At 45.5% G+C, this 141,619-nt stretch overlaps 6 protein-coding genes across 14 annotated transcripts in view; 3 read left to right on the top strand and 3 right to left on the bottom strand.

Moving 5' to 3' along the window:
- The first annotated feature begins 37,255 nt into the window (after nucleotides 1-37,255).
- Nucleotides 37,256-41,444, top strand: slc35g2a (solute carrier family 35 member G2a). The gene is made up of 2 exons (XM_036554419.1): nucleotides 37,256-37,596; nucleotides 40,010-41,444. Exon 2 carries the CDS (start codon nucleotides 40,033-40,035, stop codon nucleotides 41,284-41,286), a length of 1,254 nt encoding a protein of 417 aa, XP_036410312.1. The 5' UTR covers nucleotides 37,256-37,596; nucleotides 40,010-40,032; the 3' UTR covers nucleotides 41,287-41,444.
- Nucleotides 41,445-52,322: 10,878 nt separating this feature from the next.
- On the top strand, nucleotides 52,323-100,914 carry nck1a (NCK adaptor protein 1a). Of its 6 annotated transcripts, none has more exons than XM_036554667.1 (5): nucleotides 52,323-52,373; nucleotides 74,544-74,594; nucleotides 79,742-79,985; nucleotides 95,399-96,114; nucleotides 97,251-100,914. In XM_036554667.1, exons 3-5 carry the CDS (start codon nucleotides 79,760-79,762, stop codon nucleotides 97,443-97,445), a joined length of 1,137 nt encoding a protein of 378 aa, XP_036410560.1. In that variant the 5' UTR covers nucleotides 52,323-52,373; nucleotides 74,544-74,594; nucleotides 79,742-79,759; the 3' UTR covers nucleotides 97,446-100,914. The 6 variants fall into 6 exon arrangements, with proteins under 6 accessions (XP_036410560.1, XP_036410558.1, XP_036410563.1 ...); XM_036554665.1 differs by having other exon boundaries at nucleotides 52,345-52,477; XM_036554668.1 differs by lacking the exon at nucleotides 52,323-52,373 and adding an exon at nucleotides 54,808-54,857.
- A 2,259-nt stretch (nucleotides 100,915-103,173) lies between these two features.
- On the bottom strand, nucleotides 103,174-109,548 carry LOC118795640 (D-beta-hydroxybutyrate dehydrogenase, mitochondrial-like). The gene is made up of 5 exons (XM_036554269.1): nucleotides 109,093-109,548; nucleotides 107,769-107,879; nucleotides 106,499-106,640; nucleotides 105,993-106,145; nucleotides 103,174-105,100 (listed from the first exon to the last, which is right to left on the bottom strand). The coding sequence occupies exons 1-5, from the start codon at nucleotides 109,303-109,305 to the stop codon at nucleotides 104,634-104,636; spliced, it is 1,086 nt and encodes a 361-aa protein (XP_036410162.1). The 5' UTR covers nucleotides 109,306-109,548; the 3' UTR covers nucleotides 103,174-104,633.
- A 418-nt stretch (nucleotides 109,549-109,966) lies between these two features.
- Nucleotides 109,967-123,236, top strand: hltf (helicase-like transcription factor). 2 transcript variants are annotated; one of them, XM_036554718.1, is made up of 25 exons: nucleotides 109,967-110,035; nucleotides 110,653-110,876; nucleotides 111,143-111,309; nucleotides 111,596-111,729; nucleotides 111,845-111,936; nucleotides 112,198-112,269; nucleotides 113,091-113,282; nucleotides 113,710-113,775; nucleotides 113,982-114,042; nucleotides 114,216-114,282; nucleotides 115,225-115,301; nucleotides 115,396-115,443; nucleotides 115,736-115,837; nucleotides 116,128-116,219; nucleotides 116,342-116,485; nucleotides 116,942-117,080; nucleotides 117,332-117,467; nucleotides 117,673-117,852; nucleotides 117,950-118,074; nucleotides 118,548-118,726; nucleotides 119,635-119,757; nucleotides 119,971-120,083; nucleotides 120,679-120,859; nucleotides 121,830-121,910; nucleotides 122,509-123,236. In XM_036554718.1, exons 2-25 carry the CDS (start codon nucleotides 110,667-110,669, stop codon nucleotides 122,653-122,655), a joined length of 2,928 nt encoding a protein of 975 aa, XP_036410611.1. In that variant the 5' UTR covers nucleotides 109,967-110,035; nucleotides 110,653-110,666; the 3' UTR covers nucleotides 122,656-123,236. The 2 variants fall into 2 exon arrangements, with proteins under 2 accessions (XP_036410611.1, XP_036410610.1); XM_036554717.1 differs by lacking the exon at nucleotides 109,967-110,035 and adding an exon at nucleotides 110,060-110,290.
- Nucleotides 123,237-124,095: 859 nt separating this feature from the next.
- On the bottom strand, nucleotides 124,096-138,069 carry gyg1a (glycogenin 1a). Of its 2 annotated transcripts, XM_036554409.1 has the most exons (8): nucleotides 137,947-138,069; nucleotides 135,709-135,844; nucleotides 134,722-134,896; nucleotides 134,229-134,391; nucleotides 129,192-129,318; nucleotides 127,043-127,265; nucleotides 126,279-126,329; nucleotides 124,096-125,524 (listed from the first exon to the last, which is right to left on the bottom strand). In XM_036554409.1, the coding sequence occupies exons 1-8, from the start codon at nucleotides 137,951-137,953 to the stop codon at nucleotides 125,357-125,359; spliced, it is 1,050 nt and encodes a 349-aa protein (XP_036410302.1). In that variant the 5' UTR covers nucleotides 137,954-138,069; the 3' UTR covers nucleotides 124,096-125,356. The 2 variants fall into 2 exon arrangements, with proteins under 2 accessions (XP_036410302.1, XP_036410303.1); XM_036554410.1 differs by lacking the exon at nucleotides 126,279-126,329.
- Nucleotides 138,070-140,858: 2,789 nt separating this feature from the next.
- agtr1a (angiotensin II receptor, type 1a) overlaps nucleotides 140,859-141,619 on the bottom strand; it is a 6,952-nt gene continuing 6,191 nt past the window's right edge. For both annotated transcript variants that reach the window (XM_036554722.1, XM_036554723.1), the window contains exon 2: nucleotides 140,859-141,619. This exon is cut by the window's right edge. The gene's annotated coding sequence lies outside the window, so the exon portion shown is untranslated.

Raw genomic sequence — 141,619 nt, 5'->3', positions numbered from 1 at the left:
ATTCAGTTGTTGTTTATTGTTTATTTTATTTTGACGGATGTGTCAACATGTCCCGGTGACGTACGCGTACCTCCAGGGGCTTGCAACGCCGGCATGATGCATTAACCTACACGTTCTTTTCCCGAGAAACCTCTCAGTGTCAATCACCTGTTAACTGGGAAAGAAAAACAGCAAATCGGGCTTTGCCGTAATCTCCTTCTCAACAAGACAAACACGACAGAGCTGTGAACTTTGAGCTCCCCTGTGTATGAGCTCCATATTCCTTTTTTTATTACCTGTTCTTTTTTAAGGCACGGTTTACTGAATGCAACTGATGACAATAAAGTTCACCCTATGGCTAAAAAAAATGCCAGCCCACACCATACCCTAAAAAGTGAGCTCCTGCTGTTTGACCAAAATTTAAACACCAATGTTTTGTGTCTCTACTTTAATGCAGTAACTGGATATACAATATAAATCAAAGATTCAAAGTCGAAGCAGGGCATTCCCAGGCTATCATATTACTAAAGCCCATACTCGCAGGAAGGGATCATTTCAGCATGTTAAATTAAACACTGCATGGGGGCTGATGTCTGACGGTAGGATTCTGTTTATGGAGGCACTGCTCTTGGGCTGAAGTGTGGGCAGTAATTCACTCTGCTTGCCTACAACCTGCCCAAGGCCTGTCCATAAAAGGTGTGGATGTCAAACTTAAACCAGCAGTTTTCTTCACCATTTATAATTAGCAAAAACAAATAACAGAACCTTGACATTCAAAATCAGCTCATTTGTGCACATACAAAGAGCCACCTGTTAGTCAAGTGTCTTCACTTCTGTGTTCTCTCCATAGGGAAGGTGTTGATTATAATTGCTTGATTATAATTGCATGCTGTAAGGTGAATATACACTCTACGATACATGGACAAATTCGTTAGCAGGTACAAGAGAGGGTGATCGCTAAATAACGAAGAAAACACAAAAGAAAGAAACAAATGGAGATTTGCTATGTAATGGAAGGGAGCCAGCTTAGAGGAGCTTCACCACACCTCCATGTTGACGAGACAGTTTCCACCCATACAAAAACCAGACGTAATTAGCATAATCAGTGGGTAATGGGCCTTGTTGCCATGTTACGGCGGCATGACTCATCAGAGGCGGGACCAAGGGCTCTGGGAGTGGGGAGAATGGCGGCCTTGAGGGCTGTGGAGGGGAGATGACTTCGGTGCAACAGGACCCAACCAGAGGCAATATGGATCAAAATAGCCATTACTAATTCATGTGCCGCCAGCCCATAAATGTGTTTTCCCAATACTGCGCTATCTTGAGTGGTCAAACAAATGGAAAAACGATTAGATGGATGAGACGTCCGCGTTCTAGCTTTATTTGAACTTTGTTGGGAAAAGACAACGGAAGCAGCGTGGGAGAGTGTATTTGCCCTGCAAATACTCACATCACAGTCATAAGCTAATGACATACATGTAATATTTAATGCATTCAAACAAGGGTATCCGCTTCTTTAACATTTTTAGTTTTGGAAATGCCTATATAACACATCATCATGTATACAGACACACAAATTATATATACATACATATACATACATATATACACTTACTTATAAGTACATACATATACAATAAAATACACCTCTGTAAAATTCTGTAAAGAGCATTTTCATGGATTTATTGAGAGGAAACAGAGGGCAGACTTTATTACTCAGCACTTGAAAAAGGAATATGCAGGATTTGAAATGTAACAGCCTATTCACTAGAGATAATGCCTGCTTTCATACTTCTCCTAAGGATAAGTGGTAATTACCATGGCTCTTTTGCACTTTTTGAATAGAATGATCCGTGTTGTTCCCTTATATTTAGACAGGAATGGTTAACCCTGATGCCGAAACAGCTTAGAACAAGTCCCAGAACAGAAGGTGACATTTGTCACCTCGGCCCACATGGTATCTCCCAGCCAGCACATAACATGCTCACAACGTTGTTTTGAACGTGCTGCCGGCGTTACGGCACTGGTGCGATGCCATGGCAACATTAGCGCAACATCTTCTGATTGCTGGATGCTAGGCTCAGCTGTGCCCCCTTGGGTATATCACCGAGAGAGGTGACAGTGACAAGCGTGTGGGTGTCTAGTGACAGAGCAGCCTCCTCATTCTCCTCTGTCCCCTTCTCTGGTGGCAGGGTTTGGCTTGGCGCTGATGTGAGTCACAGCTGCCTGACTGAGAGGTACTGCCCTGCCCTACCCCCACCTTCCTGCTCACCTCCAGGAAATGTAGACGGAGAATACCTACCTACCATCTCCACCAGCACCGCATACAGACACACACACGCACGCTCACACATTCGCCTCCCACACCCCTCTCACCTTCCCTCTCTCGCTCTTTCCCTTCACTGCTCATTAGCTGCAATGTCACACCACCAATGGAGTCTCACTTCCAAGGAGCGGGGCTGTCGACAGGCCTCATAAATACTTTCACTGACTTGGCATTGATATTCGCAATGAGGGGGATTCAGGACAACCACCGGAGTGCACAGGTTTTCTGCTTAATTTGCTATTTTTACTTTGAATTTCTACAGGTATTGATCGGCACACTGATCCCGAAGTAATGTGTCAGGCACTAATCAGGGTACGGAACGTGCATCTCAGAAACTTGGGAGTGATTCATTGTGCCTCTTTTGGTGAGCCCAGACCAGGGTTTCCCAGATACTGGTGGTATTCTACTTATACCCTTTCTAGTGTAATCAGCATCAAAATATCCTCCCTCTTCAAGCTGGTGAGCAAATGTACACGTCTGGCACTCAATGGCTCTCATTTGTTCAAGATGAAATGCAGTGTAGGTGCAGTGTAGTGTGGGTGAGTGTAGTGGGTACAAAAATATTCAGTTTTAAAATTGCACTGGGGGTTACCAGTGCTTGGGCAGCAGAAAAGCAGTCCACCATACGGGGTCGCATTTTAGACTGTGAGACACAAGGCCAAGATGCCTTGGACACCACAGAGTTATTTTTGCTGGGTTTTTTGCATTCTGTTATAGTCAGGGTGCCTTCCACACTACCCCCTGCTGTTTCCACTTTTGGCCGACTGTAAGAACACCCATCTTGGAGTGATTTCTGTCCTGTTGCTTGGTGGCTTCTAACCCACCGGGATAATAGATGAACCCTGGGGAACCCCCTCCAAATATGTGTCTGTTTTGGGATTGTGTCATGTGTGAACTGTTGTAGGGGGGACTTTGTTTGGTAGCCCTGGAAGTTGGGACATTGGAATTATGGCCATAGATAGCGTCCTGATATATTCCTGTGACAGGTGACAGAATGAGCAAACCCATGCCTTCCTCTCTCTTATCTTAGGAGAGAGACTAAAGTCACATGTCACAGCTTGTCTCTGAGCTTTTCAGTTCTCGTCTATTCTAAAGCAGACCCACAGTTGAACGGAAGGTAGGTAGCTGCAGAACGGGAGGGGCTCTGGCCTTTGCGTGGAGTGATTGGCTGCTTGAAGGAAAAGTCATAGTTCAAATGTAATGATGGACATTATTAGCACAAAGACCAAACTGTGAGAGGAGTGGATAGGGTGGGGGAGGGTGGGGAGTGGAGCATTGGCCCACCTCCTCGCAGCAGTGTCCCCATTACGCAGCGGTGCACAGAGAAGGTCAGACCCCATGGGAGATAATCTCGCCTTTGATCTGGTTCGCTGAAACGGTGGGATCTCAGCGGGGCTGCACGCTGTTGTGTTAGCCCTCTCGCTTCAAGGCGATGGGAATGAAACCGGGCCAGGCCGAGACTCTTCTCCCTTCCACGGGCCGGAGACGCTCTCATAGTGAAGGCAGACGGGTGTAATCTGGGTTTGTGTCGTCTGCCACGCTTGCATTAACGGCGGGGACTCCTGCAGTTTCCTCAAAAAGCACAGCGCCTCCCAGGCAGAGACCCAAGCGTACGCAGATGAGAATGAGGCCGAGCTGTTGACCCCCCCTCGCCCTCCTGGACTCCTGGTTGTGGGCAGAATCCTGACTCTTGGGGGTTTGTGACAATGGAGGCTCGAAGCCAGAGTCCTGCCTGCTCACTCCGAGAGGATCAGCTGCAGTTGTGTCTGGGATACTCTGGCGGAGAGAATTGGGAGCAGATTCACCAGGGGTGGGAGGGGGGTGGTGGGAGGGGGTGGCTACTCACCACAAGGGAAGCCCCCCTCCCTTAACGCCACCCCCCCAGCCCCTGCCCCGTGTCTGCCACAGATGGTGGGTAATTATAGCCCATTACCTTCCTCGCGTCTCAGGAACTGTCACACCAACCACCTCCGCTCCCAAAATGATCCTAATCTGGCCCATAAATCCTGAACCGGGCGATGCGGACCTCGGGCTCGGCGCCGACTCCCAGGACCCGCGCTCGCACCTCCCGCTTCTTGAAATGACTCTGCATTTTATCCCCTTCCGTTACATAACAGCCCTCTTTGCAGCGTAGGCCTTTTCAAACTGTGGCTGCAATCTTCACCGCTACTGAATTACAGAGACGTCCCTGACTTTTGATGCTCCGCGACAGCGCTTTCTGTCCGGCGCAGCTCGGGCGCCCAGGCCGGCGTGCTTGCGCCTGTGAGCGTTAAATCTGGAACCCCGTGGCGAACATGGCAAGTACCAGGACTCCTGTCACCCCGCGGAAGGAGGCTGAGCTGATGTGCCCCAGTTCACAGGGTTGGCTGTCAATGCGGTATATCATCAAACAGAAGCAGACAGCATCTCTTGTGAGCCCCAGTCTATCGCCTATCGCTGGAGTCAGTTGCCTGGGTGCGGCTGGTGTGACGGGCTGTGCTCTGAAAGAGCTTAAAACGGAACAGGGACGGCTCGTCTTCCAAACCAGAGTCTCTGCTCCGCTGCAGATGGAGATTAGCAGCCAGCAGGGTGGCACCATCACGCAGCATTGCTGTTTAATCTCACCCTACAGACTATCTAGGATCTCATCCTGGTTCTTAGTGTTAATATCTGTGGATTTCTGCTTCTATTATTATTATGTCTGTAACTGTCTGGTGGACCAGAGGTCAAGTCATCCCCACTATCTCTCTGTCTTTTTCTCCCCACCTGCCTTATTAGAGGGTAGCTGATTGATTTGGATGAAAGTTAATGTCATTATCATTCTTAATAGTGGTAGTATAGTTGTAGCAGTGGTAGCCGCAGTCATGGTAATATTTCATTCAGCAAATGCTTTTACCTGGGGAGTGACATGAGCATGATGGCTAGAGTGATAAATATAAAGCAGTAATAAACATCCTCCCCAGATCAATGCCACTGCCCCTGCTCCATCCAATAACCAAGCAGTTCCACACAGCCTGCCATTTCACAGCACAGCCTCACAGAACGCTGGAAATTTCCATTTGATAATATTGTATCTGTATACACACTGCCATGTAAAAACCCACCTGGAGAGTATATTTTTAACGTTCTAATAATCTCTTCAAGCACGCATTGTCTGGATATTACAGTACAGTACAAAATTAGCTGCGCCCAACACACTCAAAGAGCAGCAGGTGCGACACCTTAAATTACCACGGCAACATGCAGCTGTGTGTACCTTTACCCTACCGCGTGCGTATGACGTGTGTTCGTTGATTGAGTGGGGCGGATAGGTGGCCGGCCCTATTGTGAGAATTAATTGCAAAAGGCCACTGCGGGTTCCCGTGCTAATTGTCGCTCGGAGCAGGCGATGCCCGTAAATCCGTGACCCGCCGAACGGAGCTCTGGCCGCGAGGGATAATCTCTCCGCCGCCTCTGACGTCACTGGCTCGCGCTACCGTTTTGTCAGCCACTTGATGGATTCGCGCTGCTCTCACTGAAGTCACGGTCGCTGTCCCGGTAATTCGCGCACTGGAGAAAAAAAAACACTCAGCTCCGCCGTCACATCACCTAAAACCCGCAAAAACACACTCAGGAAAATAAAGCCGTCATACTAACAACGACGTAATATTGAACAAATGTGCGCATTCTGTTCATCTTGACAGGCGCAGAAGAAAAGTGATTGATGTCACTTCGCAATAAGTAAATCAGTGAGTTCCACTTTTTTAGTTAGACAGACCCGAGGACAAAATCTGCCTCACTGACTATTGTGTTTCAAGGTCTGACAGAAGTGAACAATCTGGGCTCCTCTGTCTCTTCAAGGTGGGGAGCCCATGGTCCTGGAGGAGAGAGAGTCACCACCTCTGATGTCCCAGGTGTAAATGAGGTGCAAAATGAGTCACCCCTACGCAGATGCTGGTTTACATCTGGAAACACAGGATTACCATTTCATCACAAATTTAAATTAATCTACTAATCTCTGAGACCCCTGGGAAATATGGGTTGCTTAAACCTGCTCTGTCCCCACTGCCTGTGCTTTATACTGGATTCACCCGTATAAATTCAGTTGCCGCACAATTGCATATTGCACCTAGCTAACTTGTGTATGTGCAGAGAATATTAGGATTGGTTACTGGGTTTGGTTAAGGCTTGAGGCAAAGTGAATTGATGCATTCAAGGATAGGGCTAGAGATGAGATTCAGGTTAGTATTATTGTGAGGGAGGGTTGGGATTATATGTAAAAAAAATTTGTGTCAAGATGTTGATATGAAGTAGTCAAATTAATATCAATGCAGTTACAAAGAGGACCTTGTGTACTCAACATGAAGCATTGCCTTACTATTTCCTGTATCTAATGTACTTGGATGTAGCAGCCACATCTTAGACTTTTACAAATAATTCTGAATGAATCACTGCTGCAGGCCATGCATGTACTAATATTGACTGAATTAAGGGGAAGAGGAAGGAGTAGGGGGGGGGGACCATGACTGATGCCGTGGCGTCTAAAGTCTTTGCTGTCGGCTTTGCTGTTCATTGCAGTTCCACCACTGTGCAGTTCCACCACTGATCTCCGGTCAGCCGGGGGGACGTCATCTTAAATTAGCATCACTTTGGCCTGCCCGCGGGCGCGCTGCCCGGAGACATCCCGCACACTAGGCAGGCGCGTCTCCAGAGCGATGGCGTCACGGGCCCGACGCTGTCACTCAGCAGGCTGGGCCCCGTCTGCGTTTCGCCAGGACAGCGTGTCTGTAGAGTCACCCGGCCTGCTGGATTTACCGATTGATTCCTGTCAAATCATCCAGTCCTCCATGACATCCCGTACAAGAAATAGACACCCAATCTCTCATAGTCGATGCAGAAACTTGCAGTGGAGCAGAAACTGAATTATGGCTGAATTCGTGTCAGAATTATGACTCTGTTCTACCCAGTGGCGTCGTTATGTCCGATCATTCGGCTATAGCCCCGAATATTTTAAGCCTAGCCCCAAATATTTTCGGCTTACAGACTGTGTAACAGAGCGGAAACTTGACTTGCAGCATCCGAAGGTGTGATAATATTTATTTATTATAAAGGTAGATGTAACCTCCCCAACCTACCGATGGTGATCTCCCTTCAAAAAAAAAAAAAAAGTCAATCAACGAACACACGTCATACAGGCAAACTTGACTTAGCCCCAAATCTTTTCAACAACTAGAAACATCCCTGGTTCTACCCAACAAATGAGAAAAGTTTGAAAATCTGATGTGTTCACTCTATGGTCGCTTAGTGAGACCGCTAACACTTTCACAGAAGTCTGTTTGACAGAAGAATTAGCCCTTGCGCCGCACTAAATTGATGAAGCTGTGCAAGAAATTCAATGTGTTACTGCTGTATGCTGCCCTAACTGCCAACCTGTCATAGTCATTTGCGCACTGCTTCCAACAAGGAGAAACATCTGAATCATTCTAATTTTATGGCAATCATACAGCAAGCACCTACAATGCGTGTGCTCTGTTGGTGGGGACTACACAATGGCCGTTAGCAGGAGAGGTTATCTTGGCGTGTTCTTGTGCCAGGTATGAGGCATAAGTCTCGCCAAGGGACTCATTAGCAGTGAGGGCTGGCAGGGAGGAGAGGAGCGGGCGAGAGTGTTTCTGTTCCTGAGGGTTGTCAACGGGGGGGCAGTCAGGTTTTTTCGAGAGGTGGGAGGAGAAACAGCAGAGGAGTTATGGATTTATCCTATAGTGCCCTTGTGTTCCAAACAGAGGGAAAAAAAACACTGTGCACCAGACCAAAAATGACTGCTATTTCAACCCTGACAGGCTCAAGTGGTCAATTACCAACTGATGTTAATATGGCCTGGATGGTCTTTTCTTCCACACAATCAGGGTTACGTGTCTTTCCAACAGACATCGAGGGCCGTTCCAGCAAAAGGAAACAAAACAGATCAGGGACAATGGTCTGGGAAATGCTGGCAGGGTACAGACAGTCCAAAAGCTTTCTTTGCCCCCCACTATGAAATCAGCCTCTTCCGGCCATAGTGTGCTGGTGAAATCCACCATTCGCCTTTGATGGGAGTGGTGGTGCCGCAGCTGTGAAGTGTAAAATGCAGCCGAGTCGGCAAGCTACTGTTATCAGCTGAGACCAGACCTGTGCTCACAGCTCAGACACCAGGATCCAGGCCCTCCCCCATCAGAAACAGCTTTGCCTCACACACAGACACAGAGAAGCTCAGCTGAAGTGCAACATCCTATGATAACATTTCAAAACAATGTAGTACAACAAAGGTCATGAGGCAGGACAGGGACTTCACACCAGTAGCCCTGTACCCATAACCTCTGTGGTCACTGGGAGTCCACTGCAGCAGACCAGCTGGATCCACGCCTCTTGGGTTTGTCCTGGGTCTGAGCTGTGCCAAATTGTCATGTTAGATGCCATTTCCATTTCAGCTTCCGTCTTACGGTTGTCATTTTGTCATTGTGTCTTACTGTTGTCATGTCATGCTGCCAGTAAAGCTTGTCAGGGACAAAATAAGGGGCAAACTGGTCACCCTCTTTCATAGTGTGGAACTTATACACTGAAATAATGGTAGGGATTTAACAAACAGGTCCAGTGGTAGAAATCATACGATACTGATATACTTTGTAAGGTGAGAGCTGGATGATGAGACAGCTCCACCACATGATGGTATCAAGCTGTGACTCATTGCCCGGCCCTGCCTGGAACAGTCTTAAATAACAGTGTTATTTAAGGCCTGAAAAGCTGGCCATGTGGTGGAATGGGTGTGGGCCAGCGGGTTGTCACTTCTGGTCTTCTTTAAATTACCACTGATTACTACTTTAAATTACTAGTGGTGTTGGACAATAAGGCTTCACAAACTCCAAAAAGGGCGGAACTGTCACGCCCTCCCGATGAAGAACAAAGCCTTTCGATTGGTTCATGCAAGTAAGATGTCAATGATTGGCTCCACCCATTCCAGGGTTCAAAAGCCTTGCTGCTCTCATCAGTGTCAGTTCAAACACTCAGTGTAAATAGGCCCAATGTGTGGAAACTGCGAGAGGAGTCGGATGTTAGCACAACTTCAGCAGCCTGCAATTGAACAGTCTCATTGCTCTTTCTCCTGAAGATAATAAAGATGTATGTGGAGAGGATGTGGCACGCTCTACTGATGTCATTGCCATAGAAACCTCTTATTGCAGTGCCCCGAGGTGTGTTTTACAAGATAATCAGACAATTGCTGATGAGGTTTCACCAGCTCCTGCAGCTCCCTGAAACACACACCTATCCTCACCCTTAAACTGCCAGGCCCCTCAAAACTGTTGATACCCTTCCTTAAAGGTGTCTGAGGTCATTTAAAAAATAAATAAATCCCGGGGAAAGTATCTGGTTGGACAAATCATGCACTTGTAAATTCATCTAGTAACATCTGCTTCCTTTGTGTTTACATCCAAATAAACCCTTTTCCTCTCTTTCGAATGTTTTTGGCTTTTTACATAACTTTCAAGATCTATTTTCACATACATGTTAAATGGTCATAATGCAGTAGTTGGGACTGAAAATTGGACTTGTGGGAACTGTCTCTTGCCATTCTAGAGACATCATTGTTCTGGAACAGCCAGCCATCAATAAAGCAACCAAAAATAAAATTAAATAAAATTACACCTTGTAATTCAATCCAGAAACGGGGGGGGGCTCTAGCTATAAAGTTGCACAATGGTATTAAGAGTCTGAAGTAGCAGGCGCATCGTCATTACCAGTCAAAACACAGGCCTTCTGCTTACGCTCCACCTCATGTTCTTTATCACTTGTCATTTCTCAACAGGCAAAATGCAGGCACAGTAAATTCAGTGGCCTTAAGGATATTTAGCTCTGGCATATCCAATCTCCCCTCTAAGAACTAAAACCCTGAGAGACCAGTGAGCGATGATGACTGACAAAGTATCTGTATTAAGCTTGACAATAAGTTTTTCTTACAATTGCAATGTTTTCTTAAAAACAAACAAAAAAAAAACAGGTCCTCCCCAGAGGGCCAGGTGCTTGTTTAAACTGATTGCTGTTCGCCGGTCTCCATGGCAACCACACAGGACATAATTACTGCGAAGTCACCAATTTAAGGCGGCCCTTGGAAGGTGTTTCTCTCCGCTATCTCCATTCTCCGAGAGACGGAAAGTTAGGCACATACAGCAGGTAGACGAATATGATTGGTAAACAGTATAAACTGACAGACACTTTCCTGGGACCCAGTGAAGCCTGCCGTTACTCTTTCACAGCACTTACTGTGAAAAATACTTCTCACTACCTCTCTCCACACCACAGAGATTCTAGGAGAGTTCATGACTCGGCTCTACAGATTTCCACTGTAAAGCCTTGCTCTGCCACTTTTCAGTGTGTCTGTCAATAACCATGTTGCCTTGCACTGACCTCCTACTGTTTCCTTGGACAGCTTCTTGTCCTCCTGCTTTCTTTACACGACTTACATTTGCCTTTTTCCCATTTGTACAGACTCATATTTTGTTATCCGGTGCAATCCAGGTTGTTAACCTACAACCCTTGTGGACACAAGACTAAGCTACTGCTCCACATTGGCACCCACTATAGTGAGCAAAAGAGACTGACAGTTAGGTGCTGCAGGGTGGAGGAATGCTGTGATTGGCCATTGGTGAGTGACTCCATCCCCATCATCCTCGGCCAGCTTCAAGGCAGGTCTCTGTCAAGATTTGACAGCATTGGTTCATAAATGCCATTTGTCTGTAAGACTACAGACAGAACCACAGAGGTCTGGGTGAAGTGAAGGTAATTTTGACAGGTCACTTAATGACCTGCCCACACACACACACACACACACACACACACACACGCACACACGCACACATGCACACACTTTTTGGACTTCCAAACACTTTACTTCCTCTTTGTGATTAAATGGTTCAGGAAATGGAGTTATATGTTACAGGTTCTGATTCCAGTGGGTGTCGGGGGTTGTGCTGTTTTTGCATTTCCTAACTGTAATGCCTTCATCTGTATATCCAGTTGTGTAAATAATATAACATAATCCACAGTATGTGAGACACCCTAGGATGAGGGCTTTTCCTTGGGATTAAGCAATAAAGAGCCCAGATTTCCTCAGAGCTGTCAGCTCTCCTTCACGGTCCAATTAGCCATAGCAGCGCTAACATAAGTGCACATTGCATGAACTAATAATGGCCACATTATGGTTACAGTTAATGAGTTCTTGGTGCAATGCAGCTAATATAATCAATCAGCCAGTGGGAGGGGTTAAACACCAGCCACCCCAAGCTTTGCAACAATTGCCGACACTGATCATGCTTTTTGTTATAACAGACGATACAAAATGATCTTGCTTCTCTGTGGGTGAGGTCAAATCTAAATAATCCCAGTGCTATAATTACATTGCAATATTCATTTGCTTCATGGATGCTTGTATCTATGGTGACTAAAAAGCAGTCTGCAGCATATGCATGTATATATTTTCTCCTCCTTTGTCACTCTAGATTTGGAATTGGCAGTTGTACATTAAGCTCATCTCACCGCAATTAGCCTCTGCACCTGCACAGGAGACAAAAGTAAGCCAAATGCAATCAGCTGATACAGCCGCACACACACAATTCTTCTTCAAACTCTAAGTCCCAAAGTGCACCAGGACGGCAGATGTCAAACAGAAGATTGGCGCATCTGCCCGACGTCATCTGAGCAACTCATAGGTGCCTGGTGAGTAGAAGGGTGCCAAAGGTTGGCCGACGGACCTGCTACCACAGACGTCTGGTCAGTTGGCAAGTGGCACGACTGAGATTCTAACTGGGTCTGGGGGGGGCAGAAGGAGATCTTTGAATGACTGAGCCACACAGAAGCCCACATAGCTGGGTTTTGGAGAAGCCGGGATGAAGCACCTGCGGGTAGAACAGCAGCATCCCTGGATGCCAGTTTGAGGGATGCATCATCAGTCCCCACAGCTTGGCTGGCCTCCTTCGGTCTCAAATCTCTGTATCTGTTTTTTTATTTAGCACTGCATTGCAGATTATGTCCCTGCAGCTCTGAGTAAACAGAGCCGCTCCAGCCAGTCATCCACACGCAGATGCAGGACCGGTGGCGGGAACGGATAAGCAGAAAATCCCTCATTCCGAGCCATTCGTCATGAATGGGACTGGCAACCCACTGTCAAAACTTCAGACAACATTTGAATAATCCCTTCACTTTGATGTGCCGTTTTCAAGCTGTGAGGGCCTCAGTTGTTGTGCCTTCATGAATAATGTTGCCTCCGCAGGTGTTAATTTATGCATCGGAGACGCAAAGGAAACAGTGTAAACATGCTGTTCGAGGAGATCGGCAATAACCCGAGTCACCTGTTTACTTTACAAAGCTGTGCTGGAGGAAAATTCCCCAATCTGTGCAAAGTTACTTTCCAGTTTCCCTGCCTTGTTAATGAACAAACTGCATTAAAAAGTGTCTGCCTGTGCTCAGCAGAGGAGAAACGAGTGATACCATACAGAGACTTTGGATGGTCTCTGGTGATTCACACTTCCACTGTATCCCACAACATTATTCGGATTATGAGGCAGGCTTTGATCCTTTCAGCTGGATCTCTCTGCCCCCCCTTTTCTCCCATGGGCTCGGCAGAGAAGCTGTGAAGAGTCCAGCTACTTCGGTCCCCGGCGGCTTCCCCCTCACAGCGTACGAGCTCCCGCGTCAGCCCCCATCCCTCACGCGGCCTCCCATGAACCCCCCTCTGAGTCTTCTGACTCTCTCTCTCTCTTCCTGCACTCCCAGGATCTCATCAGTCACACACACACACTTCTGAGAGCCGGTGGCTGTCACAGACTGATGAATGGGCTGAGATGAATGCATCATTTTTTTTTTTCCTGACGTGGAACCTTTCCAGGACCCGAAAGCACTTTAGAACAGGTGACAGGGATGAGAGGTGACTCAGTCTGACCCCAACGGAGTGTTGCAGCCGCCACCTGGGTGAAGCATGGCAGCCATAGTGCACCAGAGCCTTCACTACATGTCATTGCACAACGAGGTTGTTTAGCCAATAAAAGTGGGGGATTATTAGACAGAGTCAGATTTATTAGAGTCATTAGTCAGATTGAGAGAGCCAGATTAGGAATTTGGCCAGGGCACTGGGGAACACCCTTCGGTTTGCAACAAGCACTACAGGATCTTCAGAAACACATTGGCTTTGTCTCTCATCTGAAGGAGGGTTCTTGTTTTTCTTGGATCAGTGTATTACAGATACTGCACAGAACTGGGTGTCCCACATACGATGACAGATCAGAGGATCTGTGCGCGGCTGCTTCAAAAGACAAGCCCGGTGCCTGTCACTTCACAGGGGAAATTTCTGCTTGGTCTAGTGGGACTTGGTCTGTCCAGCTGGCCCACAAAAAAACCTAGTTCTATCAGCATGCTGATGTTCCTGGAGACCTCCCATCCAAGCAGTAACCGAGTGCAACCGCACTTAGTTGACTTCATTGATCTGACAGGAGAGGAGAAGCTGTGTAAAAGACACCGTGGAGGGATCCTAATGGACCACTTTGTTGCACAACCACACTTGTCCTTTATGATGTCATAATGCAAACCCCTGAATGGGGAGCAGCATCAGCAACTGTTTCCAGGCAACTGCTCACAAAATGGACTTTTGTGAGCAGTGAATTGTCATTTTAATCACAGAGCCATTCAGTAAGTCTCCGTTAAAATGCCTTGCTCAAAATTGCCCCCCCACCTGCACAGAACTGCTGTGCTATTACAGTATACGCTTTTACAGTAATTTGAGACAACAGAATATACAGTCATTTGCAAGTACTGATATCCACATGTGCCTGCCAGTCAGACTGAGGTATCTGCATTATCTTTTGCCCTTTCCAGAGAACATACAAACAGAGGTCCATCCAGGAGCTCTCTCTGGAGATTTATAACGATTTATAATGTGAGGCTACCTGGATGGATTGCTTAGTTCAGCGCTCACTCTGGCATGCTTCCCCTTTGGGCACATTTCAAACAGTCCATAAGGTTTTTAAGTACAGTCCTAATTGTTAGAAAAGGCCCTTATAAGCATCGACTGTCCTGTGAACACCAGACTGGTATATTCAATACCACCTGCTCTCTTTTTCAACCAGTGAGAACAACTGTATACAAACACAAACATTAATATTTTTTCCATCTTAACACTTTACAAATTACAAGTTATCTCACAATTAATAGTCGTATGTAACGATAATGGTTCAGAAGTCCTCATTAAAGAAACTGTGTGTGTGTCTGTGTGCCTATTTATGTGTATGAGTATATTCATCTCATTCTTTCAACTATAATTCATTCTCAGCATGTTTGTTGAAGAATGGCTTGCCTCCAGTTCCACAGAGAAGAAGATATGTGTGGCTTGTAGAGCCATAAAAATGTATGAGGGGAAAGTACTCTTTTCAGAGGGAGGGGCTGGGATGGTAAATAGCCCACATCACCGTGGTGATCGTCAGAGCATCCAGGAATGACTGAAGCCCTCATTCCTCATTTATCCTCAGTGGAGCTTTCATGGGAGCTGCCTGCAAAGGACACTTTTTATTTGCAGTGCAGGGAAAGTGGGATGGTCATGTGATGTATTTTCATACATCAAATCCAACATGCAAGTGCTGCTTTTTTATCAAGATAATAAAAAGGTAAGGGTGTGTATTGTGTGTGTCTGTGTGCATGTGTGCGTGCATGCACATGTACTGTGTACGTGTGCACATGCATGTGTGTGCATGTCTGTGTATTGTGTGTATGCATGTGTGTGCGTGCAAAATAAGGTCTGCTACATTTGTTTAAACATCTCCAATCCCACAGACATGCAGAGGAAACTTGTGTCTTTTTCAGAATGGATTGCATTTTGTTTTTATGTTTTCTTTTTGCACATTTTTTCATTTTTTCACATTTTTCACATTGCGTGCCAATATCTGAATGATGTCATAAATAGGTTATCCGCTCACATTTTACATTATGTAGAGCTTTATAAGACCTTCATAAAGCATATAAAATGTCTACCTGAGCCTGATATTACCCTCCATTAATCAACCTTCAGCAAATTCAGTGCTCTGTAAGGCTGGCCTAGTGACATGAGGCGTATTATTCAGCAATTTTCATTTCTGTCATAGTACACATTATGCATGACATCAGCCAAGGTTATTGCTGAATATCAGCATCTTCATTTTACTTGTCAGTAGTAGGACAAAAGAAAAAAATGCTCCAGGTACAATTGAGCCCTTCAGAAGCTTTCACATTATCAGACTCTTATGAGGCTGCACTTATGAATGATCCCATTCACCTGAAATGAGAGAGATGACTCAGAACCAGCAGGGCTGGGTTAAGCACTTGAATGGCTTCAATGGCCAGATGAGGACAGTCCTTTTGAATTCAAAGTAGCCAGTCATTCCAGGTCCTGTTGTGGTTGAAATCCCTCCACCCACACTCCTCCCTTGATAACCTTCCATAACCGGCCCTTTGAAAAACCAGCCCCAATGTGCTGCCGCTCAAGGGCTCGACAGGACAGGGTTACACTGGAATAGAAGGCTGCGTGACAGATGAGCCTCGGAGCACAGCAGAACGGTCGAAGCAGAACGTGCCGGATGCAAGGACGTCTTCACAAACACACTCCTAGGATTCAAAGGGACCCTTCAAAGGGACCCTTCAAACTCCCTCGTCTTCAGGTTCTGTGTGCACATGCGTCAGACCAACGGATCGCAGTGTAAGGACGCGAAAGAAAAGCTCCTTTGCTTGAAAAGGTGGCTTTCCACTGCTGAGAATCAGCACAGCGTCTGTGCAGTAATGCACTTCAAAACAGGGCCACTATCAGGGGAGAAGCAGCCTTATAAAGATGGAGGGGAGTCAAAATTTGCAGGGGGAGCAAAGTGGAGCCTAAGAGACTGAGTCACTGCTTGAGATTTTGGGAGCGGAGAAGAAGATAAGCACAAAATCTGATATCATGCACAAAACTTTTTGGGGGATGGAATTAGCTGGCTACTTTAGGGGCAGGGCATTGTGTTGCATGCCTGCATTGACTGCATCTAAATTAAACGGCAGTTGTGTTAGTACCCATAAACAACATAAGCAGAGAACTCACACACTGGCATTAACTTCAGACTCCAAAAAATAGCTGCAAAGCTCATGCACAAATCCTTAAAGGGTGTATGTTTAACTTCACACAATTATTGCTTAATATATACTTGGATTGAATGAAATCAATGACTGAAAGTGCTTCATTATGTGTGGTCTACCAGGATTGTGTGTTGTAGTGGCAAAACACTTAGTTACAGATTCAGATTCTGGGTGGACACTACTCTTGAGCAGGGTTCTTTGTCTGAGCTCTATCAGATAGTATCTAGCCATGTAAACAGATAATACATGTAAATGTAAGATATATAAGTCTGGGACATCATGCATGCCAGTGCATACCAATATGCATCATAATGCAAGGTTCAGCAGGTCAGACAAACTATTGCAAATTGTCCTGATATGCAGATTAAGGCAGACCCAATGAGATAAAACCAGTGGAACAATACTTCGCCCACAGTGGTCCCTCATTGGTTGTGCTGGCTCAATACTGATGTCACAGATGGATGACACACTACAGCTAGAAATCTAGTGATCGAGCGGGAGGGTATTCGAGAGGTATGACAGGCCTCTTAATGAGCATGTTTGCAGTTGCAGCTAATGGCTTAATTCATTTTGATTCATACACAAAAGAAAGCTGGGAAAAGCTCTGTAGGGAAGAATTATTCTCCTGTTCTCATGACCAAAAGAAAAAACCCTGCAATTGAATGCTTTCCTCAGCCTCAGTCAGACATTCAATTAGGGCTCTTCACAGTTGTCGGAGAGAAAGACCTTGCTGTGTGGAAGAGAAGCACAAAGCAGAACATCGGTTTCTGTCAATTGTAATTTTGTAGTACAATTATAACACCTGCAGCACCCCGCGGTTAAACATTGCTACATATCATCTGGGAGGTGGATTGTGTCAAATGCTTCAGAACTGGTCCCTTGTGCAGGAGTAGCATGCCTCTATGATGAATGTTGAGGCCATCAGAAATGATCCCTCAGATAAAGAGCTGTATCATAAAACTCAAAACCCACATTTTACAGTATTTATGTCAAAATAAACTTCATAAATTGCCCAACATCTCTGCTGTTACCGCTGTATATTATTCGCACACTGGATAATAAAGGCATACAACAGATGTACATATCCTGTAATTCCTCTATATTGTAAATCACATCTTTGGAAGTGTTACCATCAAATATGGTGACACATATGTCTTTTTCACCAGGACAATCCCTATGACAGATGGAGCAGACACGCTAAACATGTTTGACACATTCGCGCACGCAGAGAACGTCCTCAAACGCAATGACACAGAGGAATCTTGTCGCGCTCCCTTGATTTGATGCCGCGTGGCAGTGCAGCTTCCCCTCCACCTGCGGCTGACGGGCTCGCGAATGGGCGCCTGCCACTGGGAATTCCTTCAGGGATATCTCCATAGACGCTCACCTAGAGTGGGCTCATTCGGGCTTCGACCCCTGTTTAACCGAGAGGAGCTTAATCTGCGCAGGCAACACCGCTGCCTGAGCACGTAATTATGATCGCCAGAGCGGCAGTTGTCTCGCTCTCGAATCTGCGTCAGCTGGCGTTCGCCTCTCCTAAATATCCTCCATTACGTCGCGGCCTGCCGCTCGTGGACACTAACGACCAGAGACAGCCCTGTGAGTGCTGTAAACAGGATCAATGAGGGGGAGGGAAACACACTGTTTCTGTTTAAGACACCCAGGTGCTCAGCAATCAGACAGTGAATGCAGCGCCTCTGAAATCCTAACAGAGCGGAGCTCCCGTATTTGGGCTGTCGCCTCAGTTATGCACAGCATAGGTGCTGCTGTGAGAGTGCCGTGCTCCTCCTAATGTGTCTGCTTGTACACGCCGTGCTCGGCGCTCTGTTCTCCTTCGTGGCAGAGAGGCCTGCGTCAGTCTGTGACGTCTGCATCTCAGCGCTTGTCGTCATCACCCCCCCCCACCCCTTTGCATTTTTTTCCACCCCTCACACAAAGCTAATCTCGGAGGTCACCCTGGGTCGCGGTGAGATCAATCCTGCCTCCATGCTTTGCGTGAACGTGCCTTGTGAACCGTAAAATGAATTTACCCTGCAATGATAGCAGCAATTATGTCTTTATCAAGTGTTTTCTCTCTCTCTCTCTCTCTCTCTCTCTCTCTCTCTAGTGCTCTCTTGGTCTTAAAGGGGCTTGTTATAAGAGTGGGGTTCACTAGTTTGCAGGCATTCTCAAAATGTAATGTCCATTTTATGAATGTTTATTGGTCATAGATATTTACCTAATTCTACCCAACACAAAATTGCTGTCCCCCCCAAATCAGTGCTGTCATAAACTGCTGTACTTTTTGAATTGTTTCTTGTCACCGCCTTTACCCTGACACTCATTGCGCTGTTTGTTGTTGAAGTTGTTGAAGTTTGCTGTTTGAAGGTGTATCGTATTAGTTGCCCTATACGCTGTAGTTGTACAAATCTGATAGTACTGTTTCCTCAAACAGACCTTGCTCTCAGCTGAGAAATGTCTCATTGTGGAAGTGTACACATCCTGTCCCCGTACTGTCGCTATACTTACTGTATGCACTTTTGAACGTCGCTTTGGATAAAAGCGTCTGCTAAATAAATAAATGTAAATGTAAATGTAAACTAGAGTACATGCAGAAAATGGTAGGCCATATTTGAAGTATGCAATAACTGGTGCCATATTGAAAATGTGGATCAAAACATCAGCAACAATGCAAAATGTGCTATAATACAGCTGAAGTGATATACACAAAAGTAAGATGTAAGTACTGTAAAAATTATATTGGGGAGCCCAGATGCAATCTGAAGATGTGAGTTTTCAGTCTGCAGTGGAAGATAGCCAGTGATTGTCCTGATCATGCCGGGAAACTCATGCAACAATTTGGGGGCCAGAAAACACAGGGGGAGTGGCCCAGCCTTGCAGGGGGATGACATCCAGGTATCTCAAGGTTACTGTGCTGAGTGGTCTGGCTAGTGAGTATAGTCTGGTGATTGCTCATAAGACATATGGAGGCATAGTCCTCTCTGCCCTATACGGCAGCACTAGCATTCTGAAAGGGATGAGAGTCATCACTAGACATTAATATTTTGCTAAGCAAGCAGAGCCCATGCCTCACCTCCATATAATGCACACAACTATCTTGTTCTGCTTCCTAATTGACCAATCCTAATTGGCAAAACTATTCTGGATGATGTCTGAGTGGGATGAAATTCCCTGCATGCGCCTGTCCTTCAGTTCAATCATATTCATTCATTCATTCAATCAATCTGAAGCTTCGTCTTGAGCTGATCTTTAAAAATTGGTGTATATAGATTGTGGTGTGTTCAGTATCTCCCCTAAAAATACTTTCATTGTACAAAACAAGTTATTCAGGTGTTTCAAAAAGACAACCTCTATAATTCAGTGAAAATCAAAAATACATCTGCTGTTAAAATTTACACTGTCCACTTGCCTCACACATGCTGAACAAGCATTACTCTGGATGTTCCCTATTTCTTGTGTGCCTAGCACCTGGGGGTGAGTTTTGAGCTGCCTGTAAGATGGTATGCCTGCTGTCCCTATTAGTTTTATCTACTACAAAGTCTGATTTTCTGAGCTCTGAATCTGTATCTGAAATCATTACTTCAGTCTGTAGCTGCCTTTTAGAGAAAGTTTATGTTTCTCTGTCTATGGTTCATTGGCTGTGTGACTCTGTGTACAGGTTTCAATGTACAGGTGCAGTTACTGTATGTCCTTGAAAGTGCTGCGTAACAGGTCAAAGGTCGTGAGACACACCACGCTCCTTGACCCTTCTGTGGAAAGACAAGCAGACACTGGTCTGCTTGACTTTTACAGGCTGATCTTGTGTTTGGAATGGAATAGAGCTTATCTGGGGCTTATCTCAGCCTCACAAAATAGAAGAATATAGGAAAATCTTACCATTCAGTTTTAACACCCTTTGCAGTTTTTTTAAGAGAGGCGTTGAAGAATAGATTCGGGACAGAAGCTGACAGCTTGTCCTTGCATTTGGTGTGAAAGGACCCCAGGGGGTGTAGCATTGCTCAGAAAGAAAAAACTCCCTGGAAGCGCTTCAAATTTACCACCCTATCCATGAATGGCAGAGTTATAATGTGTGCTGAAATTATCAGTTTTGTCAGCATCCATCTAATGACATGCTTACTATTTACTTGTCTGAGCACACCAGCCACTCCTCTGTGCTTTCATCTAAATTGCCTGCCGTGTGTAATTTCATATAGACATATTCATTGTCTTAATTTAAATCATCCACAGAGTGCAGGACAGTCTTTCTCACAGACCGGCTTGCATCTAGCTTGAAGTCTCTTGCCCTGAACTTGTACACATATTAATTTACCCTTGCGTTCTGAACGCTTTAATTAAATGTCCTTTTGTGCTTTGGTTTAAGTGCCCAAAATGACAGATGCGCAGAGCACACTATTATGTACTGAGGCGCTGTTGAATGATTTGTTTCCAACGGTGTCTGGTTTTTTTTTTATTATCATGGCTTTTCAGATGCTTGTCATTTGTGACGTATGGCTGAAATCAATTTTCCTCATTATTAGGAAACTGCTTTCACTCCTGTCAGAATGGGCGGAGGCGTATTTCACTTTTTATAATATGCGCACGGACAAAACTAATGGAGTGGCCGAGCCGGTCCCCCCCCCCCCCCCCCCCCCCCCCCACCCCCGCCCCGCGCCTCCAGAGCGATCATCATTAACGCAACCTCTATAAAAACTGGCCGAGCAAACTGTCATAGACACAGACGTCATTGTCAAACAGCAGAATTGGTCCAGAGTTCCAGCTTCCGGCTGTTATTACTAACACCACTTCCACATCTCCCGACTATTGTGGCTGGAGGCTAACTGGTACTCCCTTCTCTCAGGACACGAATTATAATTTGACGTATAGAATACACGACATGAATTGGATTCATAGAGGTTTTTAACACGTTTTCGCAATAGGCCATGCATTCAGCATAGCATTTAATACCTTCAACGAAATTAATGAAATCGGGGGCTGTAGAAGAATACTAATCACAAGGTTTGAATTGATTGCTCATGTTGTTTTGCGGCGGTCGGCAGTGATTTGCTTTACAAAAAAATGAATCGTCTTTGCATTGAGAGGAGATGGGTGTGAAAAATGGCAATTATGATAGAAATATGGCAGAAACAATGGCATATTTTACCTTTGGAACAATTATGAAAATTTCAGTTTTATGAGGATAGTCATAATTTACCGGTGGAGCAGCATAAGCGGGTCAGAGCACCGGAGTGGATTGCGGCTGCCCAGTAAAATAAATCATATGTTGACGGGCCTTTTAACTTCCGCAGACATTTACACATTCGTTAACCTCGATCCTCTATGTTGTCAAGACAGTCCTGACCCTGGAACATTGCCAACGTTTATTAATATTTAGCGTATGAAATATAACCTTTTCGCCAATCAGGCTGCCAGCATGGGTTGTGAAATTGGTTAAGCAACCCGTGCGCTGCGGCTTTAAAGATGACGCAAGCTTCAGGAAAGGGTATGCTACTTTCGTCTCGTTTAAAAATAAATGCCTTTAAAAATAGATGCACTTTCTACGTGTATCTCTTTCCAGTTTGCCTACAATTCACATTTTCACAGAGAGGAAATCTCCCAGGCTCTCCCTTTGCAGAGATGTATTTCGCATGCTGTTTGTTCAGTTGAACACATCTCACCTCATGAATATGTTGCCTTCACCCGCTGTCACAAGCCCCTCTATAGGTTTAGAGCTATGCTTTTCAAAACTGCAGAATATCAACAAGACAAGCTCTCCGTTCCCAATATCTTCTTTCCACACCCAGGAAAACAGGTGATGCGGCTTCTCCAATAAAGCCACTATCACCCTGCTCTCCTGGCAATACAGTAAAATTCAAAATCGATTCTCAGTCATAAACTTACGTAAGTCTTTACAGAGTCGCCATCCCCATGTGTAAACGTAGTATACAACCGCATACTCCTCAGAATTATCCTAAATTATATGGACTATTTTGAACATATGCCAGTATACAGTATCCATTAGGCCTAGATGTTAGGCTACCTATGTTAGTAATAAATTCCCCAGATTTTAGGACTTCAGAGTTTGTTATGCTTTGACATAAATTAATTCTTCAGGGCACGGTTGATCATCTAATAGGCTGAAAGGACTTCAGCAGAGCTGCAAGCTGCCAGCCACACAAACAAACAAATATATGAGTAGATACAGAAATAAACGAGCAAATAAAGTAAGTTTGATAGAGGCACTATTTGTTACCTCTCACATCAGTGAAATAACAGATCTCACAGAGGACCATTCCCCAGTCACTGAAAACAAAATGAAATTTAAATTGGCTGTGGAAGTGTTGAGATTGATTTTTTGTTCACCCCCCAGCTTCACAACTCTTCTGTGAGACAGCTCACTGCAACGGACTGTATATAACCCAGACAGCCCATAAAATCAGAATATCTCATTGATCCATTCACACGGGGTACGCCGCCCCCCGTTCGTGTATTCTCCGCATTTATTTCAATATGGCCGTCGCTGTGGCGATTCATCTAAAGACCACGGCCCCACCAGAGCTGTTGGCGCTCTGCGCGGGTTTTATCAGCTCCACACGGCTCGGCACGTGTTCCCTAACTCTCAGCTTGTGTCGACATCATCCACGCTAATTCTCCAGGAGGAGATGACACATGGGACAACCCCCCCCCCCCCCCCCACTCCCCCTCCAACTTGTCTGAAGGCAGTTATGGTGCCGTGGTGCTTCTTTATCTCTCCCCAATTATCTGCCAGCTGTTCACTCTGCCTACACCTGTCTTTGATGTGCTGCCGCAAACCTCCGTCGGTGACCATTGAGAAGAGGCAGCATAAAATCCAAAGATTTTGTAACTGTGCGTAACAGCATGTGTAGGCATTGTTGTTGTATTTCAAAACATATCTGGAAGAGTTTAATTGAGGAACCTACAGCGTCGTCTCCTTAGTTGTTGCAAAATAGCATCCATAACACTTTGGAATGCCTATCTTAGCCTGACACTGAGTCTAACCTGGAATCAGTATAGAGGCTGATGAGGAGATTAGTATGAGGCCAGGGGGCATGTGATTTTGACTGTCGTGGAATCTTCATGTTAGTCCTTATGATTAAGTTATTCTGGGCTATGTAAGCAACACGTAAAGTGAATGAGTATGAAAATGCTATGACTGGGCTATTTCTAAAAATTACTCTAGCAATCTCTGCATCCAGTTCATCATAGTGGCCGGCTGTAACAGAACACGTTTATAATGGCACTTTTGGTTATTCTCTGTTTTGGTTTTTCTACCATAAATGCTCGGAATTGACCCCGCATACATTCAGGAGAAGAAGTATCGACCCGCAGACTGAAAATCGGTAATCACATTGTGAGCGCTCTTAATTATATGCTGCATGGTTTATAGCGAGTGCTTCAGACAGCCGGGCTATTCCCCTCTGCAGTATGCCCATCTATCTCCTGTCACAGGCGCTTTGCTGAATAATCAGCACGCTGATATTCTCAGCCAATGAGAACCATTCGTCTGGTAGGATCTTTGTGTGTGTAGACGTGCATCCAAAACCTACCAGCAAAGTGAAAAAAGGTGTACCTAAATACATATTCACCGACTGTTAGACATACAACACCTTGCGTTTGCACAGGGCACAAACAGGTCATGCGTTCATGTTCAGTTGATGTAAAAATAATTGATGGGACAAACTCATTATTTAACCAATCATCACTTCATAAAAGCTCAACAAAGCCTTCAGATGGGAACGAGCATATGTGTAAATTAACAGCCGGGATGGATGATAATTTGAATTCTCTCGGATGAATGCACACAAGGAAGGGAAACTGAGTCATTCTGTATGCTTGCAGGTATGACTCATAGGTGTTCAGTGTTCACCCCTAGCACAGTCCAGCATCAAAATTCAATCTCACTCCCCAAATCGAATCAAACAAAGCCTTCTGTTAAAAAAAAAAGGCCAGCCCGCAAATTTTACGACAATGCTCCTCGTCTTTCAAGCTGGGGGCATAGTCCTATGCTTTTCATTACAGCCAAGCTCTCAGTTAGTCAGGTTATAGACTGAGCTGTGAACTGAATACTGATGTGGATCTCTGCGAGTGAATTCAGTTAGTCATCTGCTAGAGGCACAGGCTGCTGGAGGTGTATTTGCCATAACACATGGATTCAAGTCAGAGTGTTTCAGTTGGATACCTCTCCGCATTTGAGCCTCTTAAACAAATCAAAGATTCAGATAAGCACTCCACTGTATTGATTAAGAGCCATTAGTTGCGCAGTTGCCTATTAATTGGACAACTAATTGGACTTAATTGAGACAGCTGTCTCAAACAGCAAGTACAAAATATCTCCAAAAGCACAAAGAATGCATAGTAGATGAAATGCACAATGACAGTAAGAGCTGTACTCACTTAATGGCCTGATTAAGCTCCATTAATAGATGGCTCAGATGGAAAAAGAGCCAGTGTGCAGTGCACTCACCAGGATCTAAGTTAGGAAACGCTGCACCAAACCACTGGCACGGCTATATAAGTCAGAATTAATACATTAAGAACAACGACTGTGAGTTGCAGAGTCAGCAAGGTGTTCCCTTTGAATGCAGGCTGAACCCTATCGCCTGGTTTTAAAACTGGCCACGTCATTTGACGACAGCAAGTGGGACAGGGCAGGAACGAACTGACTTCACTCTAGTCAATCAGGGTTTCCTCATCCCACCTCTTGCTGGCACCCTGCAGTTAGTCAGATGCTTGTGAGCTGCTTGGATGATTTCAGTGGAGTAGCGCCCATCCTCCAATGAGCACCCGCTCCACTGTTGTGCACTGTGTGGCTTATAGAGTAAAAAATAGCCATTGGCTGTGAGTGAGTGCATCAGAGCGTTGCAATCGTCTTGCCTCAGCACTCAACTAATGTACAACCGGTGACTCCAAAACAGGGTTGCATAAAGGGGAATTTTGGCTACTTATAAGTTTGACACACTTCTATCACAAGAACATGTTTGTGGAATGGCTATACCTCGACCACCACATCTGAGCTTAGTAAGTCCAGTCTGTATATTGTGTTTATGTCATATAAGTTTCAGCAACGTTCATCAAAAATTCACGTATACCTGAAATGCCTACAAACACCCGTATAAAAATTCACGAATTCACCTCCCTCTTTCCCACATTTGATGCATGACTGTTGTAACATTACTCACATTTACCTCTGCCACGGACTACATGAAGTAAGTCCACGCTGAAACACACCACATAAACTAAGGATCAGGACTGGGGAAATGCTGCTTTGTGCAATGGCCTGCAACGCCTCGTGCAATGCCGAGACAAATGGGTTTATCTTGAGCTCTCTGTCAAAAATGGGAGCTGATAGAGGGAGTGAATGTGTTTCCTCCTCTACAGATTCCACAGCCAAGTCTTCACCGAGGATATATTGGGCAGAATATGAGAGGTGAAAAGAGGACAGAGAAATAAAAGGCACGGAGAGTACAGAGGAGCAGCTATTTCATCAAAAGATCAGAAGCGTTATGAATAATCGCCTCTCCGTCGCTTCAGATTTCCAGTGGCTCAATCGACTGTAAAGGAAGACGGTGCAGTTCAAACGAAACGTAGGGGGGTGTAATCATTTACGCTGGCCTGATGTAATGGCGGCTGGCATTCGTACACGTTTATGAGAATTCCTGAGAGGCAATTTACAAAAGAGAAGATCTGAACAAGCACACCCGTAGGGTGTTTTATTAATCACTAAACGAAATGCTCCTTGAGAAGTAAATCCACCAGACAGCTCCTCAGAAGAAGGAGCTTTTGACAGAGATGGTTTCACAGCAGCTACATTAATTGCATGTTTTAATGAGATTGTTTGTTTATTTACAGACGTTATTTTCAGACCGCCTAATAATTTATTCCCTACAGCAACACTCACATAGGCTGCTACTGTCAGCTGGATACACAGAATGAACGTGATTATATACATCCGTTGCCCTTGTGGTATGCTGTTTCACTTTTAGCATCTTGCATGTCTCATAATTGTATTTTCATTGTCTTGTACTGTTGTAAATATCATGAAACAAATGTTTATTGCTGAGAACAGTACAGTTTTCTATTCAAAGAGAATTGCCTCTGAATACTGGTAATTGTTAATCTTCTCATCTTGTTCAACCTTTATGTAATGAGACCTATTTTAACTTTAAAATATTAATTTAAGAATCCCATTTGGGAAACAATCCTACAACCCTATAGCCTGAAATCCAGTTGTCTGAACCCCACATCATTTTTCTTTCATTTGATCACCAAAATATGAAGACAGGATGACTTCGAACGATTCTAATTTCACATCTTACTGATCCAGTTGTTATCCCAGAGCCATTCAGGCATATCCCCCCCGCTGCTCTCACAAATCAAACCGTTTATTCTGCTCAAAAAGATGACACATCACCAGACACCGCGCTACCGGGTAGCTTGGAAACTTTTACGAGGCGGACGTGGCGCTGGAGCCGAAAGTAACTGGCGTGAACACTGGATAGGCAGGTAGGATGTTCTTCTGCAAAGCTTTCTTCATTCCTGATAAGCCAGCACACTCACGCCCCACGAATGATAGGATGGGGTTTGAGAAAAGTAGCTCCGCAACAGGCTTTCAATTTCATACAAGCACACCCAGGTGCTGCCTCTCAATGCGTGCACATTATTCCCTGAGAATGAAGCTCGAGAGTGCCCAGTTGAGTGGCAGGGAGAGATATTATTAGATTTCCGTCAGCAGAAATGAAATGCTCATTGCACCCCCTCCTGAACTGAAGCGCTCCTCACGGGGCTTGAATCAATCACTCCAACGATTGTTCAGCAGTGTCACCTGAAGGATTCGGCGCTGGCGCAAGAAGAGCTTTGTTTTGTCTGTCTGGCTGGCTTATTGCGCTGTAGGAAAAATAAATATATTTGAAAAATACCGCACATCTGCGTAACGACATAGCTATTCTTCAGCGGGAACATCAACGCCTTCGACCTTTGAAGAACGGAATGAAGAGCCTTCCTGCGTGCGGTCCCCAGCCAGATGAATTGGCCACCGCGCCTTGTATATCCGTCAGGTCTGACAGGAGTGCCCGGGAAGCGAAATGGCTCTGTTGAATTAAGGCACTGCTTGGGATTTATTCTACGAGATCCTTTAAAATGTCTGCACCTGGACACGCTTGATAAAGTCAGCTTAACCGCAGCCCGCTTTGATAATGTACCCAGGCGCTCTAATAAGCCGCACCGGAGCTGAGAGACAGTTCACAACGTGCCAGAGAACAGTTTCAGACGAATAACTTCGACACGGCAAGCTGTGCATCAGCAGACACTTGGCACTAAAGAGGGCAAATTTCTTGTACCATTGTCTCTGTATAACTGCAGAGAAACAAGATAATGCAACATAGCTTTGGGAACAGTTTTGACACAGCTCTCGTTGGAGTAGCTCATTAGATATCCTTGTATTTTCTTCCCACCGTGGTCCCGTCAGGGAACTTGTAGTTTAATATAGCAGCTGAGAGAAGTGAAAATGGTTTGGCAAGTGCCTTCTGCTCCCAGAGCAACTGGGGGGACAATGTCCTTGCAGCAGAAAGGGTCTGTTAGGAACCTCTCATCCCGACTTGGACCAACTGTCATCTGTCCAGCCTCCATCCTTTGTGAGGTGCCTGATCCAATTGAGGTCGCTATACCCCCAAGCATCCATTGGATGCCCGCGACAGCATGGGTGCAGGCCTAATTGGACTATCCAAATTGTGCCCCCACATTGAGCCCAGGGGCAGACCCTTAGAGTTCCATCTCTCAGGGATCCTCTTGAATCTGTGACAAAGGGGACGCTGAAGCGAAGTCTAGCAAACACAGTACAGCTCATGGGAACCACAAGCTACAGTACTGCTCATGAACCTTTCACACATTACTGCATAAACAGGGGGAGTCAGGGCTGACACAGCACACACGTTTGTGGAAAATGTGGGGAATCTTGCTGTGTGTCAGCACCTCGGAACTTGACAATAGTTTTGGAGCCACACAGTGCCTCCAACAGTCGTTGATGCTGCCCTATAAGGTCACAAAGCACTTACATTTACATTTATTCATTTGGCAGACGCTTTTATCCAAAGCGACTTACATAGGTTACAGTTCTTTACAATGTTATCCATTTATACAGCTGGATATTTACTGAGGCAATTGTGGGTTAATTACCTTGCCCAAGGGTACAGCAGCATCCCAGCGGGGATCGAACCGAGTCCTACTCCTTAACCACTATGCCACACTGCCGCCCACTTACCATAGCAGCAGGACAAATAAAGTCGCCAACAAGTTACCCCGCTATTTCTATCAATGCAGCATGCTGCCATTGTTTGCAATGATAGCGGTTGGCGGAGGGATTTGATAAACCCTCACACTCTTGCCACAGCTCAGTAAATTCCTCATCTGCTGCCTCTTATCGGTGTGTATTTTTGGCTTGGCGCTCCCGCCCTTATCATTTTATCTCATATTCCACAGCTCTCTTTCTCTCTCTCTGATTTTTGCTGCAGTTCTACAGGAAACAATTCAACAAGCAGCTTACAGAAAACAGCTGTTCATTTGTTGATCAATAGTGTCATGGAACTGCTATTTGTCAACAGCTGTTGGCATTTGTCCACTTCTTATGAAATCGAAAATTGAACAGGAGTGAGCGGGCGAAAATTGAAGGACTGCTCGATATCCACTCACAGCTCAAAAGGTGATCAAAAGCACAAATACAGTCACTTTTAGAACCTGAAGCACCACCCTATTTGACTTGTTGAGGTAAGGTACAATTTCAGTTTACATGCCTAACTTCACAAAGAATTGTGGCAAACTCACAGCAGACTTGTATGGGTGAATAAAAGAGCTTAACTGGAGCTAAAACCATTAAGTGTGGATTTGGCATCTCCCTAACCCCCACAAAAAGGTCCATGAAGTATAACAAAGCTCAGTTCTTAAATCCAGTCATAGGCCAGTCTATGCAACTAGAATGGGCTGTGCAACCTTAGGCCCACTTAGCACAAACTCAGTCCCATACTCAGACCCATACAATACCTTTATACATTAAGAAATGTATCTCAGAGAATGCATTTTTATCTCAATATGTAGATTTAAAACATGTAAAGCATTACTATTTCGCTATATTTCAATGCATTTCTGATTTGCAATATATTGCAATATGTTTGCAGTATGTTCTTGGGCTGAACACCATATTTCTCAGTGTGTTACAATGGTTAATGCAGATCATTTACTGTAAAACTATAGCTATTTCTGCATTTTAAGAACACATTAATCTGTTCTAATCAGGAAGCAGTGGCATCTGCGATTGGAATGCACGCAATTACCTTGTGCCTACCTCCGGTTTTATGTTGAGCGTGACCCTGGGCTGCCTAATTATGATACCGTGTTGAATGCTGCCTTACAAAAATTTGCAAGTCGGAATTTTCTAAGGAATAATATGAATTGGAACAAACCATTAACTATCCAGTTGACCGTTGGAACATTTATTCCGCAAATATGATTGGTCGTATATTAATTTGGGTTTAATTATTTAAATCTATATAAGACCGATACTCCGTATTCACACAGACTGTATTTAATACCAATCAGAATTTTTTAAAATTTTAATTATCCAGAAATTCTACCTAATTGTTATACAGTTAATGGAAAGACTACAAAGTGGTATATGTTCCTTTAAAACTTTTGATAATGAAATATTGGAGTCGCTCTCCGTAGAGTGTATCATTTTTCCCTTCTCCCAAAGGCAACCCTTCCACTAAAGCTACTGGTCATAAGACAGACAAATACACACAGACAAGACTGCATTAGGGACACTGGTGGCGGAGGTAAAGACGCCTCGGATGAGCTCATAAATCATCCATCGATTAAGTGTGTTGTTGTAAGTGATAAATGGGCAATCATTAAATGTTTCAGCAAAGCACGCCCACGCGGTTCATTTTCTCCTTCCCGCAGGAACTTTTGTCTGTGCATTCTCCCCTCACGGTCATTGTGCGCCAGCAGGTGCTCCTCTCGGCATAAATCTCTCTTCCCACGAGCGGGGGTTCTTAAGTCAGCCTGGAGACGAGCTGCGCATTGATGCATGAATGGTTGCCCTGACGTGAAGGGGCCCTTCTGCGGAGCAGGAAAAACTCAATTAGCCTGACCGGTGATATCATCATCACTGCGGGCCACGGCGATGGGCAAGGGACGAGGAGATAGGGACCTAGTCTTAACGGATGGACGGATCCGAAGCGTGGGGCGAGATCTGGCTCAGACAATAAAACAGCCATAGTCTGACGGACGAGGAGATAACGTGATGTCGCACGTGACGTGCACAACAATGAACAAATTGTTGCATATTCACCATAATTGAAAAGAAGCAGCCTTTGCTAGGTCATGGACATTTTTTTTTTTGTTTTTGTTTTATGTTTTAATTAGCTGCGCACCATTAACCACCATCAATCAAACGCACCAGAACGATTACCAAAACAGACGCACCTGCAGCAATTACGGTGACCTGGTTCGGGTTATCAACAGTTAGATTATATTGGCAACATGTCATTTAAGAGTAACATTCTCCTAGTGCGATGTTTGTGTTACTTCTCATAAGGCTAAAGGGAATAGTGTCTGATAATGGCGCTATGCAGAAAATGAAGCGTACCGATTTACTTTACTGGTAGCTCAATATCCTGATCTCAAGCTCCTGTTTTAACCAGGGGAATGTTTAACAAGCATTGAGTGTCACACCTGACGGATATAGGCTTCTTCTTCAAATATTAAAGGTTGTTGGCTATCATTTCAATTTTAAACAAACGTTGTAATGTTAAATTATGATTTTTTTGTGTCTAATTCATGGAAAGAAGATTCAAAGCCTGTTATTTTAACACTGCCGCTTCCGGTAGGCTACATAAGTCCACATGAGACAAACACAATCACAAAGATGGAGGCAGAGATCTTAGCTGCAGCTGTGGTTGTGGCACAGAGGACTTGAATGAACCTTGATTACACGAGCATCTGCCAGATGCTCAAAAAAATCTTTTCTATAGGTCTGCACATTCCCTGATTATTCATATTACAACGGGCATGGAGCAAAATACTGAACTGCCAGTTGTGTCAGAGGGAAATTTCCTGTTCTTTTTTGTTAAAATAAAAATGATTCATTGAAGAGGTGTACACTGCAGAGAGTCTTACTTGAAATAAAAAAAAAAAAACTATCACTGATGCAGTTCTTGTGTGATGCAGGACATTCTGGCCTGCATTAATAATTTGTCTCTTTTTAGTGCCACAAGAGACAAAGAACTATGAACGCACACTGCTGATGGGAGTGTAAAGGGGTTGATTGTTTAAATATGCATGCGTTCAACCAAACTGTCCTTTAATCTCCCTCCAGCCAGAAGTGTTACATCGGAACACTCATATTATCCATGGGCCCATACTTTTTCTTGCATATACTGGACTGCTTTGGAGAACATATTCACCAAATGCAAAGGATATCTAAGATAAAATAATAAGCAACAATAATAGGCATTCATAACTGCTTGTATGTTATGCATCATTACAGGGGAATATTTCAATATACACCCATACATCAGTGTCAAACAGAATTGGCTTTGTTCATAATGCAGTTTATCCCCCCTTATTCTGATGCAACACTTCAAGCCAGTAATCTATTAAATGGCCCAGATCAACACTTTTCATCACGGGCCCAATCATTTTCCCAAAGCACAATGACTCATCTGAGTGGTGGGGAGTCCAGCATGGTCCGATGTCAGGAAGACAGTTGGAGGGGGAAGTATGCCATGACAGGGGCATAGGGATTTTGCCAGAATGTAAACATTGGCCTCTGGGTTGTCTGTCAGGTAACCTCTTCTGAAGGGTTACCATGGAAACAGACTCCTGCTGTTTCTGCAATATCAATCCTATAGAAACCATCCTCCCAATAACACAGCTGTTACTCGACTGCGCACTCAAGTAATGTAATCTACCGAGGGTACCTATGATACCACTAGATGGGTTTGACGCTAATATGCAATTAGGCCGAGTTGTGGTTCAGAGTAAATTTGCTCTACCAGTGAGTAAAGCTGTATGTTCTTGCTCCTGCGCTTACTGTTGAATCATAACCGACATGCAGTCTGACTTGGGGCAAGGGCTTTATGGATATTTTCAATAAACGTCACGCGCGGGCGGATGAGATTTGATCTGCAGACACGGCTCATGAATATCAGTTCCTGTTATTGCTCTCTGCAAACGCACCCCTGACTGCTCAATTTGTAGTTCGCTGGTCTCGCGGGGCAAGGGTATGTTATCTCACAATTTCATGTTTGGATCTGAACCGGCTTCAGCCTGTTCTCTGCGGGAAGAAACACTGGTTCTACTGCTGTCTACACTGATTGACGGTGCCGGCGACCCACGGGCTTTTTCTGTGCTACTTGTAATAACGCCTGAGTAACAGCCTGACTCAACGGTCTGACCTTAGCAAGGTGCAAGGTCTGCTTTAACAGCCGATTCATCCTTCTAAATGTCAGATTACGTTTGATTGCATAACTGATTAAATGCAAAGGGTAAGCCAAAGATTCTCAAAAATTAATTCCTTGGAGGTAATGTGGTTGGACTAGATCTTTATTAAGAAATGATTTCGGCACTCATGTCAAGAGACCAATGCATCAATCACCCTGTTTCTAGTGATAAGGTTTCGCTGATGGATCAAATATGAAAGTGAAGCAAACATGTTTTTAGAGGGGGAGTGTGCTCGGCTTTCTTGGGTGTAAATCTTAGATTAGTATTGATGGAGCCTTTTCTCTCTCTTCGACTTTAGCCGTTTTCACATATGAACTTCGGACAATGTCCGGAAGTCAGGTCCGCACATTGTTCGGAGTTGCCCTTTCACACATGTAGCACAAAACAAGAGCTTGTCCGTGTCAGACGCGTTCTCACCTAATTGTGTCATTGGTCTGTGTTAAACTGAACCTTGAGAGGGCACATTATCCAACAATACACAAGCTGCAGCGCCAGCCATACTGCTTCAAAACTCTGCTACAGTTTCCTGCATCATTACTTCCAATAGCTCAGAGAAACAATTACTTAATCGCCATACAGGGCTACACTAAAAAAGGAATGTTTCTTCACTCTGTTGGATAGCACTTTCTTCTAAGGTGATTTGGTGAGCTTGACTGAATCCAGGGGTGAACGGTTTGCTGCCGTCTGGAGTTCCTGTCCCGGCCATTTTGAAGAAAGAAGAAACACCAGCATTCTTTCTCACATTCCCTCTGTATTCTTGACGGACAGGAAACACTTAAAAACATAATGAGTGCATCCTGTTACCTATGTACATTAATGACAAAAAGCCGTCTTTAGACAGTGGCACCTTGATCTCCATCTCATGTACACAGCCGCTCAGCTCTATTATAAAGTCACTCATGACAAATGCGTGACAAACCAAAGGGAGAGCAATTAGTTATACTCGTTAAAATGTCAAATCCATTATGGCTCGAGGAGGGGTCGCCAGGGGCCCCCAGCGGACTGGCACGGAAATCACAGACAATGCACCCAATCGCCAGGAAAGACCGGCGTCAACCGTGTCATGAAATATGAACGTGTGAGAGGTGGGGGAGAGATAATACTTAACGACCCGCTCGCCTTGATGGACAACGCTAATGAACGGCGCTTTTTGACCTAATGAGTTTCCCACAGGTGCTCCGGAGACTGCGCGTCCCCCTGCTCCCTCCAGAAGGAGTCACGGATTCTTGCCATGCTTGGTTCGGCTCCCGGGTCTAAACCAGTTGATTGCCAACCTGCCCGCCTTTTCAATTACAGGGCTGCAGTGAGTCACTTCCTAGAGTTCGGGAATAATTGCATGTTGCCATGAAAAGAGCAGGCAGGATGTTTTTCGAGATATTTTCAAAAGGCTGCACAAATATAAAATATCGCCTTGTGTTTGAAATACACGCTCTGACCCCATTTTGTCAAAGTGACTGCTGAAATCAGACTTCATCAGCTGCTTTCACTGCAAGGAGAAACCATTCACTATATGTTGGTTTCTGTTGTTCTTTGCGTTTTAAATATAGATATGCATTCCTGCCCTTTCATCATCATGGAGTTATGAGAAATTTTATTGATGTTAATTTTAATATGCAGTGTTGTTTTACCAGGCTGGTGGTGAAATATGCTGAGCTTCGCAATCTTACAGGATCCATTTATCATGTGTTTTTGGCCCATTATCATTGAACTACTCACCTCTCTTTGAAAATGTAATATTTTTATTAAGCACATCATGGGTAATTGCTTTTAATAACCCTTGGAACGAACCTCACTGAATTTGAATGATTACAAATCCTCATTATTTTGCAGTTTCACAGACCCAATCTTGGAGGGGACAGTTAGGAGGCCATTCAAAATTTATGGATGGTGTCCCTTTCTCTGTGAGTTAAGTCAGCTGGGAGTGCAAACCACAGCGACACGTTCTCTCGTGAGCGAAACCACTGGCGTGAATAACGGGCTTCATTAATTTTCTTTCGCGCATAAATCTTCCATTGATTTGAGTAAAAAATGCAGCACAGATCAACATTGCATAACCTGCTGTATCGTCTCTATACAGCTAACGCAAGGCCTCCTTGTTTTTACGAGTCCATGTCAAGGTCAGAGCCAGCTTTGGACTCAGAATTTCATTCTTGATGGTTATTCAAAATGCATAAGCTGTCACATAGTGATGCAACTGAATGTATAGCTCCACTTACCTCCTCTTTGAATATCAGTTTACATATTCATGAGGCACACACTGTACTATACCTTAGATAGGTGCAGTAGTTCTTAAGTCCTTCAAAAAACTTGGTAACATGTTTGGTCCTGAATATGTAAAATGTGGCACACACACATTCATAATATACATTTTTGTAACTTTTAATGATGTAAACTGGTAAAACGTTTTAGTTACACTTCCATTCAAGTCATCTCTCCATATAAAACAAGACAATTAATTGGTCCTCTGACCAACTCCACCTGGTTAGGCAACACTTCTCCTACTCCAGGCAGAGTTGCCCATGAGCTCTGACCTATCCAGATCCCTCAACCACAATTTTAAACGTAAACATGATAAGACATCAGCAAAACTGATCCTACATCAGCACTTATGGGTTGTTTCTGCCTGTAGCCCTTTTTCCATCTGGTGTATGTCACATGGACTGTTATCTATACTGAATGACCCATCTGCCACAAAGTGAGAGCCTCAACCCAGAACCAAAGATACTGTACAAAAACCAAAGATGGTCAGCTCTTTATAGTGCAAATTAAATGTTCTGTCCCAGCATTTTTGGACCAATTGCTGGTACTCCTTCAACCAACAATTTGCATTGCAGGGCACATAGTCACGATGAAGAGTCAAAATTTAGATTTTTGATTTACATTTATAAAAGTAATTCCAGAAAAAAATGGAGAACAATACGGCTGCAAAAGGCAGCTCTGCCTAAAAGAACTTTGTGGTTCAAGTGATCCTGTCCACGAATGTAAAGGCCAAAATGAAAACCCTAACCTGAACTGAATTTGTAGCTAGAACAAATCATTCGTTTGCAGGGAGCACCAACTAAAAACCTGACAGTGGATTTTAATCTTTTTTTCCCAACATAATAGTTTGGGTTACGATTAGGACTGGATATAGTCTACCTGGATCTATCGTTGGGAAGAGAAATTAGATATCGTGACCTGCCAGTATTGCAGGTGGCCCTCTGACATGATTACATCACTGCTCTGTTGTCTCTGGCGTGTGACGCCCGAGGCTCGGAGCGAGTTTAATTCACCAGTGAATTTAATTTGAGTGTTCTATTTCTGTCCCTGCGGGAATACTAATCCGCGTCTTATACGGACCCAGTATAAAACACTCTCCACTGCATTGATGGTTGTTTTGAAAAGGGCTGGTTAAGTATTTCCAAAAGTTATGGCCTGGCTATCAACTGCTTCATAACGGCGATCAGAGCACACCCAAAAACCTGATTCTGCAGTTTCAGTATCAGCACCCCAAGATTATCAGATCATTTATATATCAAGACACGTAGGCTGTATAATGTATTTATTTCGTCCAATTTCTTCGTTGTTTGAAAATCGTAGACATACACCATTAGACTTTGTCCCTCATACATGTCGAGGCTGAATATTACTGTAAAGCTGTCCTCTTAATTACAATGGTTCAAAGGGAATTTATTAACAATGTCCGGGTGATGGCTTTACAGTGTCCAGCTCCACATTTCTCTCGAAACACTGCACCTGATATAGTATAATAAACGGCTGTTAGTACAGCAATTAATAGGAAAACACAGAACACAAGAAGTACATATAGTTGCATCCTTCTTGACTATTTTTATTCCTCGGCAATCTACGAGCTTCACATAAATTCAGAGTATTAAACAGATTAAAAAGGTTGAAGTGTGAAGGCTATTCAGCGATCACAGGCATCCTCAATGGGTATTCTATCATTCAGCTTTTAATTAATCGACTCCTTACCCTATGTTCGACGACTACTTCCTTCATTTGGAAATAATTCCGCTAAACATTGGAAGCTAGTGAAAAATTAACAGTGTATTTCAGGTAGGTCTTTGTTTGTATGCTGGATGGCATTGTACAATGCATTCACTTATACATCATCCTCGCAATATACAGTATTGTTATTGTTAACTGTGTTATAGTCATCAGCGGTCCGTAATGATGCGAATTAAATGACGTCTTGTTCTGGTTACTTTACACTAGTAAAGTGACAGATACTGGCTTGCGCTCAGAGCAATCGTGATGACAATCCACTGTAGCCGCCTGTCTCGACGCATGCTCAGAGCAACCGACATCCTTTCAGAAACCCCCCCCTCCCACCACCACCACCACCTTTCTGCTCATGTGGCACATTTGAATTTGAGGTCCGGGCGAAATGATAGCGGAAAAAATCCGAATCTGAGAAACGGTGGCTTTCTCGCTCCGGAGCGGCAGAGCTGTGCGGCGCTCTTGCACCCGCGGATAGCGCCCATCAAGAGGCGTGGAGACACCTTCAGCCAGCGGCACGCGTTGAGTCTCTTTGGAGACAGACTCTCTCCATCCATTCTCGGGAAATATGGGGAGATGGCACACACGGCTTTCTGTATCAAGGAAACAAGAGAATTACCGCTGTAATTTATGATACTGAGACTGTACGTGTCGCATTAGGAGATCCGTTTGTGTTGAGGAAGTAGGTGAGTATGGGTATATCTGAGGTTTGGTCCAACCAGGGAGATTCAACGTAAAATATTTTTTCTTTGGTCCATTATATGGTTTGAGGACTTCAAGTAGCCTACATCTTTGCACTTCATGTTGGATCACTGCCTGTCTGGAAACAGACAGAATGATCCAGTGTAAGAACAACGGGTTCAGCGCGGGGGTTTTAATCGCCGTAGAGACGATACGTATGCACCAGAGCGAGCGTGTGTGGCTTCCTTACGTCTAGTGCGTATTCTGTTTCATTCATAAAGTGAAGGAAATATGAAGGACAGGTGTATTTTCATGTAATTTAGGTTTGAAATTTACACGCATTTCACGCGCTGATCTAAAAATCTTCAGGACTTGAATATGTTAATCATCATGTGACTTTGGACAATTTTATTTATTGCGGTTTGTATTGAACGCATTTTTTTAAACCATCTTCCTATTTGCGTGGATAAGATTTGTGTCCTGACCACCAAAATACTTAAGTGAAAGGATAGGCACCATATGAAACGGCATAACGCTTTCAAGCCTTACTGTGGTATAGCGATGCGTCCCTCATAAATAGTTTATGTGGTCTTTCACAAGACAAAGGAGTATTTAAAACTATACGTTTTTAAAATCATTTATTAAGAATACGATGACTTTTGCCCAAGCAATGCCGCCTGGAGAGCTCGTGAAAATGCAGTAGCGGCTCTCGAAGGACAAATGATTCAGATTTCTCATTGGATAAAAAAAAAGAACTGGCTTCTGTGAAATGGTCCCTTTCGCGTGTCCCAAGGCTGCTGTCGTCATACCATTTCTAGTGTGTAACAGCACCGGCGGCGGACTAAAATAACCTTGAAATGAGATTGAGGCAAAAAATATAACTGGCGTTTGATGTCCAGGGCGAGAGACTGTATCTGTTCAGCATCACTTTATTTCACCGTAAGCCAAATCCATAAGCTAAATATTACTGCCCCCTTGTGAGGTTCATTTGGAACATTACAGTGCTAATATGCTACTGTTCATTAAAGTCAGAACAAATACATCTTGCGTACTGTGTTCCTATATCACATCATATTCCATCTGTGATTACCGACGTTGTTTGTTAGAAATTGCAAATCATTCCTGACTGTGAGCTTAAGTGCTTACTTTAATTAGAGCAAGATCGTGTTTACACGACTGTATCTTGTACGTAAAACATACTCTACATATTTCGCACATTTACACTTCTTCACTGGTGTACATCATTAAAATAACAATCAAACAAATGCACCAGCACTTGGAACATTTCTTATGCATATTAAGAAGTGTTTCTATGTGATGAGACGATTAAGTTCTCTTAGGGCAGAACGTAAATGCAAATGAACCATTTTGCAAAGGGTTTAATGATCTGTAACATTAAAAATCTTTGGTGAGGTTATACAGTGAAAAACAGACCATACAATGCCATTAAACATCGGGAATGGTCTACATAAGTTAATTTGTATTTAAAGTTAGATATAATATGTGCATCGTTGTCAAAACACTTCCCGATACGCTACTGCCTGTAGAACGCGGACGCTACGTAATTGCCACTCTGTCAGCTGTTCGTGGTGCTGTGTGCCTGTGTTCAAGTGTGTATTCTTGGAAAATGCTGTCATTCGATTGCAGGTATACTGGCAGTGGCAACACATGGATTAACTTAATGGGTTAATAACAGTCTTACATGACTGTTGTAACGCCGAGCTCTAAAATAGCGTTGTTCTGACAAATTTCGTTATTTAGCAAATAATGAAGCATTTTGAACATGGCTTACAAGTCAAAGGAGGCCAGTTCTGCTCTCATGGCACTGACAAATGTATATTTACGAAAATCAGCCTTGTTTCTATAACATGATCACCGCATGCTGCACCGTACTAAACTGACCTATTACCAATATGCGATTTCCTTGTCTGGTTTAATTGGTCGCAGTCCAAATGAACAAACTTTGCAGTGTTCTAGGGAAGGCACTCTGAACCGGCATTAAATACTTACATTTCTCATAGGAATTTCACCAAGCATAAGAGTAAGAGAGAGACCAGCTGAGCATTAAGTTTTGAATTATGTAACGGCTTCATCTGCATTGTGGCGCCGCCTCTTTTCTGGAGTAGCTAGGAGCCCCAGCTGAAGGTCACTGACTTGAAGGGATACTGCTCTGGTTGTTTCCACCCAATGACACAGGAACAGTACAGTTACACTGTGTTGCTGTCATTGCTAGTGCTGCTAGTACCATTTAATGCCTGGTCTTTCCCTGTCCTGTTAAATGAATGTCATTGAGATTTAAAATTATTGGGTCATGATAGTTTTTTGAGGAGCTGAAAGGAGGCAACATTTATGGGTGGTCTTTGTGTTGCTGTGCTGATGTAGACCAATTCCAAACTGTGGGCTTCCTTCTCCTTCCAGTATTTTCACTAGGCTGAAGAAAAATGGACACGTCCCCATCTAAGTCCCAGCACGGGAAGAAGAGGGTGAAGATCCACCCCAACACCGTGACGGTGAAGTACGCCACCCACTTCCCGCAGCCAGGCGACGAGGGCTACGACGACGCGCCCTCCTTTGAGGACTTCGGCGCCTTTGTGGAGGAGAACCCAGACAAGAAGCTGCTGACCGACGCCCGGGGCGGCAGGACTTTGTTCGGCACGATGGATCCGGGGCCAAAGCCTGCGGTGGGCAGCGGGCACAAGGATAATGGCGTGGGGGAGCAGCTGCAGAGCTTCGGCGAGGCCTCAGTGTTCGCCTCGCGGGTCACCTGGGCTGCCCTGTTTGGGGCGGCACTGGCCCATGGCTGCGTGGCCCTCATCACGAGGCTGGCGGCCGACCGCTCCAAGGTGCCCTCCCTGGAGCTCCTCTTCATCCGCTCTGTCATCCAGGTGTTCTCCATCATCGTGGTCTACTACCACCAGGAGGCACCCTTTGGGCCCAAAGGCTACCGCCTGCGGCTGTTCTTCTACGGCGTCTGCAATGTCATCTCCATCACCTGCGCCTACACGTCCTTTGCCATCGTGCCGCCCAGCAACGGCACCATCATGTGGCGGGCCACTACCACCGTCTTCAGCGCCGTGCTGGCCTTCCTGCTCATCGACGAGCGGCTGGGCCTGACGGACATCGTCACCGTGGTGAGCAGCGTCTTCGGCCTCTGCCTGGTCATGATCCCCAACATCGCGAGCGAAGACAAGTCCCCCCTGGGCTTCTGGAAGGAGGCCTTCGGCTACACCATGACAGTGATGGCGGGCCTCACCGCCGCCCTCTCCATGATCGTCTACCGGGCCATCAAGGAGCGCGTGAGCATGTGGGCGGCGCTCTTCACCTTCGGCTGGACGGGCACCGTGTGGGGCGCCTCCACCATGTTCATCATGCAGGAGCCCATCATCCCCCTGGACGGGGAGACCTGGGGCTACCTCATCGGCATCTGCGTCTGCTCCACCGTGGCGTTCCTGGGTGTCTACTACGCCCTGAACAGGTTCCACCCGGCGCTGGTCAGCACCGTGCAGCACCTGGAGATCGTGGTGGCCATGATCCTCCAGCTCCTGGTGCTGCGCATGATCCCCTCGGCCTACGACGTCGTCGGCGGCCTCATCATAATCGTCAGTGTCTTCGTCCTCACCGGCGTCAAGCTCTACTGGGTGGGCAGGGGCAGGCGGCAGGATTACGAGGAGATCCTCGACTCGCCCATCAAATGAGCGTGGCCTCTCGCGGCCGGACAGTCTCACGAATGTCTGAATCCAGATCTATTTATTTTGTATTGTGTCGTTGAAAGAGTGCCAATTGTGTTAACGTCTCTTTGTTATTGATAATGTGTGGAATAAAAAAAATGGTTCGCAGTGCATTTCTCTCAAAATGGTTCACAGTGCATTTCTCTCAGATGTAGCGTAATTTGATTCTTGCATCAATTCAGCCATAAAACCATATCAACTAATAATGTCTGTGCGAAGGGAAGCACAGAAAGCCACTGTATTGGTTTTATAAACAGAGGTCAGAGCACAGACAAGCAGATAATCCACATTTTCCCAAATATATTACTAAATAATCACAAAGGGTTTGAAAATTCAGAAATTGAACTAAAGTTTGTTTATGTTGTGCTGGTGTGGGGTTGTCTGACCGTTCGCCTGTCAGATCAAGAGCCAAACCGTTTCATTCACACTCATGAAGTGATAAGAGTGTGTGGGGCCTGAGTTGCATGAATAAACTGTTATTGATTGCCCTGGCCAGTGCAGCCCTCTCTCAGCCGAGGCAATCGATGTAATCCTTGTTGCTGTTAGCAAAGGAAGGTGAAAGTGACACCGAGGTCAGAACTCTGCTCCCGTTAGACATGACGCGACCACAACCGCAGTGCGAGTCCTCGATTATGAAGCGCGAAAGCTGCGAAATTCTGTTATGGGCGCTATTTTTAGGCCACTGACACTGTGAAAGCGTGACGCAGCGATGTGCATTGGGACACCCTCTGAGGATGTCGATCCTGGATCTCCGAGCGACTAATGCAAGTCAACCTACTTTTAGCGGGAACGTGCCGTTTCTTCCTGCTCGAAAACAAGCGTGTTGGCTGTCGATTTGCTTGCAGGGACAGGCATGCATTCGTGACGACAACACGGATTAGCAACGGCACGGCTAAGGTACGAGCGAAACACGAGGGAATAAGGAACCACGTCAGCGAATGCACTGTTTGCTATAAACAACATACGTGTGGTCACACGAACAGAGTTGGCAGCAACAACATGGTTTAGCATTTGAAGTGAAAATTAACGTGGTATGAAATTTTAGGGGCAGTGTTTTGATTTAGCAGATTAGTGTCCAGTTACTACAGTTCGTCTCATGTGTCGCAAAAGTGTTCCGTGTGTGTCGATCGCCAGTAAGAACACACGGCACGATCACAGGAGATGCATTAACAGGCCTGCAAGGCCATCTGCTCACTGGAGAAATTAAATGCCTTTTCCCCTACCATTAAAGCATTTCCTTTCCGCCATTACACTCACACATATTTCTTACAAAACTTTCCGTTTGTACACAGAACACATATTCAAGGCTTTGTGTGTCATTTCTTGGCGGCAACCACTGGAAAAAAAAGTTCAAAGTAAGAGCTGACTCATACAAAAATACCAACCTGTTATGCTGTACTTGACATGTAATTTCTATTTAAGGTACACATATTCAGCCAAACTACTTGTAGCAGAGGGGAAAAAAATATGTATCCTTTTCTTATGGTGAATGCAGTCAGTAATGTTCATTACATTTTATGAACGTAAGATATAAGATGGTTCTTTGGCTGGCCTAAGGTCAGAGGTGTAGTATTCCTTAATTCTTGCCTGTTCCTTACCTGGATGTTTTATTCAATCGGTTATTTAGTTGATAGATAGCAGCCATGCAGAACTGTTACCAGTTGAAAATAAGAAGCACATTGTTGGTGTCAGCACGAATGTGAAAGTAACATATGGTAAAATTAAAAGTCCAAAATGGGTGTATATTTTAATATATGTAAAAAAAACAAATTACACCTCACATGTGATAAATAAATTAGTGCCACTTTCACAAACATGAGTTCATGTATATATTTTTGTATTGTAAAATTACACATATTGTAAACTATATACTAAAATAAACTCCCAAGTACAGAGATAATTGTAATATATGAATGTGGCAATAAGTAAAATATCCTGTGGTTTACACCAAACTATTTCTGTTTATTTCTTTTATTTTGGATGTAAACTTTTACCCTGTAGTGACATATTTTTTTTTGTGAGTGCTCATTAATCTTGTCACTGAATTTTTTTTTTTCAATGACCACGGGATTTTTTTTTTTAAGTTGTTAGATTCACAAGTTTAGACATTTGGGGAAATTGGAGAAACACATCAATTATGTAATAGTTATATATTGAAATAAAAAGAGAGGAAATATCATTTATAAATTATAAATCATTTATAAAATTTGTTTGTATCAAGTCTGGTATTTTCATATAGACTGGTGATATACTTTTCTTCTCATTCTCTTGTTTTCACTTGTAAGGTAATTGGCTGGTCTTGCTGGCAAGCTCAAGTTATCTACTCAAAAGAGTAGTACAGTTACTTAGTGCTTTGATCTAGTTGACTTCTTCGTTTTAAATCTGTCCTTCACTTTTTCAGGCTGAGTTGATTGCAATTATATCACTGAACTTATGTAAAAATTCCAAGGAAGAATATTGTTTAACCACAAGTAAAAACTTTTTTTTTTTTTTAGCAGAGTTGCAATTTTTATCCACTTCATATACGGGTATACTTATCTATTCTTATAAATACTCGTAATGAGAGCATTTCTCAAAGTGTCCACAAGATGGCAGACTTATCTTACAGACGTGGAATGCCACATCAAGGGCAAAGCTACACTTTTTATAGTTAGGACATGCTTCAGACCACAGTCAGACATGACGGTGAAGGTACATTTCAAGATGAATAGAAGCAAGACACTGCTTGAGACCAGTAACTCTTGTTCAAAGTCATTTTCGGAGTTTTGCTAGTGCTGTAGGTATGATCACAAAACAAGAACATATTTTCCTGTGACGTATTTATCTTCACATCACTATGATCTTTTTTGCACACAATGCACTACCGTGCTTTCTTTGTGTCCCGCATGATGATGAGATTATTGGCTTTTTGGGGAATTGACAACTGCTCGTTGTCAGAAGCAAACATAGAAGCAAACATAGCAAAAATAGTCAACTTGGGATTCTATGAAAAAAAAAACACCCAATGCTGTACATGTGCATTAGTCTGTAACACCTATTCGCTTTACCTGCATGGTCAGCAGTCACATGTGGTGGAGTAATGAGAGCATAATGCAACTCTAATGCGATTGCTGAAACAGGGATATAAATCGCACACATTACAGGAAATATTGCAATTCATTCAGACTTTAGAGAGAGAGAGAACGCAGGCATCATTAATAGAATGCTTTTGCGGCTCAATCAGTGAGAAAGAGAGTGGTGTAAAAAAACCTAACTTTAAACAGCCATGCTTTGAATTCACCCAAGCCCTCAAAGCAATTTGGATTTTTCAAGAGATCACACGCTGCCGCAGCGTTGAGTCACCACGTCCGGGACATCTGGGAAAGTTCTTGCTAGTGAACACTGGACGGCGCACTTCTGCAATTTTACCTTTTGCGAGATTTCAGTCTAAAACGCTATCATTTTGAAGGCCTTTGTCAAATGAATGTATAAATATTTTCTCAGTTAAATTTATTTGCGCACACAATAAGCACGTGTAAATATCCTGAAAAATGAAACGAGGATGACTTGGGTTCTCAAAAAAAAGTCTGATATGCTGAAGTATAAAATCCATAATGAAAGCAATACGTTTAATTACATCAAAATATCCAGCATACTATTTAAGATGGAATACATCTATTTCTACATATACTGTACAGTATGGTGTATCTGTCTTTGGCCACATATGTTTCCGTCCTCATGCTGTAACACGCGCGGCTGATACGCAGGGCAGCAGAGGGGAGGCCGCGGTCATGGGGTCACGGCTGTGGTAATGGCTTCAGCGCGACGAGGGTGTCCATTTGCGCAGGAAACAGACCGTATCCTGCGGAGTGCCGCTTGCCTTTTCACGCAACCCGGTTGCCGGGGTCCGTTCGGGCCGTTCCCAGGAAAAATACCCCGCTTCCTGTCGCCAGGCAGGCATTGTGGGCTCAGCATTGCTTGGCGCTCTCACTGACGCGACACTCCTGACCGAAGTGGACTCTTTTACGTGAATATTCATGAGCTGAAACCGATCGTTGACTCCCTCCCAGGATATGTAGGTAAGCAGGGGCAGGAGTGGGAAAGAAGGGATTGGAGGTAATGATTGGTCAATCTAAAGGTTAGACAGCCAAATAAATATCAGATTATTCGATTTGAACATTTTCTTTGGTATGAGGGCTTTTTTGGACTGTGAGGAATTTGCGTTATCTTTAACGTAAAGTGCAGATTTGAACCACTCCACGTTACATGCAAATGTTGCTGTAACGAAAGAGTCAGAAGACCCAAGTGCAGAGCTCCAGTACTTTTAATAGAGTCCACAAATCCAAACCGCCAGACAAAAAGCAGAGTCAACATACAGGCAAACAGGTCTAAACGGAAAAAGCGCAAAGCACAACCACAAAGACACCAGCTCAGCATACAAGTGCAATACCTCACAAAGAGGTGCCTGAATTGCAGTCCTTAAATCCCAGTGGTGATTAACAGAATTAGCTGCAGGTGGTCAAAACTCAGGCGACTCAGAGCGTGGGCGTGGCTGGAGGTGGGTCTGACAGTTGCAATACATATATATGTAAGAGTTTGCACAAAGAACTCAATGAGTTATGTTTGCAACAAATCAATAATCTGTGAATAACTCCCACAGTGTGTTTGGTTTCAAGACATTTATACATCATCCATTACAATTGATAAATCATTAGACAAAATCCAGCCATAAACTGTCAACAGTTATGCAGCTGTGTTTTGTTTGGTTATTACTATCATCAAGGCCCATTGATGAATGTGTTATGGGAATAGAATTTTTTGCCATCTAAGATATTAAGTCCTCGTGTTATATTTATGACTGCATATCCCTTTCATTCTTAAATGTTGACTTTTATATTGAATTTGAATGATTAGATAGTGAGCGATGTGAGAATGTCTCACACTGGAACTTTCATAAATCACTCAGAGATGTAATCAATCATTAATATGCAGTGCTAGCCTCTTTCTGCTTCACCGACTGACAATTTACAGCTCAATAAAAGCACACCCACAAGCACACACATACACGGGCACATACACACTCATGCACACAACTACACAAGCATAGGCACACACACACACACACACACACACACAGTCATGCACACAACCACACAAGCACAGACACACATACCACACACAACAAGCAAACAAGGAAGGAACACACACACATGTGCAAGCACAGGCAAATACACACGTACAGAAACACTCACACATGAATGCTCATGCACACAAACACACACACAAGTATGAGCACACCTGCAAACAAACACACACACCTTACTTTTTAGCCTTTTTCTTTGTCATTTACAAATCAATAGAGATAGGCGAACTTATACACGTATGCGTCTGCACATGCACACACAATCAAGCACAGGGAAATACACACATACATACAGATACGTGTATGCACACAACCACAGGTAAATACAGATGCCTATACAAACACACACACACACACTAGCACAGGCAAATACACACATACAGACACACAAATGCACACAACGATAGGCTCACACAGATACATATACACACACACACACACACACACACTTCACCTTTTATCTGATCATTCCTGCTGATGTCGAGGTGCATACAGATCCACCAGCCTCTGGGGGGGGGGGGGGGGGGGGGGGGGTCCTCCTTCATCTGAAACAAAACAATGCTGCGGAATGAATGATGATTATTATGACATTATTACCACTATTCTTCAGGGTGACAAATATTTAAGAAATACCAGCATAATCAAACACATAAACATGACCACATAAACAAATATAACCACAGAAACACCGCACACATTCAGTGCCCTTTGATTTAATATCCTCTTGCACCCAATTTATTACCAAATCAAAACCTGTCTGCAGCGACTTCTAAACCACACATAGCAATTCCACAGGAGCCGATAAGATCACACAACAAGATCTTTCAAGGGTAGGCGTGCTTTTTAACGTGTGGCATTAAAGTGATACCGCGAGTACTGCAGGAGGCGCAGCCAAATGAGAGGGCTAAATTGTGCTTCATCAATAATTCACGGCTGTTAAGAAGGATTATGCAAATGAGCGTGCACCGGTGGCAGCCGTCAAGCGAGGAAACGGCGCGGGCAGAGAGGCGACCTTTAGACCGACGGCTGTCCCAGACCTGCCTCTGACTGTGTCGCGATTAACAGGCTCACCGGCCGAAGCCAGCATCCAACTGCAGCAGCTGGATCCAGTTCCAGCTGGCCTTTCACCCGGCAAGACTGCGAAACGCACCTGCCAAACACCGTGGTGCTTTTTTGGATGCAAACTACCGTCTCTCAAAAACAGATACTTCCACCTAAACCACGCTTCCGTTGTCAACAGCTCACATGATCAACATTACTAACCGTTGCGCAAACCAATGTGACCAATGTGATGTGTGAATGTCTGACCCTTTTAATTGACTGTTGAGTCCTATGAGTCATTTCTACCCATTCTCTCTGTTTGCAGCTTACATTTTACTGATATTTTCTTTTCCCTGGTTGAGTTAGATCCAGGTGTCACAGCAGACTCTCATGTGAAATTACAGTTTATCATACTGTAACTGACAGAACATCCAGCCCTTAATTTCCATCAGGCAGTGTGGCTTCATCTGCACCAGAGAGAACATTCTCTAAGGCTGCAGGGCAGCAGTGTGGCGTAGTGGATAAGTGCTCAGTTTCAGTCCCCACCGGGGCACTGCGGCATTACCCATGGGCAAGGTACTTAACCCATAATTGCCTCTGTAAATATCCAGCTGTACAAACGGATAAAACTGTAATCCGCTCAGGATAAGAGCATCTGTTAAATGACAATAATGTAATGTAACGTAAGGCTGTATACCTCAGCAAAAGCATGGCATGCCTGGTGGAGCAGCCTTTGAAAGCATCCACAGTGATGCATAATTGCGTGTCTTCGCCGTGGCTTTGAGAGATTGGTCTTGCCCATGGGGATTGCTGTCATGAACCTTCCAGCAGCAGACAGAAAAAAACTTATCTATGGGGGGTCAGGGAGGGAGGAAGTCCATGGGGAAGTGTGCGTGACCTCCAAACCAATCACGGGCCAGAGAAGAGAGGCCGCTCTGATCTCATTTGAGATAAAATGTGATCTCCCTCTTCCTCTTCCTCTTCCACCTGTGGCGTTTGTCCCTCATTTCCATCCAACAAAGGAGAACTCACCTGTGGCCCCTTTTATTCATAGCGAAGAGCAGCCTGATAATTGTGAAATTAAGCAATTTGCTATTGCACATATGGAATGTGAATTTACATAAACCACATCCAAGCTTTGCAGAGAGTAATGAGCTTCATGTCACCTCTGCAAATATATTAAGCAGGATGTGATGTTAATGGGTTTCTATTATTGTCCAAAAGTGCTGGAGTTTTGGAGAGCAGTATTTTCACAATGCATGTTCATAAATTTTACTGTTGAAGAAAATAACCTAAATTGCATTTTGAACATTGCATTCCTATACTGTAGTACTTTCACAGTGTTACATGGTTATTGTTTAAGTTCAGTGTTTTAATCACATAGTATGCTTGGCAACAGTGTCATTGAGGATTATTAACAGCCCACAGCAAAGTAAATTAAGAACAAGACAACTGCTGTGCACTATTTCTCAAGATTACATTAATATTTCTCGTGTTAACAAGCAAGATGATCAAACAATACTGTTTACAAAGCTACTGTATACTCACTGCTAACGTAGCTAAATAGAAGCAGATCACCTCCCTTGAAAATGAGATGCTATTTTGGCTGTGCTGTTTGTAAGTCAAACAAAGCACAAGAAAAAAAAAGCTAACAAGTAGCAAAATACGTCTTCACCTTTCCAGCTGGCTAAAACAGTTAAATATTTTATGGACAGCTGAAACAAAGGGCTAGGCATACAGATGCTCATTCATCATGTCTTAACCTCTCTCGGAGAGCAGAACTTGGGAAGTTGAAGTTTAAAACAAGCTACACCTGTTTTTGTTGACGTTCTCACTACACCCAAGCCTCAGGTCCAGGACTGAAACATAGCAACTGAAGCAGCTAGCACACGAGTAGAAGCCTGAGCAAGCTATAATATAAGCAAAAACATGTTACTAGGTGGTAGTTCAGGCAACTAATCCTACCTGAGATGTCCTGACAAGCCTAAGAATTGAAAGTGAACATTAACAGAAGCTTGACCGAAGCTATGAAGAGGTGTGCATGGCTGACTGCTTGGAGTTGGAGTGGACATCTTCAGCACAGCTGACAAGCTCTAACCAGTATTAGCTTAGCTAATTATCTCCCTTCACAACACTGTCCCACTGACTTTGATTGGCTGTTCACGATGTTTTACAGCTCAGTGTGGCATTACTGGTTGAATAAATTAGTTTAAAACGATACACAGTACAAGTACAGCTACACAATATAGGTACAAAAAGCTATATTTAGCTACTATGAAGGTGACAACAAACTGAATACATTGAAATCCATGGTGTAGCAAGTAGATCCGAAAAAATATGACATTTAGAGGGTTGTGATATTAAGGAAGGTAATATTGACCATGAGATCCTGACTTCGGTGAGGAGGCAGGAAATTCTCACCTACATGCATATTTTTGGTTCTGCATTTCTTCTGAAACTGACATTTTACCAAAAACATGGGGTATTGAGGGAGCAACGTAGGCTTTTGAGATTTAATGACTGCAGTTTCAGTTGCTGCGTGAGTGTGACTGAGAAAAACTGTAAATTGACATACATGTTGATTGCGAAACTCACCAGCTGTCACTAATATCTGTACATAAATATGAGAAAGATATTTCAGTCAAATTTTGTAAATGGAATAAGCAAATAAATAAACTATTCACAAACATACACGCACACACACACACAACTGAATTTGACTGGTTTCAGATAAACGGATTCTACTGTCTTCTCTGTTAAATACTCCTTTTCTCTTTTTCCATGGTACCCGAATATAAACCACAGGCAGTGAACTTAGCATCATTCCTTTAAAAGAGAACATTAACCCAGTGTCTGTAGAGAGATATTTTCACTCACCTAGTGCGGTGAAAATACATCACATGACCTGGTGCCTCATGTCACTGGTGGTCATAACTGGCAATTATACAGGAAAGATAACTCAACTGACGTTCACGAACAGCAATGGAATCATTGCACCATCAGAAGGGTACCATTATCACCACACACGGGTCTCTGAAGCCATTTTCTCACTGAACAGCAGCATATGAACCCCACTGGATTCGGAGATAAGTAAATGACCACGGTCTGAAATTCTAACCTGTCAATTAGCACACATATTTTGTGACAAGCAATCAGATGGCATGATCCTTTTTTTTATCGTGCAGACTTGTTTAGATATTTCTTTCAATCAAGCACTTGAAGAGTTGCCCATTTGTGATCAAGGTGTGATCAGTGTGGCCACACCATAGCCTCTCTATGCTGTAGCTGAGTTAAGATGAAACAAACTACTATCAGTTGTAGCACACATAAGAGAAGAGTGGTTTGTTTGTGCCCAACTTGAAACTTTAACCATAATTGGAGACATTCTTGTGCTAAATCAATGCAGGTGACCATGTGCTCAAGATAATCAATATCTTATTATCGAGACTGAACTGGAATCAGTAGAGGGCTGCATTTCTCAAAGAACAGTGGTGCCTATGTCTGGTTTTAGGACCAGGAAAGGCATCAGATTAAAAAAGTAAACGTTTATTCAAATAAATGCAAAGTAAATTTGGGTTTTCTGGGAAAAGTCGATGAGCAATTCAAAATGTTTATATACCAAAAAAACAGCAAACCATGTCAATGACCTTTAGAGGCTGATCTGATGCATCCAACCAAACACTTTCCTTGGGATTTATTTTCCTCGAAGAGGCGCTCAAGGGGCCTGCATGTGTTAGTATTAAATGTTTTCACTTTCACCATGGTTGTAATAACAGAAAGACTCCAGCTAAAACTAAAATCAACGGTTGAATCATGTATTTCAAATCGCACGGCTATTCACCAACACTCTGTCATTAAGTGTTTTTTGAGGTGAAAAGGGGCAGGACGAAAAAGGGACGAATGCAACTCCATATGGTTTTAATTTCACTGGCTATGATATTGACTGTTTGAATTTCTGGTTGCTTCCTCCCCCTGTTCATGTTTATTTCCACAAGCTGGAGGGTCGCAGATTTCAATAGCGTGAGAACCGAGAGACCCCCGTGAGCAAACGTCAGTGAGTTATCGTCTGTCTGTTGGCGCTGCGCAGTTTGTGGCTCCCGCTCGCCGACGACTGAGAGCTCAACTCAACAGCATGTGTAACACCTCGATTTCACGTGTCAAATAAACATAGGTCTCTGAGATAAGCAAAGCCACACTTCTTAAAACTCATTCACCTAACCACATTAACAGTGTGCGTTCTTTCCTATCAGCTACGATGTAAGTGCGTTTATCAGAGTTTGGGGAGCATTTTTTTTAACTGAAGAAATTAATTTCCCAGTAGTGAATTATCCAATTCGAATTCAGGGGATGGGACTAAGGTGTAGGTCTAAGTGAATGCTGAATGGGGGAGTTGGATACATAACTGACAAGCCCGGCAGTATATACCTCCAATAAACTTAATACTGCTACACCATAATAAAATCATATATTGAGTGATTAATTTAAAAACAATTACATCACCAACACTCTACAGGACTCTAAAAAGCTACCCGCTGTGGTCTAAATTGAAATTCCAAAAAGACACGTCAACAGGTGAATGGCTCCCGCGGCCCGCAGACAGACAGAGCATTTAGGTACAACACTTAAATATCCTGAAATCGTCCTGAAATCGTTGTGAAAAGCGCTTTCTCCATTGCTGAGCGACGTTGCCTCTTGTCTTTAACACCGCCGCTATCTGGTCGAGAGAGCCGGAGGACTTTGATTGGCATAAGCTTTGTCCAATGAAAAGAGAGACCGTACCCCAACAGAACCAATAGAAGCCAAGATGGGACGGAGTGTTGAAACAAGTTAGATTGTAGGGGACATTTCATGTTGGTCGGAGTAAACCTGCAAGGGGACACTGACACAAGAGGTACTGTGTTTCTGTGCGTTTTTGTTCATTGTGTGACTGCAGTTTATCTAGTATTCTCTTGATACCAGAGGCACGAAGACCGCTTTTTTGAAAACGGATCGCAGGTAAGAAGACACAAGGGATTTTGCCTCTTTGATCATTTCGATTGAGATGCCAGCGTTTGTGCGATTTAAGAAATGCCTAGAAACTGGCAAAAACCGCCACAAATGCAAACTTGAGTAACTTCAGATTTTCTGTTTCATTGTCAGCTAAACTACCATCTGATTTTAACAGACAGTCTTAATTTACATAACTGGGCTATTTGGCAATGCTGGAGTCTAACATTCCCAAGTAATAATTATATTCGGTTATGCATTGTAGATTCCAATGGCAGACTACATATTGAGAGTTCAGTTTCGGCAAGGTGTTGCTTTTTGTAGGAGATGAGCTCTGATTAAGCATTTTCCGCTTCATCTCTTTCAGAATCGGTTTGAGACCTCTCCCAATAATAGAGGTTTGGCAACATTATCCCGAGATGACGTTACAACTCTTGTTTTCGTGTGAAAACAGTAGTCCCAACAAAGCATTTTACCTCAAATATTGCTGTAGAATGTATGAAAAGATAGATCAGTGTTGTACAGAAAGGAGCAGCCAGGCAAGCCATGGCTCTTAAATGCAATAGATGCTTAAATCTAACGTCTAAGAAAGAGCTATGTAAACATAGGGTTTCGTCATGAAGACGTACATTTAAATGCAGCAGACATTCCGATCTGAAATAGCTTTACGGACGAAAAGACATTAATTGTCTCGCTTGGTGCCCTGTGAAATTGAGTCGAATGGAGGCATTAGAAATGGATTCTAGCTGAAGACTACGTAACTTAAGTGGCTATAATGATAGCTTGCAAAGCAACGTCATGCTTTACACTAAAAAAAAAGGTCACCAAAGGGCTGTCCTCTGAAAAATAAACTGTAGTTTACCTTACATTTACTGCTTGGCATGTACATAGAAACGGTGTGGGAAGTAAATTTGAATTTTAGTTGTAAAAATTAAAATGATTCCCCTAGAACCTGTTCCGTATGACCTGTCAGAGACACGCCACATCACGCGGCGTAACTGTTAACTGCTTTGCATAACCAGACACCTCCGCTGCGTTTTATTTTCTCATAGAACAGCCCTACCCCGGTTTAAATTAAACAAGCTGCTTTAACGCCCAGTGAGTGTGATGCTTGTGAAAGTAGCTGCATAGCCGGTTGGAAAGATGACAGAACACAGACCACAGGCTGTTGATACAACACACCTGGTGGCTTACACTTTCATTCCTGTCTTGTTGAAAATCACAGGAATGATAACGTTGCATCAGGAATGTATCAAAGTTCTTATGATCCATTGCATGAAAATGGTCCAACTGGACCTATAGTCTCTTTAACAACTTGTTTTCATGTTACTGGTCAGCATGGCTCCAAAGTTCTAGCAGTTAGAATGGGTAGCTTCAGACCTGGTGCTATGGGGGTGCTTAGAGGTGCATTGCACCCCCAGATGGACCTCAGTGCACCCCCAGTTGTCTCCTTATATCCTGATGTCTACATAGTATTTATGACTTTTTGTGCACGCCCGTGGATTGCAGTTGCACCCCTCTGTATTTTCTCCTGGCACAGAGCCTAGGAATCTTCCAGTGTGTAGAGTTCGAGGGTTTTTCTCATGCAGCACATACCATGGCACTCGACTGTGGTGTGCCATGGCCCATAATGCCGCTGGACCCCCTCTGAATATGCCCTCTTGGTGTGTTTTCTAGTGTTGGCTGCCTTTGCCTTTTCAAGTAAATGCACTATCAGTGATCCAGCATCCCTGTAATTCATCTGCCTGTCCCTTTGTTCATTTTGCTGAACCTTGAAGCGTTCTTTATCTTTCTCTTCATGCGTTTGGCTGTTCCCTAGAGAGTCAGCCATGGGTCAGGTCCCCTCAGTACTCATGGGTCTGTAATATGAAGGAAAGCCCGCAGAGCTGCCCAGATTCCTGCACTTCCCTGAAAGGAGATTTCTCAGTGACACACCTGAGAACCGTCACACCTGAGATGTCACTCTGACGCCTCGCCACTGTAGCTGATGGTTTACTCTGAATCATCCGTTCTCTGACTGTAGGGTCAGGTTAAGGGTGAGTTGGTTAAGGGCTTGGATCTGGTTTACTTCGGGCATAGATTTTGAGATTTTGTCATTTGAGAGCTACAATATAATGGATATTAAATGGGCAGAACTGTAGGGAAGCTGAAGAGATTGATTTGGAGAAGCATTTGGGTAGCTCCAGGGTAGAACTGAAATGACATCATTTATTTGCTTAACCCTTGCTCAGGGCAATTTACTCATACACAGCGTACATTCAATGCATCCTCTGCTTATACAGCTGAATATTTATTTATTCTAGTGTACAGAACTGGAGTGCTTCATCCAGGACTGAGACCTGCAGTGTTCCGGTTCCAGGTCCAGTTATTTAAGCGCTGTGATTGGCTGGTGAGTTGCTCTCATTCTGTCCCTGATGCTGCAGCATCCTTCTTTTACTTTCTTTTCCCTGTCACACGCTAAAAATAACAATTGGAACAAACTGAGGGGGGAAAAAAATAGCAGATCTCCATCCATTTTCTCCTCCAGGCTGTCTCCGATCAGCGGAAGATGAAATGGCTAGACTTCGCTGTCTCTGTCTTTTGTGTGTCTGACTGATCTCTGACCAGTTTAGCATATGCATGATAGTGGCTTCAGCGAGGGCACTGTCCGCTCCAAGGCAAGCTACTGCAGGACAGTGTTCTCTCAGCAGCAAAACCCAACAAAATGATGTGGAGGGTGAATAATGGGAGGAGGAGTCCAAACCTTGAGGTTATAGAAGTATGTTTAATGAGTTCTGAACTTCAACTCCCATCAGCCACTGTCCATAATCTTTTGTAATGGGCTGACTCTGAAGTTATGTCACAGCAGGGTTTGAGAAAGTGAAGTGAAAGTAATATTCAGGAAAGCATATTTCCCCACATTTCTTTGGCCTTTTCCTGAAACGCTTGTCGCGGTAGTTTTCCTCCCTGTGAAGACTTTGGCTCATTCCTCGCCTGTTCGCATCAGCTGTGGGGAAAAGCACAGACGCAGCAGGATCGGTGGCCCCGGTTTATTTTTAGGCGGAACCTGCAATTTGCGTTGAACCCCGGAGACGATTGCAGACGGTAATTTTCTCCCTCACCACGGGCTCCCTGCTCGCCGGGCGAATCGCAGGGAGGGGGGCGCCCTACCCACTGCCTCAGTAGTGGGCCTTCTCCTCCGTGCTGCCTCTCTCTCTCTCCCTCGTTCCTGTGTGAATACAAGGGGGATTAAGCTAGCGGTACTGCTGCTCCCCTTGCTCCTGACGCCCAGTAATGACCCCGGTCTGGGCCCTGTAGAAATTACAGGGATTAAGCCACATACCTGCAGTAATTTGAAGCCCCAGCTCTTGTCTTCCCAGCCGCCGGGGCCAGCGGTGAGCTCCGCAGGAGACCTGGAGAGCGACGGCCTTCGCCTTGGTCAGCGGAGATTTTCACACTGCTCAAACGTGGCATTAAACTGGCATGACGTCCTCGTCTGTTGATGATGATGACGGCCATGGTGTGTGTGTGTGTGTATGTTTGTTTGGGGGAACGTGCATGTGTGTGAGCACGCAGGGAGGAGGCGAAAGCCACTTACAGAGCAATCTATAATCATTTATAGTCAGAACCTCCAAACTCAAAGGGGAGTGAGAGAAAAGTGACTCTTTTTGACAAGTTTGTGTCATGTTGAATTGAGGTTCTGGACTTGGGGACGGGATGGTTGTGGAGGGAGTCAGGGCAGCTCCTTATAAAGAGCAGTTTACTTTGAGGCTGACAGTGGGACTGCCTGAATGAGCCACATTTCTCCTCTCTGTGGAGATCGGCGCTGCCGACCCCTTGTGGAAAACCCTGCCCCCCTCTCTGTGAGAAGTCTCTGTCATTCCCAGCCCCCCGGTCCCAGACTCGGGGGCCTCCCCACGGTATTGCCAGTGTTGACTGCGGATGTTGACATTGCAGCTGCGTGGTAGTGTTTGCTGCTGGCGCTCTCACTTGGAATTTGAGTGTTGCCCAGAGGTTTGGTGGCCTGAATTCACTGTGTGTGTGTGTGTGTGTGTGTGTGTGTGTGTGTGTGTGTGTGTTTTGTCTTTGTTTCATGAAAAAAGAATTCAGTCACATGAGGCTTCGGGATGAGTTTTTATGAAGGCTTCTCTAATACTGGTGCTGCAGGCCTTCCTCTCTCCTGCAAGGGTGCTTCTGGTTAGCTTGTGGTTTTCCTTTATAAAGATGCCGTACTTCAAGCTCCACAGCAGTGAGAGCGGCTCAGCGGCCTTTTATCTAGCCCAGTGCTTTTTGTCCAACGTCAGAAATAACGTCCGGAAAGCTGTGCCTGCCAACATTAGCACTCCTCTCGCCCGCGTTTTATCTCTCGTTTAAAGGACAATTACGAAGAGCTGCATGATGTCAGTTTAAATGGCAGCAGCTCGCTGAAAATAAAGATGATTCATGTCTGGCCGGCCTTGCCTTGAGAGATGGTTTCCGTAAAAAAAAAGAAAAAAAAAAAAAAAAGAGAGAGATTGTTGAACCAGCTCCAGGGTACAGAAAATGTCTTCGGCTCCCGAAAAAGACGGGGAGGTTTCTTGTTTTTTGCTGATCTTTAAAAAAGGTCAGTGTTGCTTAAGGGCCATGTAGATTGAAGCCCTCCAAGAGGTGTTTAGCTACCGCGGCTCCGCTAAGCGGGGCGATCATTTAATGTGTCAGAGACAGAACGGCAGGCCTTCGTGCTGGAGCCTGCTGAACGACGATGGATGCAGTTGCGGAATCGCCACTCATTTTACCTTACATTGGTTTAGCAGACGCTCTTATCTAGAGCGACTTACATAAGTTACAGTTTTGCAAATTAGCATTTATACACCCGGATTTTTACTGAGGCAACCTTGGCTTAAGTGCCTTGCCTGAAGGTACAATGGCAGTGCTCCAGCGGCCAATCGAACCGGCACCCTATCGGTTATGTCCTGCTCATTACCACTATAACACACTGCCACCCACGCCGTGATATCGAATGCATAAATGAGCTGTTCCTTGCTGTTTAAAAAGGAGCCGCCCAGTGTGCCTTCTCATGGCTCAAGTCATACACATAGGCTTAGATGCTGTCCAGATGGTCTACAAACCCAACTTATGTGACACGTTGAACCAGTTACTGCTGAATGAACGTGTTTTAGATGTGGGAAGAAAGGCAGTGACTTAATCTCATCCTCATCTGTACCTCTTTTGTTATCGGCCACATAATCACAGAGCTGGTCATATCACTTCCTCATTTACTGTTAATTAGGTCTGTTGTGGCGAGGCAGGCAAAGCAGGTTTTTCAAGCTATTTCCAGGGATGCACATTATAGCGGTTAAACTGATGTATGTCAGTATCCTGTGGTAATTAGGCTGTGAGCACATTATATTTAAATGAGTTGGTAAGATGATGTCATTTTTGATCCTAATGTTAATGGGTAAATGATACAGAATGTGACCACATCCCAGCAATGACTCATAAATATTATCTTAATGTCCTGCGCTTCGTCAAATCGGTAGCCTAATTTGTTCAATGACAATTATTTCCCAGACATTCCAGCAGCTGTTTTTCCAATTTCCTTTTTTTCTGAGCAGCAGAAGTCACAGAAGGCTATCGTGGCAGTGAATTTAAGTTTCACGAATGACCCACTGCTTTGGTCTTCTCTGTAAGATGGACCTTTTTCACAAATGCAGCGCCCTCACAATGCAAACAAACTGTACAAAACGTGCGCAGCTCCTGCCCTATGACTTCATGCCCACCACAAGGTGCTTACCACGTCCTGTCTCTGACCCCGGCCTCGGAACCACTTTCAGAGAGAGAGACCGAATGTTTAACCTCTAGATGCAAACCAAGGTTACCTGCCCTCAGTGGCTCAAATGTTTTCCACCAGGTCGGTGATGAACATAGAAGCACTGATTGGACAGGTACGGCTCCAGGTTTCACAAACAATGGCACAAAGAAGTAGCCTAATATTAAAAATATTCCTGTCATGATGTGATTTTTACCTCAAAGGTTAGCTAAGGCCGTTGGCTGAAGAGTTTACCTTGCGGTTGTGTTTTAACATGTATCCTGTATCTAAATGGAACTTGAAATTCCCAGCCGCTTTTCAAGGGTTTAATTTTCTCTGACATGCACGAGACAGAGGTGGCGAAACCGCCGTTTTGATGACATTGACTATGAAGCATAATATGGAGTTTCGACCACCACAATCAAACTTGGGCCACACATTTGGGGGGGGGGGGGGGGGGGGGGGGTTATTGTCTTTGGGAAAGTGTTGGCCCCAATACAGAACACAAGCACCATACAAAACACTTATTAGGACTAAGGTTTCTGAATGACACAGCCATTACCAAAAAGAAAAACCACCGACACTCATTGTTCTCGGAAATTCTCTAGGTTTTTCCCCCCAATGATCTTATTTCACTCGAAATGCAGCATTCTTTCTGTTTTCAGGCAGTGCAACTTCCCTATTTACAGAGATACCGTCTTCTGGATCTGTTGTGTAGTTCACTTGAGTGACTTGTAGCGTTAGGGTTTCGTGAACAGCAGGAAGGATGTCATATTTCACACGTGTGCGTTGACTTAACCTCTGCCCTGATAAGCACCTTCTGTACAGAGCCTCCACGTGCCACAGATCTTCATATTGTTTAGCTTTTTTGTTGCTGACAATGTGGTAAAAGGCTGAGCAGTGATGCCACACTATATATTTTTGAAGCTAAACTGAAGGCTTGCCGAAACCAAACTCTAAACTAAGCAAAGAGCTAACGGCAAACGTTCAGTCTTTGCAGGTTTGTGAATGGTATGACCTATAAATGGAGATATTTATCCCCCTCGTACGGCTGCAGGAGTCCTTGGTATAAAATTGGCTTTAGCGGATTCCCCTCTGCGGTAGTTTGACCTGCTTCTATGATTAAGTCAGGGCGGATTTGCCGGCGCTGGCAAACCGCACTTTTCGCAAGAAGCGGCGATCTCGCGTGGCGGACGCAAGGTTGCGAAACGGCGGCCGGGGATCAGAGGGAGGACCGGGTCATGTAACTGTGGCCGCGGTCGGCTGCTCGCGCGCTGATTGAGGAACTTGAGTATGCAAAGTGCCCAGTAAAGCGTTCCCCAAAACACAAGACTGTCAAATTTCCCACAGATATAAGAAATGTGTTTGTAAAAGTGAAGCTCTTCAAAGGAGAATTCCATGAAAGACTGCGAAGGGGTCAGACGCTCCACGCATTCATGACGGTCCTTGTTCGTGATGACATTTGTTGTTGGTTTTATTTTTTAACTTTTAAATTGGCTCTATCTTGTCGCATAGTCATGATGGAAGCGGTAACCAGATCAAGTGAGATGCCCTGCTGTTGTACCCATTGAGCAGGGCAGTTACCCTGATTTGCTTCAGAAAGTATCCGGTATATAAATGGAGAACATCTAAACTGTAAGCTGAATAAGTTGCGCAAGGTAATGGCCTCTGCTATTATTACATAATAATAATAATAGTAGAGTAGTCATTTTAAATTATGATGATGATAAAGAATAGATTATAGTGTAGCATTTATCATAGGGATAGAGTTTATCATAAGAACCTTATGCTGTCCGACTGGAGCACCCACCGCACTATAATTCAATATACCGTACATTACACAAGAGCGGAAAAGCACATTCATATCATATTTTCTGGGGAAATGGAGATGAGCAGAATGGTCCTGCAGTGTGTAGAGGAGTAGGAGCATTAGATAAGGAACAGTATTAGATGACACAGAAACAATATACTAAGGAAGGGAATGCATTTTACTCTGTTGTGTTAACTTTGAATTTTGTGCAGGACTTCTGCCTCATCAACAGGTATGAATCTATGAGAGACCCCAGTGAAGTGCACAGCGGGGAAGGTCCACATCTGTGAAACCCCAACCCCCCCCCCCCCCCCCCCCCCCCCCGTAACTGTGAAAGATCTACTTCCATGCCTGTGAAAGATCCTCCTCACTCGGCCGTTTTGAAAATGTTTTTATTTTCCGTCCTTGTGGAATGATGTCATCGGTATGTGTTTCTTCCTCTCCTGCGAGTTCTAGCACATTCTGTCAAGTTTGATCCAAAGTGGCTTACGCTCCTGTTTATTTATTTACCGCAGGGGCCTGGGGCTTATACCTGTCAGCCTGTGTTCAGACTGAGATCTTGCACGTATATTCATCTCTCTCCTTTCATACACCGCCACTGTCAGGAGGGTATTATTCGCGCAGTTTGGAAATTATCTGGCATTTCGACTGCCACACAAATGTGTCTGGCCACAAAGATAGAAGAAAAAGAGGATGGATCCACGTTGCACTCTTGTCAGGATGTTGAAAGCCTCTGTCTTTCCTACTCGGTTTTTGTCACTATAATAAATTCAATTCTCATGCGTCATCAAGGAATTATTATGACTTTTTATGGCATTATTATGATGGCTGTGCTTTTTTTTTTCTAGGATTAGGGGTGTCATTGTGGTAGCACAAATGCCTTCTGTGTGATGGAAAGTTTAGTTTACGCTTTTTAGTCCCCCCCCCCCCCCCCCCCCCCCAACACCCACTCCCATATTAAGGGGAAGCAGTGGGATTCCAGATGTTTAGGGTCTTTCACAGATTTGTATAGTTCCCCTTTCTATCATTTCATTCTGGTCGGCACCCTTTCACGACAGTGGACTCAAAACCCCCTAAAAGCCCACTGGATGCACGAGACTCTGCGTGGTAATCCCCACCAAATATGACTAGTAAGATTCTCGGTTTTGTTCCGTTCTAAGGGTTTCGGACAGCAGTCCAGCACATTCCCTCCGCTGCCTCTGTGAAATCTTTATCTCAAGAGCATTTTGAATCAAAGCACCTGATCGCCAGGCTGCTTTAGGTGTGCGTAGCAGAGAAAGGTAGCGCTGCTTTTATGACGAGTCCTGTAGAAGGCAGTGGGAACCACCTCACGAGCTACGCAGAGCTGCGCAGGCGACCCGCAGCCGAGGCTGAGCTGCGCAGACGACCACCAGCTGAATATGAGCCGCAGAGACATAGCTTGAAGTGTTAAACTCTATGGCAGAGCCATTTCACTCAACATACATAAACTCTACAGGTATCGGAGATATTAAGCATCTGTTGCCTTCCTCATATTCGAGGCTAGAGGGAAGTTGGCGCATCTTCAAAACCTCTGTGTTTCCTTCCTGTTCTATTTGATGCTCTTATATTGACACGGGGTGCTAAATAGGCTGTTAATCACGCCACAGGCTGAAAAAGTGCCGGTTGAGAGATGAAAGATTCTGGTACTTGAGTTGAGGCTCTCCTTCAGCCGGGCGCTCACCCCCCAGAGACGCCTGTGGTGTACTCTTCGTGGCGGTCGAAAACCGTTTGGCATGAAATGAAGTGGCAGCCTTGTCCGAATCCCAGGGGCGTATGGGGCCTCGTAAGGAAAGGGCCATCTGTGCTATGGCTCAAAGGCAGGTGGAGAGAGATGAAGAGACCCTCAACTGTCAACACTCCCCTTCCCAGAAAGAAGTGACCGAGTCAACATAGAAAGCTTGCGGCCTTCGCTTTTGATCTTCTATCGCACTGATAGAGTGTCTACTGAAAAACTCTTAAAATGGAAGCAATAGTTGCTGTACAGATGGGATACATACTGTAAGAAGGGGTTTTGTGAGTGGAATTTTGAGGGGATAGGAGGAGGATAAACGCCTGGGGGTAAGATCCTCGGAGTTACTGCATTGGGGGAGGGGTTTTTGGCATGAGGAAAGTAGCAATTACTACAGAGGGCAGTGGTGGCTGTTCTATGACTGCTGCTACACGATCACAGATTTTAGTGAGTCTGTGTTGTTAACGCTCACATTGTGTTGTCAGAATTTTTGATTTAACACCTGCCGCGGTAAATATTTCACCCACACTGTTGGAGAAGCACCGCAAACAAGCGGCAGATCTGCACTGAGGAGTGAGAATGTGTCGCTTTCAGCTCCCTAGCTGCCCGTCACATGACTTTAAGCGATTCTCCAGCTCTGCTCGTAAGCCATGCTGGATCTGTCAGGGATAATGCAATAACCTCCCGCACAAAGCTTAACCGCTCTGAAATGACATTGAGCGGGTGGAAAATGTCCCAGCGTAATGAGAGGTGTATTCGATTTGCCTGAATCTACTCCGCCGTACAGGAAGCCCTTGTGCGGCCTGACCCCCGAGGCCCGACGGGCGGCCAGGCCTTGCCTTGCCAGGGGTGGAGAAGCGGATGTTCCAGCCCTGCTGACGCAGGTAGGGGGGGAGAGAGGGGAGGCGGGGTGGATGAGTTAGCGGATAGAGGTGTCGCTGACAGCCCATCGTCTGGATTGGGGCCACAGTGGAGGCTTGTGCGTTTCGCAGCTGTTGAGGTTTCTCACCAGTAGTGTGCACTGCATCCGTCTGAACCTCCTCCTCCTCCTCATCTGCGCAGATCTGACCGCAGCGCTGCACCGACGCCGTGGAGGATGCAGGGATCCGTTGCCATGGTTCCCGGGGACGAGCGGCGATGTGAATCACAGCTGTGTGCGTGATGAATGCAGGGCGTGGGGAGAGACGGGAAGGGAGGATGGAGAGATGGGTGGGAAGCGTCAAGATGGGTAGATCTGAGGGTAAACCGGAGGGGAGAATGGAGGGCGGATTTGACTGGAGGTCAAATCTGAGGGAGCGCGAACCGCAGATTCGAGCAGAGGCCGGAAATGTAGGTTCCAGGGGGAGGCTTGGAGGGTAAATTCAGGGGGAGGCTTGGAGGGTAGATTCAGGGGTAAACTGGAAATGTAGATTCGGGAGGAGACGGGGAGGGTAGGTTCAGGGGTGAACTGGAAATGTAGATTCAGGCGGAGACGGAGGGTAGATTCAGGGGTAAACTGGAAATGTAGATTCGGGGGGAGATGGGGAGGGTAGATTCAGGGGAAGCCTGGGTGGGCAGATTGGAAGTTCATGTTTGAGCGGAAGACTTGAAGGGAAGACTAGAGTGGTAGATTGGAGGGGAGATCCTAGAGCAGATTTGAGAGGAAACTGAAGAATAGAGTTGAGAGGGGCCTGAAGGGCAGATTGGAGGGGCGGCTGGAAGAGCAGAAAGGATGGGAAGACACAGTAAGACTCAGGGGAGAGGGGCAGTGGGAAGATGGGAACGGAGAGGCAGATGACGGTTACTTATTTGCTGTGAAAGTGAGTGTCTGGCCTTTCTCAAATGTTGCGATCCAGATGGGCGTCTATTTCAGGCTGCGTAAAATCTGGAACACTTGCCGTCCCAGAGGACGGATAACCAGCTGTTTCACACAGTCCCCCAAGTTCCATTAGCACAGACCTCTTCTCAGTCCCGACTGAAACGACAGGAGTTGAGGAGCTGGGTTCAATCAAGAGCTGGGCTTGGGGGCCCGTTTGAGGCACGCGAAAATGGGATGTAGTCTTTCAGCAGCAACGATGTTGTGTTACGCACCTTCTTTGTGCTGAATGTACAGTATATGGGATTTCTCAGACTTCGTGCAACTTATATATCTGGTGTCATCTTTTTTTGGAATGGATTGACTATAGTTAACCATTCGCAAAGTGTTTTGTTACATTGAAGACCTGTGCTAGCACCCAGGAGATGCTCCAGCCAAGCATGGGATGTTGCAAGTCAAGCCATCAGGGCACAAAGCCCATCTGAAGAGAGCTTTTGGCAGTGTCGGTTGTTGGCTGTCCCCGACCCCCCCCCCGGCTCTTCCGTGAGTAAGTTCCCCCCCTGCAGCTCCCTCTCTCCCCCTCTCCCCCCCGTTCCCCTGTTCCGTGTTGCTTGGCCTGGCAGCGTCGTGTCCCATGACCCCGCTGGGCTCTGGCAGCTGCGCGGCCGTGGATCCCTGTCTTCGTGTGAGAAAGGCGCAGAGGAAACTCCACGTCAGCAGCAGGAGATCTCAGCTTGTACAAATCGAGTCAAGGCGCACATGGGCCAGTAATTAGAAAATTGGGGGGGGGGGGGGAGTGCGGAATGGGGGAGGGGGGTGGCTGCGGCTGTTGTCGCTGTCATGAGATTTGGTAGTACACGACCTTCCGTGTTTATAAGGTCCTGGCTGCGCTTAGTGTTTTGGAAACTCGGCTCTCCGCACCGCCCCTCCCATCCCTGTGAAACCCTGTTGTTCGGGATATTTCAAATGACGCAATCCCAGGCTGCATTTCTTTTTTTTTTTTGTGGTCGGAACACAACCGCAGGTCAAGACAACCATGATAACAAGGGCCAATCAGGAGCCAGAAAGTGTGACCATAACTGTAAAACATGGACCTCATATTGAAAACATAAGGCTGACTTCATTTCATGACTTTTTTCAGCCAGTTTGTTTTATAATTATTTGTTTGTGCATTTCCTACAGTATTGTGACTTAGTATCTTAGATGCATCACCACAAAGGGCTTTTTCCTGTCAGTAAAATTTGATATAATATTCTATTGTATCAGTGCTGTTTCTCTTACTGTGGTTCTGCCCCTTGCTAGAGGAAGGTAAAAGTTTTTTTTTTTTTTTTTTTTTCAGTGTGTATGAAAGAAATAGAAACAGGAAGGCTACTCTTGGGTGCTGACAAAAGCTGGTTCTAAAAAGCAGAGGCAGTCAGGAAAAATGTGCTAGCTTTTGGCCTGAGATACTGAACTGTGTGTGAACCTCTTTTAAATGGGCCGATAATCCAGATTGCTGAGTTGTCATGGGCACAAATCAGTTGTTCCATATAGATCTTTTTTTTTGTTTTGTTTTGTTTAACCGTGTGGTAAAATGTGTCTTCTCAGCTGTCATGGAAAGGAAATGTGAAAAGCATCTATGTACAGGAATTTTTGTGGTTGAACCTTGACAGCTTATAGTACGTTACGCCCCTCCCTTTCTGTTGCATGACACAGCCGGGTATACAGATGTAAAATATGTCATTCATTCACTTTAAGTCGTGGTGGAAATATTTTCAAATTAATGCTATAATTCCTTTTGAATTCCTTTTGGAAAGGAACAGCCAGATTTGTGTATTAATTTTGTAGGTTGTATGGAGGCCAGACTTTATTTCATTTAAAAGTTAAAGTCAAAGTCAACTTTATTGTCAATTCTACAATATGCACAGGACATACGAAGGATTGAAATTGCGTTTCTCTCAGGCCCATGGTGACAGTACAACAGTTCAACATAACACAGTGACACTGAGAGACAAGAGCAAGAATTTTCACAGATATACAATAAACACAAATGGCTGAATAACACAGACATAAATAAAACGTGTGACATTAGAGACAGAACAAGCTACAAATATTTACAGCAAGGTAGGTTTAGAAATATAAAAATGTATATATAAAAATAAAATACATATAAATATAAATTCCACAGGATATGATGTAGACTGTTATATAAGTAAAGTGACTGTGCAGATCTGTGTGAGTTTGTGCGTGATTAATGTTGGGAGTAGGAATGGGTGGAGAATAGTATGTATAGCTTCAGTATGGGGGGGGGGGGGGGGTTCAAAGTTCAGTTCTGTGTTGGAGCAGATGGCTGAGGGAGGGAAGAGCGTTCAATTTCCTAACAACTTTCTAACTTTTATATGGAGTTCTGATGAGGTGTGTGTGTGTCTACAGAGGCATAGAGAGTACAAGAGTAAGAATCATGCAATCGCAGTGATGTGCAAACCCTGCTGTTCTGGAGAGGCCTCATGCACAAGTGAGTGAGCATATGTGCATGGGTGGGTGTGTGCGTGCATGTGCGTGTGCGTTTGCGTTTGCGTTATCACTTGCCCCAACCACCCATGGCCCGGAATGCCTCTGCCCATTGTCGAGAAGAAAGAGAGAGAGAGAGCATTCCAGTCAACACAAAGCCCAGGGATTTCAGTGGCCTGTCTGAGGGATTACACTACAGCAGCAGCGAGCTACACGCCGTTCGGTGTGCCCCCTCTGCAGGTGGGAAGAGACACACCGTCTCACCCCCCGCAGAAGTGACGGGGGTCCCCCTTAAACTACGTAATAGCGGGTTTCGACCCATTTCTGAAGGGGCACTCCTGCAAATCGGGCCCAGTAACGCTGGGTGGAGCCGAGCCAGAGATCTCGGCAGAAGAGGATGTGGTAAATTCCCTTCACTGCCGCTGTCCCAGCTGAGAGGCAGCGCGTTACAGTGCATGTGTGAGCAGGAGAGAGAGAGGGGCAGAGTGAGAGACACACGAAGGAAGGATAGAGAGGGAGAGAGAAAGAAAGAGAGAGAACAGAGAGAGGAAAGGGGGGGCAGAGGGACAGAGAGGGAGAGAGAAAGAGACAGTGAGAGAGAAAGAAGGAGAGTGACAGAAAGTTAGAGAGAGGGAGAAGAGAAAAGGAGGGAGCGAGAGAGAGCGAGAGAGAGAGAGCGAGCAAGCTTCGACAGGAAGTCGTGCCCCGCATCATCTGATTATTCTGTTTGCATTGTTCTGGCGACGGTTGCAGCGGGGAGGAAACCGCTGTAGGTTTGCCAGGGTGCTGACAGCTCCCTGTCATTCCCCTCTCTCTCTGGGTGTGTGTTCTGTGTATTAACTCCAAGCCTAAAAGGAAGGTGCCCTGCTGGACCTCGCACCTCTGTGGAGAGAGCTCTGCGTTTGCGCTCGTTCAGGCCTAACGGGGGGTCCTGTGTGAGGGGCTGCACTGAGGAAGAGAAGGCAGAGGAGGTTTCCCATCGGCTGTGGAAGCGCACTTGTACGCAGGCGATAATGCTGTGGGCTAGCCTGCTCACTGGCATCTGTGACATTGCAGGAGCAGAGTTTGAGGAACTCAGATAAAGTAAGCAGTGTGTGTGTGTGTGTGTGTGTGTGTGTGTGTGTGTGTGTGTGTGTGTGTGTATGTACAGTATGTATGTGTCAGTGTGCATGGTCTGACACTGTAGCTCATTTACTTGCTTGGATACACTTTTGTTCTCTTGTGCCGGAAGTCTTTCTGAATAAGTCTACTAAATGAATGTAATGTAATGTAATATGTCTCCGTGTCTGTTACGTGTGTATGTTTGCATGTTTTGAGTACTCCCCACTCATTTAGGCTGGCTAATGCTGTTGCAAGAGGGCCCTAACCCACATGGCTTCTTTTCCACTCAAGCTCTCACGCAGTCAGTTCAGCAAATTATTGCCTTAATCGGATTGATTGAGCCATTTCTCTGAGTTCTGGCATTTTTGTCAATCAAGGAGACCCGGAAGACCTGCTTGGTGTAGCCCTCCGGGACGAGGATTGGCAAGTCCTGTTCTGTCAGCATCCATCCCAGAATCCTGTCATTTTCTATTTCCTTTAGTTACATTTCCCTTCCCTTTAAGCTGCCTTCTCTCCAGAACATGGAACAGGTTGCTTGCTGCTGTCAAACCACAGATGTGGTGGATGCCTGTTTTCAGTTATTAAGTCCATGGGGTTCTCAGCCACAGTTGTCTGTCACTGGTTTGGACAATATGTTTTGTGTGTTCGGTGGCCGAAACAATTCAGAAACGCAAACCACAAACGTATTTTACATTGTGCTCCCCTTGTGTTGATGCAGCTGGGATGGATTCAGTCTGAGAGTGCATAAAACATAGGTGGGACTGTACATCACTGATCATGAAGCTGTGGTGGTAGGCCTGGCAGCCTCAGCCATGACACTTGTGATTGCAGCATTGGCGGTTTTCACAGGAACTTTCAATGTGTTAAATTGAATCATCTGTTGACAAGAGAGGCCATGTTTTGTTCTTGTGGTCTGAATTCATATGCTGGCCAAAAAGGAAAAAAAAAGGCTCTGAGAAATTGCTAACTTAAATCACCTGTTGCTTAGATTTACTCTCGGTTTTCATGGTGAAATTGGACATTTATCCAATATTAGCAAAGCTGGTTCACTTAAAAAAAAAAAAAAAAAAAAAAAAAAAAAAAGTGGGGTCAGCGTTTTTGACTTTGATTATTTGTTGCTGTCTTGGCTGCAAAGCCACTTAGTTTCACAGGACTTTGGGGGTCACCTGGGATGATCTAAGGGAGTGGATGAACAGGGCCTGCTAATCAAAGTAATAACCTTGTGAGTGCCATGAACACGTCTCTGCTTTTCCTGTAAATGATCTCCTGGCATGCTGACAGGAAATGACTTAGGCAGCCTGGCCACGTGGTGTGTGTGCGCATATGTATGTGTGTGTATGTGTGTGTGTTCATTTTGTGTGTGTGTGTGCATGTGTGCATGTGTGCATGTGTGCATATGTGTATGTGCATTTGTGTGTGTGTGTGTGTGTGTGCGCGTGTGTGTGTGTGTGTGTGTGTGTGTATGTGTGTGCGTGTGTGCATATGTATGAATTTGTGTTTGTGTGCATATGTGTGCATTTGTGTTTGTGTGTGTGTGTGTGTGTGTGTGTATATGTATATGTGTGTATATGTATATGTGTGTATATGTGTATGTGTGTATATGTGTATGTGTTGCAGTTGTTTTGGGTGTGCGCTGCTTGGGGTGGGGGCGCCGAGGGCTTCTCCTGGTTTCATTAGACAGGTGTCAGATGCGCACCTGCCCTTACGGGTCACGGTTTGTGCCACTGTGACAGATGTTTTTTTTTTTTTTTTTGTTTGTTTTTGCTAGTTCGCCCCTTGGGGCCCCCAGCCCATAGCACAGCCCCAGGACCCCCTCTCACCAAACACCCACTCCATGAAGAAGTGGATGTAGGGTGCACTGTTACCAGATCAGAGTGGAAAGTCACCAGTTAGCCTTGTGTCCATCTCCTCTAGTTGGCAGAAGCTGCTAACGGTGGGTTATGCGGAGGGTTACAGAGACAGTAACTGTAACCTCCTTCCTGCATATTTCATATATTTTGGGGAATTCCAGTGAGATTAACACATGAAGTGCGTGTTTGCTTTTCGAAAACTTGGAAGCAAGTTTGGAAGTAGCATCCAGTGGTCTCTGCATATAAATCTCACTTAGTCCTTTTAAGCATCTGTAGATCTGGTGACAAAGATACCTTTCCTTTGATGGTAAAGTGTTGGCTTCTGTTCTTCTGGTAACCCCAGCAGTGTGAAACAGAAGCCTTGTTACAGGAGAGTTACTGAAGGCAGGTGTTTGATCTGGTGCAGCAGCGCCTTTTTGTTTTCTCAGACGCTGGGCTTTGAGGTTGTGTGCCTGCACGGTGCAGCTCTCGGCTGCAAGGTTGCAGTGCGGAGCGGAGCCCTGTTCTCAGGATCCGCCACGGCCGATTGACCTTGCCGTCGAACTGAGGCGGAGCCGCTGTAACGTCACCCCTCGGGTGTCCCGATGCGGCCTGAGCTCGGTCACTGAATGGTGGCAACCCAGGCCACAAAAGTATCTGTCCTGCCCCCCCCCCCACAAACAAGACTGAGGGCGGGGCGTAGAGAAAAAGCTGGCTCGGTATGGTCCATTGGCGGCACATTGTCAGTAGCACTTCCCCTAAACCTTGCGGCTTTGGTCTCTGCTTGTGGTTTCCTAGTCATGTGAGATTGAGGGGCATCACTCACCATTAGTAATATGGCAGATGAAGTTGGTTATTCTTGGAGCTGATTCTGCTCCTTTGTTTCTAATGGACTGAAGTACTGAGATTAGTGAGCACTTATTTTAGTTAGCTTTTACTGTAAAACAGCTGTTCACTGGAAAGTTGCCATTGCCTGTGTGTGAACTGTGAATCATCAGTGATTAAACACTGATGCCAGTCAACGCTACTAAATAAATGAATGCCAGTTTGGTATCTATAGCAAGCAATAGTGAATTTGTGAGTGAATGGGTACTTTAAGATTCTGGCAAGCTGAGAGCACATATATTTCATCTGGCTGAATGATAAATCAAAGATGAGAGATTTCTCTGGAAACAGCTATTTGCGTTTACATTCAGGCTGTACAGCGTCTTACTACAGAAAGGCATCTTGCTCAGATTCATCTGGTTGGCTGTCTTTGGCAGCAGTTCCTTTCAGCTTGAATCAGCTTCATTGGCTGAAGTAGTGATGTATGAACTGCGTGTGATTCAACTTCAGCTGGAAAAGTGTGCAGAACTAGAAGTCCAAAGTTCTAACCCCTGGTTCCTGGTTCTTGTTCTGGAGAAAGCTGCTGAGGGTAGTTACATGTTTGGGACACATCCAGCTGCAGCCAGTATCAGCCGGTCTGTTTCCATTTGCTTCCACACTGTCTCCCAACAACAGCCCTCCAGCTGGGATATAAGATAAGATTGATCTGATACGACCTATTGTTAGCGATTGTGTGATCATGACATTTGATATACAAACCACGGTTGGCCATCCTCCGTGAACATTTACATTACATTTACATTTAGTCATTTGGCGGACACTCAACCAAAGGCTTACAAACCAAGGCAACAAACAGAAAATAACGTGCAGTCAAATATCACCTGAGCAAATATCACTGTGTCACACTATGCTGTAATGCTCATTGCCTTAGGGAACCACCTCAGAAGTGACCTACATCACTGTGGTTGAACTTTCACACTTGGGTTTGATAGTGAACCGCCCCATAGGAAGCCTGATGCGAGACCCGCTACAGGTGAGCCCTTTTGCAAGTGCAAACTCGGTGTACTCAAGCTTTTGATGAGGCTATATGGATCCTCAACGGGGACTTGGGAAGGAATACTTCCTCCTCCTCCTCAATGCACTGTGCAGCAGCTCCACAGGAGTGCAACAGTGAAGAACATCACCATCAGAAATGGCTCCGGTTTCATCAAGAGGCATGTAAATGGAATAGTATTTCAGGAGCCTGCCTGTTGATAGAAACACAACACTACACTGTTACTGAGCTGGCAGGGATCAGAGAGGCTTCTGAGAGAGTACAAGGCTAGGATCCACGCCGAATAGCAGATGGTGGCTTGCTCTTGGTGTTCTCGGCAGTGGTATCGAGCCCCAGATGGAGGGACGGGGCGCTTTTTTTGGTTGCTTTACGCCGCCCATTTGTTCCGCTGGACAGGGGCGAAAAGGACTGAGAGATTAATGTGGCCGTTCTGAGCATTGTGCCGCTGTGAGGTGGCGACCTGTTCCCGTCAATGCCGTGACGTTTGTGAAGCGGCCCACACGGTCGCACCTAGTCAGACTGCAGCTGCCGGATTAGCCCGGAACATCTGCCACTTCACTCCGCGCTGCTGCCTGAATGGGCGCTCTGACTTAAATTACTGCAACGGCAGTATTTCCAGACCTTTTCAAAGGAGGAATAAAGAGAAGCTCCAGGAAGCCTTTGCTGGCCCGTTGTGACTCTTCGGGAAGCTGTTTGTGGGAGTTAGTTCTATTGAAGTAGTGACACATCACAGCCTGTGTGGTGCAGAAAAGAAATGCGACAACGCAAGTCCTCTCTGACTTTTCAGCCGAGGCAGAAAAGCTGAGGGGCATCTCCCGTTCCTGTTCGTTTTTGTTTACCAGAAGCATGGCGTGTCTGCGCTGTATAAAACACCTCTTTGTTTCAGGGCCTGGGCTCCTTGTGTTACCTTCTAGTGTTTGATAACTTAATTAAAGGCCTCTGCCAGCTCACCGGTGAGAGGAGCAGTGGAACGTGATATGAGACCCGCCGCAGTAAAGTTGGCCTGATGAGATAAAGGCGCGAAATGACGCGGGACGCTCCATCGCGCTCCCGGCCACGGGCACGCGTGTGCGCCGTTGTGTGTGTGTGTGCATGTGCATGTGCACATGCCGCAGCCATGAACCTGTCATGGCTGGGTTTGCTCTCAGGGATTGATGGGGGCGCAGAGGGGGGCCCGGAGCCAGCCAAGGTCAATATTAACACATGCGGCGCGAATGCGTTCGCGGACTGTAGATGCGAGGTGCTCGCCAGCTGGTTTGACCGAGCTGGCATTCCTGAGACTCGGAACAAGGTTACGGTCTATGTCCGGGCTGGGGCCACCGGTCTGGATGTGTCTGGCAGACCACCGAGATGGTGTGGGGTGTGGGGGGGTGTGGAGAGTGGGAGTCCCGGCTTGGAAAGGAGTGTTGGGGCGCCGGATCGGCTTTTAACGCTTCACGCAGGTGCCGTTTTTGCCCGCAAAGCGCCCCGATGTTTATCGCCCTGTCTCTGGGGAGTCAAAGGTGGCTGTTTATCGGCTTTGGCACTCCCCCCCCCCCCCCCCCCCCCCCCAGTCACGGGGAGTTGCCGGGCGGCGGAGGGGCCCGTATTGAGATACATATTCTAAGTGCGGGAACTTGGGGCTGTCCTCCCCCCTCAGATAGCCCTGACAGATACCAGACGGCAGCGCTCTCAAAAGCTATGCAGCGCTCCCAGCTCAGCCTCCCACCAGATCCCCGGCCCTGCTCGGGAAGTCATCGGCACTTGAAAAAATAATAGACCTGATAATAAACATGGCCTCAGTTCATTCTCATTTCATCATCAAATGAACAGAAATATCTTCTTTAATAATCTTAAATGACCAGCCCCCATAATTTACCATCTAAAGGTTGCACATTCTTGTAATTCTTGTCAGCTCTTGTTTCCTATTTTTTTTTTTTTTCTGTCATACAGCTTGATCTGTCTTGAAGCAGTTTAGTTTAAGTACCGTGCTCAACGGACGAAAAAGCAAAGGACTCAAAGGACCCCCTGGACTGCAGATCGGTTGCTTTGTGGTTACGGTCTGGCTCCCTCACCAGTAAACCATGGCACCATACTGAGACGTAATATGATAGTTTATTTCCTTTTTATCTTTTTATAATAGCATGTCTGATAAATGCTCATCAGCTCTGCATACCAAAGCTGACCTCGGGCGCAGTTGAGACAATGGCGTCATTGATTTATGCCGAACAGGGAGCCTGTCTTGACCGATTCCCTGGCCGGTCAGCCTGCTCATTATGCGTTTGTTGGTGACCTGACTCAGGACCCTTAACGCAAACACTTAATGGCCGTAAATATTTTTTTTTCCCACCGGCACTGGCTCGTATATGGCTGCTGTTTAGAATGTTCTCATTACGCAAGAGCCGGTGTGTCAGAGCCCGCAGCTGCTTATTGCTCAGCCTTGTGATCCACTTCAGACGGAGTCTGTGTTTACGTCCAGCCGCACAGCCGCAGGCTATTAGTCAGCTGAGGCTCGTAGTAAATAAACACGGTGCGACAGCTAATGGGTTCCAACCGGGGTAGGAGAACGTCCTGCGCGGTGATGAGAGCGTCCTAAAACGTCCCTCTGACATTTCCGTAACGTTGTGAACGTTCAGGACCTGGAACGCTGTTTGTTTAAAACTGTACCAGAAAGTGGGGATTGTAAATATAGGTAGGAGGGCTGTGTGCGAATATATCCCCCCCCCCCCGAGTATCTCTCCAGCCCTCTCTCACGTGAGCAATCTGACGCTCCCCGGGCTCTTATCTCCCTTTGTTTTTAATAAGCCCCTTTCCATTGGTAACTTCATAACGCCCCTCAAGAGGATAGCCGAAACAAAAAAAGCTCACGTCCTCCCTTTGTGTGCAAGCAGAAGCCCGAGCCGCCTGCCGTCCCGATCCCCCTGTCCTGCTATCTCTCCTACTTCCTGATTTATTTTTTCGGGCAACAATGGACAATCCTTGGATGCCGCCACAGAGGAAGTGGGCCCCGCTTCTGAATCCGTAAAAATCTGAATATTATATGGCGCGGGGCACGAACTGTCTGCTGGCAGTGGCCAGGGTAGGGACTGGACACCAGAAACAATGGCATTCCTTTTAACCGGCTGTTTGTTAGTGGGAACCGCGGAGAAATCATTGTCTCTGAAAGGCGTGAGGTGCGCAGCTAACGCCGTGGTTTATTTTTGCAGAGGTCATCAGAAGTGCTTCGTGCTCCACTGACATTCTTTTGTAGGCACTGTGTGTGTTTTGCCACACAGAACAAATGGTTTCATAAACGGATTGCGTGGGAGAACCTGACAGCTGTCCTGCAGACGACCGGGCGGGGCGCTAATCAGCGTTACTCTACCCACGAGCCTCTGTCTGGTCAAACCCTATGGAATGCATGGATTGGACTCGATCCTGCTTACAGTGACTGCCCTCTACCGTAGCTTACCGTGTCAGGCCCTCACGTTAATACCCTAACGATAACAGTTTGAGAATGTGCAATGTTAGAGGGATCAATTATCCATTTTTTCAGTGAAGTAGTTTAGATTTACTTTGATTTACATCAGACCCTTCAGATATGAAATCGGTCTGCTGGTAAGCAGTAGCATGGTTGTTTTAAAAGTACCTTCCCTTTGGTTTACGCAGGTTGTTTCTTTTTTTTTTTTTTTACAGACTAAAATAGATCAAAACAACTTTGAAGTGGACAGCTTTGATGTGGCACAGGTAAGCCTTGAATTATTTGCATAAAAAATGGATATGTAAATATTTGGCTTAAATTCTCACAACGGATGAAGGTGGACTAAGTCTTTGAATAAACTGTAGCCTTGAATAGTCTCTGGCTGTGTGCAGTAGATATTTTATCTTATGAAAATTTTGCCAGTTAAAGGGCACATGAAAAATGCGAAACTAGTAGCCTTTTAGTTACCATTTATTATGCACCTGTAAGTGGAACTTTGAAATTGACTTTAGATTTTTGTTTGAAATATCAGTAATCATTTCAAAATGGGGCCCAAAGAAAGTGATTAGTAATATACCAAACATGCACCAGGTCAGTGGCTTTTAGTGGCTGCAACTGTCACACTTGGTACGTCCAACTAATCTCTTTTCCTGGGTTTTATCTCATGTAGGCACCCTAGCTGCCATTTCAAACAGCAGTGCTGTGCATTCCTGTACTCTTGAACATAGTGCAGCTCTCCACTGCTAGCTGTACCATTTCCCTGAAAATCCCAGCTTAGAATGAAGCATGTAAATCATATTAAAAATGTGTAAAAATTTTGAGTGCTATATACATGCCCACTCCCCTATTCTCCTTCCTGCTTAGTTTTCCTCCATGAAACATTCATGAGCTTAAAAACAAGACAATACAACAGCAGCCTCTCTTTGGCTAGTTGGATGTCCGAACTGGAGGCCGTGATTCGTCACATTCAGGATGTTTGCAGGAATGTGTCACGTGACAGGTGTGCCATTTGGCAGGGAGAGGGTGACGGCAGTTTGTCAGAGTCCGGCCCCTGCTCTTGTCCCTGTGCCGTTCCACCGCTGGGGCCGGGGTTTCTCGTGAATCGCTCGGCGTTGGGGGGTGGGGCTTGAGTCTGAGAGGTTTATTAACCCTTGCTCTTCTGGAAGGCTCCATTTAATTTGGCTTCTGTTGTAGTGTTAAATGTGCTGGACAGTACTGTGGGATTACAGCAACTTCATATCAGCGCCGTAACTTGAATGACGAGCGCACATGCAGCAGTAGATGATCGGCAGTTATTATGTTTGTGTCTTCAAGGGGACATGAATGGTGGTTGTGTCTGTGCGTCTGTGTCTGGGTGTGGGTGTGGGTGTGCACACATGCACCTGAGTGTCTATATGCTAAATGTGTGTCTGGGGTCTTGATGCCAGCGGATGCTGATGGGATGGGTCAGCCAAGCAGGGCCATCCAGGAGATGATTGGCTCCAGGGCAGCCAATGGGCTCGCTGTGGTTGGGCAGCTGGAGCCAGGGTGGCCTGGCTGTATGTAACGATGAATCCAGACGAAACGGGTCTGGTTTCGGCCGCACTTGAGGTTGTTTGACTGGTTTGGTTTCTGGGCTTGGTGAGGCTCTGTCTGGAAAGTCACTTCAGTAAGAAAGACCAGGGGAGGAGGGGCTTAAATGTGGGTGTGGCCTCTGTACTCAGAATCCTTGGGTTCTTGATAGAAAGAGGGGTGACTCAGATAACATGAACGTGACCCTGATCATGCCTTTGTTATTCAGTTAATTGTGTATGTTATCACTTGAATTTTAAAATCTTAGGTCTACGCTGTGTGCTTGGCTTAGCCAGCGTGTCTGTATGCAATGCAGTGCTTGTGGTTTAGAACAGCCTTGACTTTCAATTTTTTTTACATTACATTTAGGTCATTTGGCAGACGCAGATGCAAGCAAGCTACAGACTTTTACTATCTTATTGAAATCACCAATTTCAGTTCCTATTATTAGCCATAAATGTTATCCAGAAATCCATTGTGATGGACACAGACTTACATGGAGGGTAACACAGCACACTTGACTCTGCTTGTTCCCCCTCAAATGTCGTAAAGCTCCGGGTTTTTTAAATGCTGTGCACAGCTTTTTATATGCTGGTATAGCAGGGCATCGCCGCAGAGATACTTGCCTGTTATATTGAGTTGTGTTTCAGGTCCTCCTGCGTGCTGTGCCTGGCCTCGATCTTGCCCTTTTCTCTCAGCTCCAGTCTAACTCTGGGTCAGTGCTACAGCACAGGGGAGTTCTGACTCCTCCCACAGCCCTGACAGCTAGGGCGGAGCTAAGAGCACTCTCTGCAGTGTGGAAGGAATGACCCCCGCCTCGTTACAAGGCCCCCCTACGCAGCAAATCAGTATGAATGGCTTTCCAGCACCATGCGCGCCGGCTGAGCCAAGCGGCACTGCCCACATTGTGCAGGAAATCGATCATCTCCGTAATAAGATTTGAGCATTTTTAAGGATTAGTCACCTAGGAAACAAAATTTATTTACTGTGCTCAGCGCTGGCCCAGATACTGTTTTGTTCACACGGTTCTGGCAAAGATGGGTCATAGAATTGTGTTGCCACAATAATAAAATGTCATCTGGGCTTTTGTCAAGCTTATGTGTCATACTGACTAGCTGATTATGAGAATCAGTGTAACAGCAGCCCATATGTGGGTGCAGTTCATGGCTGATTTTTTTTTTTTTTTTTTTTGTTTATGAACCCAGTCAGAGGATTTTTAAATGTTTTTTTCCGTTTTTAACTAAACCTGTTTGCAGTTGCCAGTTGTACGTTAGGCTTAGCTCACCGCGACAACCCCCGCGCTTGTGTAGGAGCAATGAAGCGAGACAAATTCTATCCTCCAATGCGCTCCTGCGTGGCCAATGGCTAGTTTTTGCACCAAAGGTCAGACGGTGCGACGCGGTGAAGTGGGCGTCAGGTGGAAGATAGGCAGGTGCTACTCAGCTGACGTTGTGTGAGTGGCTCGTGGGTGCCTGGCAGAACGCAGGGCCTGAACGCAGCGAGAGGAGGAAACATTGGCTAACCTGCCGGAATGAGGCCAGTTTGCTCTGCTTCCATTGTCCGCAGACGGCGGGGCCTGTTTCAGTCCTGGGCCTTTGGGCTTCTGCTGACCGAGCCGCTTGGGGCGACTCCGCTCGGGGGGGCTTTAAAGCTGTCCTTGTTTGTGTCAGAGGACTCTGTGGGTTTTCGGCAGGATTTTGCGGCGATGCGCCGGTGGTTAAGCTGGAGAGACCGGGAGGCGATGACAGCGTCTCCTGAGAGAGCTGAAAGTCTTCCCCACTAAGCGGTCTGGGCAGCTCAGCCGCTTTAACAGAACCACACACGTGTGCGGTCGCTCTCATTCACACATTACTCTCTCTTACCTGTTAAGGCAAGCACACGTGGTGTTCTGTGAATACACATTAACCCCCACTGACAGACAGAAACTGACACACACGTGCTGACGTGTACAAGCATGCATTCAACACACACAGTCTGTCAGACAAACATCCAGAGGTGACGTCCTGCACACACACACACACACACACACACAACACGCATCACTCCACAGATGGCCCGTTTTGTGCGGCGAAATGTTCACCATCTCAATCCTCTTTTCAGGGGCAGGAAATAAATAACATGTCAGTTATTTTGTTTTTCTCCGATTTGGGTGGTGGGGGGGGGGGTTTCTGAGAGGAGAGGTTGCGGAAGTTCACGCGGGACTCTGAGGTTTGTTTAACCGTGTCCCCCGCGGGTTTCGGGCGCTCCGCTCGCTGCCCGGGGGCGTTTAAAAATAGCGTGAGCAAGGTTCATTCCTGAAGCGCCGTGGCGTTGCACTGGCAGGACCTTTCGGCGGCCTGCTCTGGGGATATGTGGCCGAGTGAGTTATGGGTTAAGGGCCGGCTGTTTCCGTGCACTACGCGCCCCGGTTTACTTTTGGGCCGGGCCCCCGACGGGCTTGAGAAAGTCTCACGTTACCCACAGGGCCTGTGCTGTGCGCCAGACCTCGGGCTAGCTCCAGCTGCTTTTTTTTTTTTTTTTTCCTGAGGGCTCGGATATTGGATTAGGAGTTGGGCCTACTCCATTTTCTGACAAAAGCCAGCAGCCTCTGCCCATCTGTGACATCACCCCAGAATGTTATTCAGAGCAGGGCTCTGTGTAGCTGCACGCTGGGAAAGCTTTGCTTTTTTTGTTGTCTGTGAAACATCGCTTGACCCCTGTATTTCAGTCCCTTGGTTCATGAATCAATCTTACGAGTTGAAAGGCATCCTAATAAGGAAACGTTGGCATGACGTTTGTGGTTTTTCTTGCGCAAATATTGTGCGCAAGAGTCGTAAGACTTGCGGTTTCATCAGTTTCAGAACTGATTTTACCTTGTCACATCAGCAGCATTCAAAACTAGACACACACACACACACACACAAACACACACACAAACACACACTGTAGATGACAGATCAACCAACACATCTTTATTGCATGAATAACATTCGTGACGAAGGGTGAGGGCTTTATGGCCGGAGCAGCGCCTAACTTGACTGGTGCATCTCCGGTAACGTTTTCCACGGCTGCTGTCCGTGTTTTGACGCGTGCAGTAACCTGCGTCCGTGTTGTCTGAAGTTGCACAGCTGCAGTAGGGGCTTCATCTGTCTTATCTAGGTATGGAGGTTGTGTAAACAGCCCCATCTGTTGGCCTGGTATGTAAATGGTTCTCGTGGTTACAGAAGCGCATAGCATTGAAGGCTGCGTAAGCGAGATTGATGGGGTGGAACTGACACGCTACGGCTGATGTGCTAACCCTTTGGGTTTAACTGCGTGGTTTCCTCTTTGCTGTTATTTTCAGATGGGTTCATGGTGGGCTTTATTTCTGGAGAGGGTTGGGTTGGATGTGGTGCTTTCTATATTGATTTTTTTTAATTACTTGTAAATATGAAAATATGTCAGTAGTGCTCTTTTCTAAGCCCTTCAGTTCTTGGTGAAATAAAATCAAATGGCAGAAAACGTCTTTCTCTGTGTTTCTCCACCTCCCTCTGCCTCTTTCAGTTCAGTTCATTTCAATTCAATTTGCTTTGTTGGCATGAAGAACATTTTGTAAATATTGTCAAATGGTATTATGCAGTACAGTAAAAAATAAAATGGTAGTATGTATAATACTACATCTAAGCTAATGAACATGTATATAGATTAAACTCTCTGTGCCTCCCATCTCCCTTCCCCTGTCTCTCCCTTTGCTCTCTCCTTCTCCCTACCTCCTTCTCTCTTCCCCTCTCCCTCTGTTTCGGTCTCCCCCTCTCTATCCCTCTCTCCCCTCCCTCTCTGTCCCTCCCTTCCCTCTCTCTCTCTCTCTCTCCCTCCTTCTCCCTCTCTCCGTCTCTCCTCTCAGTGCTGAGTCCAGTAGAAGATGACGGAAGAGGTGATTGTCATCGCCAAGTTTGACTACGCAGCGCAGCAGGACCAGGAGCTGGACATCCGGAAGAATGAGCGCCTGTGGCTGCTGGACGACTCCAAGTCGTGGTGGCGCGTCCGCAACGCCACCAACAAGACGGGCTTCGTGCCCTCCAACTACGTGGAGAGGAAGAACAGCGCCAGGAAGGCCTCCATCGTGAAGAACCTGAAGGACACGTTGGGTACGTTTACCCAGAGTCCTGCTACACACTCAGCTTGCTTACAAATTCACATCATGCATTTAGCGCTTCCTTTACCTGTGAGCAATAAATAGAAGGAGACCTTCTCTTAGTATTTCGTCTCTCAGTATGAAATGTATGTTAAGTAACAGTAGGACCAGATATCCCTAATGTTCAGAGAAGAGCCCTCTGTAAAACATGCATGTCCTTTTTGAGAGGTTGGGGTGAGCGCTCCACATAGCTTGTACTGTAATTATGCCGTTTGAAGCTGAGAGGCCTTTGTACAGTGTATGTATATGATTGGGAAGATTAAATGTGTCCAGCTCTCAGCAAAGGGATTGTGTTCGTCTGTCAGCCAGGGTCCTGGTTTCCTGCTGAAGGTCAAGGCATACTCCATTTCACCTCTGACCTCAGAAGTGAAACAAACGGTGCAGTGTTCTCTCAGGGAGTGCGTTCTCGTGTGTTGCCGTGACAGGAAGTCCTTTCCGCATAAGCACAGCAGTTCTTCATTAGCCTAATTTAAGCATATCTGCTCAAGGGCCCAACTTATTTACTTTACTCCTTTTTCTCGAGAACAAAATGGATTTCCTTGCCTCGTTTATGATTAGTATATTCAGGCAAAAGAGGAAAAACAACTTGTCATTATTAAAAAAAATGCAAACAAATGTAGCCTAATTTTCTCCTGCACATTTCTTTGTTGTTTGAAATGCCTGAGTTGACTAGCACAGGCCTCTATGATTGCTACTGTTGCCCAAAAAAAGCTGCAAAGGAGAGCAGCGTTTCGGTTGCTTTTAACGTCTGCGTCTCCGACCACAGCGCTGTGCTGAGTTCTCATAGCAAAAGGTTGTGCGCAGTGCACATTTAAGTAGTCGTTCTTCGCTGTTGCTTATTCACCATCGCAAAGTGGGTCCCTACAGCTGAGAACGACGTCCAAATTTCACCGCGAGTGTCACTTCGCCATGGACAGAGTAATTTCTTCTTGTGAGTAGACAAACACAATCATAGCAGTATTGTTTTTTTTTTGTATGTGTGCTGGGAAGATGCTAGAATGTTACCCCTGGGGCGACTATTACAGTCAGAATGCTCTGGTGAATGCGCGTTGACCGTCAGCCGAAAGTCAGCGCAGTCCTGACAGGAACCTTCTCGGGGTTTGTCCTGTGTGACTAGACCCTGTGTGGGGAGCGAGTTTTCCCTTCCCTCGGGCGACACGGGAAGGTGCGTCCTGAGACGGTAAGGTAAACCCCCCAGAGACTGTAAATCCGGTCCTGCCAGGGGGTACGCATAACATAGTCAACACAAAGGTAGTGTCACTGGGGGAAAAAATGTTTGCTTCAGTCAGTGCTTGGCCCCTGGAGGGCTTTTTCGATGACACCTTTGTTCTCTTGCTCGGAACACGCTTTCTAAATACAAGGTCGTTTGGATAACCTTCATCCTGTACAGAAAGCTTTTATTTGAAAATGCTCTCTTCTTTGCTTAATGAAAGTAGCCCCTGTAATAGGGCGTATGTGATTCCTGGCCATTTTCCAGCACTCCTGACTGTTTGAAGCAGGCTGCATAAGGGTTTCGGGGAGCCAAATCAGTTTGACACAGGCACTGTGTTGTGGAATGCGCTTTGAAATTGTGCCATCAAAGAAGATGTGTCTGATTTAATGCTGGCTGAGTTTGGCACAAGTTGAAGCCGGAGCCGTCTTTGTTGCGTGGAACGTGAACCTAAGCGATGAGGTTGTACGGTCTTACTGTTCTCTGGTTTTTACAGTGCCGGGGTGATCGGGGTCATTTCTGTATTTGTATGCTGTGTAATTTCGACAAGATAGAATGACAAGAAGATGTCTCTTGAAGCTGAGCTGTAGTTTTGCTGCAGTCAGGCAGCCATGAAAATGGTAGAAGACCTGTCAGTCACTGACCAACAGAGCAGCTCCCTCCAAAGGAAGGACAATATCTTCATTTCACCACTAGATGGAGCAAAAGTCACTGCCAGGGGATCCAGCAAATCCGCTCTGATTCTGTTCGGTGTTTGTCTCCTGTGCTCCTGTTCTTCGTTAAAACTGACTTGTCTCGCTCCACACCTAAAGTGCACCCTGGGAATCAGAGGGGTTAGGAGGAGGTGGGTTCAGGTATGAGATGGAGGGGTGAGGGGAGTGCCTTCTGTGCATGCCTGGATAACCAGAGGGTCAAGTGTCAGCGTCAGTGAAGAATAGCATACTCTATTCCTGGCTACCACTCCAGCACTGAGTTTGTGTTTGCATTTCACCAGTGAGATAAACGACCGCCAACCCCCACCCTCCACCACCATTCCAGGTGAGTGTCAGACAGGTCACCTGTAACGGCCTTCCCAAATTACACCCCAGAGCAGGTGAGCAGCTGCTCCCACGGGCTCCCCCCCCCCCCCCAGCTGGCCAGCTGTTCACGCAGGAGCCGCCCCCAGCTCTAGCCCCCTCCGAAGGCCAAACGCCGTCGGGCTCAGATTTCCCTCCCGCGTCGCTGTTTGTGAGAATGTTTGGAGTTGGGACGCTGTGCGAACGGGGGGCCACTTCCTGAGGGTCCTGTGTGTTTTCTTCTCTTTGCCTTCTCACAGCAAATCAACAGCACATGCTCTGGATTGAACCCTCTGCTCACTGTCACTGAGCACGGAGGGCGAGAGAGAGAAAGGGGGGGGGGAGGCAGAGGAGACCGGAAAGGAAAGGAGAGTGGAGAGGGGGAGAAAGGGCAAGGGACACAGAAAGAGAGCGAAAGAGGAGAATACTGCGCTCCAGGAGCAGCTTTACTGCTGATTGCCGGAAGACCCTAAGCAGCAGTGTGGGAAGCGTAGCCCCACGAGAGGCCCAGGAAGCAGAGGGGATGTTCCAGGGACTGTTAGCCTGCAGTGCTCTGTTACTGGCTCTGTGGGCGGCGTTAAAACAGAGAGCATCCTAACTGTCTTCTCAAACACTGAAAAACTTCACTGTGAAGTGAGGCTGCAGCAGGTGCAGGATTTTAGCAGAATGAAATACCTGTGATGTGACAGTCAGATCTGGTGAAGGAATTTGAGCTGTTTCTCGTTAGTTTGTGTGTGCATATTTGTGTAAATATATTAAGTGTATGTATTTATGTATAGTGCGTGTGTTTGAGTGTGGTTTGTGATGCAAGTGGTGAACTGGTGAATGTGTACAGTAATAAAAACCGGCAGCGAGGGCTCACCCCGCTTAGCCTAATGTTGTCTGCGAGGTGATGAAAGTGCGGTTGCCGTGGCAGCGTCGCGAGGCCTGGTTTGACAAGTTTCCTCTAGAAGCCCAGGGCAGGGGAGGGGGGAGGCGGGTGGGTGGGCAGCCAGCAGCTGGAGAGTTTCAAAGGAAGCCCCTCCTCCTCCCATTGGCCGCGGCACGTCACGTGACCAGGGTGGGGAGCTGCTCTGCTAATAGCACTGGACTTTCAGGAAGTTCTCATGGAATAGCTCCGTAGCTGCAGCGGGGGAGAGGCGCAGCGTCTGCCGGGGGGGGAGTCCGCTATGGATATGGCAAACCTCTTCAAGCATTTCTTCCGTGAGTTTCTCCTATTGCTTTTTCCCCTCTGAAAGTGTTGTATGCTTTCCTTTTACAGTGAGGCTAAAATATGTTTGGGATATAGAACTGTTTCAAATGAGTGCTTCTGCTGTATGAGCACCCAGAGTTACACTTTTTTTTACTGGGTGGGGGGGGTGGGACTGTCAGAGTTAATCTGTGTGTTGTGATTTGTCAGAAGTGTGAAATAAAGCGAATATAAGATTCCCTAAGTGATAAACGAGCAGAAGGCTAGCTTTGCGCTGTGAAGAGAGAGCTCAGAGAGTCTGCACCCGGGCTTCAGTGCAGTTTCAGCGGCACCAGAAAAGTGGGTGGATATGGATTTGAGAGTCTGCTGTTGTAGCCTGTAATTCCCTGCACAGACACGGTAATCAGCATCATTGAGAATTACTCCTCCGCGTTTTTCCCCTTGTTTCTTCTTCCTTTCGTCTTACATGCTCTCGGCTCTGCAGTCCTCTTCTTTCAGCTCGCCTCTCTTTTCGCTTTGAAGCCTTAAACTCGGCGTTTCTGCCTCTCTTCCAGCTCTGCTGGGTCGTTTAAGGGGAGCAGCCTCGAGCGTTGGAAACCGGACCAATTATGTCTGTTTCCCCCCCCCCCCCACTTTTTTACGAGCGTTGCATATCCGCGCCTCAAAGGGTTACCGCTGGCAAGTAGCGGCCTCTCCAGAGGTGCTGGTGGCTTTAGTGACCTGACACCCCTGCTCAGGGGTGGTTTGTCGCGACTGAAGTCCCAGTAATGTAGCGGTAATTGTGGCCCTCCGCTCTGCCCCCAGGGAGTGGAAGTAGGCTTGTAGGGGGGGTGTCTCCGACTGGCCTTACAAGGGGAGAGGGGGCTGCTGGATGGATGAGGTGCTCCTAAACTTTCTTACCGCCAAACTAAAAAGCTGAAGCAGTCCCCCCCCCCCCCCTACACACACCCCTCCTCCCACCCTGCAGACTTCAGAGCCATTAGGGAGTGACACCACCCCCCCCCCCCCCTTCTTTTCCCTCGGTGAGCGGAAGCGTTCTAATTCGAGACAGATTCGCCGCAGCTCCGGTAGAGGAAGTGAGGGGACCAGGAGCCGGCCGAATCATGCACGCTCACCTCTCTGTCGGTTCTCTTCTCTCTCTCCCTCACTCCCTCTCTCCACTTCTCCGTCTCTTTCCTGCTTGCTCTCCTACTCTGCCTGGCTCATTCTCTCTCTCTCTCTCTCTCTCTCTCTCTCTCTCTCTCTCTCTCTCTCCCCCCCCCCCCCCCCCCCCCCTCTTGCACGCCCCCTCCCTGTCTCTCGCTGAGTTCCAGCATATGTGTGTGTGTGTGTGTGTGTGTGTGTGTGTGTTTTTCCTCCACAGAGTGCTGGGAAGGGCGTTGGGGTGTTGCTACTTGGCAGGGGAAAGCGGGAGGAATTCTAAAGACAAAAGCAGAGCCGGGAGACGTCCTCTCCTCGGCGTTCGGAGAGATCTTCGGCTATCTCCTCCTTTCCACTGCACGTCTCTTTTGTCTCCCTCTCCCTCTCGCCTTTTTGAGCGCTTGACTGGAAAATCCACAAGTCAGATTAATGCTGGAGAGGGGGGGCGGAGTGGCCGTTGTGTCTGAAACGCAGCCAGCTCCATGAATGCATGAGCGTAGTGTGGGGAGGTCTGTAAACCCTTTCTGTGCTGAGAGTAGATCAGCTCTGTCCCAAAGAGAACTGCTCACCCTTGACCAGGACTATAATGTTGCTAGTATTCGCCAGGTCCACTGCAGTCAATTTAAATGTCTCAGATTTATTCTCATAGAGTTCAACTTGAGAAGCAGTGTTAAACTAAAGTTAGACTTAAGAGGGGTAGACCACACATTTCAGACACATCAGACACATATCTGAAAGTTTTGTTTGTCATGTACAGTGATATTAGATTTGACTGAAGTTGGTCGTCTGAGTGGGCAGCTTTATTATTTCTCGGCCATGAATCTGTGTGTGTGTGTGTGTGTGTGTGTGTGTGTGTGTGTGTGTGTGTGTGTGTGTGTACCCATGTGCAGTTTCAGGCATGCGTTTTGCATGTGCAGGTGTTTAGAATGGTCCTATGCTGGGATAGTGTTATCACAAGCTTCTCACTCCCACTCAACTTCAATACAGACCTCCAAATGGCAAACAGCAGTACTGTGCAAGCGTGTGTGTGTGGCCGCGTGTGTGTTTTTGTGTGCATTTGCGTGTGTGTTATGCATGTGTGTTTGGGTCTTTTCGTGTCAGATCTCGGGGCATGTGCACGGTGTGGGTGCTTCTCTGCCTCTATCAGACAGCTGCAGCCGGGGGGGTGGGGCAATGAAGGAGCATCGTCTCTCCCACTCACACACTATCTGTCACGTGTGACCGTCACGCTGGCCGTCCAAAGCTTGTTTCATCATGTGACAGTCTCTCTTAGGGTCGGGCATGACCCCATATGCGCGTGCAACCGTGCATGCTGAAGCACACCAACACACGCTTCTCTGAAAGCTGATCGCCATTTCACGCTACAGTGATAACTGTTATTTCACACCGTGTTGGCATATCGGATGCTGGAACTCGAAAACGAAGCATCAGTGGAACAATTTAGCAAGTGTAGTAAAAGTGAAACTCAGGGAATAGCAGATGCTGCAGATGGCCTTTTACAAGGGTTGTTAATAAATACTTGAGATGGCCGATTAAATACTTTCCCTTGGTTGATTTTTTTTTTTTTTTTCTCAGAGAAGCAGCTCTGGTGCCCTTTAAGCCTGGCAGTGGCAGTTAGAGTCACATGCCTGTCTTGATTTGCATTGGCTGCTGTGTGCCAGTGGGGATTCTGGGGAATGACTGCGCTTTTGTGGACCATCTGGTTGGTACAGTGGGGTAGAGAGTGGTATCGGGCCCAGATGTGTGAACCCTCCCCAATTTTGAGTCACTGCATTCAGCTGCTTCTGTAGCAGGGTCCTGTGTGAGAGAGCAGCTCCTCGGGGCCACTGTCCCTCGCCAGGGGTCCTTGTCACTGGGCTTGATGTGAAGGCCGTTTGTCCTCCAGAGCAGGGGAGAGCAGGCGGCCAGCCGCAGAGCATTATGGGAACGGGGTCCTTGGTCTTAAGTACACTGACTTTCTGCTTATGAAGGGTTGCTTTTGTTTTGGGTTTTTTGGTGGTGGTGGGGGATGGGGGGGTTCAGTGTTGCGCAGCACTTTTAAATACTGCAGCTGTATGTTCCCTGCTGATTGCTGATCAGCACCAAGTGTGTCACTCACAGGCCACTGGTCCAAGATCAGTTGGTACCAAGGATATGTTTTGGAGTGCTGTGTGTGTGCGTGTGTGTATGTGTGTGATGGTGGGTTAGCCCCTGTCCTTTGCAGGCCCACAGAAACTTGAGCTGTTTGATTGGCCTGTTTCCTTTATGATGTCATCCGGTGAGGTGACCTCAGCCAAAACGAGCTCAAAGAGAGGGTGTTTTGGCTGTTTTTACTTTTCATAACCACAGACATCAAAAGAAGGCTTCCCATGGACCATGTCAGTGGTAATCTCACATCAGTCACTGTAAAAGCTGGGTCTGTGATAAAATTCTAACAACCCGGAGAAGAAAAGATAAACTGCAATTCAGCCTCTCCCTCCCTTTCTGTCTTTTTAAGTCTGTCATTACATTTTCATTGGATGGAATTCTGAAGTCCTCACATATCAGATATAAAACAATCTTTTGGTTTGTTTTTGTTCTTTGTTTGTCTCTTACATCACTGTAGTACCATGCAAACATTTCAGTGTTGACCAGAGCTCTGACTGCCAGTACAAAACCAGTATTTTGAAACTGAACGGTTTCCTCATCCTTTGGCCTAGGGTTATGTGTATGAAATCTTTGCCTCAGGTGAACGAGTAATGTTTTTAATTTGGCCTTGGGGAGCGGGAAAGGGGGGGCTCTGGGCCTGCAGTTTTGAAATCCTTTCTGCCAGCTTTGTGGGACAAAAGGATGTTCCTCTGTTTCGGGAAGTGGCATGGCCCCGACTCGCGTGTTGTCGTCCGAACGGAAAGCTTCCACATTAGCGAGGGGAAGCAGACGGACCGGCGGTCCTGCTCTGACAGAGGAAACGCAACAAAGGCAGACCGGGCCTTTGTTTTTCAGGTCACGTCACGCCCCCCCCCCCCCCCCATCCCCCCCTCCCCCCCACAGGCAGCGTCTGCAAAGCGCAGGGATTTTCCCCCGTTTCGCCAGATACTGAAGGGAAAGACACCGCTGAGCTTCTCTGACTAATGGCCAAGTGAGGCAATGCGGCTTCCTTCCTGAAAATCGTTCCTCATGTAGTGTCTTCACACGATGGGTCCGTTTCCCTTGGAGCTCGGTTCTGTCAGAGACGTTTCAGCTCTGTGGCTCTCGGTAGTGCTAGCTCAGATGAGTAGTGAGCATTAGCATTTAACGAACATTCGGTATGTGTGCCTTGGGCAAGTGGAAGAGGCCATTTTTGATGAGGAAAGGGGCTGACTGACACAGTATTGATAATGTCTGTTGTTTCATGTCCAGATGGTGAGTCTCTGTCTGGAATTTAGGATTTATTAGTTACAGACTTAATGTGTAGCTAGTTTCTGTGTTCAGCTCAACTTTTGGCAAAAGAATAACCTATGCCATGATGTCATCTTATGTAATATCTCAACTTGGCAAGTATTTGTAATATCGAGGCATTACATCAGAAAATTGCTGAAGAGGATACCTCTGAGTTTCTGAGTCAGTCAGATAAATTGTTAATACACGTCTGTTTGCCTTGGGTAGATCTTTGAAACTGAGCACGGATGTCTAGTTGGAGCATGAAATTGATTTGGCATTCTCTGAAAAATATCAGCATTTGAAAGGAACCTCGAGGAAAGTGTTTACCTGGATGTACTAAGGGTTCACAGAGGAACATGTGTAAATGCTTACACTGTCCAGCCAGATACTTTCCCTGGGTTTGATTTTGATTTAGAATGGCCCCAGGTGCATTGTAACATTAAGCGGCATGCCCAGCGCGAGGCCACGGTCATTAACAGGGGGCAGAATATGGCAAGGCAGCCTGCAGCTGGATCTGGGTGTAACCTGAAGCCAATATCCATAAGAATGTCCACAGTCATTATCGTATCTGCAGACCAGTGGGGAACTACGTACAATGCATTTCAGTTCTGGGGATGAGATATTATGCAAAGCTGTCCCTGAGGATTGTTAAAGGAAGCATCGAGATTATCCCCACCAATCGCTGTCCATTTTCCTGGTGTTTTCCAGATAATATTTTTTTTAATGCTCCTTGCCAAAGACGCGGCACGCTTGAACCCATCATCCAAATAATATTCTGTTATCAGCAAACATGTCGGCAGCCTCTCCTCCCGTTACCCCCCTTCTCTCTGGAATTTTCTGACTTTCCCCCCAGCGAGTTTTGAGATCAGTGCCGTGTCCTGAGGTCTCCCTCCTCCATGTTCCAGAAGTGTAGCGTTACTTGATAAATCTCCGATGTGGTGTCAGAAAGCAAGGCGAAACATGTGGGGCACTTTGCATGAGGAACAAGGCTGTTCTGTGGGTCAGAACCAAGGTGCGAGGTGCAACTCATGAGGAGGAATTTGATTTTCAAATGGACACATATCAGGTTACCCTCAAAGCTGGCCTGCATATGGGCGTGCACACACACGCACGTACACACACACACACACACTCGGGAGAAGCTGTGCAGCGCTACCCGCTTACTCCCCGTTGCTCTCTCACGGTAGAGTTGGCGACCTCTCCTTTCAGCTGCCGCGGGTTCGTCTTTCTCCGATTTGGATTACCGGCGCTTACCGACGGCTCAACCTGCGGGGACAAGCTGTAGGAGACACTCGCGCTCCTGTGTCCAGCCTACCGTGTCGAAAGTGCTTTTCTGAACGCGGAAAGCCAGGCGTGCTCGTTTCAGACAAATGAGGCGGAGGAAACCCTACACCCTCCAGCATCTGCTCGCCAGCGTGTGCGAGCATGCACTCGGCGACCGGTCCAGCCCAAATTGGGACATAAACTGGTGGGGCCGACAGCTCGATGACTGCAGTAACTTTGATTCATGCGTGGGTGGTGCCGTGGGAACGGATTCGGGCATAAACGAATGACCCTCCGGTCCTACACAGATGACAAATGACTAATGTCTCCTTTCTTCTCCCAACCTGCTTTGCATTGCACCATTTTAAGGAAACATAAAAGAGAAACCTTTTTATTATGTTGCTGTGTACATTGGGACCCTGTTAATATCACAACCCACCCAATGTCTTACATCTGAACACAAATGAGATTCCCCTCAGCTTGCACTTTCTAATTTGGGATGTTGTCTACCTGCTTTGTATTTCACCTATACATGTGGGTACTATATATGTAATATACTACTTATCCTAGCGTTTCTGCGGTGAATCATTGTAATATATCGTTATTATAATGATGCTGAAGTGCTGTTTGGGATTTGTTTTCAGTGGTTTACCTGCAGTGGAGGAAAGGAAAGACGCCACCCCCCCCAAACTTGTGCAAATCCTCCCAAACCACCCTGCAGTGCTACTGCGCCAAATGTCAAACGGCCCTTGCAGAACAATAATGGCATACCAGAGAGGAGGGGGGCCGGGGAGTAAGGGAGAGGGAGCATGGACCATAAAGCTGTGCATTGTGTTACAAGGGACCTGGCTGTGGTGCCGAGTGACGTGTCCTCGGGTGGCCTGGGGACAGGGCCTGGGAGAGGACCTGGGACGCTGCCCGAATCTCTCCCGCAGCTGGACGAGGCTGGCTCCTTGTGCACCACCCCCACCCCCTTTTTTTCGACTTCTATAAATAATACGCAGCGGTCCCTTTTTAAGCTCTCCGATCGAGCCCCTGTGCTTCACAGGGTTGATTGTAACAGCAAGTTAGTGCTTATTTAAGGCACAGCACGGCCCCGCGTTTCTATTTCTGTTCAGGAGTGCTTGTTAGAGTGTAATTCGGGTGACACGCTAATTGCGTAGCCCTTTACGTGATTAGCAGTGCAGGGCTGCATTCAGTCAGACTGAGGGTGCTTGTTAGCGGGGGATATTTATAGACTGTGCTACAGCCCAGGGCTTTCTGTAGTCACAGTCTCACAGGGGGGCGGGCCGGGAGAGCATGTCACACGAGGCCACGCCCTGGCGGAGTGGTTCACGGTGACGACGCAAGAGGAGTGGCTCTGGCTCCTTGGTGGTGACTGTCGTGTCCACATCCCGACCGAGGCCTGCAGCTTGGTCATGTAAATCCAGTCTCGGTCCTGAGGTTGTTAGCTCAGCCACTCGCTTTAGTGCCAGTTATGTCTTCACCACTCACGTTAAGCGCAGCCCCTGCCTTATATTTGTGTAGCCATGTCCAACATCATTTCTCTTCCCCATGGTTGCATTTTCATATGTAAATACGAGCACAGTGGTATGATACACTGGAGTTTACTTTTGGGACCTTGAACAATGGGTTAGTGTGTGTAGCATTGCCTTTCTTGTCTGTTGTTCAGCTCTGGTATCAAACACTCTGGTCAGAAAGGTAGTGAGTACTGGACTTCTGTAGGGAAATGGAGCCAGCGGGAAGCTTGCAGTTAAAAGCAAGGCCCGCTGACACACACTGTCAGGAATTTACTATCTTTGTGAACTTTGGAGATGTCAAACATGAGCTGGTGTGGTTTGACTTTTACAGTTTTCAAGAAATAAACCAGTTTATTCTGAATACAGGGAAGTACAATTACAAGGAGAGATAGAGATGGAGGTTCAGCATTTGAGATGTCATGCAAATGTACATTTTGTTTGCAGAATATATCAGTGTTGATTATAGCGTAGCATAGGCTACTATCTACTAACATTTCTACTGACGAAGAAACAACTTGGAATCATGTTTAATGTTGAGTGCTTACGGTGTATGCTGGCATTTTTTGTGAGGGTGACCATTACAGACGTTTGTGGAATTTATCATTTGAAACACGCACTGTAAATCTGAACAAATAAAACGGCTGACACACTCTGCTGGACACTTGAATCACAAATTATCACACACACTCACAGATGCTCTGTGCAACACAGAACTGCATGTACATTTTTTAGCTTGCCCAACAGGATAAATTATATACTATTATAACAGACACTGAAGATTTCTCATTTTGTCATATTGAAGTTTTCTGTATTCTTAGTTTGAATTATTTCTTATAAAATTATTAATAATGATAAAATTAAATCATTTCTTATAAAAACAATTTTTTATAATAATTTTATATTGCTCCAGTTTTCTCACAAGTCAAATCTTGAGGAATAATGCTCATAAAAAGGATAACAGTCTCATTTACAAAGGAGTGTTACCAAGAGCATATTTCTCAGTATAGGGAAACATTTTTAACATTTATATTGACCTCACACGTTTGTGCTTCTTGAATCTCGTCATACGAAAATTGTTTTTTGCAGCGTCTGTTATGACTCAGTCTTCACAGGGTCACTTATGTCTCTCTGAGGAATACAGGTATATAGCACTTCATGAGTCCACTTTGACCTCAGTGATGTGCGTTCTGACATGTTAGGTGACCCTAACAGCATGCTGGCTTTGGCTGTATGTGTCTGCTCTGAATAGCAGCGTGTGCCGATCCGGATCATAATTACTGCCTCAGTGCGCATGGTGAATCAGTGCGGAACGGGAGCTTAGGGTTGGGAATGACCCGAAGCCAACAGTAACACCAGCGCCAACCCTCGTCACCTGGTTCTGAACCTGACTTGCGCCTCTGCCTGTTTCTGTCAGTTACACTCAGAAACTGGCCCTGAGTTCACTCATAAAGCTTGCGTTTGGCTGCCGATCTCTCAGGTTGTTTCGAGGTGATTCCGGGATAGCGGTAAGCTGATATTTCAATCGTAATAAATCACTTAGCAGTAAATCCACTGAGGAAATATTAAAAGGTGAGCGCTGAGGGCATCCGTGGAGTTGACTCGTAATTTGCCTGGTCACATTTCTGCAAAGTGGAGCTCACAAAAATTGCCCAAATACAAAGGAGCGCAGCACGAAATCACTGCCTGGGCTGCTGTATCTTTCTGCCGGTCTCTGTTTGCTAATGTTCTGTTTGAAACAGGACTATTAGCACTCCTGTGGAGTGATGCGAGCCGTGTCTGCATGTCTCTTCACCCCAGGCCTCGCACCCCGCCCTCCTCATTGTGATGTCATGAGGGCGTTGCCGTGGTGTGTCGAGCACACGCCCAGATAAGCAAGCACCGACACAACCTTCTTCGACCCCTTCCGTTGTCTTCTTCCTTTACAACAACTTCCTAGCAACAGCCAGCCTATGCTGTCCTTTCGGTCGGAGAGGACACTGCCGAAAGGCCAGGGGACCGCCCTCTGTGGCGGAGCAGTGTTCCGTTAAACAAAACGATGCCCCCCTTTTCCTCGCCCCCCTTTTCCTCCCCCCCCCCACTCAAACACCCTGCTAGTCAGGCTCCCACGCGAGAGGGCCTCTGTAGAGATTTTGGGCTCCGAGTCTGCCAATCCGCCAATGTGTGGGACGCGTCTCCGGAGGTCACGTAGCTCCCTTTAATCCCAGACTGGGTCGGAGCCAGGGGTTGGAGGAATTTCGGCCAGTGCCAGTGGGCCCACTCAAATTCTGTCCCGCAGACTCTGCTGTGTGCCACCCAAAAATGGCAGCAAATGGGAGCACAGTCTGGCCATGGATTTTGTCCCTGTTAAAAGATGCAAAAAGGTTCTTCCTGAACTCCAAAATGGGTGGGGCTGTCACGCTTTGAGTGGCTCACCGACTTGCACTAATCATAGTGTTTTAGGAAGGAAAGAAGATTCTGTTGGTTCTCATAAATCGGGTACTGGCAGGGCTTGGTCGCTCCGCCCACAGTGGAGTTGTATGTTGTTCCAGTGGTGCTGTTCGTGTTATTATGTGGAACTGACTTTTGCTTAGCATTTTGCTAAGAATTCTGTGCTTTTTCTATGCATTCTGCGGATCGTTAAGCTTCTGCTTTCAAACGGTCATGAGTGTAGGTAGTACTGTGGAGAGGCCGAGCTGTGGCATGAAGCATACAGTGTTCTCATCTCCCCTTGACGCATACTGTCAGGAATCCCCCATTCTTGTGAATTGGAGAGCTGTGGAGACTGTACTGGTCTTGTTTTGCTTTTACCTCAAACTGAACTGTTCTCAAAAAACAAAGTCAAAACGAAAGACAGTTATCTGGTGGGTTATGGAAGGCAACGTTTCATTAAGATACAAAGTAAATGTCAGTTTCATTTACAAAATATGTTTTTGGACCATTCCAATATCTTAGGTTCACAGGATATTGTTATAAAGACTTATAAAATATAAACAACCTAAATAACAGATGCTACTTTTGAAAGCTTTAACTCTTATGCTATCCAATGTTTACGGTATAAACTGTCAGTTTTCTCCCAGCGTGAACGCTTGCAGACGTTTGTGGAATTTACCATCCGAATCACATGCTGTAAATCTCGCGTGTTGTGAGAAGCAGCACGGTACATGTGGAGAGAGAAGGCCTCTGGGGGAAGGAGAGCTTTCAGCGTGACACCCAGTCACGGACCGCAAAACCTGACTCACTGCCTGCTGCCTGCTGCAAGCTGGTGCAGTCAGCATGAACCTGAGAGGTGCATTATGGGCAAACTGAGAACTGATTTTCGTGTTGGCCTGTTTGCGCCCGCATTGAGAGAGAAGGAGAAAGAGAACTCTTTGGCCTTGTGAAAGCCCGAAGGAGAGGAAGGAGTATTGCTTTCCCTTTTGGTTGTGCCTCATGTGTCTCTCGCTAGCTGATCCTGGATCAGAATCCCCATCTAGGGTTAGGGTTGGGAGGCAGGCAAACAGATGTGAGATCAGTTAAGTGCCTTAAGAACGTTCGCTAGTGTTCCTTCCGATCCCGGAGGGTGAGGGGGTTGTGACCGCAGAACTTCCCTAGCGACTGTGTCCTGTAAATGTTGGTATTGCACAAACCCAAGAATTTCAACAGGTGTAGGCGTCAGGCTGATGAATTGGGGACACATGATGACACCTCATCGGGGCCATGCTGGTAGTTAGCGTGTCCTCGTCTCTCCATTACAACATTAAGAGCCATTTTCTTCCTCTTTAAGATGTCATTACAGAATTGTTTCAGAAGAATGACCAGTATTAGTTTGTGTAACTGTCTGACAGTGACCTATTGGCGACCGCCACATCGCTGTATTGCACCTTCCACTTTCACTTTTTTTATACAATTTGATTTGATTGTCCAGATGAAGACAATTTAACAAGAAGAGGTCATTTAACAAGTCTTTTTGTGTTTTCAGATTTAAGAATTGACTTACATGTCATGTTTTCATATTTTGAATGAAATTTATACATCCGAAAAATATGAAATGCAGTGATGCCTCAATATGAACACATTACCCAGCACCCTTTAAAATGAAACCTGGGATGAGGCCTTTAGCTGGAGGACAGAATATGGCAGGTATTGCTGAGAGTGGTGTAAAGACATTCCTGCCACTGCCACAGTGCAGCAGGCGTACCATATAATGCTCACTAAGACTACTGTGATGGCTATAAGTACTGAATATTTCATTGGTGTGTGATGTGTGGTGATGTGTAGTCTGTGTAGCTTTTTCATGGCGCAGGTAATTCCGTTAATAATTAGTAGTAATGAGTTAGTCGTTTGCATTCTGACTGGTCCTAAATCTAGTGCCACCATTCTGTATTCTGTGTAGTCCTCAGTCCAAAAGTGTAGTGTGCATCGGGGCTGACTGTATACAGATTGACATTGCTGTGTGACTGTGGGTGTCTGAGAGGGGCCTCTGAGCTCTCCAAAAAACGCGGCTTGGAGGTCGTTTTCTGGCAGTACAGGCGGTGGCGAGGATGGGCCCCTGGAATTTGGCAGACACGGGAGGAATGTGGGAGGGGGCGGTCAGGATTAAGCTGCTAATCTGCGGGCCCTTGACGCCTCTCCTTATGACCCCCCCCCCTGCAGGGATCGGGAAGGTGAAGCGGAAGACCAGCATGAGGGACGCGCCGCCCAACGCCGACGACGCCCCCGCCGACAACGGCGAGCGCCTCTACGACCTCAACCTGCCGGCGCTGGTCAAGTTCAGCTACACGGCCGAGCGGGAGGACGAGCTCTCGCTGGTGAAGGGCGCGCGCGTGGTCGTCATGGAGAAGTGCAGCGACGGCTGGTGGCGGGGCGTCTGCGACGGCCGCTCGGGCTGGTTCCCCTCCAACTACGTGACGGAGGACGCCGACGGGCCGGCCGGCGAGCCAGCAGGCTCGCTGACGGAGAAGCTGGCGGCGGCGGTGCACAGCGCCAACGGCGGCCGGGCGCTGCACACGGTGCAGGCGCTCTACCCGTTCAGCTCGGGCAACGACGAGGAGCTCAGCTTCGACAAGGGCGAGGTGATGGACGTGCTGGAGAAGCCCGAGAACGACCCCGAGTGGTGGAAGTGCCGCAAGGCGGACGGCCAGGTGGGGCTGGTGCCCAAGAACTACGTGACGGTGCTGCCGAGCGCCCACTGCGCCCTGGGCAACGCGGGTCCGCCCACGCCCGACTGCGACTACATCGAGCCCTCCGGCAGCGGGAGGTTCGCCGGGAGGCAGTGGTACTACGGCAAGGTGACCCGGCACCAGGCGGAGGTGGCCCTCAACCAGAGGGGCGACGAGGGCGACTTCCTCATCAGGGACAGCGAGTCCTCGGTAAGTCCAGTCCATTCCGTTCTGTTCTAGTTCAGTCCAGTCCAGTCCCGTGAAGTGGGGCAAATGACAAATGGGTGTCATTTTGACTAATTTTTTAGTGTTGTGTCGTCTGCTATTTGAGTCAAATAAAGATGTGTAGATGTGTAGTCTGCCAAAGAGAAAGAAGCTCCGTTTTGTGTAAGCTGAACATTTGGTCAACATTTGAAGTGTAACATTGGCTTTACTCATATTTGTCTGAGAGGGATAATTTGAATGCATAATGGAGATTATCTTTTGGGCATGGGTAAAGTCTCCCTGTCATGTCTGTAACAGGGTCAGTCATTCTGGCCTCTTGTTAACCAATCCCCTGCCCCACCCCCACTGCACACCTGGCCAAGGTCGGAAAGAATTCCTCAACATCATGCCCCTAGAGGCCGAGATGAACCCTGTGCAACTCAGCATATGCACACAAACTTGCAACACTGCAACACTTCAGCAGTCGAGTTTTGTATAGCATCAGGAAAAATTCTGTGAGCATCATTGCAACATGACAGCCATGTGGTCTGGTTAACTCTTTTGGACCAAATGAAGCTTCTTCTTTTGTTTCATGGCATTCAAAAGCAGCGTACCATTGAGTTCTTATGTCCTGCACAAACAAAAGTTTGCTGCATTTGAATGGTATGAAGTGATGGAAAAGACTTCCTGTGTTCCATGGATATGCGTTTTAATAAATATTACAAGTATACCAATCATTCACCAAAGTATACCCAATACTGATTATTTCCATAGTAATTTAAGTTGGCCAAATTGGTTTGAAGTCAAAGGTTAATACCTAGATTTTGTAGGATTTGTGTTCCTCATTGTTAATATACAGATCATGGGAATGACTGCTTTTCCATAGAGGGAAGAGAGCAGTGAAAGGTCATGTTTTTATCCATTTTCTTCAGTTTAAAAGGAAATGGTTTGCTCATCACAGAACATCCAGACTCTGAACAGCCCATCCGAAAAGAAACAGACAAAGCTTATATGAAGTTACCAGTCCAGTCCCTCTAGGCTTCTGGGCCGCTTTATCCTGTGGCTCTGGGCTCCTTTGTGTCATAGGCCATGTCTCTGACTGATTTTTTTTTTTTTTCTTCTTCCATGCTCTTTTCCCACAGCCCAATGACTTCTCCATCTCCCTGAAGGCACAAGGCAAGAACAAGCATTTCAAGGTCCAACTAAAGGATGGCTTGTACTGCATCGGACAGCGCAAATTCGGCTCCATGGAGGAGCTGGTGGACCATTACAAAAAGGCTCCCATTTTCACCAGCGAACAGGGGGACAAACTCTACCTGATCAAGGCGCTGTCCTGATCCACTGAGAACGGACCTTTTTGAAGGACTCTCGATCGCCCGTGACCAAATGGGAGGAAATTATAATAATCATTTCAATTGGAGGAGACGCAAGAGAAATATTACTGTGGACTCCTGTGTATCAGAAATGACTTGATGGATAATGTTCAAATGTATCGATTTCACGAGTCGTGTTTAGGCCATAGATAATGTATGTATATTGACCACAGCAACATTTATCGGCTATACTTTAGTTTTGTTAATATATATTCAATTTAAAGCTTGCCTTTTGTTTTCTACTTGACCAACGCAGGACTCCAGAGAAATGTAAACAATTGGATGTCGTGTGAAGTAACTGAGAGTGGGTTGCACATTCCACAGGGAACGGCCGTGGGCTAGTTTCCCTCTACGGTATGCTGACACATTTCATTGATGCAGCGCTGCATACAGGATGGTCAAAACTACAAATGCGCTTTATGACCAATCTGCACTGGTCATGGGGGTAGAAATTCCAATTATGGGATGGCATTTTGGGTCCTGCGTGAGGCCATGAGGTGAATGTTCTGAAAATGGGGTAGGTATTAGCAAGGTTTCGTTCTTACAGAGGGGGATACATTGTGCTGCAGCAAAAATTCCAGCCGCGTCGCATACAAATAAGCTTGTCGTGCACGAGCTCGCCGGCGTGAACATCTTGATCGCCATTTCCGTTGCGGCCGTGCTGCTCTCCACACCTGCTCGAGTCGATCTGGTGTTTTTCACCTGGCAGGTCCCGAAGTGGTGGACCTGCCTCATTTCGGAGGAACAAAGGTGGCGCTTGACGGGGTCGCAGGTCACGCGATTGTAGGAAGAGCTTTCCGTTGGTAAATTCTATGTCTCCCACTACCCACACGCATACATTACAGCGGCTTACTGCTGAAGCTGCGTGTGACTCGGAGATGTGCGTGCGCCAACACTTACATTTGTCTGTATGTGGGATGTTGACTGCAGGGTCTGAGCACTCTGGTATTTGTATGAGAAAATCTTGCATGAGAATCTCCCTGGAGGCCCCAGTGGTTTCCAGCCTTTCCTCTAAGGAGCGCAGTGGAGATAATGTCTTTAGTGACAAGGTGCCTAGGGTGGTTAGAAAATAAAACCCAGGGATGAAGTGCTCGGTTTGACTTGCAGAGCATTTATGTATAATTCAACCTTGCGTGGCCGTAGTATTCAGCCCAGAGAACTTAGCAGCTTCCTTGGGGTCCATTTTCAAACACTTAACCAACTTTCACCAGAAATGTGCATGTCAGCAAAATTCAGTGCTTACATTAGATGATAACTGTAAGGAAAACTGCTGATGTTTTGTCAGAACATCCCTGCTGCCCCTCCCTAGGTTGACGGCTCTGTCTGAATGTCACAAAAGACAAGAGCTGCACGAGGGCACCCTCTCCAGGGAGCCCAGAGCCCCTGCCAGCGTTCCACTGGAGCAAACGGGGGCGGACCACACATTTCGAGGCGTCTGCTGGCATTAGGCTGCGGGCAGACGGGACGGCAGGCGGTGCCGAGAGCAGTCCTCAATCGCTCCATGCCAGATGGAATCCTCTAACCACTGCCATGAAGTGACAGGCACACCATTTAGCGCACGATAACCTTATTGCGATCACCGAGAGCACCGGAATCTGATTCTGTCTCTGTGCATGTGTGTGCCTGTGCTCTGTACTGTGGAGTAATTTCCATTCGCGTCGGTCAGCCATCAGCTCGCATTTCGAACGACGGCTTAAGTTTGATTCGTCTTAAGTGCGGTTTGGTGGTGATTTTTTTTTTTAATATGTCGAGCGAACTCGATTCCTCGTTTGGCTGTGATGTTTTTTGAATGGTGCTGTGCTTGTGTGTCTTTGTGACGGGAGACCGCGGGAGTTTTAGTTTACGTCACGTGGGACCTAACGTCGAGCTCAGTGTTTGGGAGGGGGAGAAACGGTCCTATGTGTTTCTTTGTGCCACGTTTTCTTCAGTTCTGGGTTTCACGGTTTTTCTACCTCTAGCGAAAAACTGTTGACAACCGCTTGGAGAAAGTTCATATAACGTTAGTGCCATATGTAGCTGCTCTGAGATAATAAAAGAGGGTAAAAGTCACCATTTTTCAAATTGCTGAGGACAACAAACAGTGGAATTGCTTTTGAATTGTAGGTGGGGATGATACTGTGCGGAAAATGAAACGGGCAGTATTATATCGATATCTCACGTCCAGTGGTGTTGAATGTAAATGGCGGGCAAAATGTATCCGATGGTTCTTCCCCAGGGAGCTCATCAAAACGTCTTAATGGGTTTTTCAGCTGCAGGAGTTGGAATAGTGTAAGGAAGTGGAATGAACATTTTTTTGGGAGACTGAGTGGAAAAAGTTAAAAAGAAAAAAAAAAAAGAGGAGCAATCCGGTAAGTGACCGTGAGCGGGGCAACTACGCCTGGAATATCAATGAAGCGAATTGATAAAAATCCCAAGGGAGAAATAAAGATGGCAGGGTCTCACCGCTTGGGGAATGCGGCGGCTAGGTATTGCGTTTAAAGAGTGATTGTGTCATTCTGTCACCCACGTGCCTTAGCTCCTGTGCTGAAGCTCGCGGGCCGACGTCATCGCGCGTCTCAGTTCTTTTCTCTCTGATTTCCGCTTCGCGTTTTGCGTCATTTGGATTTATTAGAAAAGACTGCGTGTCCCTCTTACTGCATTCTGACACTTCATTCAGAGAAACCACCCTTGTTTTAAAGGCAGGTTGTTATATATTAACCTAGTGTTAGGCGAGAGAGAATAATACTTGGTATTTTACCGTAGATGTGTATGAGATCAAGTGACCTTAACTTATTGTAGTTCAATTTCATTAATCTACATATGCTTGGTTAATGATATAATGTGATTATAAATAGGTCTCACTCAGTTTTCTGTAGTGCCATTCTCAGTATGATTTTACAAAGACCCACAGCAGTGCCGAATTGCCCACATCAATAACCTATCATCTCTGCTCAGCCTAACCACACCCCTTGGCTTGCCCATAGCTTGTGAAACCAGGTCACACAAATGTTACTTTTTAAACCTTCTTATAAAACATTTCAGTTTGGTGGTCACTGACATTCTTACAATATTTTTTTAAGAAACGGAAAGCTGTGACCAATACTTGCTTAAATGTGTAATCCCTGTGTAAGTGGACAAGAGTGAAGATGGAGTGGAGCCCTATGTTGTGCCCAGCAGAGTGTATGTAGCCTGTGAAGTTAGGCTTTTCTGTGAGTTTGCTGCTCCACACAACACTGCCATTGCCCTGTTTCAAAATAAAACTAAAGGAATGAGCAAATTAAAAGGCACTCCCCAGGGCCAGACTTTTCAGTGTGAACTAGCCATCGAATTTCGTAGATCAGCTGGACCCGTCAGAAATTGTCACTTGAATGCAGAGCACTCAGTATAAGCCGTGAAAAGGTGTAGACCATACTGTGAAAAAAATTAATGTATTGTCCTCTTTTTGCTGTTGTCTCATGGAGGGGAAATCAACTTCACTTGTAATGTTTCTAGAAGAGTTTATTAGACTGTTAAAAGGAAGTAATAAAATGGTTAGCTACTCAGGCGGCCTTGTTTGTTTTTGTTGGCCATGGTGGGGAAGAGGGAATTATGGGTAATGTCAGGGTCCATTCTCATGAAACCACTGTACATGCTGTGGAGTGCTTCTGAAGCTAGACACCTAAACGATTAAGTCGCCTGACAGTCATTTACTATGTGTAATGTACTATTTTTGGTTTCAGGTGTGTTAGCTGGTCGTTTAAAAAAAAACAAAAAAACAAAAAAAAAAACAGCTTTCCTTTTATTGCTTGATCAATAAGGACCTAAGAGCAGTCAAGTCATTGTTTCCTCTGTGTTATGATCAACAGGTTTATATTTTCTACTTAAGTGTGAGACAGAACAGGCAATAACACTTGGTCAAAACTGAATAACAGCTCCTAACTCATATCAAGAAAAATAGGGATGGGCAGTCGCAGGCCTAAACCCTATTCCCACAGGACTAGTGTTTGTGACATCACAAAGGTGTTTCACCATACTACAGATCTTGACCCCTGTAACCAGCACCAATGTTAACTTTTTATCCATATAGCTGTTACTTTTGAAAAGGGGCAGAAGTTTCAATTGATGATTGATGATCAGATGATGTGCAGAATCAAAAGACACACTACGGCAACATTCATTCTTCTACTAAATGGATGTTGGGGGCAAAATTAGGGCATTGATTTGTCAAAAGGTGGCAGGGAGAAAAGACAGCTACCTTCACTCTGAGATGGATGGCACACAGGATTGTCACGATTTCCTGGCAAATGAAGAAAAACTCTGGGGCGTTAACGAAGTGCGCTGAGAAAACCGGCCAGTAGAATAGTCGAGAGGTGATTTTGGGAACCCTTCCTGGGTTGCACACTTGGTCAGACTTACCAAAGCAAGTAAAGAGTCCAATTACCTCTGAAAAGCTAGTCCTGTTCCAGTAGGGCCCTCGAGGGCCAGAGTTCTGCAGCTTTTAGTTCCTTTAAATTAGCACCGGATTTAAACCTGGTGATTTAATTTACTTCCTACCTAAATAATGACTTCAATTTAATAAAGTGCTGAAGCATAGCAAATGCCAGCAGTACGGCCCCCCATGGAATCACCCATATGTGACATGCATTACCCTCCCAAAAAGAATCTTTACAGACCCCTAGTGGCCACCTAAGGATGCACGTTGCAACATGATGAAATTTCTAACTGCAGCCGCTCATATCTCTTCTAAAGACACACTTCCTTATTGTGACATTTCATTTGTCATGAGAGAAATCTGTAAGTAGGGAATGACTGTTCCACAGAAAATGTTTTGATGACAGAGATACAGAAATACAATTGTAAATCAATGCCGCACTTTTATCTGACATTCCTGGCCGTCTGCAATGGCGAGGCCAGCTCTGAGATCAGCTTACTCTCCCCCGATACTGGCCCCAAACGTTTGGTGTCAAAGGTGGATACTGATCCAGGATGAGGGCTCGGGGGTTGGGGGGTGGAGGTGGGAGACTCCACCGCTCAGTCCAAACTAGACACGCACAGTCGTCATTTTAATCCAGTGCCATATGAATGGATTTTAGTGCTTTGAAAACGGAATAACACATGTTTAACTGGTCCCACAGATTTATGGGAAATCCTTCCACATTTGCAGCAAGCTTTGAGAAAAAGCCTGACTCGGTCCTACAAGGCGACTAGGCAGAGGCCTAAGTGATGCAGGAAAGAGCGGCAATGCGTCACTTCCAAAAAAAAAACACCCCTCCCTGGAGCTGAGGAGATCCTGTTTGTCACGAAAGATGACTCAGAGCAGAAGTGCGTTTCGTCAGTGGAGAAAAAAAGCCCTCAATAAGGGAGCAGTGTTAATGGCACCGAGACTTAACACCCCCAGATGACTAGCGTGGGGAGATGATGTCTATACATGTGTGTTCTCTGCCCTCTCTCTGAGGCCGCGTACCATCACCTAATTGACAAGCGACGCTGGACGTTAAAGCAAATTTTGCCATCCCTCCTGTGACATTACCTTGTCCCACACTTCCTGTCAAATAAACAGGTCGCGTAAAATCTGGTGTATTAGTCACAACATCCTTTTGTGTAAAAGGTGCCCTGCAAATATACACCCACTTATACATCTGATTTTATGGTACACTGTCATTCAATGCACTGACATACAGCCATACTACAGTGTTAGACACATTTTCAGATTTACTGTAATCACTGGTCACATGTAGTTTACACAAATCAATGATAAAGGATGAAAACACACTTGATGAATCTAAAATGATATTTTTACATTTGCATTAAACATGTAGGTGCAAATGAGCCTTCATGTTGCAGGCAGATGTTTACAAAATGGCAGGTCAAAGGAACTATTTAACATGCATAGTGCAAAATTTATCAAACAATTCTTAAGACAATGTGACAATGTTGTGGAAATTGCCAACACGCAAGGCCCCACACACTTAGGTGCTAGCAGACCCTTTGAACCTTGAAAGATTTGTGGTGCAAATGACAGATGCCAAACTTAACTAAACTGAGGTGAGTGGTGACAGAGCACAGCTAAATTACCTCTGCTCAACTCTGCCCTCTGGTGTCCAATTTGAGAAGCGCGAATAAATGTAAACAACTTTCCACCATCTGATAAGATAGTGGTTAAGCTTATTAGTGGGCTTGAAAATATGGCATGTGTCACGGTCAACACTAAAGGCACCATGGTCTAGAATTGAAAACATTCAATCTTTGGAATCTGATTTTACAATTATAGCACATAAATATCTTGAAGATGTAACATTAACAGTAACCTTAACAAAGCAGGAAAAATATCTCCAAAAATACTGATTGAATTAGTAGTGGTTATTAGTTAAATGAATGATCACAAAATATTTTCACTGACACAAAAATACAGCCTCTAGCTGGCAACCCTGGGCAGCAGTCCAAGTAAAATGGAGTCACTTTAGTCTATTTTAAGTGCTGCATTCAAATGAACAACGATCTTTTATTTCCTCCTGCGACAGCTGGTCTTCATTAACCAAGTTTCGTCCAAATATATTCAACTGTATAAACTTCTCTACAGACACAGCTTCTCAGAGATTTTGCCTCTGACTTCATGAATACGACTCCTCATTCTGAAAAGCTGAAATGCACAATGCCCATTTTTTTAAGAGTGAAACGCCGAGAGAATCGATTCACTTCTCTCCTGATCCTGTGCCGTCAGACAGAATTAAAAAGACCTGGCGCCAACCAAATGCGAGCAGCGGGGAGTTTCACTTGTTCGGACATCTTGGTCCCTCTAAAGACCCTCACAAAGGCACAAAGAAAAAACATAGTATTGCTGTACTTCATGATTACCATGCCAACCGACACCCGCTGCTATGTATAGCGGCCGTGGAGTTGCTACAGTTGTTGGAAAATCTATGGTCTATTGATTAAGACAAAGTAAACAGTTAAACAATGACAGTATAACAGTATAACAAGTTCCAATAAAATAGGTGATCCTGAATATTTTGTCTGCAGGTAGAAATTCGAAAGACAGCTGGCAGGAGTATAATTTGCCTATATAGGATATAAAAAACTGCATTGTATTGCTTTACACTGACTCTAGTGCACAAAAGTGACCCTGATCATGGTTCCGAGCAGTAGAAATATACAGATCTTATTTTAAAACATACAGCCAATACGTCCTATTCTTCAGAAGTACAGCCAATCAGAGACAGCGGCTGGTAGGTGGGTCATGACCTGCATGCGGATCCACCAGTGCGTCTCCATGGGGTTGTAGCGGGTGAAGGGGTGGCGCGACCGGACAGCATCTGCGATGGCGCTGATGACGGGCGCTGTGTCCCTCTCCCCCCCGCCGCAGTAGGCCCGCACCGAGGCCACGTGCCGCTCGAAGTGGGCTTTCCCGTAGTCCTCCTGGACCCCCGCCGGCGCCTCGGCCCACAGCCTGTCCGCCGCGGCCGCCACGGTGTCACGGGTCAGGATCCCTGTGGCGGCGGAGAAGTTCCCGGGCTCCACCACGATTACTGTGACCCGCCACGGCTTCATCTCATGGCGCAGGCAGTCGGAGAAGCCCTCCACGGCATGCTGGGAAATGCAGTCCGCCGAGCGCTGCCCATGGCCCATTCTCCCGAACATGCCGGCCATGTTCACCACCCGACCTGCAGGGGGCAGAGGAGAGCCCTGGCACCGCCTGACCCATATCCAAAACTGTCACCAATGGCTGCCATTCGGTTCACTCTTAAATCCCACCTCCTCACCCTAATAGCAAGCAACAGCTCCGATTTTGAACTGCTGGCAAACATGAATCCCACAGAAAAGACTCAAATTGTTGATTGTAACACCAGATAAAATCCTCCTCTTACAAACAACTGCTTATATGGAAATTCTAGAGGGGATACCTCTAACATACCCAGTCAAAGTGTTGCATTTATGAATGTCAGCCATTTTTGTACCAAAAGAGTGTCACCTATGAATTCAAACCCTGCTCCCTAACACTTGCTACTTGTAATACTTGCTGTTTTATTTTGCTTGTAGTATTGTGATGTGTTTTGGATTCTGTGATCTAGTGACTGATACAGTATATGGTAGTATACTTGTCATCCCTTGTCTAGTCAGGTTAGAGCTTGAATAGCGCTATGCTCACACTCACTGGTCTGGGAGTGTTGTTAGCCTGGTTTGACACTTGCTCATTCGACTTGAATGGATACACTTATGTTCTATTGTGCTGGAAGTAACTCTGTGTCTGTTACATGAATGTAATGTAATAAGCCATTTTTGTACTGAAAGACTCACAACACAAGCTGTGGCAAACAGGTCAAACAAATGAGGGCTCATAAGAAAGCCAGATTCCGAATTCCTTCTAGGGCTTTAGTAAAGAACAATGGATTAAATCGTTGCTCTAGATTCCACTGAACCTTTAATGGCTGCAGTCAAAATCTCAGCTCAATATCAAGCTGAAAAGACATCATGCAGACCCTGATAATCTTGAGCCTTGTGAATATGGGTCAGGGGGGTGCAGTCCCCCCCCCCCCCCCCCCCACGAAGACTCACCTTCAGCCCTGCGGATGAGGGGTAGCAGGGCTTTGGTCACACTGATGGTGCCCCACAGGTTGACTTCTGACACCCGCTTATATGTTTCCATGGAGGTGAACTCCACCCCTCCAAACGCAGAGATGCCAGCATTGTTCACCAAGGCCCACAGACCTGTCCCCGACAGAACCACAGAGCGACATGAAGACACCCTTACACACATCACACAGGCCCTTTGCCATAAAGCTGAAATGCAATAACTGGTAGTAAGACTGTAGCCTGCTTTGGTAGGTGAAAAGGGCAAGTACATGGATCTGGAGCAATGACTCATTACAATGGAGAGGATTCCCACTCCCTTAATTATTTTGGGACGGGGTAGATGACATATCGCGATGGCCACAGTGCCATTAAGACTCAGGATCAGTTACAAACTGTTGCCATGAACTGCAGTGCCCAGCGAGGTGAGGCGAAACTGTCCCTTGTGGAACCACGCTGGACAGGATGCGGAGAGGCTGGTGTGCGGTCACCTCTCTCAGGGTCCTCAAGGTTCTCCTTGACGAACTCGACAGCCTGCGTCACCTGCTCCTCACTGCACACGTCCAGCTGCACCACCTTCATCCTGTCGGAGTGGAGACCCTCCAATGCGGTGGCGCCATCACCGCCACTCTCCTACAGACAGCATCGCAGGCAGGTACCATCCAGCCAGTAACACACACACACACATACACACACCAGGCAGTGATCAGACCGTACATTTCATTGCTTGTATTTTTCAACTACGAGACTTCTGCTTGATAACTGGGATCTGTATTCAAAGGCTTGTTAATTTAAAAAAAAGGAAGACAAAGTCCAGGGCGTTATTCTCTCTCAATAATATTCATGGATGGCAGCCTACGTACCCTGCAGGAAAAAAGATGATTAGACTTACTATTATTAAAAGACTATTCATTTTCCTGCCAGATAGTGTGCGTGAATCACTTTCAAATTATTCATTATTTACACCGAGAGAAGCATTTCCCATAGTGCCTTAGGAAGAGCAAGGCTGGGTCATATGATATTTCAGTCATAGACTATAGAATATAACAGCAAATTCAAATATTTCAAATGCACAGCCACATTCACGGACACTTTGCTGTCACACACACACACACACACACAATGCACAACCCAATGAGAAACACACACATCACAGACATCATGGGGCTAGACTGCAACAAAACACACACCACATCAGAAGGACCTCCTTATTTTCTAATCATGCCTCTCGCAAGTACACATGCGACTGGTGGCCCCGCAACACACACGTGTGTCGCACAACAGACACGTTTTGGTCTCTCAGAAACATACAAACCTCCCTCGCTTTCATTCACTGACTCATCTCACGCTGTCGGCATCACTCAGGTATCCCCTTCACAACACGCCACACTATCATTACTTAATGGCACGGCCAGAATCCATCAGAGACAAACTGATCTGATGCCCTCGTTAACGATTAACTTTACATTGTTACTTTTCTTGTCTTATCTATTAAACACTAAAGGGGCCTTTAATGTCTGACCATAACACTGCACTTCTTGGGGGAATCGTTCTTTCTGATTGAATCTTCCCCTGCAGCCAATGGTCTACATGGTTTGCATAGGATGGATGGATAGGCAATGTCGAAGAACGTTGAAATTTTCATAGGATATTTTAAGTACTGGAAACTGTTCTGGATGTAGGTTTCAACCCCAGAATTCAGAAACAAACAACAAGCATTCTTTGACGGTTACAGTTGAAGCGGAGCAATGCATGTATTACCTTCAGAAGGCACCCGGCAAAGACGGTAAAACCCAGTTTATGGAGGTATTTCGCCAGCGCAAATCCAAATCCACTGTCGCAGCCAGTAATAAACACGGCCTTCCCTTGAGTCTATAACGGAAAAGAGATAAGGGAACACAGTTACGCAACACAGTATAAACCTTCCGTTCTTTTGTCTGAACAGGACGCCCAGTGGGTGCATTAGTAGTACGAAAAACTTAGGCAGAGTTAGCTCTGGCACAGTCTCTCATTCCGAGTAGGTGTATGGGTTTGTTTCCATTTGCTGTGGTGCTCGGTTTTTCTCCTCTGAAGTTGTTTTGTTTCCTGTCTAAATTTACACGTCATCTAGCTATAGTGGCACCCAGAACAACTAGATCGGCAACTAACACTATTAATAATAATTTAGGTCTGAACGTTTTAAAATATAACTTACTAGAACAAAATCTGAGAGCATCTCATATCGACCTCGTGCTGTGATTTTTCCCAAAACGTTAGTTACATATGTCTTTACCTACAGCACTTGCTGGTCAAGCGAGAAGCCTCAGGACATGATCTGTAGCTATGTCATGATCTCGTGATCACTTAAGGAATTTCGATGGAGTTATGATCCTCAATGTATTATGCAGGACAAAGAGATGTGTTTTGTTTAAAACTTGCTTGTGACCCATGTTTCACAAATATTAGAACCAATTCTGTGTTACTTGTTACTAGGCTATGTCATAAATTGTTGGACAGTGATTATGATTTATGACATTTTAGAATATTAATTCTAAAATGTCATAAATCATTGGCTTTATAACGCTGTAGATGACCACTTCTATAAATTGTTCCCCCAGTGTAAACTCAATGTGTTCTTGCTGATTGGGACACAAACGGCCTGTTTCAGACACCCTAACGTTAGGCCTGGATGTGGCCTTTGGATATCATGATGCATTCATTGGATTACAGACATTACAATCACACGGGCGCTGGAGAATATAATCAGTAACTGCTCTACTTGCAAAATCCATCTGTCACCACAGTGCTGCTTTGAGTAGACCGCTAACACGCATATTTGTTGGACATAGGTAAGGAATTAGAAATAAAACTACAAGAGGGCAACCATGGGCATTGCTCACTACTAAATTCCGATTAAAATAAAGACCACAAATTAGCTGCCTGGGCCGTTAACAATACTATCATAGTTGCGCAATACCCGCGGTTAGCTAGCTATAGCTGGCAATCTGCCGTTTCCTCTGCATAAAATTCTCCACCGATTACAGCAGTAAATATACCGTTGGTGGGTGGATCTAGCTGGAAACACCACTGCTCCAATGCATCTTACCTTCACAGATCCTCTGGGAACCGGCGGCAGAGCCACGTATAAAACGAAAAATAAATACAGTATCACGATGCATTCGGTTACGCTAGCTTCAGGAAACCCGCTTAATCTGGCGACAGTATTCAATAAAGCAGGGAGTCCGAAACCTAAAGTGAGCGTTAACGACACTGAAAACAGCAGAAGTAGTACAGCTCTTCTGAATGGCATCGCAGACATCTTGGTGGCTGCCGTGTCGCTACTTTTATTCGACTAATGTGACCTAGCAAGCTACTCGGTTTTACTTATCCGATCTTTGACGATGGGGTGGATTTCGATGCACCGGGTAGTCTGTGCTCCAAAGAACTGACCCAGGACCAGACAAACACGATACTGTCGCCATTGACAGAACCGAAAGAACTGATTCAGGGTCAGCAACTTGGGGCTTTATCTATCTACGCGTATCTCAGCAGGCTGCTACATTTCCAGGCTCACCTTTCACGTCTTATTTTTACGCAGATCTTTGAGAAGTGCGGTAAGATTTTAGGAGCTTTTTACGAGTAGAACTGCGTTCGTTGAGACAATTAATCGTGAAAGGGAATGTTTTTTTCTTGTTAGCTAACATTGGCTAACTAGCTGAACAAGTGTCACTCGTTCGAAGCTCACCAGCGACTTAACGGTCGCTTAAGAGCTGAATGTAATTGCTGTAATTGCATGCAGAGTGGCAAGTAAGCAGATGTGCCTATTTTGCACCATCGCTCCAAATTGTGAACTATCAACATTTAGCTGTCGGCTTGCTAGGTAGCTAGCCTAGATTCTAACTGGATACCATCGATCTGTGTAGCTCAGTGGCTGGAAAACAAGCAAAACAGTTGTGAACTTGATCTACAGAGCTGATTATCAACGCCAACCATATCTCTGTATTTTGCACAAGCAAAGGATAAGGACATTTGGGTTGTTAACGTTACAGGTACCCTCGTTTTAAGATTGAAACAAATGCTTTTCCGGGTTTGTCCCCGCCTTATTGTTTTGAAACATTTGATCTACACTCCTATTCGTGGAGTCCAACGCCAATTGTATCTCATTGTACTGCCATGGGGGCTGAGCGTTTTTATGCGCATGTTCCGTGCCCAAGCCAAAATACCGCGTCACATAAATCCTATTTTGTGCACTTTTAAAGATAGCTACTTTAAGATTGTGCCGTTACCACTGTATTTAGCAGAAGGTATGTTAAACATTTTTAAACATTGTTTTTGGAGGAATTACTCTGCCTGTGAGTTAATGATGTAGTTTCTTATGAGTGAGCTATGCTAAGTCAGGTAACGTTAGAGGGTTGGGTTGTCTAGCGCGTCGTATATTGTGTTGACATTTTGACATGAAGGTAGCTAACTACCTGCTGCTGTGTTTAGCTGGCCGATCGGTTTACAAAATTATTTCGCCTTAGCTACCATACGATACGTGCATTGTGTTGCAACAGTGAGCTAGATGTATGAGCATAAGCTAGCCAAGCTACCTAAAGCTGATATGAAATAAGAATCTGATGTGCCTTTACCATCACATTTTCTGACTGTCTTCTGTGCTTTTAAGTTGCTAGAAGAGCCATGCAATTTCCTTCGTTTAGACGGTTTGGTGGCGGATTGGAATTAAGTTCCATAGATTTCTTCGGTACGGATCAAACGGAAACCTTGTCCCAAGCAATACGCCGCTCTGCGGAGGACACTACTGCATCCGTGGAGGATGAACCGGAGGCAAACGTGTTATTTGGAACAATCCAAGGGAGCGTTGTTGGATTGAGATACTACACCGGGGTTGTAAGTATGCGCTAGCTGTAGTAGCTGTAGTTATGTAGTGTGTATTACATAGCACGTAACTGTGGTAGGATGAGGGTGCATCACTGCGGCATGGTATCTGTTTGGTCACACACAACTTCCAGTTCAGGTTGGGCACTGTTGGGCATAATGTAGATGTAGATCACATTGGACCAAGTTGATGGTTAGCTCAGTTAGATCGTAAGGCGTCTATAAAAGCTAACCACATCAATAGGTATGTTTTAGTCTCTCTGAATGTCGTTTAACAGGTTAACAAAGGAGAGATGGTCTCGCTGGTGAGGGAACCTCACAACCCCCATGACAGAAACGCCGTTATGGTCGCCAATGTGTACGGGAGCCAAGTCGGGCACATCAAACGCCAGCTGGCAGCCCCAATGGCTCACATAATAGATAACAACCTGGCCAGAGTTGAAGGGTGAGTCTGAAGATCAGTTCAGACGGTAATTCAGTATATGCCTTGTTCAATCTGAAACCGCTCCGAATATGAGACAAATGTATACCTTTCTAAAATACATACATTTTTTCATTACCCTTGGGATACCATCCCATGTAATTTAATAAGCTTGAATATAAAACTTGTAATTTAAAAACCTGACTATATCATCTTAAAGAAAGTTTCCACTGCAAAATGGTGTATGGATTACAATTAATTTGAGTGGAGAGAAGATTTATGAAATCAAAATTTTGTTTCACGCCAACAGTGTTGTTCCTTATGGTGTCAACAATGCCTTCACCATGCCTGTCCATCTCTCCTTCTGGGGCAAGGAGGAGAACAGGGAAGCAGTGATGAGCGAGCTTAACAGACACGGGTTCAAACTCGGCCTTGGATCGAAAGGTACTCCCAGTATAGATGTTTGCCCTCGCTAGATATGCACTCATCCACCCCCTCCCCGCCTGTCTCCCTTTTCAGTGAAATGGACCAAAAGGATTTTTGTTCCTCTTTCTGGCAGGTGGTGGCCAAGTGGCAGCACCTGGTAGGACTATAGATCAGTTTTTTGCACCTCTGAAAAAGGTGACTGCAATACCACTGACACCTGAACAGGTATTTTATATTACAGCTTTCTACCAGCAAAATGTTAACACTGTTGTTGTTTGCTGTGGATTTTGTCTGTCTATGAGGGTTCTAGCCTATTGTGGATTTTGCCTAAACAGTATGGCTCCTAGTTCTGGTACTTTGCCTGTCCTTGAATACTGGTATTTTCTGTATAGGGATTGGTATGTCAGTACAACTTGAATGATTATGGCACTGTACTCAGATCAGTATGTTTAGACTGAGCATTCAATGCTGTCTCCTTCCTCCCAGCTGAAGAATGCATTCGACAAGCTGTTTGATGACCTGATGGAGGACAAGGCCCGGGAGATGGAAGCTGGGGAGGTTATTGGCTGCAATTTCTTGCTTTGATTGACACCGTGTCATGAAGTTCCATTTAGGGTCAGAGGAACCAAGACTTTCTGGTGTCCCCTCTTTGTAGAAACGGTCAAAGTCTGTAGCGCTTAAGTTCTGTAGAAGTTCACAGATGAGGCAGTGTTTACCTTACAAGCCAATGAAGGCTGAACCAGCTGAACGGTGTAGATATTAGAGAGCTGCGTGTGTAACCAGAATGGTTGCAGGTTAGAATCACTGGTTGCACACTGCTGTCGCACCTGTGACCAAAGAACAGTCTGAAGTAAAACAGTAACTTCATAATAGGATGTGTGAAAGAGTGTACACAGTGTAAGTGGCTTTTAAAAAACTGATTGTTAGAATATAATGAATATAGTCGTCAGCCTATAGATCATGAAGTAAGTGAATTAGCGGGTGCAGAAGTTTGTCTGGCAGTGTCTGTTTATGTATTGGTTGTGCAGTGCAGCCAAACCCTGTTGGCTTTCTATTCGCAAGAGCGCTCTGTGTGCTTTCAAATTCCAGCTGAAGAGTCCAGACAAAATAGCTATCTTACAAAAATTGTGAATATTCATGAACAGACAGGCATAGAGTGCACTTTTATTTTAAGTATTTGGCAGTTAAAGCGTCTACAGGCCTCCATTGTGACTTTCATCGGAGTCAGACAAGGAGTGATGGCTAATGAATGTTCATGAGCACCTGCCAACCGAAGCAGCGGAACTCCTTTGGTTCAGCAGCGAAGGGACAAAATGCCGAAGAGCACCAGGAGTGGGATATACTTTGAAATAAAGTATCTCTGTTTTACCTCCTTGTAGGCTGTGAGCACACCTCTGCTCCCACACCAGAAGCAGGCTCTGGCGTGGATGACCGCGCGGGAGAACAGCACCGATTTGCCCCCGTTTTGGGTGGAGAAGAACGGCCTTTATTTTAACGTGCTCACCAACTTTGCCATCCAGGAGAGGCCGGAGAGTGTCCGTGGAGGAATCCTGGCAGATGACATGGGACTGGTAAGGGAGCACAAATCAAACCAGGCCCCCAACCTTCCAAATATAAATTCATAATTTTGAAGCGCCAGAGGGTGTGAGTTCTTCAATTGAAAACAGATTTACCTGCAGATGTCTCTGCAAATGTCTGCAGAGCTGTCATCAAAAACCAGACTACATTCTGTGTGTTAGAAATAGTACATGACAACACACCCAGAAAGGCAGCTGGGCCTGTCCAGAATGTGAATTACTCCACCTGTGTTGAAATAAGAAACTTTTAGGGTCCAATTCATTTTCAGATTTATATTTTAAGCAGACTAAAATAGTGTGGACACTTTATTTTGTATTTACAATTGAAAAATGTGTTGTATATTGTGACTTAAACTATCCATAGTTGGAGTATTCTCTCATATGGGTTTCTGTTTTAAAAAAAAAAAAAATCTTTTTTTAGGGAAAAACCCTCACCACAATTGCACTGATTCTCACCAACTTCCACAATGGGAACCCCATGTCCCTGGTAAGTGTGCTTTAGAGAATGGTAGCAAGAAAATCAACTGACTTGATACTGCAGATGGCTGAGGGCCTTTTATTTGTGAACCTCTTGGACTTTGAGTACAGAACACATCCACTCTAAATTGTGTATGGATGCATCTGACCTTTGATTGTTTAACATGGCTGAACCACAATCAGGTGATAGGCTGAAGTTTTGACCTCCTTGTTTAGGAGAGCACGCCACTCTTCCCAGAAAACATGGCAACCAAGAGGAAAAAAACAGCCCCAAAAGGTGAGTTATACATCTGAATATTTGCAAAAAGAAAAGAGACATAAAAATAGCAGGTAAATGTAACAAAAGGAGTTAAAAAGATTGGAAAAGAGGCATAATTATGGCCTGCTACCCCGCTTTCTACGCATTCTAGCTTTCTCTCTCTGATTTACTTTGTCTCTGACATGCCTCAGAGAACAGGGCAAAAGGGATAGATGAAGCCGTGACTGAAGAATCCCCAACCACCTCCCATTCTAAAAGGTAAAACATGAATGTTATCTCTGTCTTTCACCTCAAAAGATTGATATCTACATCTGTGCTTAAAGCTGGCTATAAGGAAGGTCAGTTATATAGCTGCGTGGTGGGCTCCTGAGTAGCTCAGTGGTTAAGGGGCTGGTATTGAGCGCAAGCTAAGCCTTACTGCCAGGTTGGATCCCAGCCATGCCATCAGCCAGTGATGACTGGGGTCCCACAGCAGCGGATTTGCCGGGGTGGGTGTGTCATCAGGCGTTGCTCATCTTGCCTTTCTTGGGCACCCTGAAACTGTTAAGTGCCTGTAGTTTGGTCGGATGGCAACAGGATAGTGGTTCTCGCTGTGGAGGAAAAATCACACTCCAGTCTGTTTAGGAGGTCAATACAGTGAAGTCATTTATTACAAATGCACTTGGAGACCAATGCATGAAAGCATCTACAAAAGGCAAAGTACTGTATGTAGAAGTCTGTTGCTTAGGAGCATCCCTCTCTCAGATGTAGTCTAAAGGCACTTGTAACGATGTCTGTGAGCCAATCAAAACAGAAGTGTTAAACATCATCCAATAGTAATGTGCATGATCAGTGATGCAGTTACAACAGTCCAATCATCTGAGAGACTTGTCTATGGTAGAGAAATTCAAATGCAGGATAAAAAAAAAAACCCAGATGCTCTGCCAGCTCCTCTGCACCTGCTAGACGGGTGGTAATGAGCTAATACATAATAGAAACTCGCTGAAAAACAAAAAATGGTCACACAGGGTAATTTAAGGGCAACAATTTTCCACATCCACATCACAATGAGATGAGCCAAGTATATCCAATTGGAAATTTCATAAAAGAGAGAAAAAGCATTAAAAACTAGCTGGATAGTAGTTTTTTAATCAAAGCAAATGGATACAATGATACAATGAAATGGGGGTGGAGTAAAACCTCTGTGAATTTGTTTTAAAGACAACATGAAGACAGCGTTCCCATCATCGTCATTGATTCAGATGATGAAGATGATAGTGCAGCACCCAAGAAAAAAGGTATGGAGTGGTGGACGTTATAGCATGAACATTGACACCGGTATTCAGACTGGTTTTCTGGGTTTGAACCCACTGCTGTGTGCTTCTTTTGCAGCAAAGACGAAAGGAAAAACAACAAAAGACTCATCCGGCACAAAGAAAAGTAAGTCTCATCTGCTGAGAAGCATCTTCGCGTTGGGTTATTGAGCTAAAAGTAGCAGTGCCTTTTTAATTATGTGTGTGGACTTATGATTATTCAAGGGCACAAAGTTCATTCTCTGAAATATTATCAATACTTTTCCATATTACTGTTTTATATGTAGCAGTGTGTATTTGAGAAATAAACCCAGGGATATTTTTTGTTTCAATGGACATGCCATGTATACACAAAACAGTCTCCCTGAGTGAATTTTTTTCCCAGAAGTCCCCCTTTGCATGATTGTCTGTGCTTGCAGGTGCCATGGTGATGAAGGAGGACATGGGCTTCGCTGCTGCCCTGGGTGGGTCTGTGGCAGAAGGAAGCTCTCACAAGAAGAAAGCCCAAAAGAAGAGTCCTGGTATGTCGCTGATGTGTCCTTGGGTAGCTTTCTGTTCTGTTCTGCTTTGAATCAGCAGGTGGTGATTTGAGTGGAGTCTTCAATATTATTTGATTCCTTTTGTTAAATAAATTTTTGAAAAAGTTTTGAAAGGAATCTGATTCGGTATTTAAAGATGTTGGGAGTCTGCATCCTCCTGCTTATCCCCAAATAGCCAGATGAATTTCCTGGAAGATAAAACACAGACTTTATTAAGGACCTGTCCCAAAACATTTTGTGGAGAGTTTTAAAAGTGTCCTTCTCCTTCCCAGGACTTAGCAAATCGTCCTCGAAGCCTGGGGCCAGCGGAGGAGCCAGGGCCACATTAATCGTCTGCCCTCTCTCAGTGCTCAGTAACTGGCTGGTGCGTGCAGAGCATGAAGCCTATAATTTTGCATATGTTTCCCGTCCTTTTCATCAGCAGATGTTCTAGAACAGTACTCGTCAAGCCATGTGACTCTTTTTTGCTGCCAAATGCTGTTCCAGGATCAGTTTGAGCAGCACGTGCACGCGGACGCGAAGCTGAGCGTCTACCTCTACTACGGCACAGAGCGCAAACGGGAGTCACGCTTCCTGGCCCGGCAAGATGTAGTGCTGACCACCTACAACGTGCTGTCCTCAGACTACGGGGTGAGCGGACCCATCCCTGGGGTCTGTCAAGCTTATAGTATCTCACGTAGCTGCTTGTACTGTCGGGATCACGCTATAACTTTACTATTAGTATGGCAGAACTCTGATACTCACCCTAAACCTAGGGCTGTTTTATGGAAAATGTCCAAGCGGTTTACTTCTCTAGAATCACAACGTGCGTATCTAGTATGAGCTTGAAATTCATTTGGATATTTTCTGGGAAAAGCTGGTAAGCATTTAACTCCATGGAAAGTATCTGTTTGGCCATTCCAAGAATGTGGTGAGTAAATGGCCCTCTCCAGCCAGACTTGTAAGTGCTTAATTGAGCCAATCAAAGACTTTCCTTGGATTTAACCTTTTCATATGGTCCCTCTAATAGCCCTTTAATTGTAAACTGCATTGAGTCCTGGAAACTGCTTCCTTATGCTTCTCTCTTGCATCGACTGCCACCTTCAGAACAAGAAGAGCAGCCCTCTGCATGATGTGACCTGGCTGAGGGTGGTGCTGGACGAAGGGCACATCATCCGAAATCCCAACGCCCTACAGAGCAAAGCTGTGCTGGACCTGACAGCGGAGAGGAGATGGATTTTATCAGGTGAGATTGTAAGATGACTAACTTTTCCCTGGAAATAGGCTTTTTCGAAATATGCTCTTTAGACTTTTTTTCATCAAATTATCTATTAGAAATGGGTTTTGTGCATTTGTTGTAAGGATTCAAGCCATCTCATGAGATAGAACATGATGTTCCTTTGCACTTTGTCTTGTGTTGCACTACTTTATTTAGACACCAGGTGGTGCCAGGGAACTTTAGTAAGCCATACTGTGCTTTCTTCCCCTGGGCCTCAGGCACTCCGATCCAGAACTCCCTGAAGGACCTGTGGATGCTCATCTCCTTCCTGAAGATGAAGCCTTTTGACGTGCGGGAGTGGTGGAACCGGGTCATTGAGCGGCCGGTCACCCTGGGAGACAGCAAAGGCCTGAAGTGGGTATCCAGAGGGCGTGGCATGCCACCGCCTAGTGGCCTGTCCACTATCTGTGCCATCTTGCATACCCAGAGCGTTAACTGCAGAACTTAACCAGAGATGGGTGGTTTGTTTATGAAAACGGGGGAAGAAAGCGTCCTATGAAGTCAGAACGGGGTCAGCTGAGGTGCGTCCTTGTCCCCTGCTTGTGTGTTGTCCGGCCAGGGACCTGCAGACTCTGGTTAAGGGGATCACCCTGAGGCGGACCAAGGCCAGCAAGGTGGGGGGACGCGCGGTGGTGCAGCTCCCGGAGCGGAGGGTGTTCGTCCAGCATGTGACCCTGTCCGAGGAAGAGAGGCGGGAGTATGAGGCGGTCAAGAGGGAGGGCAGGGATATCATTGGCAGGTAGGAGTCGCTCGTGGTCAGCTCAGCCCTCAGAGAGAGAGGTGGGGTGTGTGAGAAACGTGGCGAGTTTCTCACTCCGCACAATGCTGTTCCCCAGGTACTTCAGGGAGGGGACCGTCCTGACGAACTACGCGGATGTGCTGGCCATCCTGGTCAGGCTGCGTCAGTTCTGCTGCCACCCTCACCTGCTCAGAGGTTCTACCAGCGCGGCAGGTACAACAGGTGAGGGCAGCAGGTGGGCCGCACATAAGAGTGTACAGAACCTGAGGGCAGACGCTTTATTCAGAGGTTAAGTGGTACACTGAAAACCCAGGGAAAGAGCTTGGTCGGATGTAGTAAACACAGGTAAATGGCTCTTATAACACTGGCGCATTTAACCAAATTCTTCCCCAGGGGTTCGCAGTTAAACAAAGTTAAATGATCTTTTTCTAGGAAATAATTTTCAGACTCCCATTAGACATAAATGTCAGTGGTAATTGTGAGGTAGTGATTGTTTGCTAGTGCTAGTGCTAGTGATTATTTTGAGGACAATTGTGGGTGACTCTCATCCAGAGCCGGTATGTTCCTTTCAGTGTCTGAGCTTCGATTCAGTTGAGTTCGGCCCGTTTCAGTTCCGAGTGCTCCCGTTCGGTCTCGTCGTCCGCGTCGGAATTGAGAGTCACTCCTGTTTCGTTTGTGTCCCTCTCGGCGAGCAGACACGTCGACGCCCAGCGAGCTGAGGGAGCGGCTGATAAAGAAGATCACGCTGGTCCTGGGTTCGGGTTCGGACGAAGAGTGCGCCGTGTGCCTGGAGTCCCTGCGGCAGCCGGTCATCACCTACTGTGCCCATGTGTACTGCAAGGCCTGCATCTGTGAGGTCATCCGCTCGGAGCAGGTCAGCAGGCGCTCGCGAACCGTTACTCATTCTGCCGAATGCCTGTCTCTGTGTGTCTGTGTGTGAGTGTAGCCTCTACTGACACTGGTGACCATGTTGCAGGTGCTAAAATTTATGAATGTACAAAAAGGCATGTATGTACAGTATTATGCCATATTAGCTTTGTAAGTTGGTCCTGATTAAATATAATCATTTATAGTGCTAAATAAAAAAAGCTGTACATTTACTGAAACAGTTTGATACTGAAACTGAAACTCAAAGGTGTAACTGCAGTGTTCCACAAGTGACATGAACCGTCTATAGTACGGTATAACCGTTTATAGTATAGTTTGACTATAAGTCAAAGTTTTGGACTTGTACACCTACCCATAGAAGGGCTTTTCTTTATTTTTACTATTTTCCACATTTTAGAATAATAGTAAAAGACATCAAAACTATGAAATAACACAAATGGAATTATGCAGTGACCAAAAAAGTGTTAAACAAACCAAAGCTATCTTATATTTTAGATTCTTCAAAGTAGCCAAAAATATTTTTTAAAATAAAAATTTTTTTGGAAAGAAATTCATATATAGGCATCACTATTTACATTTGTCTAACAAGCAAATTTCAAGCATTTAAGTCTGTAGATCAGAATGTCTTTGAATGCATGTTTCCCATTATCTTAATCAGGTGTGCCCAAACTTTTGACTGGTACCGTGCCTTTTGGGAAATAACCTCTAATCACAGTTTCACACATATTATGCTTACAGTTTAGTTCACTGAGTCATCCTGCTGCAGGTCACTGTATTTTTAAGTTACTGTCGAAATGAAGGCTGGTGCTTGCATAAAACAAAAACAAAATGGCACCAGATTAGGCGGACATTTCTGTCTTCCTCACAGTTCATTGGCTGTCTTTCATTTTGCAGCAAAATGCCAAATGCCCACTCTGCAGGGCGCAGATCAAGATCCAGGAGTTGGTGGAGTACCCTGGGGAGGACGAGGACTCAGATTCCTCCGACACCAAAGACAAGTGGCTGTCCAGCTCAAAAGTGAGACACATACCCTCTGTGTCCTCTACATTCCATAAGGCACAATTTGCTGATACAGCATCTCATTCGTGAGACTTATTCATGACTCTCTCCAATCTTGCATTTTGAATGCTCTCAGTTATATTGTCTCACAAGGTCTTGCGTGGATATCAGTGAAATGTTACTATTGGTTTCAGCCTTTTGGATTGATTCATATTTATCGTTTATGTGCAGGTGGATGCCCTGATGAGTAACCTGCTACGGCTTCGCCAAGAGGATAAAAGCATCAAGAGCGTAGTGGTGTCTCAATTCACCAAGTTTCTGTCTCTGCTTGAAATCCCCTTGAAGTGAGTATTGTCACACATTGCTCTTGCAGGCTGATCTGAATAATGCAGTCAACATAACTGGGTATGTTTTAAAGGAATTTTCCCCAGAAATAAAGTGATTTTTTTTCTGCCACTCAGAAAAAATACTTTTTGTACATTTTTGATTTTAGTTCATGTGATGTCTCTCTTTTTACTAAGCATATTATGGACAATAGTGGGGGGAAAAAAGTGGTCGGTTGAGGTCATGCTGTGTATAGTAAGGCAATTTGAGTGGACCGAACAGGGCTGCTACACTTCAACTCTTCAGCAATTAAGTTTATGCTAATTCTGTCCTTGTCAACAACTGTGGCTTAATTGAGTGAGTCAATAAAATTAATTCTATGCATTTGCACTGATGTCCCAAAATATACTGCAGTGAAATATTTGAGTATAGGGCACTTGTGGAATCATATATCATAAAATGCCAAAATCATGTAAATTATTAGGCTTATTCCATTAAATTGGACGCAGAAGATGGAGCAAAAACCAAAAATCCTGGAACTGGACTGCCTACCTCTACTATTGACCTATCCCATCACCCCCCTCAATCTGTCCCCACTGTCCTTCCCCTCTGTAGAGAACATGGGTTTTCCTTCACCCGTCTAGACGGGTCCATGAGCCAGAGAAACAGAACCAAGGCCCTGCAGGCCTTCCAGGACTCCGCCCAGGGAAGCCCCTCCATCATGCTCCTGTCACTCAAGGCCGGAGGGGTGGGACTCAACCTGACCGCCGCCTCCCGGGTGTTCCTCATGGACCCAGTGAGTCAGCCGGTGCTCCAGCTCTGAGTTCCTCCTCGGTCTCTCTCTGCAGGCCTCTGAGTCACTGTCATGAGCAAAGCTGGATATCAGGACCTCCCTAAATGTGTTTTTAAAAGCAAAATGCTGCCAGCATCTCAGCTGGCAATCGGATGTGCATTGGACTGCAACAGTGACGTTTGGGTACTAAACTGTAACTACGATGTGTTGGTAATGCTCCCTGTTCAGCTGAATTCTCTACTGGCCTTCTGCCTCAACCCCCAGGACAAAAAGTAGAGTGTGAACCTGGGTACTATTCAGTATCGACAAGACTTCAGCTGTGAGCAAGCAGCTCACTCAAAACCACAGCAATCCACAACCCCGTCAAAGGCAGTTCTCTTAGTTTTCGTGGTGTGCCAGCTCTTCTGGCAGTGGCAGCCACTGACTGGAGGCTAATTACGCACTGGTGTGGATAATCAAATGTCTGCAAAAGACACACTGGAAGGCGTTGGCATTGCATCACAAATGTAGCCGCTGCGCTAGTTCACAGCAACAGAGGGCATTCAGTACAGGGCATCATATTTGTCATAAGTACATTTGCTATTTTTATAGACACAGCCTACATGTGTAGCTGTATTAAAGGTCAAGTAGTACCTATATAGTTATGCTACTCCTATATTTGCGGTTAGGTACTGTAGCTCCTGTACTGGAACCAAATGACGGTGTATAGTAAATAATGTATTTTTATGACACCTGGCAACAGTATTACTTGAAGCAATGCACAGAAAACTACCAAACCCTCTGCAATACTGGGAGCCTTGCACAGATGGATGGTCATTTCTGCACTTCTCCTGTTTGAATACTTGATGCCACTTTTCTGTACATTGACTGCAGTCCTTGCTGGTGTGTATGAGACTTACTCACTCACTCACTCACTCACTTTCCATATCTGATCCATCACACTCTCCATCTGTCTGTCTGCCTGTCTGTCCAGGCATGGAACCCTGCAGCAGAGGATCAGTGTGTGGACAGATGTCACCGGCTGGGCCAGAAGAAGGACGTGGTGATCACCAAGGTGAGCGTTCCCTGGGTGTTCCGCTGCGTGTGATTTGAGCCAAAGAATCATCCTTGGCACTCGCTACAATAAGGCTCCATACTGTACTGTGTAGTTATTGTATTATTACATAATGGTGGTGCCTTTTTAACTACACAGATGGACAGTACATAGATGTATGTTTCAGAAAACTCCTTACCTGAAAATGACTTAATTGGATATTGGAGGATATCAAACTGACTGTCTATAGTGTCCCACAAATCCCTTCTAACAGGGTATTCTAACAGTGTATTCATTCCAAGTTAAATTTCCCAAAAGCAGTACATAACTATAGGAAATGTGCAAAAATTGATACAATGTTCCTAACGTGAGTCTCAAAAGAATTCAAACACTCAGGCGTGGTTTTTTAAGACGACAGTAAAATTCTTCAGATGCCTTTATCTCCGCAGCCAGAGGCATAAAAAAGGAACAATTTCCTCTTTCTGGGACACATCCCTCCCTGATAATCCCCATAGTGTTGTTCTACTTGAACTACAACAGAAGGGTTAAAGGCATGTTGCCCTGTGGGAGGGGAGCTCTGTGGGGCTTCCTGTAGATTGAGCTGGCCTGTTCCACACAGTTCATCGTGAAGAACTCCGTGGAGGAGAACATGGTGAAGATCCAGAGGAAGAAGCAGAAGCTGGTGGAGAAGGCCTTCGGGGGGCGGAAAGTGCAGGAGAGGAAGCAGGCCCGCATTGAGGAGATTCGGGCTCTGATGGAGCTGTAGGGTCCGCCCCCAGAGACCCTGCCCCTCCCCCTCAGTGACCACACCCACAGCAGTTTCATCCAAAAAGAGAAAGGAGTCATTTACAGTTTTTTATTTCTTCTGGTAGGAAGCCAATAACTTTTAGCAACTTCTCTTTTTCTGGAATTGCACTAAACCAAGTACGCTTTGTGTGGAAGGGTTTAATGGCTCAGATTTCAGTTTCCTGGTAACAGCTTCACTTTCCGATTATCACAATTTACATTCCGGCCTGGCCTCAGGTCTCATTAAAATGACAGTTGGGTCAGTACCCTCGGGTGCTTTGTGGCAACAGCTTGCTATATGGCCTTTCACGTATGGGAATCACTCCCCTATACATATAATATTCCTGTTTACATTAAAAGCATTTAATTCTGTTTCCAGCACAGAGAACCTTGCCCTAAAATGGGTATCCACACATTTGGTGAGACTGAACCAAAGGTGTAGCGGAGTTTTAATTCAGCACTGATGACAGCAACGTGAGGTGTCAGACTGTACATAGTCTTTGAGGATTCTTTGATAGATCAGTATAATTGCTAGGCACTAACCTTTGAATTTTTTGTATTAAAAAAAAAAATGAGGGTTTTTGTATGTACACTGCAACTTATAAAAATAAAAACCTCTCATGTTTACTTGCTCTCTCTTTGTGTAATGTGTCCCATCATGGAGAATGTCCCATCAGAGAGGTAAAGCAGGTGATGACCTTGTGGATGGTGACAGCACAGACAGCTATCTGAATTATGACTCAGATTATATAAATTGGTGAATTTACATGCTATCTCCTGAGGGGCCATTTGAAAACAAAACTTAGACGTGTGTGGCTCCCAAACTTAAATAATCAACCTGCTTAACTAATTCTTGTCTCACCATAACAGGTGCACTCATGTGAGACAAATGAAATCCTCCAATACACCAATACATGTAGTTAAGGGCTATTTTTGGCACTAGAGGACACTCAGTGCACCACGGTGGAGAGGGCTCTCATCTGAGGACACATGTTATCCCAAGCAGCCTGCAGGCACCTGGTGGACTGCAGAGTGCCTGAAGGCAGTGAGACAAGGAAGCATTGACCAGCCCACCCACTCCTGTGCCCAGCGACGGAGCAGCAGCTTTCTTGGCCTCTATTGGCCTCCTTCTGCTCTTGATAAGGGAAGAGCGTGTCATAAAAGAAGTGCAAACCACTGCCCCTTCAACTCAGCCTTGACCTCTAGTCAGAAAGCACTGTAATAGCATCCCTTTGATGTAAGATAATATACCGACACCCACCCTCAGGTCAAAGGTAAAAATCGTTCACTTGAAAGATTGACCACCCTCTGCTTACTGATGAGGGGAGGGAGCAGTTACCTTTCACAGAAGCAAGTGGGTCGAATCAAACGGACAAGACGACAGGTTTCACAATACTAAGTCTCTTTTTAATTTTGCAGGTACAAGGGCCATCATTACAGTCGAGGTTAAGTAATCCAGCAGATTCGTTAGTCCGGCAGGGGACTACAAAAAAAAGAAAAATGAGAGCTAGCTGAGTGCACAGCCTTGTCCTTGGTGACCTAGAGGAAAACCAGCAGAATACCACACCTGAGTCCTCCAAAACGTTACGGGGGGGAGGCGGGGGTGGTAGTGTTGGACTCTGACCTACGCAACGTGGAGTGTAATGGCACTAGGTTCCGCACTGGGATATGAGCAAGTGTACTATACCGTAGGTGAAAGGCAGAGGACATAACAAGGCTTTGAAAGGAGTGGTAGCAGCAGCAGGCTAGGTGTGATGTAAACAGTACACCAAACTAAGGCAGCTGTCATCTTTGTCTCTTGGATGGGTGGCGGGGTGGGGGGGGGTCTGTTATAGATTTATACGGAAAGGTCAAATGGGGAAAATACAGTCATTTCGATTTAAAACCGGAAAGCGATAACAGGTCTCCTTCAAACTGGCCGGTAACAAACATGCAGAATATATACTGTACAGAGAGGCGTTAAAGGGAGTTCACATTGTCAGACCCTGGACGGAGGGGGGGCGTGCTCTCTGTTAATCCTTATAGCTTTACAAACGGGACGACACTGGCAATCCTTTACAATACAATACTACATTGTACATACCGCGCTTCGATCCCCTTCGGCATCCTAAAAAAGGGATCCGGGCATGCCTCCTGCAACCTCTCCAATGCTTAAAACAGATCACGTTTCCTTGCAGCCGCACCGGTTTTGAACGTCATTTCCGCAGTGTAGGTGACAGTTACAGCTCTGGGTTACTAGTCTGGGTTTGCGTAATGCTGATGTCCTGTGTTGGCAAATGCTTACTTCACAGTGTGTGTGGCACAGTCTACCAGAGGAAGAGATGTAGAGAGAGAGAAAGATAGAGAGACAGAGAGGGAGAGACGTGTCTAGACATGTTTTACAGAACTGCATAGTTGTGTTGAATTGCTACAAAGTCGAAAGTTTATCCATTGTAGCACTACCCGCACTAAGGTCTTGCCGTGGGTCAATGGAGGGTAGATGAGCTCGCATTGCATTGAACTGTTTGATTTTTGTTTTTTTTTTGTTTTTGTTTTTTTTTAAATAAAAGCTGACCGTCTCAGTCAACAAGCTTAGAGTATTGACCGTGTTCGCGTGTTTGCTCGCACCCTTATGAAATCTGTGTAACTGCAAGTGCTTCCTAGATCCGCTTTCCCCGAACCACCCCTCCTTCCCCCTCGTTCTAGTTGAGGAAAGAGTCCAGCTTCCTCTGGATGTTATCGAAGGAGTCCATGCCCATGTAGTCCGCCTGGCCCTGCTCCCACTTCTGCTTGCGCTCCTCTGAGGAGATGTCGGGAGGCGGGGGCGGCACGGAGACGTGAACGTGGGCCACACCATGGTGGATGTCATCCTGGAGGGTGGGGGGGGGGATGACAGGCAACAGTGAGTGGGAATTTTGGCATGCGAGAGGTTAAATGTAATATTCTCATTCAAAGCCATGCAGCGCAAGCCACTCCCACCCCCACCCCCCAACAACGGCATCTTTGTTTAAAGGTGTCTTTGACAGAAGAACCTCAGGACTGCCTTGCCAACACGCCATCTCCTTTTACGACCAATTTTGGGCCATGAGTGCAACATGAAAAGGGTATTTTCTGTTTACCCCCCCTTTTGCTGATCGCACCTCTTCTCAACATTTCTGTTGACTAGTTCCATTGTGGTCAGGCTGAGGGTGTAGATTGTCTGGAGATGCTCATTACCGATGCCACGACCATACTGACGTGATCCCATCAGCTTGGGCCAGCTCAGACCCATACCAGCAAGTCTTTCGGAACGTTAACCTTCTGACTCATCACATCAGCCAAAGTCACAGCCATGGAGCTCAGTATCGTACCAGCAAGTCTTTCAGCGCATAAGCAAACTGACAAGCAGGACTTGCAGGTGGCCGAAGCACTGCCTTAAACGTTGGGACTGTCTTGCCTGGTCACTGGGTCAGCCCTTTTACACCCCTTTACAAGGTGCTTTTACCTGTACTGGTCCCGTAAGCCCCAAGCTGACAGCTTGTGCAGTGCAAGTTACCTGTAAGCAACGTTAGTGGCCCCATGTCAGGGCCTCGGCCACGGCTAAGCACGGAAGCCCAGCTGGCCAGGCCTAGCTGTAGTGCATACCTTTCTACTGTACTCAGTAAAGACTGGGAGATAATGGACCATTTCAGCAAACTGCAAATTTTCCAGACAAAGGGGCACACAAGTTAGACCGCAGAATGGGACAGCTGCCGCCCCAATAACCAATGAAAGTCCTGTTCACAATAATTTAGCGCTTCAGAAATGTCTCTGTAAGGAGTGTACCTTATTGTTGCTTTTGTCGCCAAACAGCTTTTAATCAGGAAACGTTTAATATTTTTTACAAATTTACGGCGGGAAAAGGATGCTACTTGAATAAAATAATCATACCTATTCTGTACTTAAACAGGATATACCATTTTCCCCACAATGGTTTTGCATGTTTTTTTTGCATATCTATTTCTTCAGACATTCAAAGATGACACAAAGTTGCATGTTGTAATAAGGAAAAGACATTTTGTCATTACATTACATTACATACATAACATTACTGATGGATATTTCCTCATGGCTAAATTAACCCACTGAACACATCTGAAACCACACAAGCATGAATCTCAGGGGTGATTGTCAGTGACAGGAAACTCAGGCGTCACGAACACTACAATGGGCGTATTCGTCACGCGTCGCTGGCAACTTGTCAATTTGGACCAGTCGCAAGATCTGATATGGACACACACTTTTCCTGACTGGCTTGCGCAACTCTTGCGGCTGACAGAGCATGATGGCTCTGCTTGTTGCTGGATTCACGAGGCGCCGCTCTCCCGTCACTGTGGATATGCTAAGCCCCTCCCCCCTCACAGACTTACCACTTCGCTGACTCCAGAGTGGAAGGGCTGGCTTCCGTAGTGCTCCTTCATCAGTGGCACCACTGTGGTGGAGTAGATCTCCCACCACTTCAGCAGGTAGTCGGGGTGGACCATGGACGGTTCCTGGGAGTGCCCCTTGACGCTCTTTGTCTTGGGGTCGTAGGAGTAGTTCCAAGGCTTCACCTTGCCCAGGAAGTGGACCACCTTGGCTTCACCGCCATACCTATGAAAGAATGACAGCACTTGAGTATTGACCACACATCGACAGTTCCCCTTCTCACCCACTTCAAAGTCAGGGAGCCAGAAGAAGTATGTACACATAGATACAGATCAACACATGGTTCATGCTCCTTATTAAGTGGCTAACTTCTATCTACCTACCCATATATATATATATATATATATATATATATATATATATATATATATACACACACACACACACACACACACACACACACATCTACCCTGAAATTGCATTGTGATAGCAGTCTGGTACTTAAGTATCTAATAGACTATTCACATAAGACAAGCAGTAGGCTTGACAATAATAATAGTCCCGTCTGTGAATAGTTCTGCACTGCAGAAATGGCAAATAACAACTGGATGTTCAGAGGTTAACAGTCCATGCTTGCCTGGGGAGCCCGGAGCGGTCTAGACTGGTAATTTTATCTGGGGATTTACAGTTTGAATAATTTGATACTCAAAAATATTCTATGACTACCAACATCACATGAATCGAACCCCACCCCTCCTGGTGCAGTTGAAACAGCAGCTCTTCCTGTGTAAGTGATCCACTGGAAATAGGTCTATGTTAACTTCCATTTCAGGCAGGAAATTGCATAATTACATTTAATAGTTCTGAGATTCTTCTTCATGGATATTGGCAAGAAAGCAAGAAAGCAGAAAATTTGTGAGAAGTAGACAGAAAATCAAGTTATCAAGAATTTGAACACTCATCCAAGGAAACGGAAGTGATTTAATATTTGGTCTCACCCTTAACTGTGGCTATCAATTCATCTGATAATTGTAATTCAGATAAGACTGCAAAGATAAGCAATTCAAGTGTGAAAAGAAAGAGACACACTAACCGTATTGGTGTAAAGCCACTAAGACTGCGTTATGTGTTCAGCAGTGACAAGGAGGTGCTCACTGCATGCAGGACAGGGGCATCCCAGGTCCTGGCACTGATCCACATGAAATTTGCTTGAGACTTGGGCTTCAAGTTCCCCGCTCACGTGCGGCATAAGGGTTCATCAGAAAGTTCAAACGTGTCTAGTTTGTACTCAAGGCCATTAACCTGCCCTAACCTGCGGTATTAACCCCTCCACAAAGACAGCAGATCATTTATGGCGGATTCGAGTGGGTGGGGGGTCTCTGTTAAAAACGCCACTGCGGCCGGCGCACATGGAGCTCTTTAAATAAGCGCTTCTATTTTTGGCGGGTGGTATCGGTTCTGCGTAGGCTGCTGCGGACACCCTAGAACGGGCCGAGTCCTCGTAACCTGACACGTCGCGGCGCGTGAGCGTGCTCACTTGCCCTTGGTCCTGTTTATTCTCTGATCTTCAAAACCACGACACATCCACAGGCCAACAGGCCCTTATCGGACGCAGCAAACCATCTCGCACCGTGCTTTTATTCTGACAAGGACACTGACACTCAAGAGTCTCAGTGTCTCAGTCTCTGATACACAGACGCTGAGACTCTAAGACGCGAAGACCGACACTTTAATACACTGATACTCTGAGAGGCTGACACTAACACACTGAGACACTGAGACACAGAGACACTGATGCTCTGAGACACTGTGACACTCAAGAGTCTCAAACCCTGATACTCTGAGGCTCACAGAGACTGAGAGACTGACACACCTACAAGCAAATGGTCTCTTCTCTAAATATTTCAAGTGCAGCATTATCAAACACAGACCTAAATAATGAACAAAATCTCAAAAACATTACAAGCACAGAAGGTCGCCAAGAGGCTATTTCCCCCCAGTACACAGAGATCCAAGACTAAATCACACTGACAAGCTAAACAGCCCTGTGTGTTTGGTCTCTGGTGAGAGCTGCAGTAATCAGGGTTTGAAATGTCACCCCAGTATACGAGCAAAACATCATTAAACGAAGCTGAATGTGGCAACACTCACTGCTTGAATGCTGGGAGATAAGAGTAGATGGCTATGCTGCTGAGGTTGTAGATGAAGGGAAGGTGTTTGGATATGTCCGCGGTTGCCCAGTTGCTGAAAAAGCTGTTGAGAACTCCCTGGTCCCCACCTGTGAGTAGGAAAGATCACCATTACCAGATTGTTAGTAGTATAGAAATTAAATATGCAAATGGAAAAGGGGTTAATCCCACTGTAACTAGTAGCACATGCTGGTCTCCAATCACAATATGCTAATGGATATAGGTTGTTTTACACCTGAGTGGTATGTGGTCTGAGGAAAAAGATAACTCACACAAAGCTGTTTTTTATGGAAATCCCCAACTTTTTTGAAAACTGAGGTTGTGTTTTAGAAAACCGATTCCTGCTTAAGGTATTCTTCCAGTCTTTACAGAACAATAACAATGAAAATTGTGTTTCATGATAAGAATATGAGATCAATTCTAGGGTTGTAAACTTCCAAGGAATCTTTATTCTTGTAGGTATTTTTTGTAATTGCCACCTGTACTTTGATTTAACCTCTTGGGGTGGGTCAAGGCTGAGTTGATTCGGCAGAACTTACAGAATCAATGAATACAGTTTTGCAGAATTATGCAATCATAGACTTGTAGGTCAAAGGTTGTTTTCCTCCACGTTCAACAGACTTCTAAATAACTTGACGACAACTTCTGACCATTTAAACACTCAAGAATCCGATTACAGCGATCGCCTCTTTAAGTCTGTCCTAATCTGCTTAATTCAGAATCCATTTATCTAGTTAGCGTAGTGACCGGCCTTTGGAGTAGAGAACAGACTGATTTTGCAAGGCACTGGCATTCTCTCTCAGTTTCCACATTGTGGCAGAGAGGAAATGAAGACATCTTGGTGATCTGTCATGCTGAAAACCTCAGTTAGGCTAAAGGCTTGAGAAAAGCTTAGTGGCTATATTGGCTAACAAAACCGGAAACATTTTTGTCTTGAATTAACATGTATGGGAGGATGTTCCTGATCATTTCTGGAAGGAACAAAGGACACAACTAAATACTTCTAGCTTTTCTCCATTTGTCTGATTGGATGAACCTCTTACAAGAGCAAATGGCTGTGGCCTATATAATAAGGTAGCCAAGGAGAAGGCCAAGGAGAGAGAACCAGCCATGCAAGCTGAAATAACACAACAGTCAGCTACACTATCAGCAAACAGTGAGGCAGCCCCCTACACACACACAGCTGAGTAGACATGAATAGAGATGAGCAAATGTGAACTCAAAAAAAAAAAAAAAAGATGATAGCTCAGTGCTCCACCTGTGACACACACATCCCCCCCCCGCCTCTTTCAATGCCTTCATGCCCTGGATGACCTGGCACACCTCCAAAAACTCAAAACTGCATAAAAATCGCACAGACAACAGGCTGACAGGAAACAAGTATCAGACGCTAAATGGCTGCATTATCCCCGGGACAGACGGCTTTGTTTTTTAATCAATCGATGAGCAAAGGCGAGGATGGCAGGCCCGGGCTAATTCATCTGGGCACTCTATTCACAGTCCTCCGACCAAAGGCCTACTGTTAGTCAGACTTCTATTTCGGAGCTGCGGTGGCAGCAGACAGAGTCTGCCGAGCAGGGCGCTTCCCAAAGACAGAGATTCCATTCTAAAGTTGCCCGACTGGGGCACAGGTCTGCGACAAACATGTGGGCGATCGAGCTGTGGCGTTCCTCAGCGCATGCAAGATCAGGCTCCTGAGGCAGGCCCCATGATTAAAAGGGCCAAATAGTTAATATTTGACCCTTTTAATAGCTGGCCCTTTTGGCCCTTTTAATCTCAGACTATCAGTGCACCGGCATATCTGAAGCACCATCGAAAAGGCACCGTGTACGGTTATTCTGCAGGAGGTGTGAATGGCACACAGGCAGACATGGGAGAGTGGGCTGAATAATGTATGGGGTTTGTGGCCTGTTCTGGCCACTGCTCAGCCAGCCATTCTTCCCCCCCCTGCATCGCCCACAAACCGAGCTGAAATCTGGGCTATTTGGCAGTGCAAATATGGGCTGTAAATATATGCGCATGAATTATCTTGGGCGGCACAGTTAAGGGGGGAGTGGAGCTGACTTGTTTTAGATGCGGGACGCGTCGCCACGGAGGCCCTGCCGAGCCCGTAAAAAGCTGCTGGACGGTTGCCGCAGGCGATGGGGGCGTTCGCCTCTCGGGGGCCCTTCTTTGTCCCATAAAACACACAGACTCCTCGCAGCCACTGGGCTTTCAAGTCAAATGGCTGGACACTTTGAGCTGTGGTCAGGACAACTTCTACAGACAGAGTCTGGAATCATGTGGCCGATACTACTTGAGAGAGTGAAGGATCTAAAATTTGGTTTAAAAAGTTAAAATGTGCATGCAGAAACAATTCTTGATCTCAGACAAGTTTTAGTTGTAATTTGATATAACTGGGCATGGCCAGGCAGTTCACCATCTACAGTCTATCACAAATGTGTCATACATTAGTCAATGCCATCATAAGTGTGAAAAGCATTGAGCCACAATAGGTGTGGCCTATGACCTAGGGTTGACAAACATGCATCAAGGCACCATCGAATTTGGTACCATACTGTGAAAAGCTACAAGGAAAAAAATCTTTATTACCAGATTAGAAGTCATTTCATGTGACCAGGGACCCAGAGCTGTGCCAAGCAATGTGCACAGACCAACATACTATGCCTGCTGGTATCCCATATGTCAAAAATGAGAGGAAAGAGAGCACTGTTCAGTTACAGGCAGCCCACTTGGCACAGGCAAAAAAGAAGTTAGACTACTCATTATATACAGCCATAGCCAAATCACAGTGTAGCTGTATTTGGACATGCACAGCACCAAATCCAGTTTGGGAAGGACCTATTTTGACACAAGTACTGAATGCTCGTTGGAGAGTGCCTTTAGGTGACCTTCCTGGCTTTTCACATGGACGTGCGTTCTCCCTCCCCCAGAGTGCGGTCGTGCAAAGAGTGATCGCAGGCCAACAGTAACATACATCATCTGCTTTGCGTTTAGAGCAGTCAGCTATGACCACAGCCTATGACAATCTCCACGGCGAGCCAATGATGGCGAGATTCCTTTTCCTTACAATTTTAATAGTAAGTACCACATACAGTATTTGCAGTACTAGCATCTCCCAACATGGCAGATTTGACCATAAACCCAAGCATTCCTATGTGAAGGGAAAAACATGTTGAGGCTAGAGAAATTTGTGGAGCTGGCTTCTGTTGATACACACAGAGAGGCGTTGTATGCTAAAAATACCGAGACCGTCCCAGTAAGGACACTACGGGGCCACAGTATGCCATTCATGAAGACAAAAAGCAAATTGGCATCAGGTCCAACTACTCAACTGTAAATTGTATTAGACAATTCCATGACGCTCGCATAACGCTGTTAATTTTATCCTGTAAATCGAATCCCTAATTGGGCCGACTGGCATGTGCACAAAAGTGCATTTTACTCCTAGAAAACGCAGCGATGATCTAAAGACACCGTCACTGATGCGCACACAATAAACATTACTGTACTTTCCGTTACGGCCCCCAAATTTTTCCAATAACAAATACTAATTGGTTAACAAGTGGATTTCATGAAAGGCCGGTGCTTCTGGCCGAATTTCAAAAGCAAAGAAGAGACTTACTGTGGAATCGTTAAAATCATTAGCGCCAGGACATTGATGTGACTGCTGTTTATCCCAGACCCACACTAATGCCAGGGGTACTCGTTAAGTTCAGTCCCATGACATCACACGGTGAGCCACTGAACAGACGGGCTATCGCTCCTCGCTCCATCCGACGCAATCTTCAAGAATCATGCGGTGTGCACATCGGTAAAATTCCACTCTTCAAAACCCGTGGAAACGGCAGAATCAAACGGCGAAGGAAAAATTTCCATTATGTGCATGCTACACCTCGAGAGGTGGCTTTATGGAGCAGTCCCGCGCTTATAAAACACTACTAAAACAAGGGTGCGATGAAAGGGCCTTTTGTTTCCAAGGAGAAGCCGCTGCCAAATTCCTCACGCTGCTCTCGAGAGCGGTTTGGAGACTCTGTGCTGGGGTGCCAGCGGTGTTGTGCAATCTCAGCTGGGACTGTTACAGGTTTTGCTCAGCAGTGAGGATTGAGGGGGGTGGGTGACATGAGAGAACAAGGTGGAATAATTTAATTAAAACCGTCAGTGTTTCGAAATGCATTCGCCGTAGATCAAGTCACCGTTTACACAAGGTGTCAAGTTGTCCCAGGCTAGGAGATGCTTGCCGGCAGCCAGTGCTGTCAGTCGAGTCACAGGCAATGGGTATGTGGCTATTGCAACAGTGGGTTGCAACCTTGCCCCACCTCAAAAAGCCCCCCCCCCCCCCCCAAAATAGCTCAAGGACACACAGGGGGGTGGGGTGGGGTCGGGGAGTTTGGGCACAACAACAGAAGGGCCTTGTGTACTAGCCCGAGGCTCTATAAAGACGTTACTCATTGAGGAGGTAAACACATGCTGTTTTAGAATGTAGGCCTGCACACGGTGCTAAAACTAGAAGCCAGTGGCTGAAATAGCCAAAACCCCAAGCTTGAAACAAAGGAGACAGCCAGCTCTCTAAGCCATAAGGCTCAAAAGGCAGAGAACCACTGTACATATTTGGTCAGTGGAGTTTTCATTCTCATTCCTGCAAAAACCCCAAATCTACGGGGGACTGCGGTATGCCATTCTCTTGCACCCTTAGCCTTCTGCAGGCCCTTCCTAGTGACTTGCTGCCTGTGCTGCAGTCAAGGCCTCAGCTGCACTATAATAGGCAGGATATTTGTGCAGAAGGCACACTCAAAACCTTGAAAAAAAAAGATCATTTACATCAAGGGTGAAGGGCATGAAATTTACAGTCTGTTGAACAGTCAGGGAACGGCACTAAATCGGGCTACTACACGTTCTACAAAACAACCAGTCACTGACACCCCTCCTATCACTCGACCACAACAGCAACACCAATCTCCACCCTTAGTTTACCCCCTGTGGGCGGAGAGTGGCTCACCGTCAAAGCTGCCATCCTCTGTGCAGCGCTGGAGGAGCTTCTCGTACGTTTCGTTGGAGGGCCGGAACACGAACACGCCCGAATTGAAGCAGTCTGGCCATCCGGGGTCCGGTGCGGCGGACAGCTCCTCCCGGTCGAACAGCTCGTCCACGTTCGACAGCACCTGGGGGGTAAAAACAGAGACAGAATACGACTGTTTCTGACCGCTCGCTGACTGCTTATTTTCTGGGGTGGCAGGACAGTTTTTTCCCCCTCAGAAGAGTGCATTAACAATCTGATTTGCAGGGTGGTTCTACACCCAAAAAAAGCTGATCAATCTGTCCACCTGCACGTATGTTCAAGGTGTGGCCTTCAAAGCACACTGTCAAAACACACTGTCTTTAAATGATTTCTCCTAAATACAGTTTCTGTCCAGCCTTTGTGTAGGCTTGTACAACCTGAATTAAGGCGCGTTTAACATGCGGTGTCATGCGGCTCGCGGCTGCGGGCTGACCAGCGTGTCGGCATCCATGAAAACACATTTGGAGTAGTGTGTCAGGGTCCAGCAGTGGAGCTTGGTGAAGGTGACGCCCAGGTCCGGCCTCTTCATCAATGCCAGGTGCGCGGTGTCCCCGCTGTCCAGCACGTCCACCAGGCGGACCTCATCGTAGATATTCCGAAGCACTTCCCTGATCGAGGGCGAGGGGAAGGGAACCCATTATTGGCCATATTGATTTTACGATCCATCTGCCCCACCCAGCCTGTGACAGCTCTTGAAACAGCCACTCAGCAGGAAGTGGCGAGACACATGTTTCTACTTTTCCTACACCATTTGACAGGTGGCATGTGTGTGTTTGGTAGTTTGCCAGGGACAGTTTGCATCCTATAGCCACAACCGTCATATTGTGTGGTGGAACTGTGCACTTTGTGTCTGTGGTCTGGTCCACAGCGCTACAGATTGGATACCATTCCTGATGGGATAAAAATCAGTGAGCAACAAGTCATAAGCCTTAGCCAGCTGGAAGTCCTCCAGAAGGGTCAACAACTACTGTGAAATGTGTTATTATATACATTACATGTACATACACACATGCGTGTATATATCATTATCACCCTAAATATAGATGCATATAAAGAACATGTCTATGCTCTGTGTAATACCATTAAGTACAACTCCATTTTTCATATAGTTAAACGATATCACATTTGTTGCCATTGAATCAGGTGTACCAGTAACTATGGACAGCACTCCATATTATGTACATACATAACTGTGTGAAACCATGTATCTGGACGTCATGCACGGCTTCAGAGGCCCCAGAATGGATGGAGCATTTACCTAGTATCAAATTGGTGTTTAGATATAAAGAATATGCCTTTTGACTAGTTCATACATGCATAAGTGATGGAGGTTAACTTTCCCCATCATTAGTCTGAGCGGAGGATAAACTCAAATGTGACATGTTTAAGGTGCAATGATGAAGTGTGGACCATACAACACCTGGTTGGGTCTGACACATGGGGTCCAATCAACGCCACCAGTTTTCTGGACGTTTTATGCCCCTGCAGCGATTTGCCAAGCACCATCGCCCCCTTGGCGTAGTTGTCATTGGTGGCCAACGTTACAAATGCCTGGTCTGTTAAGAAACACAGCACAAGCATGTTGGTACCAGCGGCCAATAGAGATTAATATACACTCCTTTGCAATCTTCTCATTATTGTAAAAAGGGGTGGGGGAAGGAGCTTTTTTTCGTTCTCTAATAAAGTCACTTACCATTTCAAATCACTTTTTCCACTCATTAAATTGTTCCCCGACAAAACCGTAAGTGTTAGTAAAAATGGATTTTGAGCATTGCAATCAAAGACTGTCCCCCTCCTTTCATAAATGTTAAGTCACGTTTCCATGCGCGCGGGGGGGGGGGGGGGGGGGGGGGTTAGCACGCTTGAAAAATGATCTACAATAGATCGTTTCTTCATCCATTGCATGTTGTAATATGAAACAACGGCGAATGACCTCGTTAATAAAACATGAGATGACACGTTGGATAGCTTCGTTCCTTTAATCCATTGCAACTGCACATAAAACATCTATCTAAAATGGTCTGCTTGTGCAAACGGAAACAACTCCGTGATTGAACCGTCGTATTTAAAGGCTCTGGTCTAATGGTACGAGTATTCTCTGGTTTCAAAACCTGGAACTTGGCCTCTACTGAAATACATTTGTTAGACAACGGAATGCCTTCGCATACAACTCACCTTGAGAGCAGCTTTAACAGCAACGGGGTCGCTAAGTAACAGGCTGCTATTTTGCTTACTTAATCAGAAAAGAATTATGCATCCACTCAAACTAGCTTACTTTGTATCAGCATGCGGTTTAGAAACACTACATTTAGTATTAATTTCTTTTGTGACGAATAAGATAAACTGGATCCAAACTTTAGCATTAAGCGATTTGACTGGAAATTGAAGTTATAATACATACCGATAGCCTATTTCCGTCTTATTCATTTAAATGTATTATGCTTTTTCATATGCTCAGATATCTGTTTTAGGCTTGATTTGAACTAAGTATCACACTATCCAAAATTACTTTTATATACGTGCACGTGTGTCTACATTATTCCCAAGGTTGTACTGGACTCCACCAGCCTACACAGCACGACCAAAATGTTTATTTACCCTGAAGTCAAAAAGTGATGGGCAATAAGTAAAACAAATCCTATTAGCTGGGGTCCGCGACGTAAACCACCGATTGCATAATGGATTTGGGTTATCATCCATGCGCAAGGCATTAACCTACTCAACGGTAAGTAATAATTTATCAAGAATGTATTGACACACTCTCTACCCCGCCGTGGTTAGCTCACGGAGGAGTAACCTGTAGGAACGTGTTCGACTTTTGTGCAAATGTTAATTGTCACGTCTCACGGCTAAGTTTTCCTGCCTGGTTTCTTTACTCTCTGGCTTCCGAGATTTGGCGTTCGACGTGACCTGCCGCGTAATTGAACTTTCAGGAAAATGTCAAGTCTGTGGTGACGTGTTAAATATATTTAGTCACAATCCGTTATTCAATAACGGATATGCACGTCGTATTAAAGAAAACGGACATCTGGGTGCGTGCTGGCTTGTTCCAAAAGATATAATAATATATACGTTAGCTAGCCATGTATGAACATGTCATTGCCAGCTTGTGACAGGTGATGTAGACAGCTACGTGCCGAGATAGCAACTACGATCCCCTAACAGCGGAATAAAGCAGCTACATGTCACTTTTGGCTCCTTATTAATACACGTTTCCGGTTTCGCTTTCATGGGAAAAAAAAAACCTTGATAAATTTTACAACATACTCTACCAAAGAGCAGTAGCCGTGGAAACAGGAAATACATTTTGTAGCGAATATGCCAGTGAAGACACAGCCGTCTACTAGGCCCACGCCTCCTACCGGAGATCGTACAACTGCTGCAAACTTGCGTATCATACTATTCACAAGCACTGAGACATATGGGCCTCCTCTTTCAGCATCAAAACAACATGCAACCTGCCAGTTTTATCGTAGATTTGAAGCAACACTTGGTGTTTGCTTATAAAACGTTTGTTAATCCGATACAATGGGCAAGGGATTGCAACTGCGTGGAATTCGACATAGAACCTTCCCGTGTCTATCGAATGGCAGCGAATTTAGCCAAAACACGCGTAAAGCGAACAGGCTGCCAATTTAATTTACACAATTTCACATACCTGCCATGATTCTTGAACTGTTAAAGCTACTTCGTGGCCACGGCCTTTAAACGAAGCAGCCTTCTTCTGAGAGAGACCAAGCAAATAGTACAACAGCGGATTTATAGTGGAGGCAGTACCTAGTTTGATATATGCGGTCATGTGATCTGGTGTCTGACAGTACACACCCCCTCCTGAAAAACTGCGTATCCAGCGACGCTTTTACTGTGCATAATGTTCCTATTTTACTTATTTGGCGAAATAAAAGAAAGATGTAGTTGCATATATACACTGGCTGTAGTCGCACTGTTGGCCTTTAAAGTGTAACTATTGTTATGATTACCAAATGTTCAAATGCAAAGTGAGATATTGTATACTGTATCATTTTAATAGAGGCGACATTAACTTACAAACACTTAAAATCGTATGGCCGCGTACTTTGAAGTGAGGTTGTTATAATTTTACCAGTGTCGCAACAAATTCTGCAACTACATATATACGTTTGAAGCTATTCTTACAAGCTGAGACATTCACTCGCTTATCACTTGCCTATTATTTATTTAGCATCATTCCTGTCATGTCAACCAGGCAACTTCTCATGGAATTATTTCATATGTAAACTTAAACCTCTTTAGGTTTTAACTGATGATACGCACTGATTGGGTTCTAATATTTTACCAGTCAGCCACTGTATGATAACAAAGAGGCAAAACGTGTGAACAAAATGTTCTTTCCAATATTTTTACTTCGGGCTCCACCTCGTGGCACAAAAAACTACTGCAATACTGTGCTGGAAGCTTTTCTTTCTTTTACTTCAAGTTACGTAATCGTAGGTAATTCTGAGTCTTATGATGAGATGACTTAAGTTTCTTGTCCAATAAATCAAAATTATTCAAAGACCCTCTTACACGTACACCAGTAGCCTACGTGCTGCGCACACATATCATTATGTCGTAATAGAACAGTAAAATCATTTGTATTCCGAGCACTCTTCACAAGAAACACGCATGCTTTACATGGCAAAGCCTGCTCGGCTGGACCTGCGCATGTGGACCGCTGCCAGGAGGAAACGCCCCCCTGCAACAGCACCAAAACGCGAGAAGCTGCACGTCTTTTTTAGGGGCTGCCCTAACAGCATATCAGCAATTATCCGCTCACATTTTGTACGGTCGTAGTGACAGGTGAGAGAAACCGCAATACCCCAAATCTAGCTTTTTAAAAACTCGCTTACAGTGGGCGTTTCTTCTATTGATCGTGGGTGGATGTTTCATTTGTAAGGCATAGCACAGAGCAGTGTTTCCTTGCCCTGGTCCTGGGGCACCCCTCCTGGTGTCAGTTTCTCTCACTGAATTGCATTGAGCCGGGCTCATGAGAGAACACTGAACTAGGTTTGAAATAAACGAAGCTGTCGCCCTGTTCTCGCGTCTCTTCTACACCCAATCCAAGATGTTTCAGCGTCCCGTAGTGTGGGTGTAGTTCAGTCAATGCACAAAGCCATCGATTTTAACGTTCGATAATGATATCACTGCAGTGTTATAAAACTTCTTGTCACGGCGCACACAGACGTTTAAAGATTCAGCACATAATCCTTCAGACCCCAAACCTGCGCCATTCCTCGGAGAGACTTCCTGTAATAAAGAAAGCCTCGAAGTCAATGGCCATGACACTACAGACAAAACTGACATCGTCACTGGTGTGTGGAAATGTTTATTCATTTTAACATATTAGTTTTCAACGGACTGTACATGTACAAAAACACAATTTTTCACAAAACACCACATTTCAAATATTACACGTCACACAGATTGCAGTTGTAAATAAAAGGAACAAACATTTACCCAACATATTTAACAGCGAAGATTTACATGGAATGTGGCACTGCCTCTGCGTTTAGTGTTATTTGCAATTATTTGCTCAACAGACACACTTAACTATAGTATTGCGCGATGCCTACATTTTATCTGTTATCCATTTATACAGCTGGATGTGTGCTTATGCGCTTCAGGTTACTAAGGTGCAGATGGGTACAGAGGGAGTAACGTACCGGGAATTCAAACATTCAAAGATGCACCCTTATGGTTGTAAGTTCAGTTCCGCTAAAACCCTCTAGTTTCCCTAATTCACTGTCAGTATTCATTTCTCCCAGGTAACTGACGCATTGCCGCAGGAAGTTCCGTTCGACTTCTCATTTAATCATTTCACCCAATAAGAAGCCTCCTTCTTAGAAGATCTGGCTTGCCAGTTATGATACTCGGTGATACTGTGTGAACAGAAACACGACAATCGTCACAATGCACAAAGTTACAGAGATATTTCGAAGGGACAAAGTACATTCTATCGGAGTGTATTGTTGTCATTATTGGGAAATCAAGTAGCACAAAACCATTTTCAACATCTTCGCATTATACTGTGTGGCCATACATATGCTACCGAGCCTCAAAAGAAACATGTCAACCATGCATGTAAATCAAGAAAGAAAATCACAGAAGGACTCAGTCTTGACATTTAACAGGTTAAAATCACTTCATCACCTACGCCTAACGACTTCTCTGACTAGCGACATGATGTGGTGCATATGAAACATCCCAAATCTTTCAACCGAATCACCGTATGTATGAAAAAGAAATTCATCAAAGACGACCTGCATCGATACTCAGATCTGTATTTTACTTATTAATTCATACACAGAAATATATTTCTTTTGATACTCAAGATATCGATGTAATTTCATTTGATGAGTAATGTTGTCTTGTAGACCATCAAAACAAGCTTACTTTGTGGCCACTTCGAAAAGTATTAATATTATTTTTTTGTTATTATTATTATTTTTATTTTACGTGGGTTTAGGCTCTGCCCCAATGAACCAAAGCTGAAGTCAAAATCAAACTGTCCCTTTAATCAAAATGATATTGTTATATTTTACAAAAACAAACAAACAAAAAAAAAATGCATTTTAAAAAAGGTATTCTAATGCTTTGCTAAATGAGTAATATAACACATGACGAGATTTCTCTGCAGCAAAATAGTGATTCCATGTGCATCTGCATGCATGGATGAAAGTATATCGCTCAATTCCACATTCAGTCTAAAATGACATCCCAAACATATAATTAACCAAATGTAATTGTACTGAAATACCAAGTATATACTGTTATATGCAAAATGAAGTAGTTTTAAGCCTCCTGAATGTAAACCTTGAAGCGGAGGAGATTTATATCAGTTTGGAACTTAGTGATGTTGGAGACATATAGCTACAACACACAAAGGCAGATATGGTGTTACAACAAACTGCATGCTGCAGACCAAATGGTTTAGGTATGAGGCTAATCAAGATGTAGTGTTTGTGAAAGAAGCCACCATTAATTTCATCTAACAGCAACATGCAATGTCCTTAACATATAAGATGAATTCAAGCATATGTGACTACTTTTAATACTTACAAAACACCATGATTTTGGCAGGGGCTGGAATTAAATGAAATAATTTCAGTGTATGAAGTGGGAAAAAAACACATTTTTCATTTCAGTACACTTATCTTAGGAAAAAGCACATCGCTGTTTGATCAAGTCTAGGGCTCCCTCAAGATGATCCAATTTTAGGCAGCAAATGAAAGATTTTTAGTGCTTTATCAATTTCATTTTCTTTCATAAAAATCATCAAATCTTTACATTTAATATATTATTTTTAATAAGTC

This window comes from Megalops cyprinoides, chromosome 20 (genome assembly GCF_013368585.1).
Source record: "Megalops cyprinoides isolate fMegCyp1 chromosome 20, fMegCyp1.pri, whole genome shotgun sequence".
NCBI classification, from domain to species: Eukaryota; Metazoa; Chordata; class Actinopteri; order Elopiformes; family Megalopidae; genus Megalops; species Megalops cyprinoides.
The sequence above is the reverse complement of the archived record's forward strand: the minus strand, read 5'-3'. Positions and strand labels throughout refer to the sequence as shown.

Bases quoted from the DNA above. Each gene is read 5' to 3' on its own strand.
- LOC118795640 (XM_036554269.1), bottom strand. From the start codon at position 109,305: ATGTCTGCGATGCCATTCAGAAGAGCTGTACTACTTCTGCTGTTTTCA. The intron at 107,880-109,092 runs GTAAGATGCATT...TTTCCGTTATAG, and splicing joins TTCCCAGAGGATCTGTGAAG to ACTCAAGGGAAGGCCGTGTT. The intron at 106,146-106,498 runs GTGACCGCACAC...TGTCGGGGACAG, and splicing joins CCTTGAGGACCCTGAGAGAG to GTCTGTGGGCCTTGGTGAAC.
- slc35g2a (XM_036554419.1), top strand. From the start codon at position 40,033: ATGGACACGTCCCCATCTAAGTCCCAGCACGGGAAGAAGAGGGTGAAG.
- nck1a (XM_036554667.1), top strand. From the start codon at position 79,760: ATGACGGAAGAGGTGATTGTCATCGCCAAGTTTGACTACGCAGCGCAG. The intron at 79,986-95,398 runs GTACGTTTACCC...CCCCCCCTGCAG, and splicing joins GAACCTGAAGGACACGTTGG to GGATCGGGAAGGTGAAGCGG. The intron at 96,115-97,250 runs GTAAGTCCAGTC...CTTTTCCCACAG, and splicing joins TCAGGGACAGCGAGTCCTCG to CCCAATGACTTCTCCATCTC.
- gyg1a (XM_036554409.1), bottom strand. The intron at 134,897-135,708 runs GTGTTGTATGGT...GCCCTCGATCAG, and splicing joins CATGTGTCAGACCCAACCAG to GGAAGTGCTTCGGAATATCT. The intron at 127,266-129,191 runs GTGAGTGTTGCC...ATTCTTTCATAG, and splicing joins TATCTCCCAGCATTCAAGCA to GTATGGCGGTGAAGCCAAGG.
- hltf (XM_036554717.1), top strand. From the start codon at position 110,062: ATGCTTTTCCGGGTTTGTCCCCGCCTTATTGTTTTGAAACATTTGATC. The intron at 117,853-117,949 runs GTAGGAGTCGCT...GCTGTTCCCCAG, and splicing joins GGCAGGGATATCATTGGCAG to GTACTTCAGGGAGGGGACCG. The intron at 121,911-122,508 runs GTGAGCGTTCCC...TGTTCCACACAG, and splicing joins AGGACGTGGTGATCACCAAG to TTCATCGTGAAGAACTCCGT.